Genomic DNA, 143,451 nt, shown 5'->3' with positions numbered 1-143,451 from the left:
CCAACTTAATTTCCTTCAGTTAAAATGAAAGCACAAGCAGCAAGGCAGGAAAAGAACTAAGACCCATATTCATGGGGTTACATGTTGGCCTCAGAGGGAAAGAGTTAGAGGTCATTCCTCTTACATCATATCTCTCACCAGACACTTAGCAATGGAAGAGGTCCAACCAAAAAATACTGGACTGAAAGTACCATTTGTTCCAGTTCCACCATAGTTACAGAATATCTCTATATGATCTAAAGTCTCTCCAAGTTATGGATCAACTCAGTTTGGCCGTGGAAGAATATGCTCACCACAGAAGCTGCATCCATCAAAAAACTTTTATGCTAAATTTTTTAAGACAAAACAAAAAAATGAAGTTTGTAGTTACCCAGACATGTGGGTTTTCCTCATTCTTGTTTGCCTTGCCAAGTTTCTATAAGTGTGTGCCTCTTCTCCCCCATGGCGGGAAAATGTATCCCTAGGCTTATATTTGGATTTTAATATATTTATTATTTCTGCATTTGCTTCAATACATCTGATAACCTATGATATTGTGGGTTGTTGTTCTTCCTTTTCAAGAAAGTGTTAATGTTTAAGATTTAACTTTGTCAACATTGTGAGTGACTGATATTGTGTAAATAGGAACATGGGGGGGGGGGTCTGTCAAGAGCTGTAGTACTGAATATAAGGAGTGTCTTCCTCCACTGGGAACGGAGACCTGCTAGTGTGAGAACAGGCTGGGGAGAATGAGACAGCCTAGAGAGTGAGAATAGATGCCCACATGCCCCATTTGAGAGGTATGAGGTGATACAGTGTAAGTAACCACCCCATGCAGAAATTAAAGTGGAACTTTAGGGCTCTGAGTAGCCTAAGGACTGTTTGGAAATCACTTAAGTCTTGGAGAAGTTGTGGGTATACAACCATGTTTTATATGGATGGTCTGTTTTGTTGCTTTTATTGATTCTATGCCAAGGTTAAAATGTGGGCATTCAGGATGAATACTCTAGTGGAGATTTATAAGAGAACATAGATGAGGATTGCACAGCGTGAGAAGGTGTCTGCTGGTTTTCTCTCCTCACAGAGGCAGCACCCACTCATTTGAGATCAGAGATCCACAGAACTACCAAAGGGAGAAGAAAGGATGAGAGCTTCCTTCATAAACAGATTTTCTCTTCTCTTCTCTTCTCTTCTCTTCTCTTCTCTTCTCTTCTCTTCTCTTCTCTTCTCTTCTCTTCTCTTCTCTTCTCTTCTCTTCTCTTCTCTTCTCTCTTCTCTTCTCTTCTCTTCCCTTCCCTTCCCTTCCTTTCCCTTCCCTTCCCTACCCTTCCCTCCTCTCCTCTCCTCTCCTCTCCCTTCCCCTCCCCTCCCCTCCCCTCTTTTCCTTTCCTTTCCTTTCCTTTCCTTTCCTTTCCTTTCCTTTCCTTTCCTTTCCTTTCCTTTCCTTTCCTTTCCTTTCCTTTCCTCTCCTTTCCTCTCCTTTCCTCTCCTTTCCTCTCCTTTCCTTTCCTTTCCTCTCCTTTCCTTTCCTTTCCTTTCCTTTCCTTTCCTTTCCTTTCCTTTCCTTTCCTTTCCTTTCCTTTCCTTTCCTTTCCTTTCCTTTCCTTTCCTTTCCTTTCCTTTCCTTTCCTTTCCTTTCCTTTCCTTTCCTTTCCTTTCCTTTCCTTTCCTTTCCTTTCCTTTCCTACCTTTAGAACTGGATGAGGATTGGGAGTTGTGTAAAGAGTCCAGAACCAAGGGCCACAGGTGGAAGTTGCAAACAGACCAATTGATGTTTGATATCAGGAGAAATTTCCTAGCATTGGTTGTCCAAAAAGGCTGCATCCCCTCAGTAGAATGTAAGCTCCTTGGGAGCATGGAAGGTTTTACTTTGATCTCTGTATTGCCAGAGCCTGGCACTTAGTAGGAACTTAATTAATTTCTTGTTAGATTGAATTACTTTGTTGAACCTCACCCTCTTCTTCCTTCTTGGAGAGAAGCTTGTCAAGAAGGGAGGAAATATTACGTGGCATTCTGAGGTGAAGGAAGTCAGCCCCTTCAGAAACTTTTTATCTCTCCTCACACAGATGGAAACACTCGGTGTAGGAGGTGGTCAAGAATGCCTACTGAGTAAATTATATAAATGGAAATGTCAAAAAAAGCCCACAAAAATGGAAATGTAAAAATTTAGAAAAATAGGAAGACTTGATATTGGACCTGCTTCCAAAGAACTGGCTTGTTAGAACAGACCAAATCAGCATGCAAGAAAAACCAAACATTTCAGATGCAGAAGGTTGAAGCCCCTGGTAGTCTGTCTCCTGGGTGCCACTGACAAAAGCCTTATGTGATCTCATTAGGACATGACCACACTGGCTGAGAAATGAACACCTTCTCCCTTCCACATTATAAAAAAGCCAGAAAGATCGTGTAGAGAGGGGGCAGTGTGATATAAGGGGAAATATCCTAGATTTGCAGTTGGAGCGCCTAAAGCCACATCTTGGCTCTGCTGCTTGGCAGCTGCATGCCCTTGCACAAACTACTTCAGCTCTTTAGGACTGAGTCTACCCATCTAGAAAATAAGGTCAGAAAGAAAAAAATAGAAAATTAAAAATTAAATTAAATTAAACAAAATATAACTAATTTCAAAAAAAAGAAAAGAAAAGAAGGTGGTTGAACAAGATGACCATGACCTGACACATTGGAGCACACTCATGGTTGGTTTGTTAGCCATTGAAGGATTCATGGGAGATGGGGAGAAATTAGCAGTCTCAAGTAGTAATAGCTATTTTTTTCTCATTAACCCCTACCTTGGGCAGTCCCTACATCCAGGGATAAGACAACCAACACCTGGGAATTTGATCTACACAGATCAAGACTTTGGAATAGAGCTAGGGAACCAGTGCCTCAGAGGGGTGGATGTCTTAGATGGGTTCTCTAGGCAAAGGATCTAAAAAGAAATTTTTTTTAAAGGATCCTTAGCCTCAGTTCAGGAACTTATCAGCTCAGCCTCGCCTGGGTTGTGTTTATCCCGCAGAGATTCCCTCTACTCAGGGATCAAGTACTAGGGATATTCCCAGAGCCCAGATGATAGATGTAGATCTAGGAAAATGGTAATAGTTCCCATACTGTGCTTAGTACTCAAGATACCCATTTGTTCTGGCTAGAAAAAAAAGAGATCCACTAGATCTGTTGGACCTTTTTCATCTATTTCACTTTGCCTGTGAGATGCTGAAAGTACAGATTGGTCCTGGGACCAGAGGAGGGGCTCATCTTCTTCCCTTACCACCATCTCTGCAGGAGTCTCTAACGGCTGCCTTGAGGCAAGGCAGTAGGACCTCCATCACCACCAGAGAGGGGCAGCTGCCCCAAAACACTGTTATAGGTAGGGGTGAGTTTACATTATCACTCCATTTTGTGGTAATGGCTGGAGTCTCATGCTCATTTGAACTGTGGAAAAAGTATCAACTCTCAAGTAAAAGGACATAGGTTCCAGTCTCATTTCTGATATTTTACTGCAGTGTGAATTGGGGCAAATTATTTTAACTTAATAGGGCTCTATTTCCTCATCTGCAAATGATGAGGGGGTTGGACTAGATGCTTTCTGAGGTCTCTTCCAGCTCTTGGGCTTTGATCATTTGAAGCAACTCCCAGGCTTAACTTGGGAAGAAGATGGTACCAGAGGTCTATTCTAACCTCCCACTGCTTGAAAATAAGCTTTCTGAATTAGTGGTTTAGTGGCTGCAAAGAGAAGTAACATCTTATCTTTTAACTTTGAAGTTTGTTCTTGTAATGACTAATTCACAATGGGATTTTTAGTTGTATTTTGTAGTCTAAGAGTGCTTATTATATTTTAAACCTCCAACCTATTGGACCAGCCTAACTTGGGCCTGACCCACGATAGGGAAAATAAGTCAAAGAAAATCTTGTGGGTTTTTGGGTTTTTTTGTTTGTTTGTTTGTTGGTTGGTTGGTTGGTTGGGTTTTGTTGGGGTTTTTTTTTGCGGGGGGGGGGGATAACTCCAAAATTAACCCCAGTCAATATGAGCTCAGAGTTGGAGACCCTGGACCATGGGTTACATTTGTCTATGCCTTATCCCTCCCATCAGATTTCAAACTCCCGGAAGGCAAGAACCGTATTGTTTTTAATCTTTGTGTCCTGTGGAATTGTACACAATATGCCCTTAATGCACATTTGTTGAACTGAATGAAATTTGTATATTCATTATATTTGATTTTGGTGAAGTAGTTATAAATAAATTCAGCATGGAAAAGTTTGTCCCTCTCTGACATGACCACATTTAAGCCCTAACCATCCCCTCCACTGTAATGTTCTTTTGCCATTGACTATGACTCAGTTTCATTATTTCTCACTGAAAAAATTTTGTGTAGCAAATGTGAATTGACCATTAAAGATTTCCAAAAGCCCCATGAAAAGATAATGATAGTGCATTAAAAGTGACTGGATTTAGCCCTTAGCATAAGACATTTAAAAAATAGACATTTTAGAAAGCCTGTTAGTATTCCAAGAGTCGCCAATTCTATGACTTAAATGATCATTAAAAACTGACCTTGACTGTTGACCAAACTAGCAGAAACCGGGCCAGGATGTGGAGGCTGGGAAACGAGGAAGAGCTAAATCAGTCTAATCTTCCCTCCTACTTTCTGTTAAAGAACTTCTGCCTATTTTTAAGCTTGTCCCTCTCATCTCTTCCTATAGACCAGCCCTTAGATTCAGGGTTGGCATCTCTAACTGATGATATAGATCCCACAGACAGGGTGGAGTAAGGGCCTTGGAATCCTACTTTCATCATTCACTAGGGAGGTGTGGGACCTTGGACAAGTCACCCTCTCTGAGACTCAGTTTCCTCGCTTGTAAAACAGGGACATCTGCAACAATCAGTCAATCAACCAATAAGAATTCATGAAGTACCAGTTCAGTACCAGGCTCTGTGCTTGATACTGGAGAAACAACTGCAAAGAATGAAACCATTCCTGTTGACAAGGAACTTGCATTCTATTGGGGGAAACAGATACATGTATAACCATAGGGGGCAGCTAGGTGGCACAGTGGATAAAGCAGAAGACCTGAGTTCAAATCCAGCCTCAGACACTTGACATGTACTAGCTGTGTGACCTTGGGCAAGTCACTTAACCTTCATTACCCCACACAAAAAAAACAAAAACCAAACCAAAACAAAAAAACCCAAAAAGTATGTATAAACATAGACAAAATAAATATAAGAAAGGAAACAGGAATTTATTAAGCACCCACTATGTGCCAGGTACTCTGCTAGGTGCCTTACAAATATTATCTCATTCAATCCTCATCACAACCCTGGGAGGTGGGTACTATTATGAACCCCATTTTATAGTTGACGAAACTGAGAAGGAACTGCCATCCCTCACTCTTTTCCCATTCTCATCTCACTTCCTTTTCATGTCTCTTTAATGATATCTCTTCCAATCAATCAATCAATTAATAAATATTTATAAAGCACCTACTATGTGCCAGACACTATGACAAAAGCTGAATCTAATGGGAAAGACAACAAACAAGCATATGTACAAACAAACTAGATTCAGCATAAATAGGAAATAATTAAGAGGAGTTGGGAAAGGCTTCCTATAGAAGATGGGTTTTCATTGGGATTTGAAGGAAACCAGGGCATCACTTTTTGCATTCTGTTTGTCATTGGTACCATGCTGCCTACATACTCCCACCATCCATCTAGTTGCTGCTCTATGGGTGACCCACAAGTATGATTCCTCAGACAATATTCCATTCCATCGTGCCTAGCCATCTGATATCACTGGGAGAGGGTTGGTGTTAATAATTAGAGAGGAAAGATGATGAAGAATGAAAGCTACTTCCTGAGAAAGAAATGATAAAGCAAATATACAGAATGAGACATACATTTGTATACATGGCCAGTGTGGAAATTATTTTTGCTTGACTGCATAATTGTAACAAGTGTTGTTCCCCCCCCCCCAGTGGGGAGGGAGAGAAAAAAATGCTTGTTAATTGAAAAAAAATTAAATTTGCAAAAAGAATATTGATGTTGTAAGGATGAACTTTTGTTTGGAGAAAAGCTTGAGGCATTAAAAAGCATTGCACAAAATCCCAAAAGACAATCCAGTACACTCTCCTCTTCCTCCTCTTCGTCCTCCTCCTTCTCCTCTTCCTGTCCAATTCTGAGTCTGGTTCATATTGTCTATCCAAGACATGCCCAGCTCCATGGGCTGTCCATCCAACTGTATAGCGTAATCTAGACAAGAGACATCCTTCATGCACTTGGTTTTTTCTGTGTGGGTTGTTAGGCCATATTCTTTAGAGGGATAAGGAAGCCCTACAGTTTTCCTTGGTTTGATACAATCAGCACAATGTCATCTGCAAGGAGAAATATTTGATGGACCTCAACTACTACAAAGAATCCTTTTTCCAATTAGGGGTTGAGAACCTATCTTTGATGAGGTTGTAAATATAGTTTCATACCTCATTTGATATTGATAATCACAGGATCTTTGAACAAAGTTATATTTCTTGAGCCTTTCAAGGGATGTTTATGATCTTATGTGGGAGCAGAGAAACTTTGAGACTGCTCATTGTCTATTTGCTGTGTGTGTCTGAAAAGTATATAAACTGATGTAAGCATTCTATTCAGAGGTGTCAAACTCATGGTCAGCACAAAACTCTCTGGAATCAAATTAAAGTGTAATTGGGAAATGGCTAACAAAACAAATAAAAAATACAATACAACATAGATAATGTTAATGTGTGGTTTTCTAAGCCAATTTCTATGTGAGTTTAACACCACTGCTAAAGATCATCCAATCAACCACATAGTGTAGTTTGGGTATCAGTGCCCACTTGTAGGGCACTTATAGGGCCCACTTGTTGGTGTTAGGAAGATGGATTTTTGTCTCAGGGATGAAACAGTTTTACTACTCGGGGTGATCTTCATGAAACTTATAAAGTCAGGTTCAGTTGGTGGGGAAAGGGAGGATGGAGGAAGAAGTCTTAGTCACTACTGGGGAGGCTAGTGGGAGGTGAGGATAGATTTCCATGAAGGAACAGGAAAGAGCTGGGCCAAAATAGGGAGGAGTTCTTCTGAGGTGAGGTCACTGGGGTGGGGACCTGGGGAGACAAAGGGTGCTATCTGATAGTTTCTTATTTTAACTATTTATGAAAACTAGGGGCTAAACTTAAGTTGGTTTTCTGATGCTAAAGGAGAGTAATTTATACTAATTTAACATAATTAAGTAATTTAATTTAACTGATTTTTCTGTGGTATAAGGCATAGCCTCGGTCAACCTATACTAGTTAAATGCTCTAGTCAAAGAGAAAGCTTGAAATTATTAAAATCTCTAGGCAATTTCCCAGAGGCAATTCAGGCTCCAGGTCTTTGTCCAATGGTGGTGCCAGATTCCAATTTATGTACTGCTGGACTAACTTATTCCATCAAGAGCCAGCTCAGCCCATGCAACTGCACAAAATAATTTGGGCAATATGCGTTCTTTCTATCACATCAATATAAAGAATCCTAACAAGCTTTTGATTTTATCTTCCTATTTTCTGCCATATTCTTGCAGAATCAGTGGTAAAGGCTGATATGAACCTTACATCTACTACTTAAAAGATGGAAGATTTTCAAAAAGATTACGACAACAAAAGGAACAAAAAATAATAATAATAACCACCTGAAGGAAAATAATCTCTTTTAAAAAAAAATATTAAAAGCCAGTACTGCCAGCATGATCTGCCACTCAGGAGAGGAGAGGAGAAGACAACTGGGGGGGGAGAGAAAGACAGAGAGAGACAGACAGAGAGACAGAGAGAGGGAGAAAGAGCACAATGAGAGAGAGGGGAGGAGAGAGAGACAGAGAGAGAGATTCCTCAAATTAAAAGTTTCATCTTCCAGATTTACTACTCAGACATTAGCTGATCCCAAAATGAAAACTAATACTAGAGCATTTACAAAGCTTAAATTGAAGATTTTCTTCATTTGTTCTGTCTATACCCGTCATTTCATCAGCATAGGAAAACTCCCTTTCCTCATGAAGGTAGGTGTCTGTTCCATACTTTAGGCAAACAGAATTACCTCGGGTCACTGAGAAGTTGGGAGGAATTGTCTTCTATCCCAAGGCTTTCTTAGAAAAACTCCTTATCACAATGAGGAAAGGAAGTTTGGCATGGATTTCAGAGAAGGAAGGGATTTTCCAACTCAGATAATCCACCTGCCTCCTTTCAGAAGTAAGGAAATGGAGACAGGAAGTAATTCTGCCAAGATCAGAAAGATCTTTTGGGGAGACCCACAACTAAAATCTCATTCTCCCAACTCCCAGTTCAGTGGGTTTCTCCAACACCGATCTGCTTAACATTAAGATGTAATGTTCCTTTTTTATCATAAATTCTCTGCATAATTTCTACAAGGCAAAAAGGCACAGAGAACATCTGTCAACCAGCATCATAAAGGGAAAACAAAGGGTCCTCCTTCATCCGTCCAAGGGATAGATGACAAACAATTAAGAATGAAATAGATTCATCGGAGGTTTTCTCATTCCCCTCGGTTATTATGACCGCTTGTAGTTTTCAGATGACTAATTTATATAGAATTTATCTGGAAAATGTGCAAGATTAATAAATGTATTATCTTGTGTTTCCTATATAGTAAAATAATTCAAACTGAATTAATTTGGGATTTACAATCATTAAAATGCTGTATATGTGAATCTTTCCTCCCCATCTTCCCCCTACCAAATGCCTTTTGTCCTTAAAGGCACAGACAGCATGGTATGGTGAAAACTAGGCTTGGAAAGGAAAGACTTGGGTCTCAACCACTTAGAAGCCATGTGGTTCTGTGACCACTTAAACCCTGAGTCAGCTTCTTCATCCATAAAATGAACATAAGATCATTTTGCCTATCTATTGCCCAGATTGTGTGGGCAGGTAAAGTGGTGCTGTGGATAGAGAACTGAGCCTGGACTCAGGAAGACCTGAGTTCAAATCCAGCCTTAGACACTTCCTAGCTGTGTGATCCTGGGCAAGTCATTTCACCCTCTTTGCCTCAGTTTCTTCATCTGTAAAATGAGCTGGAGAAAGAAATGTCAAACTATTCCAATATCTTTGCCAAGAAAAGCCCATATGGGGCCATGAAGAGTTGGATATGACTCCAAACCAACTGGACAAAAAGCAATGATTTTTTTTTTTTGCAGGCACTGTAAAATACAGATTCTGAAATTATCATCACCCAGGAAGTACTGACTCCCAAGACTCCCAGAAATGAACTCAACACACACATGGGATTGGAGCAGAGGAGAGGACAAGGGGACCATCAGTGTCAAAGTCTCCCATAGTTTGCCTCTCCTAGGCAAGCCTAACTTTGCCACCATCTTCTTCTCCTCCTCATTTCCTGACTGTTCTTGCTAATACTGCTTTGCTGCCCCTTCCCTACCACACGCATAAAAAAGACCTTGAGGGGGGCAGCTAGGTGGCATAGTGGATAGAGCACCAGCCCTGGAGTCAGGAGGATCTGAGTTCAAATCCAGACTCAGACACTTGACACTTACTAGCTGTGTGACCTTGTGCAAGTCACTTGACCCCAATTGCCTTACCAAAAAAAAAAAAGACCTATTTTATTTGCATAAACTTATGTTGACAAATCCTCACCCCTAGGAGCATCAACAGCCAAAGAATGTAAGCTTCTTGAGGGCTTGTCTTGGTTTTGTCTTTGTATCGTCAGTGCCAGGCACAGGGCCTAGCAGTGACAGGCACATAATAAATACTTGTTGATGGATTGATTGACTAAGTAGCAGTGTAGGAGTGTAGATTTGGATCAGAGGACCTGAGTTCAAATCCCAGTTTTGCCACCAACTACCTATAGGACCTTGGAACAATCATTTAACTTCTTAGATGTCAGTGTCTTCATCTGTGAGATAAAAGGACTGGAGTAGATGCCTTCTGTTTGACCTTCTATCTGTGATTCCAGGAACCTGACTTTTTGAAGGCTGTACCATCAGAACCCAAGTTCTAGAAGCTCCTGCCATGATGAAAAGACATTGAATATATTCCTGAGCTCTTGACTCCATTATCAGAAGACCAGCCTCACTAAGTTCAGAGAGATCTCTTGTAAATGAATAAATGAATTTTGTTGTTCAGTCATGTCTGATTCTTTGTGACCCCATCTGGGTTTTTCTTTGCAAAGGTACTGGAGTGATCTGCCATTTCCTTCTCCAGCTGATTTTACAGAGGAGGAAACTGAAGCAAATAGGGTGAAGTGACTTGCCCAGGGTCACACAGCTAGGAAGTGTCTGAGGCTAGATTTGAATTCAGGAAGATGAGTCTTCCTGACTCTAGGCCAGGTACTCTAACTGAACCACCTATGGAAAAGCATTTATTAGGCACTTTGGGCATGTGTGTCTGTATGTATACACACACAAATATATATGTATGTATACATGTGTATATATGTCATATATATGTAGGACATTAGGTTTTATTAGCATATACACATGTATAATGTTAGAATTTGTTTGCATATTGTTTCTCCCATTAAAATGTGAGCTCCTTGAAGGCAGGAATAGTGTTTTTCCCCCTTTATTTGTATCCCCAATGCTTAGTACAGTGCCTGAAACATCCTAGGTACTCAATCAATGTGTTTTTTGACTGACCTACCACTTATACTGGATTGTTGTAGAAGGGATTCTTCATTGAGTATAGACTGTTACATCAAAGGTTTTTGGTTTTGGGGGTTTTTTGCAGGACAAATGGGGGTTAAGTGACTTGTCCAGGGTCACACAGCTGGTAAGTGTCAAGTGTCTGGGGTCGAATTTGAACTCAGGTCCTCCTGAATCCAGGGCCAGTGCTTTATCCACTGCGCCACCTAGCTGCCCCCTATCAAAGTTTATAACTTACCTTCTTCCATGGTTTTGTTATATCCTGTTCACTCAAGAGTCTAACCACCTCTTCTGTGAGCACATATTTGTCCCAACAAACCTTTGAGCAGCAAATGAATTTGGGGAACCTGAACTGTTGTAAGCTAAGGGCTTCTTACACTAAGCCAGGCCAGTGGAATACAGGGGAAAGAGGACTGGTTACGAGTCAGAGGACCTAGGTTTGATTCTTGTGTCTTTGACCTTAGGGAAGTCACCCAATTTCTTTGGGCCTCAGTTTCCTCCTCTGTAAAATGAAAGGGTTAGAGGAGACAAGGTCCCTTCCATCTCTAGTTCCAAATGAGACATTTCACCGAGACCCCCTCCCTCCAAGCAGGAGAACTAGAGGGGGTAGTCCTCCCTGAGAAACTTCTGTTCTCCACCACGCTCCACTTTTCCCTTTTTGTGTCAATTTCATCAGGTGCCTCAGTCTCTCTACTAGGACAGAAACTTGCAAGTTTCACATCTTTCAGAAAGTTTGACAGATAAAAAGACAGCTACGCCACCTGGAGGACACCAGAAAAATTCAAGGGAAGAGAACATTTTATTAGGATGAGTTACAAGATACAAGGGAAGGACCTAGGAAGGCAGCTAGTACAGCCTCCTTAATTTGAAAGATGGCCCAGAGAAGGGAATATTTACAATCAGGTAGTAAAGAGCAGAACTTAGATTTGAACCCAGCTCCTCAGACTATCGATTTAACATCATTTCCATTGTGAGTATGATGAACTAGAAGAGACCATGGCGGTCACCTCATTCAAACCTCTCATTTTTCTAGAAAACTGAGGCCCAGAGCAAGACAATCAGTCAGTAAAAAAAAAAAAAAAATCATTAAATTTGGAAGCAATCTGTCCAGGGTCCTGGAGGACAACCACAAAGTCAGGATTCGAACTCAGATCCTCTGACCCCAAGTTCATTGAACTGCCCTATCAGGAGACACTCAATAGATTAATGCAATTCAACAAATATCGATTAAGCACTTACTTTGTGGCAGGCACTGTGCTGAGAGCAGGAAAGTGAGTGTGTCTCCCTTTTTTTTGTGAGGCAATTGGGGTTAAGTGACTTGCCTAGGGTCACACAACTAGTAAGTGTTAAGTGTCAGAAGCCAGATTTGAACTCAGGTCTTCCTGACCCCAGGGCTGGAGCTCTATCCACTGTGCCACCTAGCTGCCATGTGTGTCTGCCTTTAAAAGGGGTCACAGATTAAGTGTGGGAGGCACAGTGCTGCTATAGACAGGTAAGTTATATAACTGAACATTTGAGAGAGTTCTTCACTGTGGTCTGTGAACTTTTTTTTTTTAGTAAGGCAACCGGGGTTAAGTGACTTGCCCAGGGTCACACAGCCAGTAAGTGTTAAGTGTCTGAGGCCGGATCTGAACTCAGGCACTCCTGACTCCAGGGCCAGCGCTCTATCCACTGTGCCACCCAGCTGCCCCATCTGTGAACTTTTTTTTTTCATTTTCTTTTTCTTTTTTTTTTTGTGGGGCAATGGGGGTTAAGTGACTTGTCCAGGGTCACACAGCTAGTAAGTGTCAAGTGTCTGAGGCCGGATTTGAACTCAGGTACTCCTGAATCCAGGTCCAGTGCTTTATCCACTGCGCCACCTAGCCGCCCCTGAACTTTTTAAAAAATATTTTTAATATTTCTATAGCTATTTCAATATATGGTTCCCTTTATAATCCTATGGGTGTCATTCATGCATTGAAAAACATTGTTCTGAGCAGATGTCCATACTGCCCAAGGGGCAACCACACAACAAGCTAAGCACTTCTGTTTTAGAAGCTAAGGGGACATAAGATTTGGGGGGAAGGAAAAGGGAGCCATGTGAAGTGGATAGAGTACTGGACTGGGAATCAGAGAACCTGGGTTCAAATCCCTGCCCTCTTCCTTCCTTCCTGTGTGATCTTGGGCAAGTGTCTAAATGTCTCTGGGTCGCAATGTCATCATCTCCGAAAGGAGTAGATTGGACTAAAAGACCTCTGAGTTCTCTAGACTTCCAGGAGGAAATGGAACCCCTGTCTATACTTTAGGAGGTAGTGAAGATGGGGGACCAATGTCTTGGAGTAACTACAATCTCCTTACCATGACTTCACTCTCCGATCATCTCTACTCAACTAGAAACTAGGACACCCCCCATCTCCTTGCTCTAACAGGTGAGCATTTTGTCTTATCTAGTCTGGATCCAGGCCAGCATGGCACTTCTTATGGTCTCCTTACTTTGGGGGTATCTTTTCCTGCCTTGTTCCTAGAACCACTTTATACATTGTCTTTCTCCATTAGAATGTAAGGTCCTTGAGGGAAGATATTATCTTGTTTCTATGTATTAGAATCCCCACCACTTAGCAAAGTGCCTGGCACATAGTAGGTATTGAATTAATGATCTCTCTCTCTGTCTCTCTGTCTCTGTCTTTGTCTCTGTCTCTTTTTCTCTCTCTCCTCTTTCTTTCTCTTTCTCTCTCCTCTATCTCTTTCTCTCTTCACTCTTCTCTGTCTCTCCTTTTTTTCTCTCCCCTCTCTTCTCCTGTTTCTCCTCTCTCCTCTCTCTCTCTCCATTCATTTAGTTATCTATGTCTCTCTTTCTATCTATTTATCTCTCTCTCTATCTTTTTGTCTATCTTAAAATATCCTAAACAGCAGAGAAGAGGAAGCAGTTCATGGGGGGGGGGGGGGAGGGAGGGCAGCATAGGCACAGAGCTCCTTCCAGGGCTATTGAACTGTGCCTTGATGGACGAGAAGGACTCCAGTGGAAAGGAAGAGAGCCAGCATTTCAGGCAGTCATATATTGTAGAGTCTTCAATAATTAACCCAGTGTCTTCTGGGCTCTTCCTGGGAAACGCTAGGAATCCTTAAACAGAATTTTAATAGGATAATAGCTGGACAGCTCCCGGAGTAGCTGGAGTTCTAGCCTTGAGGGTTGATTGTAGTATAAACAATAAATCTTTCCTGATCCAAAGGAACCCTAGTAATAAATACCAGACCTCCAAGCGGACTACAAACTAGTGATAAAAAAAAAAATGAGTATTGGTTAAGAAATAGAGAGATAGGGGCAGCTAGGTGGAGCAGTGGATTAAGCACTGGCCCTGGATTCAGGAGTACCTGAGTTCAAAACCGGCCTCAGACACTTGACACTTACTAGCTGTGTGACCGTGGGCAAGTCACTTAACCCCCATTGCCCTGCAAAAAACAAAAACAAACAAACAAACAAACAAAAAAAAGAAATAGAGAGATGGATTACTGGAACAGATTAGTAACACAATACACAAAAGCAAATGAGCACGGTAGCCTAGTGTGTGGCAGCTAGGTGGCACAGTGGATAGAGTGCCCCCCAGGGAGTTAGGAAGACCTGAGTTCAAATTCAGCCTCAGATATTTACTATCTGTGTGACCCTGAACAAGTCACTTCATTCTGTTTGCCTCAGTTTCCCCATCTGTGAAATGAGTTGGAGAAGGAAATGGCAACTCCAATATCTTTGCCAAGAACTCACAAAGTCAGACATGATTAATCCACTAAACAACAGCCCAGTGTTTGATAAACCCCCAAATCCCAACTATTGGAAGGAAAAAAAACATTTATTAAGTATTTACTATGTGCCAAGCACTATACTAAATGTTTTACAATTATTATCTCATTTGAGAGGGGAGGGGAGGGGAGGGGAGGAGAGGGGAGGAGAGGAGAGGGGAGGAGAGGAGAGGTTAAGTTATTTGGCCAGGGTCACACAGATAATAAATGTCTGAGATCGAATATGAATTCAGGTCTTCCTGATTCCAGGCCAGTTCTTTGCTGCCCATCTTCCTCTTTTGAAGTAAGAACTCACCATTCTACAAAAAGTAATGGGAAACTAGGAATATGGTCTGGCAGAAACTAGGTATAGACCTAAATCTATCATAGTATACCAAGATGAGTTCTAAATGGGTACATGACTCAGTCATAAAAGGCAACATCATAAACAAGTTAGAGAAGCGAGGAAGAAATGACCTGTCAGCTCTATGGATGGGGAAGAATTTGTGACTAAACAAGAGAGAATGAATCACAGGAAGTAAAGTGGACAATTTTGATTACATAAAATGAATACATTTTTGTACAAACAAAACCAATGTGGTTTAGAAGAAAAGCAGGTAAATGAGAAAAAGATCTTTGCAGCAAATCTCTGATCATGCATATGGAAATTATTTAAATTTATAACAGTAAGAGACAGAGACAGTCTGTGCTGCATTGAAATGGAGAGCAGCTAAACAAATGTAAATCTAATAGAATATTACTGTGCTATAAGAAAGAATACAGATGAAAAATTCAGGGAGGCCTGGGAAGACATGGGAAATGATGAGGTGAACAAAACCAGGAAAATATATATACACAGTGATTACAACAACATAGATGGAATAAGGCATGCTGAACACAAACTCACTGGTCTTCCTAAAAATATCATTTCTTACTCCTGTGAGTTGAGACTTTCTCTACTCTTATTAAATTGCAGATGTAATAAATGGTAGGGTAAACTAGCATGAAAAGTATGTTGGTGTAGTAGGGAAAATTTGGTACTTGAAGTCCAAAGAGACCTAGCTTTAAATTCTGCCCTGACACTCATGAGCTGTCTCTGCATCTATTTCCTCTTCTGCAAAAGTGAGGTAATGATAACATCCACAGAGGGGATCAAATGGGATAAGTTTTATCAAGTGTTTGTAAACTTTAAAGGGGAATGTAAATATTATATGAAAGCTAGCAGTTAGAAGCTGTTAACACCTTAACTCAAACCAGTCCATCAGATTAGCTTGGCAGAGAACAAAGCCAAGGAACAGGGAGAACATGAGTCTCCCTGACTCCAGACCTGTTTTCTATCCATTCATTGCACGTTCCTGGCTCATAGTAGGTGCTTAATAAATGTTTGTTCATTGATCTTTTGTTTTTTATCTCCTTCATTTTCTTTCTTTTTTTGTTTGTGTGAGGCAACTGGATTAAATGACTTGCCCAGGGCCACACAGCTAGTAAGTGTTAAATGTCTGAGGCCGGATTTGAACTCAGGTCCTCCTGAATCCAGAGCCAGTGCTCTATCCACTGCGCCACCTAGCTGCTCCAATCTCCTTCATTTTCAAACATATCTCACCCTTCCCCTTCTTCCCTTCCCTTGCCCCATCCCTCTGATAAAGGATAAAACAGAAAGAAAAAGCAAGACAGTTTTGCAAAGCTGACATCAACCACATCTGGCAACATATGCCATGTTCCACACCCGTAGCCCCCCACCTCTGCAAAGAAGGGAGAGAGATGCATTTTCTCCTCTTCTCTGGGACTAAACTTGGGCATTGTAATGACAGCATGTTCCATTTGTTCTTTCCATTTATGTCGTCACATGTGGGAGCTTTCCTAAAAGCTCCCTTTTCACATATCCCCCTTTTCAGAAGTTTCTTTTTTTTCTTTTCTTTTTTTTTTTAGTGAGGCAATTGGGGTTAAGTGACTTGCCCAGGTTCACACAGCTAGTAAGTGTTAAGTGTCTGAGGCCGGATTTGAACTCAGGTACTTCTGTTTGTGTTTTTTTGTTTTGTTTTGGTTTTTTGTTTTTGATTTTTTTTTAGTGAGGCAATTGGGGTTAAGTGACTTGCCCAGGGTCACACAGCTAGTAAGTGTTAAGTGTCTGAGGCCGGATTTGAACTCAGGTACTCCTGACTCCAGGGCCAGTGCTCTATCCACGGTGCCATCTAGCTGCCCCCAGGAGTTTCTTGATTGTTTTCTCAATGCTTTATTGAAATGACTATCAGATGCCCTCTAGTGGCTGAGCTGAAGTATGTTTTGGGTCCATTTTACCTTTACCCAGTTGGTTTCATGTATCCATGAGTCAAAATGACTCATGCTTGGAGGTTTATTTGAGGAAAGAGAACCCGTGTTGTATTTAGGACTTTAGAAAAACACAACACTTTATTTATTGCCCAAGGTCACGCAGCTAGTATGGCAAATGTATTATGAGATGGCCAGCCAGGAGAGATCCAGGGTTCTGTCTGTGGCCTCATATGGATTATTTATACCAGAGTATAAAAGGGGGAAGCCATCTTGGCTAGGTGGGTCATTGTGAAGCTGAATGTAATTTGTGCTCTCCCTGGTCAGAGTGGAGCTCTGCAGAGCGACTACACCATTACCATCCAAGTCCAACACTACCCAAGAGGGACAGCCACTGCTTCCTACTTGCCACTCACCCCTTGAAGGCTGGCAAACAATTCTGGGCCAGGCCCAACTCCAACCAGACCAATAGTTCAAGCTCAGGATTAGAACAAAATAAAACACTGATAAACCAGCTGACACTTAACAAAAGGAGTCAACTTAATAAATGCTTAACCTGACTATTAACTGACTGACTCCCATCCCAGGAGTGTAATAAATGCATTTGTGCTGCTGGACAATATGGTAAATAGATCTTTCTGCAGATAGCATTCAAGGCTCTGCATAATCTCCCTCCCGCCTAAATCTCACATTACTCTTCATCATGTACTCAGATACTAATTTGCTCCTCTCCAGTCCAGTCTCCACACCTTTGTTTATACCGCTTTCTATATCTGCAATGCCATCCCACCATCATTCTCTGCCCAGTTCCTCCCCAGCCTCTTTGACCCAACTTAGAGGCAAGCTTTGCCATTGACCTCATTAGCAGAAAGGAGGCAGGATGGGACAGAAGAGAGCCTACTGGATCTGCACCTGGGAATAAGGGAAGGGAATAAACATTTATTAACTACCCACTAAGTTCTAAGCACTGTACTAAGTACTTTACAAATATTATCTCATTTGACCATTATTATTAATTATTACCTGTGGGACTTTAGACAAGTCACCTCATCTCTACCTGCCCCAGTTTCCATATCTCAATGTAACTAAGTAGTCAAACTGACATCCTCATGGGCAAGGAAAGGCTCCCAGATCTGACTGCATGTACTTCTGGGAATCATAGTCAAAGTGGGCAATGTAATTTCCCGCTTTGGGGGAAGGGAAGGATGGTGAGAGGTTGGAAAGGAAAGATTTTGCTTGGCAATTTCAGCAGCCATGTGTTGATGGACTGTAGCCTAACAGAAAAAGAGGGAACTGCTCTATCACACCCTTTGAATGGCTCCAACAGCTGGGACATTGAGGCAGCTTGAGCTCTCTCCCAACTCTGACTTTTCCAACCCCAGAGCTGGTATATGTTTCGAATGGACTTCTGAAGTATTTATTCCTCCCATTCTTCCCCCCTACCCCCTCTGCTGGTCTGTAGGCATTTTCTATAAGAAGAATTCTACCTGTTCAGTTGTTCCTGATTTCTGACTTTTCATAGTGCCTTAGAAACACTTTCTCCTTTCTTTGACATGAAATTATAACCAGTGTAACCTCTTTGTGATTTTGTGTTTGCTCTTAATTGCAAACAGTGAGGGTTTCAAGGGAGCAGGTTAGTGAATAGGTGAGATTGGTACAAAGGAAAAGAGAAAGGTCCAACCTCCTTCGTCTAAAATAGGGAGGGTGTGTCTGTGTCTGTGTCTGTGTCTGTGTCTGTGTGTGTCTGTTTTCTCTCCTAGCTTGGAGGCTCAAAGCTATGATAGATAATTGTGTTATTTTGATTTTTAATAACTTTTTTTACTTTTAATTGAATAGAATTTTATTTTTCAAAATATATGTAAAAACAGATTTTAACATCAATTTTTTAAAAACTTTGTGTTCCAACTTCTCTTCCTCCTCCATTCCCACCCCCCACCCACTAGAATTCAAGCATTTCAAAATAAGTTATACAGGAGTAGTCATGGAAAACATTCCCATATTAGCTAGGTTGTGAGAGAAAACAGTCAAAAAACCCCAAAACTTCAGATTGAGGAATTGTCAAAGAGGAGAAAAAAATGGAAAAAATATGTGTTTCCATCTGTTTTCAGATACTATCAGTTCTTTCTCTGTAGATGGGTTGCCGTTTTCATAAGTCCTTCAGGGTTATATTGGATCATTGCCTTGTTGAAAACAACCACATGCTTCCTAGCAGATCATCTTACACTATTGCTGTTATTTTGTATACAGTACATTTCACTCTGCTTCAGTTCATGTAGGTCTTTCCAGGTTTTTCTGATAGTATCCTGTTCATCATAACCAGTATGTAGTACCTTAAACTTGACAGAGAATTTTCTTCATAATAACCCAGCAAGATAGGTACCATACATTTTGCTATTATAATAATTTTTTTTTTTGGCAGGGCAATGGGCGTTAAGTGACTTGCCCAGGGTCACACAGCTAGTAAGTGTCAAGTGTCTGAGGCCGGATTTGAACTCAGTTACTCCTGAATCCAGGGCCGGTGCTTTATCCACTGCTCCACCTAGCCGGCCCTTATTATAATAATTTTAATAACTTTTGATAAACTCTCCAAACACCAGAATTTAAACTGGATCTTAAGTTTTCTTTCTGCCCCTTTGGCTAAAATTGTGAGTCCAGGTGATTTGGTAAAAGAGATGTGGGGGCAGCTAGGTGGTGCAGTGGATAGAGCACCAGCCCTGGAGTCAGGAGGACCTGAGTTCAAATCTGGCCTCAGACACTTGACACTTACTAGCTGTGTGACCCTGGGCAAGTCACTTAAACCCCAATTGCCTCACCAAAAAAAAAAAAGAGAGAGAGAGAGAGAGAGAGAGAGAGAGATCGTTTCCTCCTCTGAGCTTCCAGCGTTTATACCTGCTTAATAATACAGGTTTACCTGTGCATAGACCTTTACAATTTATAAGGTTGTCTTTAGGACGACCAGATATCTCCAGTATTACACTAGCCATTCCCTAGAGACTGAAATGCTCTCCTTTACCTTCATCTCTCTTTATCCTATCTTAATGGCCACTTCACCTGAAACTACCTGATCTATGACATTGCCACCACCCCATTGTTAATGTGTTCTCCTGCCTCAAATTGACCATTAGGTGGCATAGTGGATGGAGCCCTGGAAGATCTGAGTTCAAATCCTGATTCAGACACCAGCTGGGTGACCCTGGCCAAGTCACTTAACCTATCTTATCCTTGTTTTCCTCATTTATAGAGTGAGGATAAAAATAGCACCTACCTCCCAGAGTTGTTATGAAAACCAACGCAGGTAATATATGCAAAGCACTTTGCAAACCTTAAAGGGATATATAAAAATTAGCTTTTATTATTACCAAATTACCTTGTATATAATTGTCTGCAAGCGTGTTGTTTCTCTTCAGCCCAATGGTTCTTAAGGGCGAGACCATTCCTTTTCTTTCTTGCTGTCTTTGTATCTCTGATACCCAACAAAATACTCAGTATACGGCTGGTGCTTAAAAATGTTGAATTGAATTTTCTTCTCTGAGACTCATTTCTCCTATGAGTAAATAGAGATCAGAAGCAACTTCATAGGGTTGTTTTGACCAAAAGTATTTTTTAAGACCCTATAGACACATGGAATTATTATTATTGTTACCTATAAGCATGATTTTTTCAGGGCAGGAGACTGTGCAAATGGAATATCGATGAATGAACAAACGGGCATTGATTAGATGCTTGCCATGCATTAGACATCGTGCTAACTAAGTGCTGAGAATACACATACAAAAGAAAAGAGTCCCTGCCTTCAAGAAGCTTCCATTCTATCAGGGACAGACAGCATACATCAGGGAGTGGTGGCCAGGAAGAAGTATTTTGGTCTAAGAAGTCACAGGAATGTTGAGTGGGATCATAGAGGAATTGATTGACATTAATCCATTAATTGCTGCTCGTGAACTGGGCAGAGTTGATACTGTTCTGTATTTCATTAGGCTTGCGTCATTTTTAAACAAAAACAGAGGGAGCTTTCCTTTTCTTATAGCATAAAGAATAGTAGATGTCACTTTTAAGGCTTATGAAATACTGCTAATTTAAAATTAAGTAAATGCAAAACTCTTCCATTAAGTTTTATTACTATTTCCCTATTATATGGTATAGCTATGATATCTTTTAATGTCTGTAGTTAATATCCCTGATGGAATTGGGCATAAATAAAGTATCTCCTCAAAGTTCTTACGAAAATCATGTGCAGGTTGATAGATGGACACAGGTGTGACAGCTGGTAAGGACACTGCTAGAATCGGGCTGCCACTCAATTGAATGATTAGTTAATTTGTTACTGGCTAGAGAGTACGGTATAGACTTTGGTCACCAGATCGTGCTACCTTCAGGCTGCCAACCCACGTATGGCAAAGGGTACTCCAAAGGTCCCATCAGTGCATTTTCAGGACTTCCTACTGTTCAACAGAGGGCACTCATGAGTAAAACTCTTGCCTCTCTCAAACTGGCCACCACTCCTTGCTAGGGTTGGTCTCAGCTCCTCTTGGGCTACAATAGCAGCAGTAAAAATGCAGGGAGGTGGGGTAGCTGGGTGGTGCAGTGGGTAAAGCACTGGCCTTGGATTCAAGAGGACCTGAGTTCAAAACCAGAATCAGACACTCGACACCTGCTAGCTGTGTGACTCTGGGCAAGTCACTTAACCCTCACTGACCCGCAAAATAAACAAAACCAATGCAGGGAAGGACATTTACATGGACACCTTGCCCCATGATGGCTCCCAGTCTCTCAAAATCTTCTCCTACCCCAGACCCATTGAAGGAAAAGCAGCAAATGACCAAATGGGGCAACTGGAGCAGAGATGTTAGTCACAGAGAAGAAAGTTGCATAAAACTGTAGATAAATTTCTCTTTAGTGAAACCCACAAATAATCTTTGGGGCTTGTGCTCTCAAAAGCAAAATCCTCACCACCTCACATCTATCAGATTGGCTAATATGACAGAAAAGGAAAATAATAAATATTAGAGAAGATGTTGGAAAATTTAGGACACTGATGTGTTGATGGTGGAATTGAAAACTGATCCAACCATTCTGCAGAGCAATTTGGAACTATGCCCCCAAAGGGCAATCAAACTATGCATATCCTTTGATCCAGCAATACCACTACTAGGTCTGTATCCCAAAGAGATCATAAAAAGGGGGAAAGAATCTACATGTATAAAAATATTTATAGATGCTCTTTTTGTGGTGGCAAAAAAATTGAAAATTGAGAGGATGCCCATCAATTGAGGAATGGTTGAACAAGTTATGGTATATGAATTATGAATATGAATACTATTGTGCTATAAGAAATGATGAGCAGGCAGATTTCAGAAAAACCTGGAAAGACTTACATGAACTGATGCTGAGTGAAGGGAGCAGAACCAGAATATTGCACACAGTAACAATCACATTGTGATATGATCAACTATGATAGACTTAGTTCTCAAAAATACAATGATCCAAGACAATTCCAAAAGACTCGTGATGGAAAACGTTCTCCACATCCAGAGAAAGAACTATTGAGTTTGAATGCAGATCAAAGCATACTATTTTCACTTTTCTGTGTGCTGTTTTTTTACTTTTTTTCATGGCTTTCCCCTTTGTTCTGTTTCTTCTTTCATGACATGACTAATGTGGAAATATATTTAACATAATTACACATGTATAGCCTATATCAGATTGCTTGCTGTCTTGGAACTTAAAATCTTACAAAATTAATGTTGAAAATTATCTTTACGTGTAATTGGAAAACATAAAAATAACAAAAAAAGGGCACAAAATATTCCCCTGTCTCCTCTAAAGCCTCATGCTGACCTGAAACTCAAATGGTAAGGTTATACAGGTAATATTAGCTAACTTCACAAAGCAAGGTTAGAAATATATAAGATACTAGGCTTAAAGCTGGAAGGGATATTGGAAACCATCGAGTCCAACCTCCCTCCCTTTTGCAAATGGGGAAATCAAGGCACAGAAAGATTAAGTGACTTGCTTAAGGTCACACAGAAAGTGAGAATCATGTTGTTCTTAGAGTCAGAAATCTTAAGATGAAATTCCAGTTTTGACACCTACCAGCTATATGACATTGGGCAAGTTATTTAATTATTCTGGGCCTCAATTTCCTTGACTATTAAATAAGAATAATAATATTAGTCTGCTATCTACTTTACTGGGTGGTTGTGAGGAAAGTGCTTTATAACCCATGAAACCCTACAGAAGTAGGAGTTAATATTGTTATGTAAGACTTTATATAGACTATGTCCACTGCAGCCTGAACAGGGTCCCCTCACAAAGGGTCATCCTTGAAGACCCTGATGCCAACAGGGTCAGATTCTTTCTCTAGCCTTGCTCCTATCCAAGTGTAAAATACCAAGGAAATCTTACAGGACTGGGTTTCCTCAAATGTGAAGCAAGAGTTCTCCCCACAAAAGTACTCTATGTACGATATAGATAATGGATATGGAACAACTTTTTATTTGTTCTACCACAGAATAGGCACAAGATACAAAGGGCCCCATAGACATGCATGAATAAATATAGGCCACATAAAACACTCAAATGGCTCATTATACTCATTATTCTCCCCAGAAGGTAATGATCCTTTGTGGAACTGCTGAATAGATATTTTGAATTCACCATGAACCTGCACTGTCTGAGCAATTCACTGTAATTATGGGGGATAATTTGGCAAGGTCCAGATCTCCTGGCTACACATAGAATAGCTTTTGTCCTTCAGTTGAAAGGTCATGCTAGTGACCTCATCCTCTCCTTCTTTGCAGAATATGCTGCTGAGAAAATTGTCTCCCTCTGGGCAGGTGGCACCTGACTTGGGGACTGAGGAATTCTTAAACTAAGGAATATCCACAGAGTAATTGGCAAGACTATAAACATTGATTTCTTATGATTGCTAGTCACTGACCTGTACTCAGGAAAAGAAACAAGATGAAAAATGGCAGTCGGAGGTTGTAGATTCCGAAAGCTCCAGCCTCAGACTCTCCTGGATAAGCAAGTCTCCGAGTGCCATGTGCTTCTGCCGCAAGCCCCTGTTTCCACTGTCCCCCACCCCTCCAGGTGAGAAGTTCAAGGGAGAGGAAATGTTGGAAAATAGTCCCAAAAGGGTGGAGCCATTTCAAAGCTCACTCAGACTACAGAACAGGTTGAGAAAACGGTCCTGCAACAGCAACTATCACCCTGCCTTTCATTCACCAATGATGGGGAGACAGCTTCTTCAAGTCACTGGGGACAAGAAGAATTCAATGTGTCCTTTCAGCAAGGCCTATGACCCTCAACAAGAATAGTTGAGCATTAGACTTCCGGGGTGGAGCCAAGATGGTGGAGGAAAGGCAGTGAGCTCCCGAACTCATGCCATGATCACTCCAAAAAACATCCAAATAACGCCATAGGAAAATGCCCGGAGCAGCAAAACTCACAGAAAAATGTGCTGAAATCATCTTCTAACCAAGAACGGCTTGGAAGGTCAGAAAGAGGGAACTGCTGTGCTGATACAGGAGTCGAGCCCAACCCTACAGTTACCCTGACACAGATCCAGTCTCAGGAAGGCCTCACCAGAGAAGCAGACCCCCAGAGCCTCTGAATCAGCTGAAGTGCCAGTGTTGTCTGGAACTAAGCTCACAGCCTGGTGAGTGGGCTGAACCCTGGGCAGGGGGGAGACTACAGGGGTCTATGCTGGTGCCAAGGCAGAACTTGGATTTTACACCCCTGCTGAGAACCAGGAGGTAGGCTCGAGTAGCAGTGGCCCAGGTAGGGGAGGGGCACAGGCTCGTAGGAGCTGACAACCACAACACACAAAGCTGGTTGATTAGCAAGAATAGTAGAGCATGGGCCACTAGGTAGTGCAGTGGATAAAGTACCGGCCCTGAATTCAGGAGGACCTGAGTTCAAATCCAGCCTCAGACATTTGACACTTACTAGCTGTGTGACCCTGGGCAAGTCACTTAACCCCCATTGCCCTGCAAAAAAAAAAAAAAAAAGAATAGTTGAGCATGACCAATTCTGCAAGAGGTATATGGGCCCAACAAATCAGGAATTCCTTTAATCACCCCTACTATACTATTAAAGATTTTTTTCAAAGTAACTTATTTCCATTTTTTAAATGTCACGCCAAGTATGACCAATGCCTGAGTAGAGAAATGAGAAAAAAAAGCATATAATTTAGTAAGCTTTACTTATAGTGTCCCCTCTCTGTCATTTGGTACCTCTGTGGCCTTGGGCAAAGTCATTTAATCTCTCGTTTTATTGAGAGGTCAATGCTGTAAACTCAGGCAGAAATGGGGGCCACTAAATTTTACATAAGGATCCCTACAGATTGTGTATTGACTCAGAAAATGACATATTAACATTATCTATGTTCTATAGTATTTTTAAAATTTTGTTAAATATTTCTCAGAGTGTTGTTGCCGCTACAGTAGGGTGTGCGTGAAACCTCTGGTGTGGGGGACAGGTCACTTGACTTTTACTCTGCTGGAGCAGGGATTCTAGCTAACTGGAAGGAACTTACATAAAATCTTAGACATCTTTCTCTGTGGTGACGCCGACAAACAAATTAGAGAACTTGTGCTCTTGCATGCAAAATGCTGCCTTTTCTCTTGTAGCCTCGTTCTGATCTGAAACCTAAGTGGTACATTGCAGGTCATTGGCACAGGAGATAGAGCACTGGGCCTGGAGTGAGGAAGGACTGAGTTCAAACACAGGCTCTGACTTGGCTGAGTCACCGAAGCTCTGTCTGACTCAGTTTCCTCAACTGTAAAATGGAGATAATAACACCTACCTCACGGGGTTGTTGTGAGGATCAAATGAGTTAATATTAATAAAGTACACGGTACATAGTAGATTATATATATACATATATATATATATTATATTATATTACTATGAGGTAGGGAGAAAGCCACCTTGTTACACATGTAATCATCCTGTTCATCATTTCTTATAGCACAATAGTATTTCATTACAATCATATACCACAGCTTGTTCAACTACTTCCCAGTTGATGGGCATCCCCTCAGTTTCCAATTCTTTTCTACCACTAAAAGAGCCACTATAAATATTTTTGTACATATAGGTCCTTTTCCTTTATGTTTTTTAGGATACAGACCTAGCAATGTCAAAGGGGTATTTCTGATTTCGACTTGTCCTACGGGATCATACTATACTTTTTCATCGTTTAAGACTTCTCTTTTTTTCTTTTTCTTTTTCTTTTTCTTTTTTTTTTTTTTGCGGGACTATAGGGGGTTAAGTGACTTGCCCAGGGTCACACAGCCAGCAAGTGTCAAGTGTCTGAGTCCAGATTTGAACTCAGGTACTCCTGAATCCAGGGCCAGTGCTCTATCCACTGCGCCACCTAGCTGCCCCCCATTGTTTAAGACTTAAAGAAAAACATCAGACAATTCTCCAGAGTCAAATTAAATGGAATTGATCATCTCAACTTAATAACTTAGTGTAAGGATCTAGCATAGACAAAGAACTTTGCTAGGCACTGAGGCGGGGTGGGGGTGGGGGGAGTGGGGAATATAAAAAGGAGCTTATAGCTGGAGAGAAGATACATACATACAGAAAGCCAGGGAAGGATCCTTGCAGAAGATGAAACTTGGACTAAAACTGGAAGGAGACCGCAGAAAAGAGAAGGTGGAGGGGAGGAGAGAGAAAATTCCAGGCACGGAGGACAGCCATCCTCCATGCATCCAGGAGGGTGAGGAGGTGTCCCATTCAAGCAATAGCAAGAAGGTCAGATTTGTTCAATCACTGAGTACTTGGAAGGAAAGAAAGTGAAAGAAGAATGGAAAGGTAGGAAGGGACAAGATTGTTGGGCTTTGAATGCCAAATAGAGGATTTTATTTGTGTATATGTGTACGGGGATGAGAGAGGAGATGTAGTTTATGTGTGTCCACATGGGTCTGTCCAGATGTGACTCAAAGAGAAGCATGAATAGATATCTCTAGAGCATTCTCTGCCCACCCTTCTCCAAGAGAGACTTCGATTTCTGTAGATGCATAAATATAGATATAGATTATAGCTAGAAGGAGAGATATACAATACACACATATATATGTATACATATACACACATATATGTATATATACATATTATTTTTAGTTTAAGGAAATAATTTTTAGGTTCAAGCTTTGCTCTTGATCACTATCTTTTTTTTTTTTTTTTGGTGAGACAATTGGGGTTAAGTGACTTGCCCAGGGTCACACAGCTAGTAAGTGTCAAGTGTCTGAGGTCAGATTTGAACTCAGGTCCTCCTGAATCCAGGGCCAGTGCTTATCCACTGTGCCGCCTAGCTGCCCCTGATCACTATCCTTTAATAGGGACCCAAGCTATATAGTCAAGGTGGACTCCTTTTCCACCAGATGACAGTTCCACAAAGACCAAATATAGCAAATAGTAAATAAACCAATTTATCCAGGCAGATAGCAAAGAGGAATCAAAGAAGGTATACAGATGAGGACATGCCAGAAAATACACAGGGTCTATTGAACTGGAAGCAAGATACCCCAGAGAAAGAGAGACAGAGAGACAGAGACAGGGACTGAGAGAGGCAGAGTTGTAAACATCACCCAAGGGGAAATTCTCCCAAGTCTCTAGCGTAGTAAACTAGGTATGGGTATAGGAACTTACCAAGGTGTGATTTCCTCTACATCAGAGGTGTCAAACTCCCAGCCAACAAGGATAGAACCATATTAAATTATAACTGGGAAATATTTTTTTAAAAATACACATATGGGGGCAGCTAGGTGGCGCAGTGGATAGAGCACCAGCTCTGGAGTCAGGAAGACCTGAGTTCAAATCCAGCCTCAGACACTTAACACTTACTAGCTGTGTGACCCTGGGCAAGTCACTTAACCCCAATTGCCTCACTTAAAAAAAAATACACATACAACAAAACAATGTTAATTGGTGATCTTTCTTTTAATTTGACATCATTGCTCTACATGTTGGCTTCTTCCCAGAATCTCTTCCTTTCAGAGAGCTCTCCCTGAAGAAAACCTGGAACCACATGTTTTCCCTCTTGAAGCTGGAAGTCAGAACCCCACAAATTATCTTCTTCCAAGCTCTGGATAACTTCCCACCCTGCACCCCATGAAGAGCACTGAGGAAAGCAATATCTACCAACAAATTATAAAAAAAAACCCACCAGTTTATCGAAGTGGGGATGAGGGGTGGTGGTGAAATGGTCAGACCGGTACTTAAAAATTAATTTGGCAGCTGAGTGGAGGATAAACTGGGGAAGGGAGAAAGGAGGCATGGAGATCCACCAAAAGAGTATTAAAATAGCCAAGGCATGAAGTGACATCTTGCTCCAGGGTGGTGTTTGTGAGTAGAGAAAAGGGGATGTATGAGAGAGATATTGTCCAGAGAGAAACAGCATATTGTGATCAGATTCAGTGGGTAAAGCAGAATAGAGGGGAAAAGGAAAGAGGAGTGACATTCTTTTTGCAGCAGCCCTGGTAATTGAACACCCACATTGTTCTCTTTTTCTCTTCCTTGAAAAAGCAAAAAGCTGCAGATGTAGAAAGCTGGTGACATGAGAATATGTAAGGGATATGTATATTTGTTGCCTTGTGTGGGTTATATGTGTCCTCATAGGGTCTGTCTAGATTGGGCTAGAAGGAGGCATGAGTAGATAATGCTAGAGTCTCCTCCACCCACCCTTCCCCAAGAGAGACTTTGATTCCTGCCAGGAGATGAAGCTGGGGGTTGGGACCAGAGGCTGGCTACTCTGTTCTCCTCAGAGAAAGGTACCAGGCTAGAATTATATCTATCTTCTTCCCTAAATATTGTTAGTCTCAGAGAGATAGTTTTTAGGTTTAAGGTACATTTCTGATCTCAATCCTTTAACAGGGAAGGAGGTGACCCAAGCTATATATCCAAGGCTTGACTCCCCTCCCATCAAATGCCAATTCCACAATGAACACACATAGAAAAGAGTAAATAAATCCATTTAGCCAAGCTGATAGCAAGCCAAAATTAGAGAAGGTATAAAGATGAGAATATACCAGAAAATATAGAGTAAATGAACTCTTGCACCGAGAGTGAGAAAATTCACCTTAACTATGAAATCGAGTCCCACATCTCACCCAAAGGGAAATTCCTCAAAGTCTCTGGTGTAATGAGCTGAAGATAGGGAAATGACCAAGGCTTCAATTCTTCTACCTGTCAGCTTCTTCCCAGTGTCTTTTTCTCCTTTTAGGGGCCTGAAGAAAATCCAGAAACTCATGCTTTCTCTCTTGAAGCTGGAAACTAGACGACCAGGATCTCTCTTCTGTGCAAGCTCTCCCAACTCCATCCATTGAGGCATTGAGTTATCAATCTCGACCAGTGTGGACAGCCTTATGCAAATGGGCTTGGAGCCTGCAGTTAAACATATAATACCTTGTAGACCTAGGTGGTCTGTTCTGCTCAGTATTCTGCCTGTGATGCTGTACTTGGGTTCATATTTGGAAAGGAAATATTCATCCTCCCTGACGTCAGCTTACAAAAAATAGGGATTGTCTTTGTCTACCTCCTTCCCAAACATCCTTCTTTGCCTTTCTTTTTTTATGCTGACCCTAAACTATGTTTATAATATGCAAAAAAGCCTTCACTATAATCTGGAAATAATAACTAATAAATAGTCTAATGGAACTCTCCTGGAGACAAATGAGAATGCAGCACCAGGAAATTTGCAACAGTTATGGTACATGTTTAATGGATTTCCATGGGGAGAGGGTGGAGGAAAGGGAAAGGCACATGGTTATTCTCAAATTGTATTCAATGAAATAAATCATCAAACTTAGTGCTTCTGAAATTCAGTATTAGTAGATAAACCTGTGTCTACCTCATCATTTTTTTTAACCTCTGTGGTTAGCATATGATGAATTAAAATTGCAAGCTGCTGGCTAGAATTTTGCAAAATGGATGGAGGAAAATTATTAAGAAGGAATTACTTAGTATGATGGAAGCATACAAGTACCTTGTGCTGGTGGTGCAGTGGAAAGAGAGCTAGATTTTCGAGTCAAAGGGCCTGGGTTCAAATACCGACTGTGCTATTTCCTACCTATGTGACCTTGAACAAATGACTTTACCTCTCCGGACTCAGGTTCTTAATCTGAAAAAGAATGGGGTGAAAGGAACTCAGGTCCTTTCCAGCTCTAAACCTAAAACAAAGGTATATATTTTTTTATTTTACTTTTTTTCTATTATTTATTGATTTATTTTGGGTGAGGCAATTGGATTAACCCAATTGTGTGACTTGCCCAGGGTCACACAGCTAGTAAGTGTCAAGTGTCTGAGGCCAGATTTGAACTCAGGTCCTCCTGAGTCCAGGGCCAATGCTCTATCCACTGCACCACCTAGCTGTTATACTTAGGGCATCTTTTATCTATTAGAACAATAGCCCTTAACTCTTTTCATGCCATGCCTTTGGCAATCTGATGAACCCTATGAACCCCTTCTTAGAATAATGCTTCCAAATGTGTAAAATTGGGGCAGCTAGATGGCGCAGTGGATAGAGAACCGGCCCTGGAGTCAGGAGTACCTGAGTTCAAATCCGGCCTCAGACACTTAACACTTACTAGCTGTGTGACCCTGGGCAAGTCACTTAACTCCAGTTGCCTCACTAAAAAACAAAACAAAACAAAAAAAACAAACCAAATGTGTAAAAGAAAGTTACACAAGATTACAAAGGAAGCCAATTAGATTGAAATACAGTTATCAAAATATTAAATAAAAAAAAGTTCATGGACCTGTAATGATTGGAATGATGCCACCTGCTGGAGAGTTACTGTAGGAAAGCTCCGCCATGAGGAGAAGGCATCTGAGGACAAGCCATGCGGTCAGGTCCTTGGCATCAGGAAGTGACGTTTGCTTGTGGGTGCTCTCTATCAAAGCTGCCAGCCAATTAGCTTGGAGCTGTGGGGGTGGGGGGATGTTCCAAGCTTCACAGGAGGCCTTGGGTCTTTTTGGTTCCTGACCTCGCCATAGCAGGTCAGATGATGGGGTCTCTTAGAAATAATTAGATGTTTACCTTTGTCTCTGATCCTAATACTCTTTAATAAATACTTAAACACTTAAATACTCTTGCTAAAGCTTATAATTTATTGGTGACCACTCATTAGATATTTTAGACAGACTAGCTAGAATTTTAGCCCCTTATAGACCCCAGATTAAGAATCCCTAACCTAGAGTAAAAACAGCAATGGAGGGGCAGCTGGGTGGCACAGTGAATAGAGCACTGGCCCTGGAGTCAGGAGTACCTGAGTTCAAATCCGGCCTCAGAAACTTAACATTTACTAGCTGTGTGACCCTGAGCAAGTCACTTAACCCCAATTGCCTCACTAAAAACAAAACAAAACAAAAAAACAGCAATGGAAGAGCATGATAGAAGCCCAGAAAACATCATGACTACAAGTGTAACCATTATAGTAAATAATTGGGATCACCTTGGGGGAAAAGAGCATCCTCCCTAATTCTAACACCCTGGGTCAAAGCCCCCTTCACCTCTTACTAGTTTCATATTATGAGTAAATGCAAGTTAGAATAATGTTTCCAAATGTGTAAAATAAACTGGATAAAGCACCAGCTCTGGATTCAAGAAGACCTGAGTTCAAATAGGGCCTCAAACACTTAACACTTACCAACTGTGTGACCCTGGGCAAGTCACTTAACCCTCATTGCCCTGAAAAAAAAAAAAAAAACCAAAACAAACAGAACTTTGACAGTTATGATATTAATTAAATAACAGAATCATATCCTGGTTTTACAAGTCTTTTCATCATTTGCCTAATTATCCCCATATCATTGTAAGATATTAGAGGACCTTAGCTTACCCAGAAATATATAGCTAGTAACAGATGTCAAAGCTGAACACTTAATTAGCTGTTTGGAATATAGAAAGGATTAAAATTCTAGGCCAAATTACTCACATCTTATACCTGCATCTTATTATAGGAATTGAGATGTGCTCCAATATTAGCCTATATGATAAAGATTTAATATTGTGTTCATACTGATTATCTAACATGATTATAGAAATTTGCCATAAAATAATAGGGATATAAGTATGTAGTAAGGAAATAATGCTTCTTGAACTTCATGTCAAATCCAGGCAAAATTTATGTAGATGGTCAATTGCCCTGAGCCAGACTTATTATCAACCAGGTGGGATAGCTTTTCATTCTAAGAAATGTCATATTGGGGAAATTAAGTGAGGAGAATCCTATCTCATTCCATGTCAACAGCCATTCTCCCAACTTTTCCCATAAGATTCCACCTGCATTTTATGCATGTAAAACACCATAGGGTTGCTGGGATCATCTATTCACTGGCTGAGTAGCATTCCTTGATGATCATACCTGGAGTCAGACTCAGAATAATATCAGTTAACAGTCTCATAAGATCTTAAATAGCAAGTTCCAATAATCAGAGATTCACATGGAGTCAGCTCTCAAGGATCACCCATCCTAAATAATAAGCACTGATTATAATCTCACATTAGTAACAGCAAGAGATTCATCGCAGAAAAATAACACCTTGATATAACTAGTACTCATGGTAAGTAGATACTTTTTATCTCTAAATTCAAAAATGATTTTGCTTTAAAATGCTTAATAACAAACAACAAAAGACTTGGGATGGGATGTGTAAATATAATAATCCTAAATTGTATACTGCTTAGACAATGTTTCATATAATAGTATGTAGTATAATAGTACATTCAGTTGTTAATTATGTTATATTCATGTTCAAATGAATGTAAATACAGAATACTATTCTCAGAATCCCTTTAAACAATGGGAACATCTTTAAGGTGACTCTTAAGTAGTTTGCATGCATAATAAAATAATGGAATTTGGCAGACTTCCAGGGGCCCCACCTAATTGATTTACTATTGTTTGAATTGGGTGAGAATGAGAAACTGACTAAGTACCTACTTAAGGATGATTGGATGGAGGCCACACCTGGCCGGCCCTGAATGACATGTTGGTATACTACTGTCAGTAAGAGACCACTCTCAACCAACCAGCTTAAAGGACCTCCCCTTTGGGGGAGGGAGAGAGGAACTAGGAAGTGGACGCTCACTCATAGAAGAACTCTCTTTTTGGTGAGGAGGAACCAGCGTGGTGGCAGATGGAGAACGAGGTATGTGTGTGTGTGGGGGGGGGGGGGGCTCTTAGTCGTTCGGACACCAGCTTGGTGGTGAGAAATTTCATGTGAGCTGCTAGGAAAGGAAATTGCTTTCTTTCTCTCTGGCTATACCGAATTAGATCTGAGCTAGGATTTCCATGCTATCAGGAATCTGTTCTCAATTTCTCTCTCTTCACTAACTTATAATATATATTTTAATAACTCTCTAAAAACCTAAACTCTTGCTGAAATTATCGGTGATTTTAGCCACCTTCCCCCCAAGACTGAGGGGAGCAGATTAGAACCCACATTTAGATTTTAAACAACACACATGCATTTCTACACATGTTCTAATTCCAGATTAAAGAACAAACATAAGTAAAATCAGACTTCCCATTAGGATGACACAAGATAGGTTATAAATTACTACTCTTTACTAACATAACTGACTATACTAAAATCCTATCCCTTAAAACAAAAGCAAGAGGTTCACAACTTTAACCTCACAACTTAGCAGATTTATATCTTTGTTTCACAAGCTGTTTACCTTTGTCTATTTATATCATATCATTCTAAAAGAATAAAATACTTCAGAATTGAATCCAATACATATGACAAGTTCAAGCACTAATTTAACTATTTCTCAGGTCATGGAATGACTACAAGTTCAGATCAAAATAGCAAGAACTTTCCTACTTACAGCTTATTACAGTAATTTAGGTGCATCAGTATTAATCTAATACCTAATGAATTGCATATTGCAATGGCAAACTTCCATTTTGTCTACACTGAAAATAGAAATTTGCTATGAGAATTAAAAGCAGGGACATGGTAATAACAGAATCAAAACTGGTCCTTGAGGCCTACACCATTATGCATAGCCTAACAAATGGAACCAGGTGGACAGATTTCTCGTATGGAAAAATGAATTAAGAAGAAGAGTCCACCTTGGCTTTCTCGAGGTAACCTCCCTACCTTATTTCCAGGGACAGATATGGACAAATATTCACTAGCCTTAGATTTCAGATGTTGCTTCCACTGAGCTGCTGACTGCTGATGTTTCTCTTAAAGAACCCATTTAAAGTCCATTCAAGGACACCACAAACCTAAAAATGAAACTCAAAAAGAATTTTCAGCATCCCAGAAAAACTCCCCCCCCATTCCCAGATAATAAAATCTTACTAATTATAATAAGTTTGAACATAATTGTTATCAATATCAAACTATTACAATAAATTGCAAATAAAATTTAATAGGCCTTCTAAAAAACCCACAAAAAAAACCTTTTACTTAAACATATGCAAAAGTTGTTTGTTTTTTAACAAAAAGGTTTTTTACTTAAACATTCCTTCCTAAAAGAATTTCTCTTTCTTAAAAACAGCTTAAGGGGGCAGCTAGGTGGCAGAGTGGATAAAGCACCATGGTGCCCTGGACTCAGAAGGACCTGAGTTCAAATCCAGCCTCAGACACTTGACACTAGCTGTGTGACCCTGGGCGAGTCACTTAACCCTCATTACCCTGCAAAAACAAACAGCTTAAAATTTATCCTGATGTTAAAAGGAATAATCACTAAACTTTCATGAAGTAAATTAGTTGGAAACCTCTAAAATGACATTCCTCTCTTTTATTCAAATTTAAAACAAAAATAAACCTTTAAAATTGGAATTTATCAAAATTAAGTTGGCGTAAAATGTCTTCAAGTAACATAAATCCTAAAAGTGCCATAAAACTAAAATAAATTCCTAATCATCACAAATTCCTAAGTACCACCCCCTCTCATCAAAAAGTGTTAGCAATGGGGAGGAGATTCAGTTTTTCTAAGCCCAAAAAGAACATACCCAATTAAATTAGCATTATCACAGTGACAAAGTTTACCAGGCCTTTAAAAATTTATTCAGGAGCAGCTAGGTGGCGCAGTGGATAGAGCACCGGCCCTGTATTCAGGAGGACCTGAGTTCAAATCCGACCTCAGACACTTGACATTTACTAGCTATGTGACCTTGGGCAAGTCACTTAACCCTCATTGCCCTGCCAAAAAAAAAAATATTCAGTATCTTTTTCTTTCCTCCCTCTTTAAATATATCACTAGAAATCAACAGAAATAATTACACCCTGGAATCCCACATAGTAAATATGTGATTTCACTTAAACTCCTAGAAAAAACAAACCTCCAAATTAACATATATACATATATTCCTATCTAAAGGTATTTAATATTCAACCCTTAAAGCAAATTTAATCTTTAAGAGTAGAGTTTGTTAAGACTAAATTGCTTCAGGGCAGCTAGATGGCGGTAAAGCCCTGGCCATGGATTCAGGAGGACCTGAGTTCAAATGTGACCTCGGACACTTGACACTAACTAGATGTGTGACCCTGGGCAAGTCACTTAACCCTCATTACCCCACCCCACCCCCAAAAATAAAGGAAAGAAAGAAAGAATTATAAAGGGCTTGACTGTCTACTTAACAGTTTTCCAAATTTAAAATCCCCCTCCTCCTCCTTTTTTGTCCTGCTTCTCTTCACCTGTTCAAATCTGGAGAGAGTTAACACTTAATAATGTACAAATCAAGAGAGCTGTATTTCTCTCACACCCTTCACCAACATTAGTTATAAAAAACAGTTTTTACAATGTTAATACACATTTTAAATAAATCATTGAAATCCAAAGTGATCACATTTAAAGCCATGATATAAAATCCCTGATCAAAGTATCTTATAAGACAAAAAAATTAATTTTGCAGTTTTAAATGATGTCAGATATATTGGGGGGGGGAGTGGCAAAAACAGTTCTCTAGATTTAATTCAAACATGATCTATAAACCTTAGCTTTGGGATCTAACTAGGTCGCCTCGCCAAAAAAAAAAAGAGAGATTGGTTATTAAAAATCATTTCTCATGCTGGGGAGAGTCACCTCAGTGAGGTGGTATCATTATTGTGTATCCTGAATTCAAAGCTGATGCTAAGCCAAACTGAAGAACAAAGACAAGGTTCAGAGGTAGCCTGGTTTAGGTGGGATAAAAGACCAGAGACTGAGCTCAAGTAGCCCTAGCAGCAACCGAGCTCCCTACCCCAGAGGCTGGTCATTCAGCATGCTGAGTCCTCTCTCTCCTTGTGAGTAAAATAGATGCTTCTCAGGGGCAGCTAGGTGACGATAGAGCACCGGCCCTGGATTCAGATCCGGCCTCCGACATTTGACACTTACTGGCTGTGTGACCTTTGGCAAGTCACTTAACTCCAATCACCTCACCAAAAAAAAAAAAAAAAGATGCTTCTCAGGGTCCCTTCCAACTCTGATAACCAGTAGATGGATCAGGGTCATTTCCCAGATCAGTAGTCCTATCTGTTGGTCCTTCCTTTTTTTTTTTTTTTAGGTGAGGCAATTGGGGTTAAGTGACTTGCCCAGGGTCACACAGCTAGTAAGTGATAAGTGTCTGAGGCTGGATTTGAACTCAGGTCCTCCTGAATCCAGGGCCGGTGCTCTATCCACTGCGCCACCTAGCTGCCCCGATCTTTCCTTTTCAAAGAGGACCAGTGACTACACAGGTGATGTCTTCATTTCTTTCTTTTTGTTTGTTTTTTTAGTGAGGCAGTTGGGGTCAAGTGACTTGCCCAGGGTCACACAGCTAGTAAGTGTTATGTGTCTGAGGTCAGATTTGAACTTAGGTCCACCTGACTCCAGGGCCGGTGCTCTATCCACTGCGCCACCTAGCTACCCCAACACAGGTGATGTCTTGACTAACTCATGAATTGGATTTAAGTGAGGCAGTTAAGGGGTTATAACCAGAAGTGTGCTCAGGGGTATAAAGATAATGGTATGAAGAATCACGGAATCTCCTAGTTGGAAGGAACCCCAGAAGTTATCCATTTAAACATGAACCTGAAAGTGAATCTCCTCTAGATGTTATCAATCAATCAATTAGCAAGCATTTATTAAATGTCTATTATATGTCAAATGGGTAGCCAGGTGGCTCAGTGCCAGGCCTGAAGTCAGGAAGACTCATCTTCCTGAATTCAAATGTGGTCGCAGATACTTCCTGGCTGTGTGACCCTGGACAAGTCACTTAACTCCACTTGCCTCTGTTTCCTCATCTATAAAATGAGTTGGAGAAGGAAATGGCAAATCACTGCAGTGTCTTTGTCAAGAAAACCCCAAATGGGATCATGATGAGTTGGACGGGACTGAAACAACTGAGCAACAATAAAAACTACAAAGCACCGGGGATGCAAATAGAAAATCCCTGCCCTCAAGGAGCTCAGATTCTAATGAGAGTGATCCCAGATATAGACTCAATTGCAAGTCTGAAAGGTGGGAAAGCCCCATGGTCATTAGAGGGAAATGTCAAAGCAGATGATCACGCCTTTTCTTGAATGCCATTTCCACTGATAAAAGTTTTATTAGTTTCTGATGTTGAACCTGTGCCAAGGATTTTGGGGAGAAGAGCTTTCTTTTCTTGTTTCAATAACTTATAGGAGCAGTTGCCAGGCTTCAACTCTACAAAGATTGCTTCCCAGGATAATGGCAGAGGGCACTAGGCACTTACCATTCCCCGGACTCTTGGGTTCAGGATCCTGGGCTATGTCCATCAGGGTCTAAGGAGAAAATGCAGTCAAGGTGGTAGTGGTTTGACTTGCCTACCCATGATGCCTCTTATCTCTCGCTTACGGTATCATGCTGCTTCATCTAGGGGTGGCAGTTGGTTGGCAGTTGATGGGGATGGCCAGCCCATTCTCCATAGGACTCACCTCTCCAGGAAGCAGGACCCAAGGTCTGAGAGGTGCTGTGGATCACAGGACTCTGGTGCCTAACTGACTTGCTAACAGTTGTTACAAGTGGAGATGAGGAAGGTGAACTCCCTTCCAAACCAATTTCCTCATTTATAAAGTAAGGGAGTTGGACCAGGTAACCCCTGGGATCCCCTCTGGTTTGAGGTCTAGGATGTAATGATCCTACTAAAGGTGTAGAGAACTTGCGCTCAGTCGAAGCGAAAGGAGCATTTACTCAGTTAAAAGCATATGCCCTCGGGGCAGCTAGGTGGCACAGTGGATAAAGCACTGGCCCTGGATTCAGGAGTACCTGAGTTCAAATCCAGTCTCAGACACTTGACACTAGCTGTGTGACCCTGGGCAAGTCACTTAACCCCATGCCCTTGAAATAAAGGTGTTATTGTGGTTGTTTGGTTGTGTCTGACTCTTTGTGATCCCACTTGGGGTTTTCTTTTTTTTTGGAAAATATGCATTTATCGACTGACTTTTAATTTCCATTTGGGGTTTTCTTAGCGGAGATACTGGAGTGGTTTGAAATTTTGTCCTCCAGTTCATTTTACAGATGAGGAAACTGAGGCAAACAAGGCTAAGTGACTCTCCCAGGGTCACACAGGTAATAAGTGCCAGGCTGGATTCAAATTCACAAAGCTGAGTCTTTCTGACTCCAGGCCCAGCACTTTATTAACTGTGCCATATACTGGTCCGGGAATAGGGCAGATCTGGCTGCTGCTGTACTCAACTGTTGAGGCCAATTGTTCACAATGTTATCTTTTGAAAAAGTTAAAATTAAGAATACTCACCATAGGAAATAATAAACTTGGCAAATATAGAGAAGCATGAAAAGACTTATATGAACTGATCCAAGATGAAACAAGAAAGACCCTAGAGAAATCAGACACAATGATTGCAACAATTTTAATATAAACAACCACTATTTCTTAAAAATGAACACTATGATAACACAAAACTGAACACTATGAAGAAGAGATGTGAGAATGCCCCTATCCCTGTTGGCAGAGGTGGGGAGGCCATTGGTGTGCAGCACTGCCTATACCATTAGACCTGATTGACATATGAGCTAGTTTTGTAAAATTACTTCTTTCCTCTCTTTCTTTTTTGTTTTTTGTTAAAAGGAAAGTCTCTCTCAGTGAGGCTCGCTGAGAGACATGTTGAGAGATAAAATTGATGTGAAATAAAAGATCAATAAAATTTTTATAAGCATGCCAAAGAAATTAATTTCTTATAGTTTAAAAGATGAAATCGGGGCAGCTAGGTGGCACAGTAGATAAAGCACCAGCCCTGGATTCAGGAGGACCTGAGTTCAAATCTGACCTCAGAGACTTGACACTTACTAGCTGTGTGACCCTGGACAAGTCACTTAACCCTCACTAGCTTCGTGATCCTGGGCAAGTCACTTAACCCTTATTGCCCATCCAAATAAATAAATAAATAAACAAATGAATTAATAAATACATAAATAAAAGATGGAATCATCACAATAGATCGGATGCCTAAACTTCTTAATCTTATTTTTATTGATATCCTTCTTTTAGTAGTACTTAGATGTTCTGATTTTGACTGACCAATCAGAGATGCTCAAAAGTGAAATAGATCTCCTTTCCAATTGCCAGAGGTCTTCAAAATTTTCTTGACAAAGATACAAGAGTGGTTTGCCATTTCCTTCTCCAGCTCATTTTACAGATGAGGAAACTGAGGCAAACAGGGATTAAATTACTTGCCCAGAGTCACACAGCTAGGAAGTGTCTTTGGCTGGATTGGAACTAATGAAGATGAATCTTCCGGATTCTGAGCCCAGCACTCTGTGCACTATGGCGCCACCTAGCTGCCCCTTTGCACTTATTAAATGTTCATCCATTCAGGAAAATCTTGCCCCAGACAGGAGGAGTGATTTACCTACATACAGGCACACTAGTAGGAAGAAGTCAGGATTTGAACTCATCTGACCGATAAGTATCCATAAAAGTCATGCCCTAGTGGCCAGGCCTTCGGTGATCAAGCTTCTTTATGTACCTGGGCCTTAAATGACAGGTCTTTTAATTTACTGCCCAATTCCCAATTAAGAAGCTTCAGTCTGATAACATCTTGTCAGGGCTTGCCCTGGTCAGATATAACTTTCCAGGATATGGGGTCACTTTGACACCACAAGGAGGTGTGAGAGGAGGATCCTTACCATAATCACCAAGAACCTCTTTTGGCTTAAATGAACCTTGTAAAGTTGTAAACAGCCTAACAAATTTTGTGAGACTAGTAAATATTGAGGCAGCTGTATAAAAACTAGGTTAGATTTAACTAATCTCTGTAGACTCTGAACCACTTTCAGCTAATAACATTTTTTAAAGGCCATTAAAGTGTACTATATCCTTCTTCTTTCTTGATAAGGCAGGGAGTAAGTGCTGTTTGCCCCCTACTCTGAACCAGAAGCTCTACAGAGGAACTCTTTCACCTGGGGGCAAAAACAATAGTGGAGCTTGGTGGAGGGTGGTGGCAGAGACACAGAGGACTGAACAGATGAAGTGTGAGGGAAAATGAGGTGGGGGCAAGGATAGTCCAAACTTGGGTACTGTTACACTAGGGAAAGGGGTAGCTCATTGCCTAGAAAATCTGGCCCTCATCCTCCCAAAGATTAGGGGGAGAGGTGGGCCCTAGGAGAAGAAAACCTGGGCCGAGAGACTCTGGGACAAAAGCAAATGTTCCATAGCCCAGGAGAGGACAGTGGAAGAAGCATCCCTTGAGGCAAAGCCCAATGAGCTTCTTAGGAGAAATCAAGGTTCAAGCATTTATTAAGCCCCTATTAGATGGGAGGTACTGGGGTTACAAATATAAAAATGAAATAGTCCCTACCCTCAAATGGCTTCCATTCTATCAGGGCAGACAACAGAGACAGACAGATAGCAGACAGACACAGAGAGAGACAGAAGAGTGATAGATGATTGGATGAATGGATGGATAGATAAAGATAGATTAGATAGATAGATAGATATGTAGGGGCCAAATTTAATATGGGGAGAGTTAATTGGGTGGCTCACTGTAATATTGGGGTTCAGAAAATAATGAGGGATCTCTAGGTCCAAAGTTTTCTCTCTTCCAAACTGCCTTTTTAGTTATTTCTCCAAGGCCAATAAGAAAGGAGATTAACAGCCTTTTCCCCACAAACAAATCAGGTTTTATTAATGGGAATAAAATATATAGTAAAGGTGAAATTGATAAAGTCAAGGACAAGGGAATAAGGGAAAAGAAAAATGGATAAGCTCCCTGGCTCTAGCAAAGACTGACACAATCCCCAAACTCTTCCAGCTCAGCTAATTCAAAGAGCTGGATTTGTTTTTATTAACTCACCAACTGGGGTCTGTAGTTTCAATAGGAAACAGTCCACTCCTGGAAGCTCACCATCAGGAAAAACGAGCTCCCCTCAGCAAGCGTTTCCTTTTCTACTTTTACTCTCCCTACCCCAAAAGGGAGGTCCTTCCAGCTGGATGTCGAGAGTGGTTCCCCTGCTGACATCAGCAGCATAGGTCACTCAGGGCAGGCCAGGTGTGGCCTATATCCAATCATCCCTAGCCAGTTTCCCAAACAGTACTAGATCATTCAGGTGGGACCCCTGGGCATCTGCCAAATTCCATTATTTTATCACAGATAGACAGAGTAAAAAACAGAAATCTGTCCCCCACCTTTAACAAAAAAAGAGGGAGGTACAATTCAGAAAGACAAGCACCCATTTTTACTCTGATCAACAAATGATATATGCACGCATGGCAACTTCCCAAGAAAAGTTCAAATCAGACTTGTGAGAGTATTTAAGCCTTTGAGCCAAGGTAATAATTGACAAGGATTTTTTTGTTTTTTGTTTTGTTTTGTTTTGGTATTTTTTGCAGGGCAATGAGGGTTAAGTGACTTACCCAGAGCCACACAGCTAGTAAGTGTCAAGTGTCTGAGGCTGGATTTGAATTCAGGTCCTCCTGAATCCAGGTCCAGTGCTTTATCCACTGCACTACCTAGCTGTCCCCAACAATTAAGTTTTATGTCTTTATTGGTATGCCAAGCAGGTCTGGATTGATTAACTCCCTGCTTCTTGGTTTGTAACAGTGTGAGGAAATGGGGAATGGTCTCCTCTCAATAAGAATATAATAGTCACCATTCAAATTACACTTCTCCGGACCTGTTTGAGGAAAAAGGTCTCAGTCCCCCTCCTTCCCCTCCAGCAAACAAAATCACATGGTTCAAGGAGCCCTAAGCTGGTCTCAATTAGTCCTCTCTTGGGCTGTGTCCATATGAGGGAAGATTGAAGAAATGCCCCTGTGTCACCTCCCGCATTGGCCAAGAACCCAAAGAATAATTATGGAAATTAGGGTTAGTTTTTGTGTGTCGATTGTAACCCTTGAGTAATTGGACCAGTGATGAAAAAGGGGAGGGTCCATTCACATTAGGGACTAGGGTTTAAAATGGGTCCTGCGAGACCCAATTCTTTGCACACGCCAGCTGCACACTGGGTTGCCCATTTGCGCGAGAATGACAAGAAATATGCCTTTGACATATCATCGCCACTGAGTTTCAGTGAATTATTGAGCAGGAGTTGTTTTCCTCACAAACAGGATGCTCTTCCATCTGCACAATACAAATCAGCCTGAGAGATCACTCCTTGAAACCAAGCAATGAGATAGAAGATATGAAGCAAGAAGTCTTTAGGAATCTTTGCAGATAAGAACATCCCCATAAACTGCCAAATGGCTTAGGAATGCAGGTCCCTGAAGATAAGGATGTCTCTGAGAGGCCTAAATATCTCTGGGTCTGCTTGGTATGTGCTTTTTATTGCTCTCGGGATTTTTGATATTTTTTGAGGCTAGGTGTTCATGCAGTTCCTCTGGCATTGGTTTTAATTTTGTACAATAAATAAATACATATACACACATATACGTATGTATATATGCAGTGTCTATATATCTTATATATACATATACATATGTGGTAAAAATTATTTGTGGTAAAAAATTATTGGAGTTTTTCTGATGAGTCCAGACCAGAGTCCAGACCAGAGTCCAGTTTTCCTGATGAGTCCAGACCAGAGTCTAGTTTTTTCCTGATGACCACTCCAAGAAGATAAGATCTCAGAGACTTTAAATGAATAGTTATGTTTTGTTGTTTTTCTTTTTTCCTTCTGTTACTATATATACACCATTTGTAACATGTATTCCCTGCAGATGCCCTCCCTCTGCAGGTCAGTGTCAAAGCACCGGTTCATGAGGAACCGCCCCTCTGGACAAAACTTTCCTTTCTCCCTTTTCTATACTGTTATTAACATATTGTTTGCTAGCATAGGGTATTATATTCTGTTATTTTTGGCTGGTTCATCAAGCAAACCATACATGTTTTCCGAAGAAACAAAGGGGGGGGGGAATGTGGTAAAATTTCTTTGTGTTAAAAAATTATTGGAGTTTTAGCTGACTCATTTGGGAGGGGCCACACCTGGCCCACCCTGAAGTTACATATGCTACTGAGGTCAGAAGGAGAACTCTCCATAGGCAGTTTTTGAAGGACCTCCCCTTTTGGAAGAGGAAGATTGAACGCTCCCTGAGGCAAGGCTGAGGCGCTTCCGGAATGCTAGTTCTCTCTCTTGCTTCTGCCTTTCCAGTGGTGCGAGCAACTGTAGACATTCCAAGTGTGGTGAGTGAGCGCACATTCCTTTGAATTAGCTTAATTGGAAATGATCTGGAGATTGCATAGGCTAAGTTTAGAGTTAAGAGAATTTATCTGTATTTTCTTTTTCCTACTTCCTTATCTTTGATTTTTATTAATTTCACCTTTGTTGTTTAATTAATTCCCAAGTAATAAAATCTGATCCTTTTGTGGAAAAGAACCTGTAAGGCTCCTTTTTTTTTTTTTTTTTAGGGAGGCAATTGGGGTTAAGTGACTTGCCCAGGGTCACACAGCTAGTAAGTGTTAAGTGTCTGAGGCTGGATTTGAACTCAGGTCCTCCTGAATCCAGGGCCAGTGCTCTATCCACTGCACCACCTAGCTGCCCCAAGGCTCCTTTCTTATTGGCCTGGGAGAAATATCTAAAAGGGCAGTTCAGAGGGGAGGGAGCTTTGAACCTAAAGGTCCCTCATTATTTCCAGGACCCCAAGAGTTTGGCGAGTCACCCAATTAATGCTCCGTATATTAAATTTCGGCCCTCACACATATATAAGCATATATGTACATACAGAATAAATACAAGGTAATTGAACACAAGGTTTTTAGGGAGAGAGGGGATACTAAATCACAACATTGTTTAATGAATAAAGGCCAAATCCTATGGTTTTGAGGACCTAGGAAATACCTTCACATTCATTCACTTTTTTCATTCTTACTTCCACCACCCTAATTTAGATCCCTATTATCTTCTGTTTGAACTATTACAAAGAGGCTTCTTAACCTAACTCCCTCCCCACCCCCCCCCCCGCCTCCTCTCCAAGGCTCTTCTTCTCACTTTAATCTATCCCACACACTAAAACTGACAGATTAAGTAATGAAGGCACCATTCTGATCACCTCACTCCTAAAACCTGCTCAAATATATTCCATGGCTCCCTATGGTATGCCAAATCAAATCCCAACTCTTTAGTCTTCCTTTTAAGGCTCCCCTCAATCTGCTTCCAAACTATCTCTCCAACCTTATCTCTTATTTCTCCCCACTGTGTTCCAGGCAACCTGGGCTGGTGGTCATTGTTATTTAGTCATGTCTAACTCTTCATGACCCCATATCACATGCCAGGGCCTTCTATCCTCCACTATCTCTCAAAGTCTGTCCAGGTTCCATGTTCTCTGTTTCCATGACACTATCTAGTGAGCTCATCCTCTGCTGTCCCATTTTCCTTTTGCCTTCCATCTTTTCTAATATCAGTGTATTTTCCAATGAGTCCCATCTTCTCATTATGTGGCCAAAGTATTTAAGCCTCAGCTTCAGTATTGGACCTTCCAGTGAATATCCTGAATTAATTTCTTGAAATACCGACTAGCTTTACCTCCTTGCTGTCCAAGGGACTCTCAACTCTTCTCCGGCACCACAGTTTGAAAGCATCAATTCTGCAATGCTCTGCTTTCCCTTTAGTTCAACTCTCACAGCCACACATTGCTATTGGTAAAACCATAGCTTTGACTATATGGGCCTTTGTTGGCAAGGTGACTCTGCTTTTTAGTCCGCTGTCCCCAGTTGCCATAGCTTTCATCCCAAGGAACAAGCATCTTTTAATTCCATGGCTATAGTTGTCATCTGTGGTGATCTTTGACACCAACACTATAAAACCTGACATTGCTTCTATTTCTTCTCCCTCTATATGCCAGAAAGTTTGGGACCAGTTACCAAGATATTTTTTTTAATGTTAAACTTCAAGCTAGCTTTTACATTCTCTTCTTTCACTCTCATCAAGAGACTTCATAATCCCTCTTTACTTTCTGCCATCAAAGTAATATTGATTGCACATCTGAGACTGTTGACATTTCTCCTGGCTTTTGGTTCATTCAGTCTGGCATTTCACATGATGTACTCTGCACATAAGTTAAAGAAATAAGGTGACAATATACTGCCTCATTGTATTCCTTTCCCAATCTTAAACCAATCAGTTATTCCATTTTGGTTCTGACTGTTGCTTTTTGGCCTACATACAGGTTCCTCAGGAGACAAGCAAGTTGATCTGGTACTCCCCTCTCTTTGAGAACTTGCCACATTTTGTTGTGATCCACACTGTCATAGGCTTTAGTGTAGCCAATGAAGCAGAATGAGCTGTTTTTCTGGAACTCCCTTGCTTTCTCTATAATCTAGTGAATGTTGGCAATTTGGTCTCTAGTTCCTCTGCCTCTTGAAAACCAGCCTGCTCTTTTGGTGATTCTCAGTTCACGTATTGCTGAACCCTAGCTTATTGGCATGTGAAATGAGCATAATGGTTTACTAATTTGAACATTCCTTGCCATCGCCCTTATTTATGACTGGGACATAAACTGATCTTTTCTAATCTGGTGGCCGCTGTTGTTTTTCCCAAATTTGCTGACATATTGAGTGTAGCACTTTAATAAGCATCATCTGTTAGGGTTTTAAATAGCTCAGCTTGAATTCTATCAGTTCCACTAGGTGATCTCTCTTTCCTTTTAAAATCTGTAACTTTTTATTCAATAGGAGCAAACTCCAAAAGGATCTTAGAGGGTCCAATCCCCTCATTTTACATATAAGAAAACTGAGGCCCATAGATGTTATATGACTTGCCCAAGGCCACATAGGTGGTAGGATGCATAGATGGAACTTGAACCCAGGACCTTTGACTCTGTTCTTCCCACTACATCCCAGTTTCCTCTTCTCTATGGCCACATTATACTTTGTAGTTTATTTGTATACTTATGCTCCCCAGTTATGTTGAAGAGGCATCTAAGTGGCTCAGTGAACAAAGCATTGAGCCTAGAGTGAAAACCTGAGTTCAAATCCTGCCTGTGATACTTACAAGCTATGTGACCCTGGGCATGTCACTTAACCACTGTCTATCTCAGCTTCTCCCACTGTAAAATGGATAATAATAGCATCTACCTTGAAGAGTTGTTGTGGGAATCAAATTGTAAAGTTCTTAGCATGGTGCTTGGCACATAGTAAGTACTTCCCTTCCCCAATTAGGATGCAAGTACCTTGCAGCAGGGTTTCATTTTTTCTTTTCTTTTTTTGGGCAGGACAATGAGGGTTAAGTGACTCTCCCAGGGTCACAGAACTAGTAAGTGTCAAGTGTCTGAAGCTGCATTTGAACTCAGGTCCTCCTGAATCCAGGGCTGGTGCCACCTAGCTGCCCCAGGTTTCATTCTTTTTATTTGTGTCCCCAAGAACAAAAACAGAGCCTGGCACATTATCAGTCACTTAATAAAATAGTTATGGATTTACTTGATACTCCCCTACTAGGCGGCAAATTCCTAGAGGACATACACACTGACCTATTTATCTCTCGCAGTGCCTTGTATGTTGCAGGGGCTCAAAAACTATAGAATTGAATTGAATTTTCAAGAGATTTTAACTTTCCTTTTTAAAAAAATTCTCTGGGCCTTTGAAAGGGTGAGACCAAGGTATCACTCCATGCAGTCATAGATAGATAGACTAAGGATAAAGATGCCCAGGAAAGGATTAGGCCTGGCCTTGGAATTTTTATCAAGGACTAAATACTAGGGTTTGTTTTTTTATCCCTTTCTTTGATTTTTCTTATCTAGTCTCCCACTTCTTCTTCTTCTTCTACTACTACTACTACTACTACTACTACTACTACTACTACTACTTCTCCTTCTTCTTCTTCTTTTTGCGGGGCAATGGGGGCTAAGTGACTTGCCCAGGGTCACACAGCTAGTAAGTGTCAAGTGTCTGAGGCCGGATTTGAACTCAGGTACTCCTGAATCCAGGGCTGGTGCTTTATCCACTGTGCCACCTAGCCACCCCCCTCCCACTTCTTTTTAATAAAAGTATTTTGTTATTTTCCAGTTACATGTAGAAATAATTTTCAACATTTGTTTATATAAGATTTCCAATTTCCAATTTTCTCCCTCCCTCCCCCTTCTTAAATTGAATCCATGGAAAGTAATGCGAGCCTTTCTCGATGACTCAGTTATTACTCTTTACAGTGATGGCTCAGGCTATTGAGTGGTCAGCCACCAATCCAATGGGCTTTGAAGTTGGGAAGTCTATCTTTGAGAATTCGCGTCAATTTCCCTACCCATCCACCCCACCCATTTCTACTGGGGGGGGGGGGGTTAACTGTAATCTTAGGACAAGTGAATGAAGGTTGCCTGGAGGAACTAGGTTAGCAAATTCAGGCATCAAAAATTTTAATTTTACATACAATTCAGAGACTGGAGGCTCAGGTCTGAGGGTGGAATATGGGTCCTAGATTTGCCGGCAATCCCTTTTTTGATTGCTCAGTGAGTTATTGTGTGCGTGTGCTTATTTTTGCTACTTTCAAGTTCTTGGCTGGGTTCCAGATGGTGAAAGACTGACCTGTGAGAGAAAAGTCTTCTTCTCAACCTTTCAGCTAAAAGCATTTGGCCATGCGAAATTTTGTTTCTAAGTGCCTCATGTTTCTTTGTATTTGCTTGCCTTTTTAAAAGCTGTTTTAATGCTTTTAAATATTCTAATGGGAAAAAGGACTGACCACTTCCAGAAGCAGGTAAATAGGTTTTCCATGAGGGAAGGAGGAAAGTGAAGTTGGAGAGACTAGGGGGGAAGGAAAGCAAAAATTTGGCAAAGAAAGCTGTTTTATTGAGGTAAATGTGGTTCTATATACTGTGTTCCAAGGACAGGAAGCTGGAGAGCAAGGTCATGTAAGAGAACAATCTCTGGGTAGAGTGAGGACAATTTGGAGCATAAAAAGTCACATTAAACCTTAAAAACACAAATGCCCTGAGGTAAGCCTTTAATCTACAGGTGGAACCAATAGTTAGAAATCCCATCCAAGCTTCCAGCCTATAGAGGGAAACCTTAGGGCTCAGCTTTGAGCCCCTTCTTCCTTGTTTGTGCCTAAAAATAGCTTCCCTTTTGGTCTAGGAAAGAGGTTCTTAATCTTTTTTTGGGTCATGGATGCCTTTGGTAGTCTGATGAAGCCTATGGAACCCTTCTCTGAGCGATGCTTTTAAATGTTAGGATTTGCATAGGATTGCAAAGGAAATCAAGTCTATTTGAAATACTTATTAAATTTTTTTTAATTCAGGGACCCCCAGGTTAAGAACTTCTATTCTCTAACCTAACAGCTTTCCAAAAGGAGAGCCCCCAAACCTTAGTCCTCTTTTTTTTTTTTTTAGTGAGGCAATTGGGGTTAAGTGACTTGCCCAGGGTCACACAGCTAGTAAGTGTTAAGTGTCTGAGGCCGGATTTGAACTCAGGTACTCCTGACTCCAGCGCTGGTGTTCTATCCACTGCGCCACCTAGCTGCCCCCTTAGTCCTCTTTTGAAAGACTTTCCCCACCACCTATAAAACACACTAGGACCAGAGGATTTCTTGCATATTTCCTATGGCTGGTTTCTGATCAGAGAGGACAACGAGGGATCCTGGCAGATTCGAACTTGTAAAAATGGGCTGCTTTCTGGAAGTCCAGAAACCATTGTACCCCGACAAGTAACAATGAGAATTCCATGACTGAAAAAAGAGAAGACTCGTCTATATGTGCAAACTCTGGATGGGATCTCAGAGGTCATCTGGTCCAACCTCTTGTTTTCCTGATGGGAAAACCGAACTTATGGAGATATGATTTGCCCAAGGTCACGTGGAAGGTTGGGGAGGGGGCCTGCATAGCTGAATACTATTGCTCAACCAAATAAAGGAAGACGTTCACCCAACTACTTTGGGGCAGGGCCTGGACTAGAATCCAGGCTTTCCCAGTCCAGTGCTTTTCCCACTCAACCATGAAAGGAGGGGTGGGAAGAAGGAAGATGGTTCAGGGGTACAAACCAGTCGTAGGCTCAGGGAGGATATTGTAAAGAATTAATTGTGATTTGAGATTTCTATGACCCCATCTTTGCCTAAAATTAGAAACCCCGTGTGCCCTGACCTGGCTCTGGCACAAATTCGCGCGCCTGCATTGGCCATCGAGATCAGGCGCTGGGGTGAGGGTGCACAGGGTTTCTAATTTTAGGCAAAGATGGGGTCATTGAAACCTCAAATCACAATTAATTCTTTACAATACCCATGCCTGGCCCTGAAATGACTACAAAGCTTTTATTTGTGGAAGCCATGGGACATCATGGACAGAAGGCTACCTTTGGAGTCAGGAAGATGTGGGTTTCAGTCCTGTCTCTAACGTTTATTTGCTGGGTGACCATAGACAAGTTATTTAACCTCAGTGCTTTTGGGCAACTTTCTAAGATTATAATATCTATTCATCTTCTCTGCATCAGTGATTTTCTATACTAAAAGCTCCTTGTACAGATGAAATCACAGCTGCTTTCCTCAAAGTTGTTTTTTTTTCTTTTCCTAGTCATTATAAAAGTATTTGTTCATATCTAATGTAAAGTTTTCCAAAAGCCTTTTGCTTTTAGGATACTCACTAATTACCAAATCCTAGAATAGGAAAGCTGTTGTTTTTTGTTGTGAAGAAATGGGGATTGGTCTCCTCTCAATAAGAATAAAATGGTCACCAGTCAAATTATACTCCTCCAGACCTGTTTGAGAAAAACAGGTAAAAAGGTCTCCTTCTCCTCTGACCTCAGACACTTGACACTTAACTCCCCGCCCTCTTCAGCAAACAAAATCACATGGTTCAGGGAAACCCTGAGCCGCTCTCAGTTAGGTCTGCTCCTGAGCTGTGACCATAGAAGGGAGGAATTGAAGAATTGTCCCTCTATCATTTCTCCCATTGGCTAAAATGAGAAAGGGGAGGGTCCATTGGCGTTGGGGACTATGGTTTAAAATGGGGCCTTCAAGCCTCCATTCTTTGCACCCACCAGCAGCACGCTGGGCTGCCCGTTCTGTAGAGCGTGACAACAATACGCATCTGACACATCTGACACATCAACACCTCCGAGTTCCAGAGAATTACTGAGCAGGAGTCGTTTTTCTCACATTTGTCTTTTGATCTTGACGAGGACCATGACATCGGGGTGATGTCATCACTTGCACCGAGTTGGATTTGAGTGAGGGAGGGCTGCACAAGGTCACCAACCTGACTCTCTCCTCCAGAGCCATTTGGGTCCAGTGGCAAGATATGCATCAGGACGACTGGAGATGGCCCCGATGTTTTATGGTGAAGGCAACTGGGGTTAAGTGACTTGCCTAGGGTCACACAGCTAGTAAGTAAGTGTCTAAGGTCAGAATTGAATTCAGGTTCTTCCAGCTTCAAGGCCAGTGTTCTATCCACTGTGCCACCTAGCTGGTCATGGAGATTATCTAGTCCAGCTCCATATTATAGGTGGGTCAATTGAGGCCAATTATAGGTGGGTCAATTGAGAGAAGGGCAAGGACTTGTTGGTCAGCTGTTTACCAATTGTTTGGCAAAGAAACTAATCTTTTGTTTCTTTATAAATACAAAGCCTTAGGTAATTCATTCATCCCTCTGAATTTCGGGGTTGTTTCTTGCATTCGTTCAAGTAAATAGTTTATATATGTTAGCCTATATACATAAGAACATATATGTACTTATCTATTTACCTGTTTTACCCAATAAAACATATATGTACTTATCTATTTACCTGTTTTACCCAATAAAATGTAATCCCCTTGAATGCAAGGTTGGTTTTTTTGTTTTGTCTCTCTTCATATCCCCGGTACCTGGAGTTGTACATAGTAGGTGCTTAATAAATGTATGTTGCATTGGATTGGATTGATGAAGATGAGTGAAAGAAGAACCTTTGGGCCTCTCTATGAGAGGAGGAAGAACCTCTCTTCTTGCCCACTCTTGGTGCCCTACAGGTCCTTGGTGGCCCAGGGATTTTGTGCAGTCCTGGGCAACCTACCCAGCATCTACCATTCCTAAATATGGAACTCTTCACTATTTTCATTCCATACTCACATGAAAACATCCTGAATGGATCTGCTCTTAGCTATAAAAGTAATCTGAGGGGCAGCTAGGTGGCACAGTGGATAAGAATAAAGTACCAGCCCTGGATTCAGGACCTGAGTTCAAATTCAGCCTCAGACACTTGACACTTACCAGCTGTGTGATCTTGGGCAAGTCACTTAACCCTCATTGCCCTGAGGTGGGGGGGGGGGAAGAAAGTAATCTGAAAACTCATTTACACCAGGATTTCAATGATCAAAGTTGTACTTTAAAATTTTATGTCTCATTTTAATAAGGAATAACGCCTTACCTGGAAGAAAAGAATTTCAATGGTAGAATATCAAACATTTATATTTCTATCATTATTTTCTGCTTCTCTTGGGTTAAAGACTGAAAGAAAAATATGCTTATTAAATGCTTACCAAGTGCAGTGGATAGAGTGTTGGGTCTGGAATCAGGAAGACCTGAGTTCAAATCCAGCCTCAGACACTTAAGCTGTGTGACACTGGGCAAATCATTGAACGTTTGTTTGCCTCCATTTCTTCAACTCTAAAATGGGGATAGCAGCACCTACCTTGCAGAACTGTGAAGTATTTGCAAAAGTGCTGATCACAGTGCCTGGCACTTGTGTGTACACACTTATTTACATACATCCATATACATACACACTTATACTTCATATAGTGCCTGACCTCTGTGTGTGTGTGTATATGTTTATATGTGTCTATATACATACACACATACATGTATATACATCTCTATACACACATACTTAGCACAGTGCTTGGCACATAGTAGGCATGTCTATAAATTATGATGTTTCCTCCTGTTCCCTCCTTTCTTAATACTTGTCAAAGCATTTTACAACAGGCTCCCCAAATCTAATTCTCCACTGTGATCTTCCCTTTACACTTTCATTAGATCAGTATAGATTTTCTTCCTTATTACCACTCTTCTGACCTTTTCTTTGCTCTCAGCATTCAGTGGGGTATTCGAGAGGCCAGGGGGATGACTTAAGTAAAAAAACACACACAAACAAACTAACAATATTGGCTTTAGGGTCAGAGGACCTGATCCCAAGTTCTGTCTGTTACTATATAATTCGGGGTAGAGTGCCTAACCTTTTGGGCCTCAGTTTCCTTATCTGTAAAATGAGGGGGCTGGGCCAGATGGCTTCTAAGGGGCCTGTCCCACTTAAATCTATGCATCTGTGAAGCTCGTAGACATAGCACTTTAAGCTTTGTAAAGATATAGAGGTATGTACAAACACACATATATACATATGAGAGTGTAGGTATAAAATCTCACTTTAGCTTCTTAACTCTATGAGGTACAGACTAAGACCATTATTATTACCCCCGATTTACAGATGAGAAAAACACCGATTCTCAGTAAAGGCTGGTGGCTTGCCCATGGGCACATGACTATGAAACATCTGAGGCAGACAGTGAATCTCCTTGGATCCAAGGCCACCTCTCTCTCCTAGACCAGAAGTGTCAAACATGGCCTAGCCACAAGCAGCCCACAACAGTGTGCCCTGAAATGGATTAAACTGCACTTGGAAACATTTAACAAAATAAAAATACAGTGAAACAATATTCCATTTTAAAACAAAGTCAACATGTAGCCACTGTGCTAGGAACTCTACAGTCCAGTGTAGTGACCCAGTTTCTATTTGAGTCTACCACACTGCTTACTGAAAGGTAAGTATGTAACTCTTAACACCTGAGAATGACTTGGATCTTGGGGGCATGAGCCAGGACTGTCCCTTGATTAGGTTCAGGAAGGAAGGATGATTGCATCCCCAGGGTCTTTTGTCCCAGGAATATGTCTAAACACAGCACAGGGAGCTTACCTATCTTCCTGGGTAGGAAAAATCAGGAAACAAGAACTAGCATTAAAAAACAAAGACCACCCTGGAGTGATTCATCCCTGATCTTGTCTTCTCACTTTTTTCTTCCATGTTCCACTCTTTTCAAATGGACTTCTCTGTATGTCTGACCCCATCAAGTCCACCCTTCTTTCCCTAGCACTCCATTGGCTCCAAGTACAGGATGCCTTTCCCAGGCTTGAACTTGCTGAGTCATCATTCTTCCTTCCTCTCAGCCCACTGGGCTCTCCACATTTTCCTTCCTGCCACTGCAGCTCCAACGCAAAACCCTCTTTTACCCACACTACCCATATCATTGTGCCTTACCTAGGAAAGCCTCCCAGCATTCCCTAGGAGCTTTCTATAAGATAACATCTAGCCAATTAAAGACTGCATTTTTGCTACCAAAAGTTTTGTTCTTGGGAAAATGAACAGTGTGGTGTACCATAGACTGTGTTGATCGGTTTCCTGAGCATGAAATGCCTGTATATCTAACTATTAGGGGCACTGATGGATTTTGAGCTGAGGGTGACCTTGGAGGTCATCTAGATATCTTGTACACCCCTTCCTGCAAGAAAACAAATCAATGGATTCTGGACCCATTTCTTCGCATGACACTGTTCCCATTTCCAACTGAACAATTTAGTAGACCTTTAAACTAAATTCTTACAACCCAAAGATAAGGAAAAAGATGTCAATACTTAAATAGTAAACCATTAATGCAGGGTGGAGCTGTGCTGGTGAACTTTTAATTTAATTGAGAAGTTAATTCAAGGCCTGACCACTGGTGGAAAGTTTCCAACATACCCAAATTTCTGTGAACCATCACTGGAGACAGTGTTCTTGACTGTCTTTTTCTCTTCCTAAATATCTATGTAGCCACTGTTATCAAGGAGAGCAGCATTTCAAGGGAAATTGCTAAATACAATACGAATTTCCCATCAGTGGCAAAGAGGCATTATAGAATATGCATTACCTACAGGGAGAACAAGATTATGTTTCAGTTGGCAAGAAGTCAGATAATTAGGGGCTCTGCAGCAAGACGTCTGATAATCAATTTGTAAAGTGTTTCATATCATGCTAAATAAAAGATACTATCAATTCAAGACCTTTAAATTATTTAAATGAGAAATCTGTGATGATCAGATCGAGAACAGCAGATCAAGGATGCCGGCAAGCTCATTTTTTAACTAAAATGAGGGGCAGGTATAGGGTTCTCTTGGAACAGAGAAAGAACACTCAGATTCACATGAGGCTGGTCAGGAATAACAGAACTGGTTGTTCCAAGAACCAGTCAAGTCTCCTTTCTTCTCAAGGCTGCTGCTAACCAGTATATTTCAGGCCTTTCCTACTTCAAGCTGTGCCTTATCACAAAGCAGGTCACTTCTAAAGACGGTTTTTGATCAATATGACTTCAGTGTTTATCATTATAGATAACACGACTGGGCTGAAAAGTTCTATGTCTGCTAATAATGGAGGAGGAAGTGAGGAAGCAGGAGTGTAGGTCATTGCAGATTTTAAAGTGTCCCAGAGTGGACATGGCCAAAAACTTCATGACTCTGTAGCCAACATCCCCTTTCTCACTAGCCCCTCCTGAGTGAATTAGGCTGGCCTTAGAAAACAAGCTCCCAGCATATGTATGAGGCCTTTATATCTTGCAGAACTAGTCAGGGCTTGTTACTCTCTGGGTCTAGCTTCTGATAACCCTGGGTTACTTCCATGTGGGAATGAGACAATCGAGCTTTGAAGGAATGAATTCTCTTAAACCAGAGCTTCTTTAAGTCTTCAGACAGATTTCAGAGGGTCCATGTATTTGTATGGGGAAAAATTTTACATGTTTATTTTCACTAACCTCTAACTGCAATCTAGCAAGTTTTTCGATTTTTAAAAAACATTATTCTAAGGGGTCCAGAGGCTTCACCAGACTGCCAAAAGGGTCCAGAGAAATGGTGAAGGAACATCTGCTTTAAAGCCAGACCTATTCCTGGGGCTCCTCCAGCCACTTTTTTTAATGTCTCATCCCAACTTGGCAATGACCTTCACCTGACCTTCTCCCTTTAACTTCCCATAGCATTTTGTTTTATATGATTGATTGATCTCTTTAATACATTTCCTGTGATACCCTGTATTCTAGTTTTAGCAGGTTAGCTCTGGCTCACTCTCCCAGAGCCAGGCAGGCTACGTATGGACTTTAGGGTTTTAGGGTACCTTGACCCTGAGGAATTGGGGTGTCTATTCTCTTTTGCTACTGGCTTGAGCCCCCATAGGTTTTTTTTATTTTTTTTAAATCTACCCAAAAAGTCCAATAGAGGCAGCAGAATAGATAGAACACGAGTACTGGAATAGAGAAGAGCTGAGTTCAAATCCAGCTTTAGCCCTTTTATTAGCTGTATGGCCTTGAGTAAGTCAGTTAATCTGTTTTTCGGTTGTAAAATGGGGATGATAGGGGGCAGCTAGGTGGCGCAGTGGATAAAACACCGGCCCTGGATTCAGGAGTACCTGAGTTCAAATCCGGCCTCAGACACTTAACACTTACTAGCTGTGTGACCCTGGACAAGTCACTTAATCCCCATTGCCCTGCAAAAAAAAAAAAAATGGGGATAATAGCACCTCTCACCCAGGGTTTTTGTGAGGGTCAAGTGAGACAATATTTGTGCAGGGCCTAGCACAGTACATGGAATATGGTAGGCTCTTAATAAAGGCTTGCTTGCTTCCTTCCTTCCTCTTTGTGACTCTATTGATCACTGCATGCCAGGCCCTTCTATCCCCCACTATCTCCCAAAGTCTGTCCAAGCTTGTTTGTTGCTTCTATGAGATTCAAGACTATCTATCCATCTCATCCACTTTTCCTTTTCCCTTCAACCTTCCTCAACATCAGAAAAAGCCTAATATTGTATCCCAATGCTGATGGCTATGTGACTTGGAGCAAACCACCCGACTTCTCTGAGACCTGGTTTATCGACAAAATGGGTTTACCTCCTTTCCTATTTCACTGAGTTGTTAGAAAAACATTTGTGAACAATATGGAATTCTATGAATTATATGAGCTATGATGACCCTCATTTAGTGGCATAGGGAGGATCGTACCGAGACAATCAGGGGCTGCAGAAGAAAAATGATGGCAAATGTTAGAAATACATCCTGAGTGTATTTATAGGAGCGCAGCACCCTAAGACCCTGGAAGGGCCCTCAGAGGCCCTCCAGCTCAACCCGACTTGATGGAGACTTTGGAGATTTAAGTGACTTATCCAAGGTCAAGCAGGTGGTGTCAGAGGTGAGATCTGAAATCAGGTTCTTTGACTGTTCCTTCCTTAATGTTCTAGTCTGAATGGTCATTGTGGGTGGAGGTCACTTTAGATTCTCAAATGGTACCAGCTATCAAACCACAAAGGTTTCAAATATGAATCAGACCGCACAGAGGCTATAAGGGTGCCATCCAAGAACCAAGCAGGATTAGTTTAAAGAGGCTCATCATCAGAACTCTGGCCATCAGAGGGATGGATTTTTTTTTTTTGGCCACAGTGAATCAAGATGTATCATGGTTTTGATCTGCATCAGTGAAGGGCCTATGCATGCTGGTGAAGTCATGTATCCTTGAAGTACCTATGAAAATCAACACATTAGCCCTTCTGCCGGAGAGACTGGAGATCACAGCAGTCAGCCTCACAAGTAGTAAGGTGCTTGCTTACTTACCTTGGTGTAAGCATCTTTACTAAGTGTTTTGCTCGTACTTCGCCTGTCACTTGGAGCTTTTCTTTGGCCTGTTAGCCAAACCAGAAGGGTCTGACATTGACTAATCTACTGGTCAAGGCAGAAAGACAAGGAGAAGAAGATGGAAAAGGTGGTACAAGAAAGGCCCAAGGGGCGGCTAGGTGGCGCAGTGGATAAAGCACCGGCCCTGGATTCAGGAGTAACTGAGTTCAAATCCGGCTTCAGACACTTGACACTTAACTAGCTGTGTGACCCTGGGCAAGTCACTTAACCCCCATTGCCCCGCAAAAAAAAAAAAAATTATAAAAAAAAAAAAAAAAAGAAAGGCCCAGAGACAATGGTTCAGTTAAATTAACATTTACTGATCCCCAGCGAAGCAGTTTAGGTGCTGAAGGCAGGAAAGATACAGTCCTTACTTACACACCACAATTTATGAGACAGGAGAAACAAGACAGACAATATAGGCAGATAATTAAAATGGAAACTGGAAAGTCAACTGAGAGAAATGACTTCTGGTTGGGCACATAAGTCTTTGTGGAAGTAGGGAGACACAGACATCAATAAACATCAGGTACCTACTATGTGCCAGGCACTGTACTCAGTAAAGGCTAAGATTGTTTACTTCTTGAAGCTTGATCAAAGATTAATAATGTAGTGAAGGATGAATTGACATTTTAGAGGCCACTTGAATGAGTAGGGGCCCTGAGTACCCTGGGACACTTTGGGCAACTCTACCCGCCCCCAATTAAAAAAAAAAACCCTCCCTGCCTTTTTGCTTTTTTTTTTTTTATCGAGGCAGTTGGGGTTAAGTGACTTGCCCAGGGTCACACAGCTAGTAAGTGTTAAGTGTCTGAGGCCGGATTTGAACTCAGGTCCTCCTGAATCCAGGGCCGGTGCTCTATCCACTGCAACACCTAGCTGCCTCTCCTAAGCACTTTTCAACCATTATCTATCTCATTTGACCCTGGCAACAATCCTATGGTGTGCTATTATCACTCCCAACTTACAGATGAAACTGAGGTTCATTCAGAGGGGTTAAGTGATTTGTCCAAGGTCATACAGTGTTGGAGGTGGATTCAAACCCACTTCTTCCTGATTCCAGGCTCAGTGGGATATTCATTACATCAGGCAGCCTTTCTTTCATCCTATACCATCATCTTGTCTCCTGCAATTACCCAACCTGGACCCCAGTTTCTCCTGAATACCCTATGGTCATTTCCTGCCTTTGTTCAGGTTCTCTCCATCTCCAGTGCTGTTGCTGTGCTTCTAAGTCATACTGATTTTTAGGGTCCACCTCAAGGCCCACTTCTTCCATATGGCCTGTGATGATTCTAGATCCCATTAGGCTCACCTCTGAACTATAGCAGTTGTCAGTACTGGCACTTAATCACAGATGATTCTCTATTATTTTATATCCCTCTTGCTCTTTTCAGTGAGATTGCCAAACTCCTTTAAAGGGCAAGGAGAAAATGCTTTTTGAGGGAATAGTTTGTGAGTGCCTAGCACTAGGTAAATGCACAATCCATCCATGAAACCTTTGGAGGTAATTGGTTACACACCCTAATACCCTGGGCAGCTGGTTCGTGGTTAGAATGTTTGCATGCATTAAATTCTTCCCCTTTGGTTGCTAATGCCTTATTGCAGGCCCTTAGGATCTCTCACTTACATTATCCTAACTGGGGACTCTGCCTTTTTAGTCTCTCCACACCATCCAACCACAGCTGTCAAAATCTTCCTAAAGCATTGGTCTAAAGGTGAGACTACCTGCTCAAGTCTTCAGTGGCTCCCCATGGATAGGATAAAATATGGGGTTTTCAGCTGAGCAGCGAAGGACCTCTGCAATCTAGCTCCCATTTGGTGTTCCAGACCGTGTTCCCCAAACTCGACATTCCCATGTCCCCCTTCTGAACATTCCCAACCTGTTTCTCAAGCCCACAATGCATCATTGTCCCCGTTACAGACTCCTCTCCTCCCCCTCCCCGCCCAGCTGTTTGTGGGTGCTTTTCCTCCTCACTCATGCTTCACAGTATAACCGAAGCCCCTTGGGGGTGAGGGTTGTCTTTGTATCCCCAGCGCCTACAAGCCCCTCGTCTGTTTAACTTTTTTGGACCATCGGGGTTCTCTACGTTTTTTAAACCTTGTGCGTGTCTCCAAGCTTCAGGCCGGGCTTGGGACGGCGCCCCCTCCTCATCTGGGCTCCTGTGGTCTGGAGGCTCGGCTCCAGCGCCTCTCACAGAGCCCCCCTCCCCCAGTTAACTTTGCATTTATTTAGACGTAGCGCTGGAAGGCCAGGCTCTGCAGGGAAGGGGCTGGCAAACAGTAGGTGCTTCGCGCTCGCCGGCCTCTTCTCGTGCCGGGTCCCGCTCTGCAGGCCCTCGGGGTCTGGTTGTTGCTCCGGCCCCTAGCTGGGCGGCCGGCGGAGCCACGTTCTCCCCCGCAGGGCTAAGCGGCACAAATCCCGTGCCTCGCCGCCCCAGCTAGTCCGCACTTTCTGAACCCTGCTAGGCACGCTTGGCTTCATCCTAAGCCATCTTCTGCAGGCCCGGGGCGTAGGTGGGGCGGAGATGGCGGGTGGGGGTGGGGACGCCGCCGCTATCCCCAGCTCCGCAGCCCCGCCCCTCCATATAAGGGATGTGCCCAGGCCTCCCTCCCTCCTCCCCTCTCCCCCCTCCCGCGGCCGCTTGACACCTATTGTCCCCGGCCGGGCAGCCCCCGAGTTCGCCTGAAGGACCTGCGGCGGCCTCGAGGCCCGGAGCGGCGCCGCCCGGCCTGCCGCCCTGCCCGCCGCCGTCGGCAGGGGCCTCCCCGGCCGGAGGGTGCGGCGGCAGCGGGGCGCGGGCCCCCGGGCCCGGGCGGCGGCCGGGCAGGCAGACAGGCATTCGCGGCGGGCAGGCCGCGGCGCGGCGCAGGCCCCCGGCTCGCTCCGCTCGTCGGCGCCCTCCCCTCCCTCCTGCCTCCCTCCCCTCCCCTCGCCGGGCTCCCCTCCCCCCGGGCTGGCTAAGTCCCTCCCGCTCGCCTTCCTCTGCCTCACTAGCGGCAGCTCTCGGTGCAGCAGCAGGGACGGGGCAGAGCGGCGCGGCGCGGCCTGAGCCCACCGGCAGACAGTACAATACAGCCCGGCACACACCGCCACCCTCCCCCCCGCTCGGCCGCCCCACTCCGGATCCTTAGCGGCCTCCGCGCACGCACGGTGAGCCCGGCTCCGGCGCGGCGGCGGGGCCCGCGGCCTCGGCCCTGGGAGGGGGCGGCCGCCGCCTCCGGCCCCCTCCGGCCGCCCGGCCCCCGCTCGCTCGCTCGGCGGCGGCGGAGGCCCGGCCGCCCCGGCGGGGGACCGTTGCTCGGCGGCCGTTGGCGGCGGGCGCCGCGAGGCCCCGCCCCCGGCGCGAGCCGCGGGCCCCGGGGCGGCCGAGGCCGAGGGAAGAGGCTCGCGTGGGGGGTGGGGGGAGGGTTCGGAGAGCGGGCCCGGCGCGCGCCTCCCGGCCGGCCCGCGCGCCCCCGCGCCTCCTCGTTCCCCGCTCGTTCCCCGTGCGCCCCCTCCCCGCGCGCGCGCGCCCTCGGCCCCGCACCTCCCTCCCCCCGGCCCCGACCCCCTTCCCCGCGCGCGCGCCCCCAGTAGGGCGGGCTCGGCGGCCCGCCCGGTGCGTCGCGTTTTGTCCCGCGCCTGCCCCCGTCCGCCCTCCGGTCGCTGGCTCGCTCGCTCCCGCTCTCCCTCCTAACCCGGCCCTCTCGTCTTCTCGCCCCTCTCGCTGTCGAAGATGCCCTCGGCCACCAACACCACCAGCAGCGGCAAGGCGTCCGGGCCGCCGCCGGGCTCCTCCTCCGGCGCCGAGGCCGCGGCCGGCGGCGCCTCGGGGCCTGCGGGCGCGGCGGCGGCGGGGTCGCAGCAGCAGGCCGCGAGCGGCCCCGGCTCGGTGCAGACGGAGGCCATGAAGCAGATCCTGGGCGTGATCGACAAGAAGCTCCGCAACCTGGAGAAGAAGAAGGTGCCTAGGGGCGGGGAGGGGGAGGGGGCCCACCGGCCCCGTAACTGCTGGGGACCCGGGCTGGCAGGGGGCGCGGGGGGAGGGGCCGCCGGGGCACATGGGCCGGGAGACGAACATGGCGGCGGCGGCGGCCCGGGGGGAAGCGCCTCGGAGCCGCCGCGTAGCGAGCACAAAGCGAAAGCGGGCCCGGAGGCCGCCGGGCCGGGGGCGGGGGGGGGGAGCCACACCCACGGGGGCGGGGGTCTTCGGCGCAGCCTTTTGTCTCCCGGCCGCCCCGGCGGGGGGGAGGGGGCCCGAGGCCGGCCAGGCCCCGACCGCTCCCCGGGCCTCGGGGCTGCAGCCCCACGTTGTGGAGCTGTTGTCGTTGGGCCCCGTGGGAAGGGTCGCGTAATCGGGACCCCTTTTGGTTCCCACCACCTCCCTGGCGGGTAGGGCTGTTAATTATCATCCCCATTTCACAGGCGAGGAAACTGAGGCTTGCCCAGGGTCACGGGGTCTGCGCCCCTCCGGATTTCCTGCCCCGAGCTCTATCCACTGAGCCTGGGCGACTCACATTGTTTCTCTCCCGATAATTCCCTGGAAAATGTTCACCGCCAGTTAGCACTTTGAGAGAATTACACATAAAAACCCCGTCTCTTATCGCCTTCAGTCCTTGCCCGGTGACGGCTCCATTAGGGCCTCCGTAGTGCCGGACAGATCGGGGAGCACCACCCCTCTTCCTAAGTGCACACACAGAATTTGGAGCAGTAAATTCTTTTGTTTGGGATTTATCTCATTTAAATGGAAGTGTCCTGTAGTCTAAGGAGCATCCTTAGGATGGCCACACTTGGGAGCGTCCCCTAGACCCGGAGCAAGGCGCAGCCTCTGGGCTTTCCTTTTTTCATCTGTAAGTGACTGACTCTTCAACAGGGTTGGTCTCAGATGCCCCTCCTATTGCCAAGGTTCTATAGCCACAAATACTTTAGATGAGTAGTGCGAGATACCTATATCTTGCATGGGGGAAAGGGAAAAAATTGGCATCCTGAAGCTGGCTTTTTAATTCTCTTTTAGACAAGGAGACTAACAGTTATTTTTGCTACATATTAATCTTTTTTTTTTTGGTGGGGAAATGAGGATTAAGTGACTTGCCCGGGTCACACAGGTAGCAAGTGTCAAGTGTCTGAGGCAGGATTTGAATTCAGGTCCTCCTGAATCCAGGGCCGGTTGCTTTTATCTGCTGAGCCACCTAGCTGCCCCCACCTAGCCCTTCCCAATTCAGGGAATAGCTTGACTTAACAATAGTAACTCCATTGATATAGATGCATTGAAAAAAAGCCACTTGAGAATTTGAATTTTTTAGGTGACTCTTAATTTCTGTTTCTTTTGTGTTTTTTGGTGAATTATATTCTGTCTTTCATCTTTCAAAGTATCTTGAAATGTTTATGTTCTAATTGAAGCTCCAGGTATGGCATAACTGGTAAGGGGAAGTGTACAAGGTAAAATTTATATCAAAAGTAGTAAAAATTGATTAGCAGGCGAATAGTAGATTCTGCTACTCCCTCCAGCCTCTTAGCTGTCCTCCCCTTAATAGTTTACAAATGACTTAACTAGATTGTTTTTGTTTAGAATTTGTTTTTAGTACACATAGAGATTTGTACTCCCTCTCTCCTGGTATGAGGCTTGAGAACCCAGAAGATAAGGGGAAGGGGAGCAATTGTACTGAAAAAATCTAAACAAAAACCAAACATTTGATTAAAAAATCAGCTGTGTTATTGGATTATGTTTAGTGGCATTTCTGTATTAGTAAAGGTACAGATTTTCTATACAGGAATATTTCCACTTAAAAGAAAAACTGGTTATAATCTGACCCAAACTCAGTTTAAATTAGGGTATGATTTTTCTACATATACTTCACTCTGAAATTGCCTTAAAATTAATGAGCACCTCTCAGTTTGCACTCTAGTTTTTAGGAACATATCCATTGTATCAAATGATACATATTCCTATCTAATTTGTAATTGCTGTTGCAGTCATTTTTTTTTCTGAAGTTTATTTCACATCCATACACTTCGGGAGCCCCATTGAATACCCACTCATGGGACCTCTTGAGTGATATATTGTTTTCATGGGTAGGTTATATAATAAAAGTAACATGGTGATACAAATTATACTGGAAAAAAATGACTTGTAGAAAATACTGTATCACTTTTAAATAAGTCACTGAAGATAGAGATTATACAGTAAAACATTTAAAATCAAATCAGAATTAAGGTTATTAAAGTTAATTTTTAAATTATTTCAGTTATGAGGGAGAGTTAAATAGCATATTATGGAATGATCTGAGATGCATTAATAATAACTTTCAAAAACTAGATAAACATTGTGCACAAATGACTATAATTTGGGTAAATTGGACATAAAATTCCTCCCCCTTCCAACACCCCCCCCCCCCCAATAATTGTCTGGCTGAGGTTAAAAAAATTTATCTGGTTCAATTTCTCAGCTATCAGTTTGCTAGTGCAGAATTAGGAAAATTGATTAAATAAAATTAGATCACTAAATGAAGTTGATTTTGATGTAAAATAAAGAATAAATACATCTTTTTTTTTCTATCCAAAGAAATCAAACATTTTATCATATTTAGATTTTTTTTTAACTTTCATTATTAAAAACTCCATGTAAAAAAAAGGAGCTCTTCCACATGGAGGCTCAAGAACTTTTCCCTACATTTTGGTCAGACTCTTTGTTCCTTTATAACTAGTTACCATGGTGAGCTTTTGGGGGGGGGGGAGGCAATTGGGGTTAAGCGACTTGCCCAGGGGCACACAGCTAGTAAGTGTCAAGTGTCTGAGGCCGGATTTGAACTCAGGTACTCTTGCCACTGTGACACCTAGCTGCCCAGCTTTTTTTTTTTAATTAAGGGTTAAAAAAAAAATTAAGGGATCCTCTAGTTTCAGTCTTAGGAAAATTAAAGGTTTGTTCAATAAAAGTGTCACTTAGGTGGATGAATTTTTTATTTCCTCTGTGTTGTTTATTTCTTAAGTATGATATAATTGGCCTTTGAAAGACCTCTATAAGAGATGAATTTCAAAATGAGAACTGAAACTGGGAGATGTATTATTTTAAAGTTCTGACAGGCTCAGGTGAAAAGAAATAAACAGCAAGAAACATTTAAAACTGTTTTCATGTTGAATTTGGGGGTAATGCCAATGTGACTTGGAGAGACTTGGCAGTGAATGCATTAACCATTGTCGTCTTTCTGGAAAAGTAGAAACTGACAGCTTTGTAATTAAGATGAGAACCTTTTATCAAAGTCATCCCACAGTATAGTTGAGAATTGTGTATTGCTTTAAATATTTCTGTTACTGAAATCTTTTATAGTTAGCACGGTTGTAAATTAGGCCCTTCTTATATCAGTACATGGTGGGACGCTGCTAAGCACTTGTCTTGCTGCATTTTTTTAAAGGCTGTCTGTTAGGTAACACAATAAAATCATTAGTGTGCTTTCCTTATTCCTCTTAGATGCAGGATAATCAATTCTTGGGGCCAAGAGTTGAAATTGTTTGCTCCTTTAAGTCTCTGGTTTTGGTTTGTTAACACGTGCATTTAGTTAGCATAGCCTTTTCACTGCATTGCAGAGGACAAGGTGGCTCCATGTGTTGCATTCACCTTGGCAAAGAGGAAAGAGGCTTTAATACTGATTTTTTTTTTTAAGTAGACAAAGTTATCCTTTGCAAAATGATAGTGACGACGAGTTTTTAGTGTGAGAAGTATGCTTTTACATATTTGACTGAGCATTAATATGATATTTTAGTGATTCCTATTAACTTTTTCATGGCTTAAGTAGAAAAAAGGATATGTCATAGAAATAAATTAATTCCTGGCATTTATTAGAGCTTTGAGGTTTGCAAAGTGCTTTATGCTGCATTTTCATTGGATCCTTATAATCACCCTATGAGATAGATAAGATATTCTCCACATCTTTTAGGTGAGGAAACAGCCCCAGAGTGGTCAAAGACTTGCCCAAGGTTACACAAAGGGATAATAAAGATCAGAGAGAGGATATAAACCCATCAAGTCACTGGACTCCCAAGTCCAGTCTTTTCAATATGCCACACTGTCTCTAATTAGAATACAATTTTCTTTTTTTTTTTTTAAAGTGAGGCAATTGGGGTCAAGTGACCCGCCCAGGGTCACACAGCCAGCAAGTGTTAAGTGTCTGAGGCCAGACCTGAACTCAGGTAGTACTGAATCCAGGGCCGGTGCTCCATCCACTGTGCCACCTAGCTGCCTCTGGAATACAATTTTAAACCCCAGATTAAGGATCCAATTTTTTGGTTTATTCAATTGACCGTATTCAAAAAGAATTTTAAAACTTGATACACAGATGGATTGTTTCTGAAGCAAAGGATAGCCCTCATATTTGGACTTGCCAAACTAGAAAAGATAGAGAAATAGTACTTTTACACCCAGCTTCCTGCATCACTCCATCTTCCTGCATCACTCCATCTTCCTCCACTGTGGATGACTGTTAACTGAGAAGGTTGGAGTGTAGAAACAAATTTTTCCCAAAAGCATGTCCTGAAATGGGGAGTTTAAGACATTTGAACCCTTCCCTGAACTCTCAACAAATGGAAGGCAGTGAGAGGGACTTGGGTTTGTAGAAGCATTTCTTTAGTTGTGGCAGCTGGCCTGGTCTTTCTCACAGGAACTTGTGCTCCAAATCCAGTATTTCTACCATGCAACCCTGCTCAAGGTTAATTTATAAAAGTCTTACAGTTTGCTAACTTTTAAAAGATATCAGGAGTACAATAGATTTCTAAAATTTGAGAAATGGCGTGCTGTCTGGTCAACATTCTTTTATCTTTCAGCTCAATTAGGTAACTATAAAAAGTTCTATGGTCTTTTGAGCTAATTCACTTCGTCATGGGATGCAGGTACAGTTACGTTACTGCATGATGAACAGACCTCATAAAGTCCTATAGAAGTTGGATAATGTCCCTGCTTTTTTAGCCAGAAGTAAGTTGTTTTATGGGAAATTTTTAATAATAGATTTCAAACAATGCAAACAACAGCATTGAAGGTATTGTGTAAATTATCCTGGTGGTGCTCATTTTGCATCAGTTCTTTCAGGTCTTAAGGTTTCTTTGTCCCTTGTGTCATTTCTTAGACTGCGATAATCCATGACATTAATATGCATTCTTTGAAGTCACTTTGGGAACAGTGAGAGAAATTGTCCCTTCTTCATCAGAATCTTAGTGTGGAAGAGACCTCTCTAGGGGTCATCTGGTCCAGACCTCTTCTACAGAAACCCATCTGCAACCCCCTTGACAAGTGATCTCATGGGAAGGGGAACTTCACTACTCTTCCGGGCAGCCCATTCCACTTGGAGATTATCCCCTTTGCAATTTCTACTCGTTGCTTATGGTTTTGTTCACTGGGGCTCAGCAGAACAAGTGAATCTCTTCTACGTGTCTCCCCCAAGTCTTCTTTAGGCCAGACATCCTGAGGCACTTGGACTAATCCCCATATGGCATGAATCACACAGGCCTTTCATCTTGCTTGCTCTCCTGAACTCCCTAGCTCACCATTGTCTTTCCTAATACGTGGCTATTAATAATGCTCCCTATGTCTGACCAGGCCAGAGTACAGCAGTTCTCTGGCATCCTGAAACTGGGATACTCTAACTTGATAGGTTTTAAGATTGTTAGTTTCTTATTGTTGCTGTATTCTGTTGATTTTTTAAAAAAATTCTTTATTATGAGTTTGATAAACATGAAGTAACCAAACTACCCCATTTGTGTACCTTCTATCTGTGATTCTGTTCTCTTTTGTGTGTTTTTTAAATGTTTTCATGCTTTTTTTGGTGTCACTCTCACAATTCCCCTACCCCAAGCCCCAGCGCCCTCCCCGCCCCCCCAATGTCTGAAAATCTAGGACTCATTTTGCACATCTCCATCTTATTCCTGAGGTCATTTTCTGCATTTTCAGAGTTCTTAAGTCTTTAAAAGTTATTTTCCTTTAAAGTGTTGGAGGTATCATATTAATAATAGTCACTGCATCAGTTCTTTCAGGTCTTAAGGTTTCTCTGGTTCTGTCCTTTTTATCATTTCTTAGAGTGCAATAATCTATTACATTCATATTTTATCATTGTTTATCCATTCTCCAATTTATGGTTCTTCACTTTGTTTCTAGTTATTTGCTACAACAATAAAAAAATCTTACTTTTTTGTGCTTATGATACCCTTTTCTTCTGTGTTATTGATTTCTAAGGGTTATAGGCATAGTAGTACCACTGGGCCAGAGGGTGGTATGCAGTTTAGTAACTTTTTGTTAGAATTCCAAATTGTTTTCCAGAATGATTGCACCAATTCAAAGCCACATCAACATTGCATTAAGGTGCCTGTCCTCCCACGGTTCACCAAGCTTGCAGATCACTAAAACATGTATGTCTTTTGGGGGGTGAGCTATTTAGACAGGTTTCCCTCATCTATATTCATTCTTTTGTATTTTGAAGCTAAATGTAGATTCGCATTACATTTCATCTTATATTTTGTCCACTGTATTAGCAATTTGAGATATTTTTGAGTTCTGATTCTGTCATCTAATTTGATACCATGCCATCTATACCTATATCTAAGTTTGGTAGAAAAAAAAAATTATACTGTTCTGGGCCAAGCACAGAGAATTTGATTAGAGTGCTCACAAGTTAATGGCAAACGATTCTTTGCATCTGGCCATTTAACCAGTTCATAATACACTTTACCTATTTGTTAGGCTTCCATCTTTTCATCTTGTCCACAGGAATCACATGAGAGACTTCAGTAAAATCTAGGTAAGCTCTCTGTAGCTTTACCCTTAGCAAACCAATCAAGAAACTATTTAAAAAGGAAATAGTCTGTTTAGATTTGTTTTTAATGAAATTATATTGGCTGGCTGTTATCACTGCTTCCTTTTCTAAATATGCAGTGACCATCCCTTTAATAATAATGTCCTGAAGATTTGAAAGGAATCAAAGGCAAGCTTACTTGGCTTATAATTTGCAGAATCCTTTGTCTTTAGATTTTGTTTTTTGTTAGTTTTACCAGAAAAGTCCCAGAATATAAGAATGCAGATAAAAAGCTCATTGTTACAGCTATTGCTACAGAAACGGATCTATAATGGAAGTTTTAAATCTTGATGGTCATTTTATAACAACTCATTGAAACATCTTGAAATGAAATTGCTAGGAATGACAGCTTTTTCAAGTTTCAAATGGAAGATTTCTCAGCACTTGGGCAGGCCCCAATAAATAAATTTTTGAATGTTGTTATACAAGTGACAGAAAAGGGGTAGGAAATCATTCTTGAACTGGAGAGTACAGGGTGTTTGAATTTTCTCTCCCCCTCAGTTTTGGATTGCTTGATTCATGCTGTTCTATTTTTGGAATTCTTTGGATTTTTCTGTTGGCAGTGAATGAATATTTAAAGGGTTAAGGAGACTGTTTTATAGGGCATATTCAGTATGGTTCATCTGACTTTTAATTTTTAAAAAATCCTCATTCAGCTGTTTTTCAAAGGGTGTGAGCTCAGGAAGGGGAAAACACTTGCTTTAGGTTTTCCAGAACTAAGCTCTTTCCTGAGAAAGATTAGGCTTTTCCTTCCACTGTCTCAACTAGAATTTCCCTCCCTTTTTTTTTTACTTCCATAGCAGTTCTACCACTCAATTTAATACTTTAGACTAAGGATACAAAGGAATGATGATTTCTTTGTGTCTTCGTCCCAAGTTTGCAATGTTCAGGTTAGGTCAGGGGACCCTGTCTATACATACCTTACAGTACCTTGCACACAGTAAGTACTGAATAAATTGATTGACTCATTGTGAAATTTTATTTTGATAATTGGACCAAGAAAGCATGTGGGACTACTTCTGGGACAGAAATGCTCTGTTGCAAGGAGCTACTCCTAGTGGTATTTACTAGGATAGATTTCAATGTAATGGGATATTTCTATTGGAGTTTTGAGATTTGTTGAGTAGGCCAACTGATTTTAAGAGTATAATGGTGTATTTTAAAGGTTAATAGAGGGAAGGAAGTGAATAAGCATTTATTTGGCACCCTTTTGCTAGGCACTGTGCTAAAGGGACTATCTAGGTCCCTTTGGCTTTCCTGGAATTTTATTGTTATGAATATTGGTCTATGAAAATACCCAAATAATTCAGAAGATTTATTTATTCAGATTAACCACCATCAGTTGTACCTATAAATTTTTGACTAAAGGAGTCAACATAATTTTTTATGATGCCCACTTTTTTTTTTTTGCTAGAATTGCCTAGTTCCATTATTTTCTGTTTTCTGTTAGTGTCTATTAGTCCTGTTAGTGCCAGGACTGTACCTTTGCTGGAGTAGCTGGTGTTCTTTACCTTCTAGGTTTGCTGTGCTTACATGGATGCATGTTTGACTTTTTTATTAACCTCATAAAGAAATCAATAAAGGGGTTGTGGTTTGTTTGGGGTTTTTTTGTACAGATAATAATCACCCAGGAATGCAAACCTCTATATGTCTGGGGAGTTGGAAACAAGAGAAGTCTCTGCTCACTATCAAGGCAGACCATTATTATACAGCTCTTAATGGCTCTACATTTATTTCCTTAGCTGAAATTTCCAAATTGATGCCACCAATCTCTGATTTAGAAAGGAAAAGGTAGACCATGAACTGTTTGTTATCTTTGTGTTATAATCTCTAAACTGTGTTTCACTTCCTTTTTCATTATGTTACTCTGAACAAAGCTTTACAAAGGCATTTTTATTTCTTTAAACTTTTAGGTCTTTGTTCATTATTTCTTCTGACACTCTTGTACATTTGTATTCTGTAGCTATTCATGCTTTTCTGCTTATTCTAGTTTTTGTTAATTAATGGCCTTTTAAAATTAGACTTACTGGCAAGTTTTGTGCTGCCATGTTGTTTTTTTCCCCCTTTTCTTCAAGATCTTTTCTCTTTAAAATGGTTTATTGCTTGAATAACAATTAAAGTCATTTTATTAAGTATTTACTGTGAACAAGATGCTGGAAATAAAAAAAAAATTCCTGCCATCAAGGAGTGCACATATTGGAGGGATACATTATTTATTTAGACAATTCAGTAAAAATAAGATAATATGATATTTTTAGTGTTTTAGTAATTGGGGGGGAGGTCAATGTTTTTTCTTTTAACCTCAAAATTATTTTCGGTTGTGTAGTCAGAAACCAAGACTTATCTTTTTCATATCAATATTCTACCAGTATATGGTTCTGGAAGCCTTAGAATGGAAAAATAATTATCAGTCAAAGGGTAATAGAGGCACACATAGTGGGTCTGAGCAAGGTAAACAGCAAATAGCAAATGAGTATGGAACTAGGGAGGAGAATTAGAATTTGAAAAGGTCATCACATTTGTGAATAAAAAAAAGTGGTCTAAGTCATGGGTAGAGTGAGGAATAACTGTTGGACTGGCAATACCCCCTGTGGGACCTTCTATGGTGGAAGAAACAGAAGAGGCCACAGCGTGGTAGGGTGGGTGGTTTGGAATGTGCACTTGGAGGAAGTATCCAATCGTATCAACAAACATTTTTTTCAGTCTTAATAGTATTTAATTTTTTCTAGTTCTTTGTAAAGATAATTTTCAACATTCATTTTTGTAAGATTTTGAGTTCAAATTTTTCTCCTTCCCTCCCTTTCCTCCTCCCCAACACAGCAAGCAATCTGACGTAGGTTATATATGTACAATCACATTAAACATTTCCACATTACCATGTTGTGAAAGAAGAATCAGAACAAAAGAGGAAAATATAAGAAGAGAACAACAAAAACCAATTTTTTTTTTTTGGCTGGGCAATGAGGGTCAAGTGACTTGCCCAGGGTCATACAGCTAATAAGTGTCAAGTGTCAGAGGCTGGATTTGAACTCAGGTCCTCCTGAATCCAGGGGCAGTGCTTTATCCACTGCATCACCCAGCTGCCCCCAGGAACTTAAAGTTTTAATGGGGGACACAACCTATGCATAAAATGTTACAGAGCAGATGAAACATAGTCTTGGAGAAGGCATTGGGAAGCAGAGGGTCAGGCACCAGACAGATAATTTGCTCTCCTGGGGCAAATAGCACTTGGACTGAAGAAGGGAAGCTAGGGGTGTTAGGTAGAAATGAGGGGGTGTTTTGACCATTGCAAAGTCATGGAGATGGAGAAGAACAAGGAGCAGACGAGGGTCTCCTTAGACTACGTAAGCAGATGTTGGAAGGAAACAGCAAGATCCGGCAATAGATTGAATAGATTGGGAGAGTGATGAGTTGCATGACGGTGAGGGTAGTGATGCCCTCGACAGTAATTGGGATGTTTGGATGATGGGTTCTGTTTTGTACATGTTGAGTTTGAAATATCCAGTAGACAAGTCGGTGATGTGGGATCAGAGCTCATACTTCAAGATGGAGCTGGAGATCTGGGAATCATCTGCATTGAGATGATACTTACAATTTAAGCCATGGGAGTTGTTGAGAACACCAAGTGAGAAATGATAGAAAGAAAAGAACAGAGCAGTGGTTATCTCTCACAGTTCCTGGTGGTGAAATGCATGAGAATCTTGCAAAAAAAAGCCGAGAAGGAACAAGAGAGAACAAGTCATGAAAACAAAAGATCAGAGTATCCTGATGAAGAAGGTGGTCAAAAATGTTCCATGCTATGGAAATGTCCATATCCCAAGAAACATGAGAATTGATAAAAGGCATTAGATTTGCTGATTAAGAAGAGATCATTGGTAACAACTCCTTTTCAAAAAGTTCTACTTGATTTTCAGTTCCAAATATCTCCCCCCTTTCCCCCTCCCCCATCCACTGAGAAGGCAAGAAAAATGAAACCCATTACAAATTGTATAATACATAAAATTATACAATTATATATTATACAAATTATATAATATATAAAACTTCCATTAGCCATGTGGAAAAAAGAAAAAGCAAGACGAAAATATGGTTTCTTTGGTACCTTTGAATCCATCAGCTTTCTATTTGGAAGTGCATAGCTTGTTTCATTGTGAATCCTTTGGAATTACGCTTGGTCATTGTGTTGATCAGAGTTGATTATCTTTACAATACTGCTATTATTGTATAAACTCTTCTGGTTCTGCTCACTTTGCATTGGTTTGAAGTCTTCCCAGGTGTTTCTGAAGCCATCCCCTTCATCATTTCTTTTCTTTTTTTTTTAGTGAGGCAATTGGGGTTAAGTGACTTTCCCAGGCTCACACAGCTGTTAAGTGTCTGAGGTCGGATTTGAACTCAGGTTCTCCTGACTCCAGGGCCGGTGCTCTATCCACTGCGCCACCTAGCTGCCCCCCCTTCATCATTTCTTAAAGCACAATAGTGTTGTTGACACTTGACACTTACTAGCTGTGTGACCCTGGGCAAGTCACTTAACCCCATTGCCCCATTAAAAAATTTTTAAAAAGCACAATAGTGTTACATACCATGGCTTGTTTGGCCATTCTCCAAATGATGGGCATCCCCTATCCCCATAGTTTTTATTCTTTGTCATCAAAAGAAGAGCTGCTATAAATATTTTTATACATATGGAGGCTTTTTTCTTACTTTGATCTCTTTGGACTAAAGAACTTAGTGGTAGCATTGCTAGATCAAACGGTAGAGCCAATTAAATAGTTTTTTGGCCATTGTTCTCATCAGAATGATTGATTTAGTTCACGGCTCCACCAACAGTGTATTAATGTCTGTTTTCACAAAGCTCTGCCAGCATTTGCCATTGGTAACCAGAGAGAACCGTTTTCATTGAATGAAGAAGATGGAGGGCAGATTGCCTAGGATCTAGAAGAGATTGAGAAAAGTGGAGGAACTGCTTTTTCAGAGTTTAGCTGGGAAGGAGAGGAAAGGTAAAGCAGTCACAGGAGGTCCTAGTGAGGGTTTTGTTTTTGTTTGTTTTTAAAGGTGGCAGGGTTAGGTGTATTTGTAGACAAACAAGAAAGACTAGTGAGTAAAAAGAGATTGAACATTTTCATGAAGGGACATGATAATGGTGGTGGGATCAGCAGTCTTGGAGAAGGCATGGGGATGGAACTGATTGCATGAGGAATAAGGAAGAGATGGCCCAGAAATGACAAGCCTCAGTGACTTGAGAATGGAAGTTCCAAAAACAATGAGAAATTGGGAGGAGGTGCAGGGCAAGTGTTGAGTTTTTATTTTGAGGGGCCAGAAGGACATCCAGGTCCTCACCTTCACTGAAGCCATTCCCCAAGAGTTCCCTCTTCCTCTCTTCCTTCTAGTCTCTGGTAAAGAGGTGGACCCTTCTGCTTGCCAAGACATCTCAATCACAACATGCTTTTAGGAGCAAAGGAAGAAACTTCACAAGAAATTCCTGTAACATTTCTCTCCCCTCCTCCCCAAATGATGTAATACAATTAATGCTACTCTAGATCATAGTTTTAAAACTTTTTCCACTTGTAATCCTTTTTCGCCCGAACAACTTTTACGCGATTCTGGGTATATAGGTATATCAAATAGGAATGGGGTGGCTACTTAGAGTTTAAGAAGCTTTGCTCTAGAACAAGGGTTCTTTAACCTAGGGGTTTGAACTTGTTTTTTAAATATTCTGATAACTATTTCAATATAGTTGGCTTCCTTGGCAATCCTAAGGCATTTTATTTTATTTATTTAAAAATCTTTTGAGAGAGGTTCTTAGGTCTGCCAAAGAGGAGAGAGGGTCCATGACTAAATAGGTCAGGAACAACCCTTGCTTTAATTAGATGCTTATTTATCATCTCTCCTTTGAATTATTGATTCAAATTATGCCTCCTAACGTGCCTTCTGTTTCCCTTTCCCTCCCAGTCTTCATGAAGTTATTAAAATAATCTGTCCTGGTGTGATTGTGTCCTTGCCTTATTCAAGAACCTTTAGTGGCTCCCTTATGCCTATAGGGTACAACATGCAAACTTGAGTCTGGTATTTAAGACTCTATATAATCTGACTCCAGCTTACCTTTTCTAGCCTTATTTCATACTACTAAGATTCTCACAAAAATAATTTACTGTTTCCAAAATATCATTTATTCTCTCAGTTTATGGTGTACTCTTCCATCTACCTATTAAAGCTAACTTTCTAGTCCTAACTCATTTCATCTCACTGAAAGCTTCTGTCATTCCCAGCTAAAAGCTTTCTTTTAACCTCATAGTCTGTTTTTCATACTTATTTATATGATTATAGGTTTTTAAGGGCAAGGCTTAATTTTAAATAATTGTAACTCAATTTCCTTTCACGTAGGCAATCGCTCAACAGAATAAAAGATAGAAATATAGTTTTATTGAGCCATGATTGTTAAGGCAGATTAAATTAAGGAGCTTTCTGCTACTTGTGAACATTTCTGAGCTTTAAGAAATGTGAGAAAAATGGGAGTCCATAGATGTGTCTGCCTCCAGAGAGAGAACTGATGAACTCTTGAGTGAAAATTGAAGCGTATTGTTTTTCACTTTCCCCCCAACATAATCTAGAAATATGTTCTGCATGACTTCATGTATAATGGTGTCATTGTTTGCCTTCTCAGTGGGTAGGGAAGGGGCTGAGGAAAGCACAGAATTTGGAAGTCAAAATTGTAAAAAAAAATGAAATGTGGAAGAGATACAGACTGGCAGTAAGGTGTTTTCTGGGCTTTACAGATGGGACTTGTATTTGAATTGGCCTCAAGAAGTAATCTGGGGCTGTAGTTGGGGCATGTTTGTTTTTCTGGAAACATTTTTGAATAGCAGCATGGAAATGAATCCAGTCTGGTACCTAGTTCAGAATTGATAACTTTACCAACAACTTTGTTTGTAATTTATCTCTGGGTGTTTGTATGTGCACATGTGTGCTCACAGGGTACCTAAAATCAGAAGTGACTGCTCTTTGTGGGCCACCCAGGCAGTGAGGTTAGGTTGGAAGGGAGCCTGTGTCTCTTGGGAATGACCTGAGGTACACCCAGGACAAGCCAATTAAGTAGTACACCAATTCGAATAAATAGGGATGTATGTACACAGCTTTTATCAATATTTCATTTTTACTTAGTTCTTCCAATTTCAGCGCAGATCCCACCTCCATGAAATCTAGTCTGAGCACATTGGCCCATAGTGATCTCTCTTCTTGAACCCCTTTTATGCTTACTGTCTCTGTGTGTGGAACAATCAGTCCACTGGTCCTATTCTCTAATTGCTTAGACCATATCATTTTGCACTTTTTTTTCCTCTGCAAGGTAATTTTTTAAAATAAACACTTTTAACCACAGTAAAAACAAGTGTATTTGCAATCTCTTTGTTTCCTTTTGCCCCAGTCACTGCTGTATTTGAATTTAGCACTTTATATCTGAGCTATTTATCACAGAGGGACTCCTTTTAGATTGTCCTGATCTTTGTTGTTTTACAAGATGTTGTTATGGTGTTAGACCCAAACCACACCAGAAAGTTTCAGAAACTTGGTTGATGGTCCAAATACAGCACCTTATAAAAGTGTTCTTGTGGAACTTATTGCCTCCTACTGTTTCATCTTGTGGGGTATTTTGACTGCTTAGGCAGGAACATTTCTTATGGACTGTAACCTTGTTCATTGTTTCAGGTGTCTATAACTTACCTCTTGGCTTTGTTGTTTAGGAATTATGTTTTCTGTGTTTTTGTACCTTGTATATAGCTCCTGAGATTTAAAAAAAATTACTCTGTGTAGTGTTAATGTTTTTTTACAAATATAAACTTAAAAGTGTGTCATTTAAATTTTATATTATGATAGTTGCCGATGTGTCCTTTTGGATTTTTCAAACATATTTGTCAGGAACCTTCCTATTATTGGTTTGGCAAAATCATAGCTACAGTTAAGACTGGGACAAATCTAAATTATATGAATCAGAATGGAAACTTAATACTCCAGGTTAGTGTTGTAGCTTTGTCATGTTTTAATGCTTAATTTAACTTTGTCCTGAAATATTGAACATAAACTTTTCTTTTAACCTAGGGTAAGCTTGATGATTACCAGGATCGAATGAACAAGGGGGAAAGACTTAATCAAGATCAACTGGTAAAAAATCTTAAATTTGTTTAAAGATTATATTTTTGCTACTATAAATAAGAAAATAGTTAATGTAGTTCTGTATATTTCCAATGAAGAGGAACTCTTGTCTTTGTAGGATGCAGTGTCTAAGTACCAGGAAGTCACAAATAACTTGGAGTTTGCAAAAGAACTGCAGCGGAGTTTCATGGCCCTGAGCCAAGATGTAAGTAGACAGTGGATGATTGGTGGCAATATACCGGTGCTTTTACAGCAAGTGTTGGTGATTAAAACAAAAAATGACTGTCCACATTCTAGTCGTGGCTCTCCCACTTGCTACTGGTGTAAATTAACTCTTGAGGTATTGAGAAGAGTCAGTTGAAAGGTGTTCCAATAAATGTTATTTAAATTCTCTTCTGCCTTTAAAATTCTATATCTAAATACAGCGAAATAAGGAAAAGTTTTAGATACATTCCAAAGGGTACATCTGCTCAGAAGTGAGCAGCACCCTTTTAGATGTCAACACTTGACAGATGTTTAATTTAGCCTCTTTGCTCTACCAGCATAGATGACATTGGCTCTAGGTTTAGTAGGCGGTCTTTGAGAATTGCTGTGGTTAAAAAGTTCATTACCTTCATCCAACTTGAATGGAAGGAATGAAATTCTCTAAGTGAAGGTGGGGAGGGCAGCAGACGACCCAGTCTTTCATCAGGCCTGCATTTAAACCCTTTCCAGCTTGGTCTAGGACTTGCTAGAGCTGGCAGAGTTCTTGGAACCCATGGCCACCTTTATGCCATAATGAGGATTGAAATGGGTCTTTAAAGGTTAGTCTTAAAATTGTTAAAAGGGAATAAAATCCAATATTCATTTATCGGTCACTTCATATATATATGTTAAGTTGTACCATTTTCAGAAAGACTTCATTAGTTAGCCTGTGTCCTTATGCTTTACAGCCATCCCTCTCTTGGCGCTGTTTTACCAAAGAAATGTCCTTTTTGGGTTTTAGGCAATGAGGTGTAGAGCAGAGGTGTGGGCCAGCTTGAATTCATCTGTTGTTTTCCCTTCTATTTGAGTCTGACACCTGGGCTGGTGTAGAAAAGAACATTGGCTTTAGTAAAAAAAACCAAAAACCTGGCTACAAATCTTGACTTGGACATTTTAATTGTATGACCGTAAGCAAGTTACCTAAATCTTTGAGTGCCTAGTTCTTCATTTTTAAAAATGGAGATAAAAGGGGCAGCTAGGTGGTGCAGTGGATAAAGCACTGGCCCTGGATTCAGGAGTACCTGAGTTGAAATTTGGCCGCAGACACTTGACACTTACTAGCTGTGTGATCTTGGGCAAGTCACTTAACCCCCATTGCCCCACCCAAAAAAACAAAACGGAGATAACAATACTCAATAGTGATGACTTCAGTATTATTTAGAGAAAAGTAATTTTCTTGAAGATGTGATGCTTTTTTTTAGTCCATAAGCAAAGAAAATAGAAATAAGATAAACATTTTAATTTCAAAGTGAAATTATAATACAAAATGTTGATATTTTTGTGGCAATTGATGTTCCTGGTGTTTCTGATGTTAAAAGGAAGTTAAGAATGATACAGTGATTGTGAGAACCAAGATCTAGAATGAAAGGTTAAGTGAGGTATCTCTTGCATGTATTTTAGGACAACTAAATGATTTCACGTTTACATAGAGTTGAATGTAAAGCATATTACTGTTGATTATTTAAAATGTTTTCCTTTGATAGATTCAAAAAACAATAAAAAAGACAGCCAGGCGAGAACAGCTCATGCGAGAGGAAGCAGAACAAAAGCGTTTAAAGACTGTCCTTGAGCTGCAGTTTGTTCTGGACAAGTTAGGTGATGATGATGTCCGTAGTGACCTGAAGCAAGGTGTCAATGGTGTGCCCATATTAAGTGAAAGTGAAATGTCAGTTCTGGATGATTTCTACAAGCTAGTCCAACCTGAACGGGACATGAGCATGAGGTATGGTGGTGATAGCGTTTGGAAAATGCAATTTTTTAGAGGAATTTTTTGGATTTATTAAGACTAAATGAGGCAATTCTCTCTCCCCCTCCCCCCTTTTTTTAAAAGGCTGAATGAACAGTATGAACAAGCATCCATTCATCTGTGGGACTTGTTGGAAGGAAAGGAAAAAACAGTGTGTGGAACAACCTGTAAGTGGCTCTGGCTTCAGCGGTAGGGGTTTGTTTGTTGTACAGAAGGAGAATTCTTTAGGTGCAAATCTAACTCTGAAAGGTTCATGAATGATCACCAGATACATTCTTCCTCAGAAGGTGGTTAGTATGAATAATTAGGGATACCTTGATTGGCACAGCTGAAGGTTAAGGGAAGAGCTACTAAATGCGTTCTGGCTTGTGACTGCCAAGGTCACTGGCCCAGCCCTCCTGCTACACGTTGTTCCTGTGCTACTCGGGGTCATTAGTCTGTGGATGTTGCTTAGTCCTTTATTTTATTATATTTAGCAAATAGAATTAGGTCAGCCTTGTAAACAGACCACTTAATCAAAACAGAAGTGAGAGTTTATGCTGAATTAGAGGAAATAATCCTATATGTTGTACAAGAAAAGTCAAGGAAGTTAGTGGCCTGATGTCAGTCAGGTAAAACATTAAGTTTATTAGCTGTGCAATAAATTACATTTTAAAAACATCCTGCCTGATGTCTACATTAGAAGACTGCTTAAAATGCCGCCAATTACTTTTGGCTTTTCTGAACTTCTCCCCCCCCCCCTCCCCCCAGTCCCTCCACCACTAATGCTTCTTCACCCCTGAAACGAAGTCTTTTCTATCCTGGCTTTTCAAAACCTTAGTGGGGGGGAGTTGGAATACAAAGTTAAAAAAATAATGTCAAAATCTGCTTTTACATGTAATTTGGAAAATAAAAGTCTAAATCTTAAAAAAAACAAAAAACCCCTCAAAAACCTGACATTTCAAAAATATGCTTAGCCTTGTATTACTGATTTATGTACTATGAAATTGATAGCTGAAAAAGTGAACTCTTAGACTCTGTTTGAAAGAATTTAAATTTGATCCTCGTCGTGAAATGGCCAGAATGATGTGGAAGAGAGTTCAAAAGATCTGAAAGTCTCAAGCCAAGATTGTACCTTGTTTGGCATTTTCTTGCCAATTCAGTAAATGTGTAGTGTTTTAAGAAAGGATAATTTGTCTTTACATGAAAATTACACAAGGTGAACATGTGTCTTGTCATGATAGGCTGGGAAACCATGATATAATAATAGAAGATAGGAGTTGAGAATTAGAAGGCCTAGAATTCATGCCCTGCTTCCGACACTCAGTAGTTGTATCATCTTAGGCAAGTCACTTCACCCATTTACCTCAGTTTTCTCATCCGTAATATGTAGATACTAATATTTGTAACATCTCCCTAATGGACTTACTATATTAAAAGATAAAACAAAATAATGATACAGGGAACTTTGTAACACAACACAACTTTGAGCTATATTAATCAATTCATTCTGGAACATAGTTATAAAGTAATGAGTGGTTCGCTAGGGCATTCACTATAATTTTGTATTACTTTTGAGGTTGATTCTTGTATGTTTCAATCTAATAAAAACTTACCTGATCTTAAAACAAGATTGTGATAAGTACTGTAACATCTGACAATTGTGTTTTGAGAGGATACAGCTAGAAGGTGAATGTAGCTTAATGCTATTTAATTTTTGGTATAGGAATGCATATACTGGACCATTTTACTAATGGTTGACTAATAAGATGCCCACCATAGTATTTCACTTGCCATTTATCTTTCACAAATAATTGAATTGTCCTCAGAAGTAAAAGTCGAATGCCAGTTAAATTTGAGTTAAAGTAAGAAGCAAAAAAGGGAAGAAAAAAGGCAAGGTTTGGACTTAGGTAAGACTCGGGGCAGGGTATTGCCTTTAACTTGGCTAGCTTTATAAAAATTTTGGGCAAGGCAGTTCTGAGCCTCAGTTTCTCTCTAACATTGAGAATAATATCTGTGGTAGCTCCCTCAGCTGGCTACTGTGACTATCAAATAAAAATGTATCTAAAATATTTTGTAAACTTGAAAGTACCAGGTGGATGTTAACTGTTAATATTAAGATAGTCTTTAGCAGAATGTCAGGAGGACTTTTTGAAGGGAAAGAATTTTATTGAGATTTATTCTTGCCCCTCGTGTCTCTCTTAGACAAAGTCCTCAAGGAGCTGGTGGAACGCATTTTTCAGACCAGTTACTTTGATAGCACCCACAACCACCAGAATGGCTTGTGTGAGGAAGAAGAGGCAGCTGCTCTTCCGACTGGGGAAGACCAGGCAGCAGAAGCTGGTAAGTACACAGGAGTCATTTTATTTTCATTACAGTTGAGAAGCTTGTTTCAATTTGTCTCCATGCTGGCTGTTTCGGTCCACGTACTTTGTTATGCATTTGTGTGATCCCCTTTGTTTTTAAAAGGGGGCCTTCTAAGTACTTATATAATATAAATTTACTACCTTTTAAGTTAGATAAAACCATTATTAAGGGATTACTATGAGGGTAGCTAGGTGGTGCAATGGATAGAGTACTGGCTTGGAGTCAGGAGGACTTGAGTTCAGATTCAGCCAACACTACTAGCTGTGTGACCCTAGGCAAGTCACTTAACCCTGATTGCCTCACCAAAAAAAAAATTAATAAGGGATTACTATGGGGGCAGATCTTGCTGAGTTTTGGGATACAGATATAAGCAAGGAATAAGACCATCCCTGCTCCATTCTAATGGACAAAGATAGCACCTGCATAGAGCTATGGGGGTGGGGGGTTGGGGCGTTCACCAGAGTGGGACCTCAAGGCTGCTTGAGTCTCAGCAGTCGCTCCAGGAGGTTATTGTTTTAATTATATTAATATTTACTTTTTTTACTCCTTTTCCTTTATTTTAATTCTTGTATTCCAAGCTCCAGGAGTTTATTTTTGTTCTTTTTCTCTTAGTTTAACCCCTTCCCTTTCCTAGTTTAGAAAAGAAATGAGGTATCTAAACTAATCTCTGCCATCTTTATACTTTGTTCTATTTCAGTGAGATAAATGCCCCTTTCCAAGAAGTGTTTTTATTCCACCACCTTTCTAACTCTTTGCTCCTTTTAGTATTCTCTGGACTTCGTTCTCGGGAATATTGATTTTTTGATGAAGACTGCAGGGTTCAATAAGAAGCATTCCATAACCCTACTTTGGGGGTCGATCTATTTTTTTGTCTCTTTGGATCTAAACTTTAGGTCATCCTAAAGTTTGTAGCGTTCAGTTTTGGTTTTTCTTTTTTGGGAGACTCTTGCTTGTGCTTACTCCCTCTTGTGTCATCTAAGAAAACCCTTGTAGTAATGATGCATTGTTGAGATAAATTCCCACATTTGCCATGTCCCAAAAATACAACGTGTTCTGCAGTCTCAGTCCATTGCTTCTCTAGCATTAGTGGGGTATCTGTACCCCAGGACTGTGCTTCTGGAAATGTGGTTGGATTTTGCCTTGATCTGAGTTTGTAAGTCTTTCAGAGTTGTTTGTTTTTATAATGTTGAAGTATAAATTGTTCTGATCTGTTCATTCTTCATCAGTTTATGACTCTTCTATAAAATGACTTTTTTTCATCTCATTTTTTATAGCCTAGTAGTACTCCATATCATTCTTATCATAATTGGCTCAGCCATTCCACACTTGATGGGCAGTTTTCCATTTCTTTGTCAAGAAGAGTCCCTAGAAATATTTTTTTGACCTATAAATCCTTTTCCTCTTTCTTTGATCTTTTTGAGGTTATAGATCTAGTAGTGGCATAACTTTTGGATGTAGTTCCAAATCACTTTCTAGAACGGGTATACAAGTTCACAACACTACCAACAGTTCATTAAAGTGTGACAGGCTTTCCAACATCTGACATTTTTCTTTTTTTGTCAAATTGGCCAATCTGATTGTTAGAGGTACAGTTTTAGAATTACTTCATTTTGCATTTCTCTAATTTTTAGTGATTTGAAGAATTTTTTTACACACGGACTCTTGATATAGATTAGTTTGCTTACCTGTCCATATCCTTAAGACTTGTGTTAGAGAAGTTTAATAAGTTTAATCATTCCTCATATCTCTTAGAAGTGAGATCCTTATCAAAGAAGCTTATTGCAAAGATTTATACATAAATTTAAGATTTTGCACGATAAAACCATGTAGCTAAAATTAGAAGGAAAGCAATTTCAACCCTTATACCTCTATATGTTCTCAACAAAAGATGATCCATCCTCACCTTGAAGACCTACATAGTAATAAAGAATAATTAATTTCACTTTTGGATTGTTAAAATTAACAGGAAGCTTTTCCTTATAGTGCCTCAAAATTTGTTCTTCAACTTGTACCCACTGTTCTTGGTCTGCCTTCCTGGGTCAGACAGAATAAAGACTTAATCATTTGTCTTTGGCTGCCCTTCAAGTATTTGAAGACAACTAACACGTTGTGTGTCCTTCCTCTCCCCCCCCCCCCCCCCCCAATCTTCTCCGGGCATTTCCTTCGCTCCCTTTCTCCTTTTCTTCGGATCACTTGATGGCTGGTCTCTTAAACCTGCTAAAGATTTATGTCCTTTGTGGAGAGTCATGCCAGGGTTGAAGTCTATTGAATGTGGAATGTAATGGGACTGCTTATAGTGTTCCATGTTCTGGACATAACTGCAGCCTCCAAGCACTTTTAGGGCCAGGGGTAGCTGGATCTTCTGTCTTATTGAGCTTTCAGTTTACTCACACAGTGGTGTAGCCGTGTCCCCTTCTTATCTCAACTTGTCCCTGTTCTCTGTTTATGAAATTGGTTTGTTTTTTTTTAGCATAAACATTTAGGACTGGAAGTGTGGGACAGTGGTATTGGTTGTAATAATTATAATAAAGTCAGGATACTGTCATGATGGTGGATGAAAGGTAGTATGTGAGGTAGGGTGTAGTATAAAAGAGGATTGGCTTTGAAGTCACAAGACACAAGCTCAGATCTCTCTTGTTTCTGCTAGTTAGTTACCGTAAGCTGTCAGATCTGGGGAGTTATTTCCCTTCTCTAGTTCTTAATTTTCTGAGCCCTGTCTTTAAAATGAGGGGCCTAGGCCCAGATGACCTCTTAAAATTCAAAGTCTGTTATTATCAGCAGCTAGGTAGCACAGTGGATAAAGCTCCGGCCCTGGATTCAGGAGATCATGAGTTCAAATACGACCGCAGACACCTGACACTTACTAGATGTGTGACCTTGGGCGAATCACTTAACCCTCATTGCCCTGCAAAAAGAAAAAAGAAAAACAAATCTATTATTATCCTTGTATAATAACCTCCATGAAATTAGCTCTATGCTTTTTCAGTAGTCTTCCCTGTGTCTAATAGCTATACTTTTCTCCCGTACAATGCTATTCCCAATTTCTTCTGCCCAATTCTGAATTTATCATTGTCTTCATGGTATTAATTGCCCCTCTACTCTTGTTTAATTGAAAATAGTATTTTTATATTCTTTAAAGAAGATAATGATGAAAACTTACATTTAAAAGAACCTTAATTTTGGAAAATAAGCCTAATCTATTCGATTTTCTAGTTACTTTTTGTAACTGAATTTATTATGTGGTGTTTTTAACCTGAATTAAAATATTTTCTTAAATCTTACTTTGTTCTTGTTTTTTTCTTCTAGAAGTTGAGCCGGCAGAAGAATATGCTGAACAAAATGAAGTTGAGTCAACAGAGGTATGGTTTTTATTTGAATGTTGTTTGCGACTTTTCTTCTTTAAAAAAATGCTCAACGTGCCTTTTTTTTCCCCAGTATGTAAATAGACAGTTTATGGCAGAGACTCAGTTCAGCAACAGTGAAAAGGAACAGGTAGATGAATGGACAGTTGAAACAGTTGAGGTAAGAAAATGTCTGTGTTGGAAATTGATTTGTAAGTTTGATGGTTGTTTAATCCTCATTGATGGATATTTAATTTTGCCCAGTAATTGAGTTATCCCCAAACCTGGGCTTGTAAAAAGTATACTTAAAAGAAAAGGAAGGGGCAACCAGATGTTCCAGGGAAGGTGTGAATTTGATCTCATGGGGAAGATGAGTACCTCTGACTTTTTTAGTATTATTTTAATGATGTTATAGAGGATTGGCAACAAAGAAATTGACACAATTAAGATTCTATTTTAATAAATGCCAATAAGAAGAGAGTTGTGGGTAATAAAATGATTTCCATGTACCTGTGGTTCATCCGTGGTAGCAGTTAAAAAAACAAATTTTTGTTTCCAGCACAAGCTTCTTTCTAGGTCAGTCCTTGTGTGCAGAATCAAAAGGACTACAATACATACCAGAATCACTAAGCTTAGGAAGAGGTAGAGCGTGGGTGGGATACCGTTGCTCTTTGGGCTTAAAGCATTTTTAAAACTTGCTAATTTACGAGGAGAGAGAGGTAGGCCAACTCTCGGGCTCCAGATCATTCAGGTTGGGAAAACAGGATTTCTCCTAAAATACTTGTTATTATAAATTACTATAGTACATTATTCTGGGGGTATTAATGGAATTTATCATAGTGGATTCTTTTGGCCTGTATCATGAATAAAGGTGTTCTTTATTTTTGGTGTTGAATGATTGTCATGTTTGGTTCTCTCCCTTTTCCCCCTCCCCCCATCCTCCCTATCATTGTGTTCTAGAGTAGGTTAGTGAGGATGGAAGCCAAATAGCTGGAGGTTAAAGAAATTTGGAAATGTAGGTATGAGACTTTCTGGCATTGCTAGGAAGCAAAAAAAAAAAAAAAAGCTTCAGTCTGTGGTGACTTTTCAGAAATCCCTGAAATGACTTCAGTAACAGCTTCTGCTCTCAAAGGCTTTGATGACTGTGTTCTCCATCTTTATAAGGACCCTCTTAGACAGAGATCAGGCCTCTCTTTATTGTCACAGAGCTTTCTTCCTTGGACCTTTGATATCATCAGCCTGGATCCTTTCTTTCCAAGTGGACAGAATGAAACTCGTCCGTGCTTGGAAGTTTTTTTGTTTGTTTGGTGAGGCAGTTGGGATTAAGTGACTTGCCCAGAGTCACACAGCCAGTAAGTGTTAAGTGTCTGAGGCTAGATTTGAACTCATGTCCTCCTGACTACAGGGCCGGTGCTTTATCCACTGCACCATCTACCTGCCCCCTTGCTAGGAAGTTTTGATGTGACATGGATGCCTAGGGATGCAGGCTCTCTGATCCCAACATGGGTAGGATAGCTCTCCTCTTCTGGTCGTGCATCTCTCTGATTTCCCTTGGATTAACTGCTTAATATTTGGTTGGATCCATCACTAGAAAGAATGTAAGCTCTTTGAAGGCAGAGACAACTTTATAAGCATATGTGGTAAACCACAGAGAGCCCAGCACTGGGAGGCTCTTAATAAGTGTTTATTGATTGAGAAAGTAAAGTATAGTAGTAAAGAAATCACTGTTATAGGAGTTCTGATGTTGTAGCTTCATTGATTGCAATAGGATTTTGAAGAACTTGTTACAGAACTCTTCATCATTTTTCATGTTTGCACTTTGCCATGTTAGGAGAGTAGTTGTAATATAAAAAGTCCAATCATAATATAAGGTATTTACATATGATAGTGGTCTAGATTCTGTACTTTTTTGGGAGAAGTTTTGTCAATCCTCATGACCAACTATGGGTATTTGTTAATATTTTACTTAAAGGAAAGGATAGATAAACGAGTAAATAATTTAATCAAAGTAATTTAAATAATCACAATCAGACTTAGCAAAGGAAGTTAGAGTCTAAAATAAAGCTGAATAATAATTGTATACTTTTTTTTTTTTTGCAATGAGGGTTAAGTGACTTGCCCAGGGTCATACAGCTAGTAAGTGTCAAGTGTCTGAGGTCAGATTTGAACACAGGTCCTCCTGAATCCAGAATTGTATACTTTTTTCCAGTACTCTAAATTATTCTGCCATGTGATACATGGAATATAGTAGCAATGAATGCCTTGTTTAGGTGTGTACAGGCATGTGAGTTACATAGCCCTCTGCTATTAAATAAAACAAAAAAGTTTGTGCTCATGAAAGGTATTTGCTGTGGTGTTGGAGAGAGTCTCAGGAGTTACACCTGATGTCCTCTATCAAAAACTCAGGGGGTGAAATGTCTGTCTTCCGCATTTGGATATGTAGTTGCATGACAAATCCACAGACAGCTTAGTATGTTTCTTGGACAGACATTGGCTGAGCAGTGAACCCAGTCCAGAAGTGAATAGAGGTCTAGGCTGGATCAACATGGAGAAATTGTGCTTCTGTGTGAAGGGTCACCCAAAGACAGTGGCAGTCCCCAGGCATCAATTAATCAACAGTGTCACATTGTGCAAACAAGGGAATGTAAGAGAGGTTGGAGTGATCCTTGACCAGAAAGAGCCAGAAGGGTTGTGGTAGGAGATCAAGGTCCTCATTCTGTCCGGTGGTTTACAGGAAGGCTTTTGTGCCACTGTGTGAACTCCCTGTGCAGTGTTAGGGGAGGACATAGAAGGCAGTTCCACCAGGTCAACCTCAGGAAGAGGAGAAGATGTAAATGGCTTTGGACCTCACTGCAACTGATGGAACCATTAAAATAACACTTGAATAGTATCCACATTAAAGCCTAGTGATTCATGGCACTAAATTGTTAAATAATTTCTGGCTGCTTTATGGTTAGCAGTATAATGATCTTATTACCCCCTGCCCTCCCCTTTTCCTCAAAGGTGGTAAACTCCCTTCAGCAGCAGCCGCAGGCCGCTTCCCCCTCTGTGCCAGAAGCCCACTCTTTGGCTCCAGTGGCTCAGGACCCTCTTGTGAGAAGACAACGAGTGCAGGACCTCATGGCACAAATGCAGGGGCCATACAATTTCATCCAGGTGGGTGCATAGACACAACTTGTTTTAAATTAGGGTAATTACTTGTTGAATTAAGATTTCAGACTCTAGAAATTCCCTCAAATTCCTTTCTCATTTCTCAACATCCCTACCTCCCATTCCTCAAAATATGATTTCTGGATCCTGCCTCATCATGTTTGCCATCTTCTGGATGCAGAGTACAATGGAACCATCAGTTCTTTTGTTCTGGACATGATTTTTGGGTCTGGAGCTGTGATTTTATCGGTCAAAAAACTGGCATGGAAACTGCATTGACTTATGCAAGTCTGCACCCACAGTGTTGTAGGGGCCTGGGAGTTGCCTTAGGCCTTGAGGGGGTCACCCAGTCATAATCTCAACCCCCGTTGCCCCCAATCTTTGATCTGTGAGGCCCTGTGGCTTCTGATGGTCATCAACTGTCACTCTTACCATTTGGGTTTATCTTGCTGCAGGATTCCATGCTGGACTTTGAAAGTCAGACACTTGATCCCGCGATTGTGTCTGCACAGCCTATGAATCCGTCCCAGAGCATGGACATGCCTCAGCTTGTCTGCCCTCCAGGTGAGGAGTGATGGATGGCAAGATGCTTTGGGAGGAAGGAATTGGGATGATAATAGCACACACTGTCATGGGTTGCTGTTAGAATCAAATAAAGTAATATTTGTAAGTCTCTTTGAAAACTTTACATTGTTAAAGAAATGCTACCCATTGATAACATCATTATATTGTCATTTTTATTATTATTATTAGTTACCTGAGAAACCTAGAGGCTATGTGAATTAGGGAAGTGTCAGAGTTGCTATTTGAACCACTCAAGCAAGGCCTCCTGATTTCAAGCCTAGCACCTTCTCCATTTGGGTGAGGCATCAGGGTGGGGGTGGAGGGTACATCAGAGCATAAACATTTTTTCTAAAGCAATAGTTCTCAGATTTGTTGGTCTCAAGACCCCTTTACACTCTTAATTATGGAGGGCTTACAGAAATACTTTTTTGTGTTTGGTCTATTGCTATCTACTGTTTGTTAGAAATAAAAACTTAGTATGTCTTATTATTATGAATGTAAACTTGACTTCATGGATCCCTTGAAAAGGGTCTGAGGTCTCTTCTTTCTCTTCCCTCCCCCCCCCCCCCCAATACTGAGAACTGTTGCTCTAAAACATAAACAATCTGGAAACATTTGAATCTCAAACAACACAGAAGGAAAATGTGAAGGAGAAACAAAGAACCAGCAGCGTTAGTTTTAATTCTGCAGCAACATGAATGTTAGCTGCTAAGTGAAGTGAATCCCTCTTTAGGCTTCTTTTGGATACCCTGATATCCTTAGAATTATTGGAGTGGGGAGAAGTCGTTAGAAGCTTGTGGGCCTACATATATGATATATTTGAAGCAGCTGCGTTAAATTACAGAATTTAATTTTGTACACTTTGATGTTTGTTTACTAAAGGATTGAGAGCTTTAGAAGCAGTCTAACTGCTTAATAAAAAGCCCCGGCACATTGGGCCATTAGAAACTCTAAAGGAGATAAAAACCCATGTAAAGTGTTAATATTCTGTAGTTCTTTTATCCATCTACCCCAGATTTAGAAGATTTTGGATTGAATCTGTTAGAAAATATCTAATGCAGTGTTTTCATCCTTAGAGTTCTTTTGGAAAAAGCATTTCTGTGTGACTTTCTCATCAAGTTTGTTACAAATAACTTGCAGCAGCAGTGATGTATCCCCAGTGTTTCTTTGGAGCTACTCAAAGGACCATGGGTCTACAGCTAGAAGGGACCTGCTAGATCATCTCTCCCAGCTCGCTCATTTTTTCAAAGCAGGAAACAGACCCAGAAGCATGACCAGTTAAATTCATGATGGGGGCAAGTGACATGGCCAGAATTTGAACTGTGGCTCTTCCTACTCTTATCACACTGTCTCCCTTCAGAGCCAAAGAGAGAGCACTCCACAAAAGCGTGTCTGATGTGTATCAGCAGGCATTTTTGCTTCTATAAGAGGGAATAAAGATCTTTTGCATTGATTGACTAATTATGTATATAATATATACATTTGGTAAAGTTAGTGTTTATATGTATTAATGCATTTGAAGCAGGATTGCTTTCAGGCTGTTTTAATTTTCATTTCTGCTTTGTGAGGGAAATAACAGTAGACTCCTAGGTCTTTAGTTCAAAAAAACCAAAACAAAACCATAAACCTAAATTATTTCTAATTTTTACAGAAGTATATATGTTGGGTTTGTTTTTGGTTTTTGCGGGGGGCAGTGTCTCTTAAGTTAATTTTTTGGTGTCAGTATTTGTATTTTCTTTCACTATAATAATAAATTGTGTGTGTGTGTGTGTGTGTGTGTGTGTATATGTATGTATGTGTATATATATGCCTCCAATCCATTAATATTTTATTGTTTAATTGAATTACCAAAATTTAGTGTTCTCCCAATAAGATCATTTGAAATTTGTTTCAAATGACCTTATTTGGTCTTAGCCGTGCTTTTTCCATTATACTGCTACTATAATCGTTATAAAAAGGGATTAGCCTTATATAAAATAGTTGAAATGTAGCTGTTTGGAATTGCTTAGAAATGACAATGTATCAACTATCAGTTCTTTGTCATATTGCAGTTCACACTGAATCTAGACTTGCTCAGCCTAATCAAGTTCCTGTACAGCCAGAAGCTACGCAGGTGAGGGTAATTGTCTATTTTGATCTTTTTCCCCCATTTTATATGATCTTAGAGTCAGAGATTTAGAGCTGGCCAGGACCTTAGAGGCCCTCTTACCTAGTCTAGCCCCCCTCGTTTTACAGGTTAGAAGACTCAGGCTCGCACGGAGGTGGTCTTGTAGAGTCATTTTCCATTGGAGTGATTGAGAACACCTGCCCTTTGGTTAGCGTTTGCTCCTGGGCTTGGAGACCTAATAACCTTTTGTTTCAAATGAATGTTAATTTGTATTTTTAGAAAACCTTTACTCCTGCAGTATCTGTCATGACTTCTCTGGTGGCTCTAATTCAGGGATAGAAGAAAAAAAATCTTCATTCAAAGACAAGGACAAAATTTTACCAAGTGAATTTCACAGGGACCAATTTCTTAATTTTAAGCTTTGTATGACAAAATAAATTATATTAACTTTAAAGAAATAATTGTGACTCTGGAGCACAAATTTACCCAAACTTGCGTTGATCAAACTAAAGAACTTTTTACACACACACACACACACACACACACACACACACACACCCTCCCCCCCCCCCCCTTTTTTTTTTTGCAGGTCTAAGGGTTAAGTGACTTGCCCAGGGTCACACAGCTAGTAAGTGTCAAGTGTCTGAGGTCAGATTTGAACTCAGGTCCTCCTGAATCTCGGGCTAGTGCTTTATCTTAAACACTGTGCCACCTAGCTGCCCCTATATATAGATTTTTATTCTCTAGTCTTCAAGTCTATCTTTAGATTAATTGTAAGATTTTTGCTTAGCGCAGGTGCAGTGTTATTCTGGTCAGTTCTTTGTTTCTTTTTGAATAAAGAAAGCATAGCCCTAGATTGAAAGCCCTTGAAGAACTCCCACACCCCAGGGAGGCTTCAGCTAGGGCAGAGGGGCAGGGCCCCTGATGATCCTCAGGCCCCTTTTGGGTGGCTTGTGCTCATTTGCCAAAAAAGATTTTTCTGCTCCTTGATCAGGAGATGGCTCTTGAGGTTGTCTCAGTGGAGGGCATGTGGTTTTTTTCCTACTCCTTTTGGCAAATCTAAGTGGCTTCCAATGAAATTGCTCTTGTAGGTACCTTTGGTTTCTTCAACTAGTGAGGGATACACAACATCCCAGCCCATGTACCAGCCTTCTCATGCTGGAGATCAGCGACCTCAGAAGGAATCCATTGACCAGATTCAGGTAGGCTTGATGGCTGCCGAATGACTGTCTACATGAAAATTATTAGACAGGACATTCCTGCTTAAGATAGAAAAACCGCACCTGAGCAGATTGGTTGTTTTGTTCTGGATTAATCTCACTGTATAAAAGGGACATATAAAGATGGTAACGCATTGTCAGGCACGACTAGTCACTTGACCACAGGACTCTGCTGACATGTATTTTGTTCCCCCTTTTTAGGCCGCAATATCACTGACTGCAGACCAGGCCCCGGCATCCTCACCCCTTCCTGCTGCCTCTCAGCCCCAGGTATTCCCAGCTGCATCAAGCAAACCTTTACACAGCAGTGGCATCAATGTCAATGCAGCTCCATTCCAGTCCATGCAAACGGTAGGCAAGGGAGTACTTGAGATTTTGTGACTTTTCCAGCATATCTTGTTTTACATTTGATTTTAAAATGAGGTTTGGGATTTGGGAAATTGGCTGTCTGTCCTATGGTGAATTAGTGACTTTTTCTTATCTTCTTAAAGGTATTCAATATGAATGCCCCTGTTCCTCCTGTTAATGAGCCAGAAACGTTAAAGCAACAGAATCAGTACCAGGCTAGTTACAACCAGAGCTTTTCCAATCAGCCTCACCAAGTAGAGCAAACAGAACTTCAGCAAGAGCAGCTTCAGGCCGGTAGGTAAACATCGTATTTCAACTAAATAACTCGTTTCCTAGGTAGTTTCTTGGCAACATCAAGTTTATTGACAGACAGAATGAAGTACCGATGGTTCATATAGGGGTCTTTTGCCTAGGTACTGGTGGACTAGCTACAGAATCAGTTATCATTTGCTTATGAGACATTGAGTAGCTACTTTATATCTGAAAATATTGAGAATTAGAAGGTCAGGTAGTAAAATCTATAGTCTTTCCTTATTTACATGAAATCATATCCTGGAAAGGCTATAGTTATGAAAATCATGGGAAACATGGTAATAATTTACTTGACTCTGGCCTTCGATGTATCTACCCAAATCTATTTAGAGCTACATCAGTTTACTTAACCCTAGCTCTTAAACTTGGCCATACTAAAGCAGTGATCCAAATGATTTATGGAGCAGAGGTCTGGGGTAGTGATCTATAAATGTGAACTGTCTAGAATAGTGTCTAAAGCAATTCTCAATTTACTCCCCAGCCACTCTAATCCAGGCAGAGGTTTGCCTCCACTCACTTAGAGCCTCTGTTCATATGGCAGTAATCAAATTCCTAGAGAAACTGGAAGCTTTCTGTGAGACTAGTCTTTCAAAATTGGGCTATGTCCATCTACAGAATTTTAAGGATTGTGCCATGAATTTCACAACTCAATTCTATCCCTGTGGATTCACAAGTCTTTTCTTAGGCAGGCACTAATCTGCTTTGGCTGGATCATCACATAAAACATGTTGTCCAACACAGACTGGCTATTTTGGATACAAAATTTTGTACCTGGTATCACATTATGTTGAAGGATCACATTATATTATTTGGTCATAACCATGGTTCTAAACTCAGTCTTTTTATGGTGATCTATTTCCAGAGGATGACTGCTGGCCACGATCAGCCTTGTCAGTACAGTATCGTACTCAGGGCGTTAATGGAAAGAGCACAGGGCACAGAGCAACATTCTGTTGCTAACTGTTCGTTGTCTCTAGGCCAGTCAGTTTACCTCTTGTGTGTACTTGAACCCCAGTATGTAATATAAGGGGATCATCCCTCAAGTCCTTTCTCACTGTGACATTCTCTGAATCTTGAGTCTGCTTTGGTTGGATTGTCCTATTTGTAGAATTTCTGAAATAGTCCTACTAAATAAAAGGGCCTGATAGAGTCATGAATGTAACCCTCACCTGTTTATTTTGCACTGGTGCCTTCAGAGTTCAGAGTCATTTTAGACTTTGAGTGAAAATTAAAATGATAGTAACCTATTTATTGGTTTTATTCATATTATGAATTCAGCTCTAAAATGGTGTCTGTTTAAAAGTTCTGACTAATGTTTTGAACTCAATTTTATTTTTTTTAAATTGCTTTTCCCCCCCTTGACTCTCTTGAGTCTTACAACAGCAGGAGTCTGGCCAAAAGCATTAAAATTCTGTCCTGAAGTTGCAATGACAATCAGAATCTTTATACCTTTACATAAATGTGTGATCTTTTTTATAATCCCAGTCTGGTAAATTTTTCAAGTGGTTGACTACAGAGGCCATCAGAAATGTAATTTTGAGCTGTGGTTATAATGTAGAAAAGGTCATGTGGAGTTTATTGGGTGTTTGTTTACCACATTGAAGTTTATCAAAGAAAGGAAATCAAGATGAAGTGAATAGCAGCAAAGAGGTGTAAATTCATTCCTATATAGTTTATAATGCACCTGCTAAAAAAGGGCATTGGAAAATGAATCCCTGCCTGTGGCATTAGCTTTTTATCATTGTAGAGTAGGCCATTAGTGACTTAACAGCATTTAACATAGGGCTGGAAAGCACTTGTGGCCATTCAGGAATGTTTTTAGGCAGATTCTATAATTACAGAGACTTTCTGGTAACTTTGGGCTTAGAAAGTTGAATAGATTATGTGATTGATGGGAGTGAGTTATTTTAAATGCTGAGGTTCTCCTTAGTACCTGACTAGAGAAAAAGTGTAGAAATGGGTATTTTGGGAAAAAATGAAATGATGTTCCACTAGGTGTAGCCTTGTGTCTGTCCTGCTAGATATAAAAAAACATTTTCTGGTAACTTGATGTAAGTAACAAGTGATTATGCATTCTCATTTGATGTCAATAGAATTAGTCTAGAACTGAGCTTCTTGAGGTCTGAGAACCCCCAATATGTCTGTAAATAGATTTTGAACTTGTATGGGGGGGGGATCAAATATTTATTTCAATGTCATTGTTTCCTTTGCAGTTGTGTATTTTATGCATTTAAACTTTTTTTTTTTTTTTTGAGAAAAATTGCCCAGGCATTACCAGGCTGCCAAAGAGGGGGTCTATGACCAAAAAAAAAAAAGTTAAGAATTCTTGCTCTAGAACAAGGTTAATAATAATAGTTATTTGCATTTTATATTGTGTTTAATAGACCTACTCAGGTCCTGGTTTGATCATATTACCTAGTTTATTGTGGCACACTCTGAAAGATTGTCAAACTGTATATACCAAGCCTGATGTTGAGACCATGTCATGAGGAAGAGTTCAAGGAACTTGGGATAGTTTAGTTTAGAGATTTTAAATAATGGTTGCTATATTCAAAGTCATTAGTGAGTAGATTTATTTCTGTCACTGCAGAGGGATATATCTAGTCAGGGAATGGAATTTGTCTTTGTATTTTGACTTGTTCTGAGGAAAAAATTTTGACACGACAATGTTGTGGTAGTGTGGGCTCATCCCAATGGAAGTCTTAAAATGTGGGGTAAATGATCTTCAGTAAAGGAAGCCATTAACATGTGAATCTCTACTTGGTTGGATGTATTGGACCCAGATTCTTTCCAACTCTTAATATTATCTAATGTTTACGGCTTACGTAATGATATGCGAAATATTTTGTAGTAATTCCAACTAAATTTTTTTTGTATTTAACCTTACCCTTATTGTGTGTAGATAAATAAATGGATTTACTATATCATCATAAATGGACTTTTGTGTGTGTTGTGTTTCAGTGGTTGGTACCTACCATGGTTCCCAGGACCAGTCGCACCAGGTGGCAGGTAACCACCAGCAACCTCCACAGCAGAACACTGGATTTCCACGTAGCAGTCAGCCCTATTACAACAGCCGAGGAGTGTCACGTGGAGGGTCTCGTGGCACTAGAGGCTTAATGAATGGATATAGGGGTCCTGCCAATGGATTTAGAGGTAAAGAATAAGTTCCTGTGAACATTTGTTATTTCCTAGACTTCCCTTTAATAGGTTTTTGCGTTAGATTCTTAAAACTACTTGAATATTTTCTTTTTAAACTTTTTCACCTTAGGTATAAATTGTGTTTCCAAGAGATTTCATTGGTTTTAGAAGGTAGTTCATTCAATCAAATAAATAAGGATTTATGAAATACCTACTCAGCACTGTGGTAGTCACTAGGATACACAGATCTGTATCTTGATGCACCATTCTGATTTTGTCATTTATTTTTCAGTGGCACTTTATTACTAATAATTGAAGTAAAAATCTCAGTACCTAACAGCAGCATCATTTCTTCACTTGGCTATTGTAGTGTAAGGGGCTAAAATTCTAGCTATGATGTCTAAAATCTAATGAGTGAGTGGTCACCTTAAATTAGAAAACGCATAGCACCAATCTTTGGGCATTAAATATTTGTTACAGATATTAGGGGTTAGTAAAGAGAAACATGTGGATCAAGTATGAAATTTGCTTGCTCTTCCTATCCTGCCTGTCTCTTGCTCTCCTACCAAAGTCTCCAGTCAAAAGGGCCTGCTTGCTCCTCCCCCTCTCCCAGAACCTCTTGTGAAACAGGAAACAGGGCCACAGGGCCATGCATACACACACATGATAATTGGCTGGTAACTTTGATTGACAGGACCCATGAGCAAACATCACTTCCTGACGCCAAACTGACCTTCGAAACCCCAGAAAAGGTCACTTCCAGACGCTAAAGTGCCATGGTTTCTTTTCAGGCCAGAGCTCACTATATCCTTCCCAGCAGGGGGTGTCATTCCAATTCTCACAGCAGTAACCTCCTGGTTGGTCTGCTCACCTCCAGTCTTTCACCTGTCCTTTCTCTGGTTCACAGATGCCAAAGTGATAATGCACTTGCCTGGAATGTTGCTTTCTGGTAGCTATCACATTAAACACAAACTCTACTCTTCATATTTAAAGCCCATCACAATCTGCCTGCAGCCTGCATTTTCCAGTCTCTTTAAACATGATATTCCTGTCCCTGTCCCCGTGTCTCGTTTGTCCCATTGGGCTAAAATGTGCTCCTCTTCACCTCTGCCTTTTAGAATCCTGTTTCCATTTAAATCTTACCTCAGACTCCTCTATAAGGCCTTACCTTGTCCTCCCCACTAAAATTACTTTTGTGTATGTGATCTTGACATAAGCTGCTTGAGAACAAGGGTTGTTTGATGTTTGTTTTATCTCTACCATCTCTCCCAGTGTCTGTGCATAGACCTTGAATAAATATATGATTGTTTGGCATTCTAAACCTTTGAAGTTTTGGCACCACATTACTAACCTATGCAGTTTTATCTCAGACAACTTTCCCCTCTCATAAATACCATCAGGTTCCTACTTTCATAATTTGTTCATGCCATGTCTTATACCTGAACTGCCCTTCTTTTGCTAATTCTTTAGCTAACCCTAATTCTCTCCTTCAGTTTTGTCTTTTAAAATTGATCAGCAAACATTTATTTATTAAGCACTTACTTACTATGTGCCAGCCAACTATGCTAAGTGCTAATTCTCTATTTCATGGCTCACCTTAAGTGCAGTCCTTTTTTTTTAAAGATCCCTCCTCTGACCTTGACTAATACCCTCTGTCTCCTCTAAATAATTTTGCACTATAGCAGTTGCACCATTACTTTGTAGCATTATGTATTTGTCCTGTCTTCCTCGATAGTAAATTCTAGAAGAGCAGTGATCTGTTCTTATTATCATTCTGCCTTCTTCCAGTGATTATTATGATGTTAGCATGTAGTAATAATGAGTGAATGATTGCTATTTGGAAGATATATGAAAACTAAATAATTCAAAATAACAGTAAATTTACTGACATACACACTTAAAAATAGAAGGTCAGAAATATTAGGAAATTGAAAAATAGTTTTCTGCTAAAAAAGATGATTCTCTTATTAATAATCCTTACCTATGCTGCCTCCCTCATACTCTGTCTCCATTCCTTATTTTCTGATGTCTTTGGCCAAATAATTAATTTTGTGTATATAAATATTTTTCTTTTATCTTTATAAGGAGGCTATGATGGCTACCGCCCTTCATTTTCTAACACTCCAAATAGTGGTTACACGCAATCCCAGTTCAGTGCTCCACGAGATTACTCCAATTACCAGCGGGTAAGTAAACATATTTTACTATGCTAAAAACTAATTTAGTTATTACTAATTATATTAATGACAGGATAAATAATTACATAGGGACAGGTACAGTGCTAAGGGTTTAACACATAGTATTTTTGTATAACAATACACCACCACTTGTTGAAGTTAGGTTTGAAGAAACAATTTCTGAATCTATTTAGTGTACTTGGTCTCTTCAGTGAATTTCTAAAAGATCATAAGTAGGAAGCAGCCTTAAAGATATGTTTGAATATAAGCTTTTTCTCTTAAGACTCTTGTAAAAAGACCATTTTCAACTGACTTTTTTTTAAGTGGACTGAATTTAATGGGGTTGTGGAGAATATAAGGAAAATATGTGTTTGAGTTAGTTTTAGAAAAGTGACTTGTGTTTATGTTTGGTACTGGCTGACATTTTGCCTGTGTTACATCAGTAGGTATCTCATTTTCATGGTTCTTTTTGTCGTTTAGGATGGATATCAACAAAACTTCAAGAGAGGATCTGGGCAGAGTGGACCACGGGGAGCCCCTAGAGGTAATGTAGAAGACTGGACATGGAACAGTTTTCTCCAGAGTGTCTTGTCTGTTCCTCATCTACAGTTAAATTTGTTTTCAGAATAAAATTCATTCTCACCAGAGGTGGTAGGATTATGTTATTTTTAAAAGGTCGTGGAGTTTATTACTTTGAATTAGAAGTAACTTTGAAGATTTAAACCACCCTGATCATTTTGAAGATAAGGAAACTGATGCCCCGAAAGTCCCATAGTGCCATAGATTTCAGTCCCATAGATGGAATGGAGGCCATTATAGGGAAATAACAAGATTATTTGTATGTTCATTTATCAGGCCAGTTTAGCATTACGTAATATCTAAAGTGTTTTCACACAAATGTTTTCATTTGGTCCATTTCTTTTAAAATGTGAAGTATGGAACATAGGAATAGTGTTCTACTTTTACTGAAGAGTAAAATGAGGCTTTAGAGTAAGCCAGATAACTTTGATTTCTTTTTTAAATTTTTCTTGGTGAGGCAATTGGGGTTAAGTGACTTGCCCAGGGTCACACAGCTAGTACTTGTTAAGTGTCTGAGGCCAGATTTGAACTCAGGTCCTCCTGAATCCAGGGCCGATGCTCTATCCACTGCGCCACCTAGCTGCCCCTAACTGATTTCTAGTAGAAGTTGTGACATTTTATAAAAAAATGGTGGGCCACAGAAATGTGTTGTAGCAGGTGAGGGTTTGCTTTATTTTTAAAATGATTTTGACATGCAGACTTTTTAGCAGCAGACCTATTAGTAACTACAGGCTGACTTTGGAAGGAGAAGCAGTGGCTGGATTTGGGGAGGCTTTTTAAGGCCTGATTCCAGAAAAGGAAAGAAAAAAACCAACTAGAATGTTCCCCGAATGGTATGTGCTACCTGGGGAAGTAGTGAATTCCCCCTCTTTAAGGACCATTTTCTTTATCAGATGGGCCCTTGATAACTTAAAAGTCAGATTCTCTGACAAGCTACACATGTAGGATACTGGGTCAGGGCTCCTAAGATAGTGGGATCCTAAAGATAGGTTGAAGAAACTGGTGTTGTTTGGCCTACAAGAAAGACCCCAAGGGTAATCTCTTTGAGGGTAAGGACTCTTCCCTTTTCTGGTATTCCCAGCACTTAGCACAGTATAATATAGCATATAGTAGGCACCTAATATATATTGATTGATTCTTTCCAAGTATTTGGAAAGGAGGTATCTCTTATTCATAATAATTTAATTTGGTCTACTTGGATAAAAACTAAAACATCGTATTGGATCTGCGTTGGTGAGTACATATCACTCTGGTCTTCATCCCCATCTGACCCAGATTTCCTTGCTGCATACATAACAGCACTGTAAGAACGAAAATGTTGAAAAGTGAGGACTGTCTAAAACTGGAACAATCCAGAAGAGTGCGTGCCCTTCCTGGAGAACCAGTGGTGTCCAGATGTAGGCCGGGAGGACTCCATGTGAGGGCTTTGGGAATATGCCCATTGGTGAGCCTGGCTTCCATCTTGGAAATTCTAGGACTTGATGATCCACATCTTGAACATTCTTCCCTTCGATCCATTTTATTTACTCATGATCCATTTTCAGTAGAACCTGTTGACAAGTAATTTTTGTTAGTTTTTAAAAGTGTGTGTGTAATAAGGGATTTAAAAAACTTTTATAGAAGCATTTTTACATACATTTCCAGTGATTAATGTCCTACATGATCACTTTGAATCCCTGTTGAGCTACCTTCTTTTACCGAGGTACATTGCCAGCTCTTTAGAGCCTTTGGAAAATAGATTGAGCCCTTAACTTACTAAGCTGTTGCCAAAAGTTCTTTGTAACTTGATGGCTTGGAATTTGGGGACATATTTTCTCATTGGAAACCATCTTTTACTTGTGATTAGGTGTTGCTAGATTAGCCTTAAAGCTGTAATGTCACTAAAGCTTTGAGTATGTGCAGTCAAAAGTAATGTTATTAGAATATTTTAATAAAAAGAGAAAAAATCAAATATGCCCCTCTCATTGAGACATCTAACTCAAGAGCCACTTCCATTAAGCCTTCCCTTTCCTCTCTCCCCAAATGACCTTCCTTAAGACCCCACAGGCTTTTGTTTTACCCTGTCTACTCTGGATAGGTTGTAATACTTTGCTTGTAGTATTGTATACCCTAAATGTTTGTCTTAAGTAACACAGTGGCAAGGGACTATGTGTCATCTAAACTTATGTTTCTCCTAGTCCCTAGCAATACGTTTCTGTACAGAGTGGGATTTTAATCATTTTGGTATTTTTAGGGTATATGGAGGCTCTTGTTCTTCAAGACTCCCTTTTCCCTCCCCTAGAAAGGGAGGAGTCTATCTCCAAAGGGTTAGGAATAACTATGCTTAAACAACTCAAAATTGAGTTCCTTTTTAAAAAAAAAACTACCCTAAATGATTCTCAGACTTTTTATAAAACTAATCTGCAAATAAAAGGGTGGTTCTATTTAGAAATACATAATTTCATATAAAAGTGTTATTTAATTAACTTGATGGGAAAAATTTAAAAAGTTTTTTGTGATATATAGAGAATTTTAGTTCTTTTTTAAAAACCCAGGAGACTTTGTTCTTCGGATAGTGGATTATCTGTCTTGCTTCTTGTTCTGTTGATTTTGAAGACCTCAAATGCCTTTCTTAATATTGGGGAAGGGAGTCATCTGTTCACTAAGATGAAGCAGTGTGGTACAGTGGTAAGCGCTGGTTCCAGGGTCAGAGGATCTGGTTCAAATCCTACCTGTTATACTGGCTATTTGTATGACATTGGGTGAGCCATTAAATAATTCTCTTTCCTCAATTTCTTCATCTGTAAGTACAAAGGTTGGTCTGATGCTCCCTGAGATTCCTTTCTCTTGGTGGGGAGATGGAATGATGGATGATGGTAGTCATCTTCATCTGATAAGTACCTACTGTTTATAATTTATTGGTTTGAAAAATATTAAGAGCAAAACAAGGATAACAGTGTTTCTTACCACCTCCCTGTGGAGGATAGGAAATTCAAGATCCCCTGGGAATTAAATGTAACACAGATATTGAGAAGCACACTGAGGTTATATAATGGCTAGAGAGCTACTCTTGTAACCAGGAGGACCTGGTAGGGAATCCTGGGTCCTGTCACCCGCTAGTTACTTGGTGGTTGTGGGCTGTTCATGTCCCAGAGCCTCTGTTTTCTTAGCTTTAAAATGAAAGGCATGTGTCAGCATGTATCAGCAGTATTATGACCTTAAAAGGCCTACAAAGCACTTGGCAAACCTTAGCAAGTCTTGTATAAATGTCCGTCTTGACTATTACATGATAAACTGAGGATTTGAACTTAGGGCTTCTGCTTTAAAGGCCTGACCTCTCTGACAGACCGTTCTTACAGAGAGTATACCAACGAGTGGGCGATGAGAGGGCTCCAGAGGGGAGAGGGCTAGGTCCCAGACCCCTTTCCAGCTTGGTGGTAGGTGTTCCAGTGGCCCTGGAAGGCTTCAGAGAACAGAACTGGTTGCATTTGGTCTTCTCAGGGATTGGTAAAATGCTGACAGATAGATAGGGTTAGGGTGGGATTGGTCTGGAGAGCTCCAGAGTGAGTGAGAAAGAGCCTGGAGGTAGAAAAGAAGGTGAATCATAGTCCAGTTTGACTGAGGTGTGCCAGGTATGTGAGGTATAATAATAGAGTCATCGGAGAAAATGTTCACTCCTATTAGCAAACGCCTTTTGGAAAGAAGAGGTTAGTTGAGAATTACTGGGGTAGCATGCCACAGGGTATCTATACTTGCCAAAACGGATTATTTTCTTTTTCCCCTGCCTTGGGGTGTTTAATAACTAGGCCGTTATACCAGGTAACTTAGGTTTTTGCAGCCTTGTTGCAAAGCAGCACAATCCTAATTAAAGTGTATGTTGTGAATTTTCTTCTTAAGAGGTGCCATCCCTGGGTGTTTATATTTAGAAAGTATTTATTTGCTTCTTTTTAATGTTTTAATTTTTGGTGGAACGAACTCAGTAATGATCAGTTGAGCTGAAGAGCTTTGAGAAAACAGGTATGGGGAAATCTAGAAGAGGTATCTTCAATATGTGGAGAAGGGCTGGAGGAATGGGCTTCTAGCCTGAGGCCTGCCCGTTAATGCCTGCATGTCTGTCTTTTGGGATTTTATCTTGAAGAAGAAATTGACGTTCAATTATGAGAGAGAGAGACTCAGAAGCCTATTTATTTCCTTTTGTTTTACAGGTCGTGGAGGGCCCCCAAGACCCAACCGAGGGATGCCGCCAATGAACACTCAGCAAGTGAATTAGACTGGTTCACAGGATTCTGTTTCAGACGCCAAAAACACACTGGCCAGTGTCCCATAACATGTTACCAGAAGAGTTATTATCTATTTGTTCTCCCTTTCAGGAAACTCATTGGTAAAGGGACTGTTTTCACCCCATAAAGACAGGACTAGAGTTGTCAGCTTTATGTTACCTGGATATGGAAGGAAACGATCTTTACTCTGCATGTTCTGTCATAAGCGTCATCTTGAGCCTTGTACACGATACTCAGATTCCTCACCCTTGCTTAGGAGCAAAGCAAAACACACACACTTTGGGGGTGATCAGATCTTCAGGGTTTTTTGATTGAAATGGCTTGGAAAAAAGCAAGATTGACTCATTTTTGACATTGGATAAAATCGGCAAATCAGCCCTAGAGTTGATGTTTTGATGGTAATTGACAAAAACTAAAATATTTCCTGTGAAAGGAAGATGGAAAGAGTGGAGTGTGGTTTGGCAGAGCGACTGCATTTCACAGCTTTTTCTGGTTTAAATTGGAGCAGTGAACGTTTAGATGCATACTAAAAGATGCATGGGTCCCTAATTACACGAGTAAGGCTGGCTACCAGCTTTGACACAGCACTATTCATCACCAGGCCAAACTACTGTGGTTAAAAATATATACATATAAATTGCTTTGTAACAGCTGATATTGTACAAGACAAAGCCAAAATGCAAAATTAGGCTTTGATTGGCACTTTAAAAAAAATCTGCAACAAATATGGGATATAATCTGGATGGCCGCTTCTGTATTTAATGTGAAGTATTTAGATACCTTTTGGAACACATTTAACAGTTTCTTTGATAGCAATGACTTTTGTAAGGATTGGTACTATATATTTATCATTCCTTATGACATGCACATTGTCTGTCACTAATACTTGACCTTGCTGTATTGTCATCTAAGTAATTGGTACAGGTACTGATGGAAATCATAACACTTTTGGTCACATGTCTCTTTCCGCAGCCTGATGGTTTTTAAAAGAAAAAGATATCAAATGCCTGCCTCTGCCTCCCTTTTAATTGCTATCTTTTGAAAAGCACCAGTATGCGTTTGGATCGATTTCCCCTTTTAAGGGAAATGACAGCTAGCAGTTTCAGTTCTAATGGTATAATTAAAACAAATAAAACGTGTTTATAAAAATTGTATCCTGGAACACTGGTGTTGAGCAGCTAACATACATGGTTGAAATCATACAGGTATTCACTGTCTTTTTGGAATTTCAGTTGTCTTCTAGCTCACTGTGAGGTTTCCCCCACAGCTTTTGCTTTTTTGTACTTGCATTTACCACTTTTCTCTTGAATAAGTCACATGAATGGAGTTCAGTTCTTGCCTTTTTAAGGCATTGGTCTTACCCACAATAGTGAGCTCTTCCGTTACACAAGGAATGCTTCAGGCTTACTGGAGGTGTCCAGTTCAGTAGTGACTTACTAGCCTTTCTCCTGCCGTCTTGGTGTGGATCTCGTGTGTGCAGTTGGAGTGCTAGCTGTGCTTCGACGTGCCTATGGACTTCTCTGCTGCTTGCCGCTGCATCCCACTCTGGCTTCATGTGGAATTAATCCCATGTTTTAAGTAAAGGCTGCTAAGTTAATGATACTTGTAGTCCAGAAACTGGATTTTATTTTCAGCCTTCAGCTCAGTAATTTGACAAGTAGATATTCAGTTACTTTAATTTTTGAAACCATTCTTAAAACACTCATTGTTAGAAAACTGGATTTTTGCTGACCTTGTATTCTACTAAAATGATAGGCTATTGAAGGACTCTGAGAACATTCCACATTCAGAAGTTTTGTAAAGGGGCTGGGGTTGGGGGGGGGTGTCTTCAATGTTTATTTTAAAATAAAATAAGTTCCTGTCTTTTCTCATTTTTGGTTGTGGTACATCTTATTGGAAGGGTCATCCATTTACTTTCATAAGCAAGAAAGACTTCTTGGCCAGTTTTCTCCCCTAATTAAATCATATCTGGCAAGGATGTACCACAACCATGTATTATATAAGTGCTAATAAATATGAGTGGATTTTACTAGGTAATCCATAAATAACATGATACATAATGTCATTCCTGTGGAAAACAATTTGCTGCCTGTGTAGAAGGTGCCTTCACAGTGGTGGGTTTTGAGTAAGATTCTGAGCATTTAAAGTGATGAAATGCTGCTTTCTCTTCTTTCCTCCCCCCCCCCCCCCCAATCTGGAGCCTGAGTTTGATCAGTTAGAAGGGAATGGGCTTGTGTGAAGGTACTAGGATTCTGATATACAAGAGATACATATGCACATATGTGCACATGCCTACACTCATGCAGCTTTTCTGTTTAGGTTGGAGGAAGAGAAGATGGGGCACCTTTTATACTTTAAAGTACAGCCTTTTTCCTTCATGTACCAATTCACAACATTAAGAGTAAAGAGTTTTGGGGCAGCTAGGTGGCACAGTGGATAGAGCACCAGCCCTGGAGTCAGGAGTACATGAGTTCAAATCCAGCCTCAGACACTTGACAAGCTGTGTGACCCTGGGCAAGTCACTTAACCCCAACTGCCTCACTACAAAAAAAAAGTAAAGAGTTTTAAGCCTCATCCCATTAATCAAGGGGGTAAATTTACAACGATGCTATTTTTGTGAAGCATGTTTGTTCTATGTAGATGCCTCATTGTGGTATGGTGGTGCCCCCTTCTTGAAGGCTATACAAATTATGAGATCAAGTATGGTTTGCATATTCATAATTGAAAAGTTTGTCCAGTTTTAGTGCCAATTGATTTCAAATTGTACATATTGTGGTCACATTGTCCTGACAAATCTGCCTAATTTTTTACTCAAGTTAGTATGCATACTTAGGTCTGCCAGCTTCAGTTATAAGCCATTCCTTGACAGCAATGGACAAAACAATTTAGGCAGCTTAATTTTTACAGTCTGTCACGAGTCTTAATTTTCTAATGAATCAGGAATTGGTATATTCAGTAGATATGCAGCATCAATTCCTAATTGGGTCATTTGATTTATTGATCTTAATTGCAGAATATAGTGGATTTGCTTTGGTCAGGACTGGGTTTTTTCCTGGTTTCCTGACATTTCTTCAAAGAACATGTAGACTCTTTCCAACTATTGTAACTTTTTGTTAAATGCCCTCAAAACACTTTAGTGATCATTAGCTTCTGAAGCTTGTTTATGTCCCCACTGCATACTATAGTGTTGCTAAGAGACTTGCACTTGCCGGGCAACAAGAGTATTTTGAAGTTGAGTCTCTCTGGAGTTCATTAACACAAGTCCTTACCTGAAAACCTGCTGAGAAAATGCAGGAAGCTAGGCATGGGGGACCTCTCTCTGATGGGCCTCCTTTGTAAATAAGCCTCTCAGGAAAGAACAGATCAGATCCATGTTCCCCAGTAACTTGAGACTTCCAAAAAAGGTAGAGGGATGTTCTAAATGCAAATGTTTATTAAAAGCACCTCCCCTCCCCCAGCCCAGAGTTACTATTTCAAGCCGAGGTGCTCTAGCCCTTCTGTAATCGATCAGAATGGACGGAGGGTGTTAAAGGGACCTGGCCGTTGGGTCCCCCCTCATCCGGTTGACTAATTCTGGTCTCTAGATAGTCTAGTACCAGAATGTGGACTGGGGGGAGGAGCGAAGCCCCCTGCGGGGTATCGTTTGGCACTTGGACAGTTTCCCTGATTGACCGCCTCGGACTTCTATTCCCACTCCTCCCGGTTAAATGTCATTCATTCCCTGGGGCAGTTACTAGAACAATGTCTCTGCCGGACCTTGGGGAAAACGACCACGTCCTAACTCTTTTTAAAGAGTCTTTGGCGGGGTAAGTCCCTCCACAGAAGGGACAAAGGGCAGGGCCTCCCTCCTCCTCTCCCGGGGTTCGGTGGGTTCGGTGGCACAGCCTTCAGGCCTGCGGTGGCCTGGCCTAGGCCGGGCTCCTCGGGTCCGCTAGGCAATGGACACGCGGAGCTCCGGGGACCCGGTAACCGAGGGAGTCACGTGGAAAAGGCAGAGTGCCCCATCGGCCGCCGTCCTGCCTGGGGGCCCTGGACCTCTATTGGGTGAGGTCCCAGCGGCGCCCCACCCCTTCCCCCTCCCCCTCCCTGTCTTCGCGTTACCCACCCCTGTCTGATTGCAATAATGCTGGGAAGGGAGGGTGGGAATCCGGGCGGCCTCCTGAGAATGCAAGCCTCAGAAATTCGTGCTTGAGGGAAGGGGAGCCGCGGTCACGGGAAAAGTCGGGAGGGCGAAGAAGAGAAAGCCTTCCGGGTGCCGGGCTCTGCGCAACCTCCGTGTGGAGCCATTCTCGTCGGGGCCCCGCCTCTGTGGGAGATGAGGCTTTGACGTCACTAAAGAGCGCCGCGATCCTGCTAGGTCCCTATCGGCCGGCGATTGTCGCCGCGGGGCCTCCTGCGCACGCCTGCTCACGAGGTCCTCCAGTAAGACCCCGGAAGCGAGGGCACAGGAGGAAGTGCAGTCTGCGGACCGCCGCTGCAGGCCATCTCCACGGCCATCTCTGCCGGAGGATTCGGGGGCCTTCCTTCTCGTGACGCCGTCGCCACGTGCAGCCTGCTCTACGTGCTTCCGGCTCCTCCGCCCCAAAGCAGCGCTCGCTGGGCCCGGCCGCGCTCGCCTGAGAGGTAACGGGGTAGGGGGTGGCAGGGGTCGGGCGGGCTGCGGGGCGCCTCCCAGTGCAGTGGCCCGGGCGTTCGGGGCTCAGGCCCGGCCCGAGCACTAAGTAAGCGCCTGCCTGTGGCGGGCAGGGCTGAGCGCCGGGGATGCTGGAAGGGGCAGCGGACGGCCCCTAAGGCGGGGAGGCAGCCAGGCAGCCAGGCGGGGAGGCAGCGAGCGTGCACCGGGCGGGCGGCCCGGCCCGAACCCTTAGAGCGTCCGCCGAGGGCTCCGCAGATTTCCCTCCTGCTCTGTCACTTCCCCGCTGTAGTACTCCAGGCAACCGGCAGCAACTTTGTTACTGTTCGGGGAGGGGGCGGGGCCGGCCCTTCTTGGCATCCTTGGCGCCCGGGGTCAGGGAGCAGGGCTGGGGTGGGGTACGCGGCGCATCCACCCCCGCACAGCCCCTGCACACCTTCACCCGTGGGCAGTGAGAGGTGCTGCTAAATACGGTCCGGCTCCGGGCCCTTGTCCGGGCTTCCCCGGGTCCTGCTGCTTTGGGGAAGAGGCTGACTCGGTGCCCCTTTTGTGTTTTTCCTCAGTGGCACACCTTCACCATGCAGAGGAAGAAGGTGGATAACCGCATCCGCGTTCTCATCGAGAATGGGGTGGCAGAACGGCAGCGCTCCCTCTTCATTCTCGTGGGGGACCGTGGCAAGGATCAGGTGAGACCCTGCATCCTGAGAACTGTCCAAGGTCCCTGGCAGAGAGGGGGACCTGCCTTCTGGTCACTGCCTCCTGCTGCAGGATCTTAGACAAACCTTGGTGTGCGAGGGGAGATTTCTGCCCCCAGGAAGTGAATGGTCTTTGAAGCTGGGTAGAATCTGATGGGGGGTGGGGTGGGGGGCTGTTTCTCCTCCGTTCTCTGCAGGTAAATAGCTGGGTGACTTGGGAGAAATGATTCCCTTTCTTCAGGCCTCAGTGCCCACCAGTCTCTGAGGTTTACAACACTCGGAGCTGGAAGGGACCTTGGCTATCATTTCCGCTGATGTCCCTGTCCTATAGATGAGGAAACAGGCTGAAAGAGAGGAAGTGACTCGATTCTTGCGTGTCAGCATTGGACATTAGTAGCAGAGATTTACCCGATCCTGGGCAAACATTTGGCTCCGCCAACTTCATGCGGGAGATAGAACCAGGGAACAGAGGCCCAAGGATGGCTTTACCCTGGGATTGCTGGCATTCAGGCTTATGGCTGAATCGAAGGGGGTTGGCGAAAGCCTTCCCTCTGAGTAGGGCAGCGAGTCCTAAGATCTAATCGCTCCCCCAACCATTCTCGAGGGCCTGCTGTGTGCCCAGCACCAGGAATGCAGAGGCGAAAAGGATGACGGTCTCTGCAGAATAATTTGGGGAGGGGGACTCCGGTGATGCCTTTTGTAAAAAGTGATGACTGGGCAGAGACCCAGAGGAAGGTGAGGAGGGAGCGCATTCCAGGTGTGGGTGAGTTTAGACCTCATCATTAACATCTCAATTTTCTCCTTTCCCAGCGGCTCACACTTACAGGCATCACGATGACTCTCCTGTCATTAGATTGCAAGCTCCTGGAGGGCAGGAACCGTCTTCTGCTTCTTTTGTATCTCTACTGCTCGACGCAGTGCCCGGCACAGACCTGGTGCTTAGTAGCTGTTTATCCATCCATTGATTGACTGTTGCTTCTTCAGGCTTTAGAGATGGCTTCTCCCCCTCCCCCATGACTGAGGTGGTCTTCATTCATTGCTTCCCACCCTCATGATCCACTGTCTCCTCCTTTGGCAGGTGGTCATACTCCACCACATGTTGTCGAAAGCAGCCGTGAGGGCCCGGCCGTCCGTGTTGTGGTGTTATAAGAAGGAGCTAGGGTTCAGCAGGTAAGCTTGCCCCTCCATCCTCTTCTCCTCCCTGTGATTGTTTCATGGGCCTGGAGCCTTTGAAGTGGCCTGCTTCGCTCCACCCCCCATTTTCTAGGGGTCTGAGCTTCAGGGTAGAATAGCTGTAGCTGTCGCTTATAGGGCACTTTACCAAACGCTTCACAAATAATGTACCTCTTGTGAGCCTCACCACAGCCCTTGGGAACTAGGTGCTGTTATTATTCCCACTTTTAAGTTGAGGAAACAGAGACAAGCAAAGATAAAGTGACAGGGGGCAGCTAGGTGGCACAGTGGATAGAGCACCAGCCCTGGATTCAGGAGGACCTGAGTTCAAATCTAGCCTCAAACACTTGACACTTACTAGCTGTGTGACCCCGGGCAAGTCACTTAACCCTCATTGCCTTGCCTTCCCCCCCCCCCCAAAATAAAGGTAATGTGTCCTGCTCAGGGCTACAGGCTTGGCAAGTGTCTGAGTTTATTCCCTGCGTGGTTGGGGGGTAACTCTGGGCAGGATCACCCCCCTCTCCACCTGTTTCTTCATCTGTAAAATGGGGTGATCCAGGTCTTTGAGAGCATTCGGTCAGGGGGCGTGGCGCCCTTCGAACACTCTACAGACACCAGTTTCTCTTTGCAGTCACCGCAAGAAGAGGATGAGGCAGTTACAGAAGAAGATAAAGAGCGGGACGCTGAATGTCAAGCAGGATGACCCCTTTGAGCTCTTTATCGCGGCCACCAACATCCGCTACTGCTACTACAACGAGACCCACAAGATCCTGGGGAACACCTTCGGCATGTGCGTCCTGCAGGTAACGACCCATCGCTGTGTGCTCAGCTGTGTAAACAGAGCCTGCAGGGACGGACACACACACACACACACACACACACACACACACACACACACAGTGTCGGAGCCGCCTGGGTCTGGGGGCAAGATGGACGGGTAGCTGTCATTAAGGTGACTAGGACAGTGCTCTGCTCTTGGGAAGACCTGGGTTCAAATCCCACCTCCGCTGCTTACCATCTGTGTGACCCTGAGCAAGTCACCCTCATACCCCAGAAGCATCTGAGGGTAGGGAGACGTGTCATACTCTGAGAAAATCCTTACGTTGTCTCTGCTCAGATACAATGTCACCCCCGGACATGGGCTCTCCTGTCCTGCAGTGGCCATTCAGAGGGTGGTGATGAGTGCTTCTAAGGGTAAAGGGTTTGTGATGTTATATGTATAATTACAGGCAACGTGTGTGTTCTCCAGTGTATTTATGTGTCATGTATACACACATGCACGTATGCACATAGCTGATGTACAGTACCTATAGATATAGAAAGAGCTAGCCCTTATGTTTCTCCTGAAGGTCTGCAAAGTGCTTTGCAGATAATTTCATTTTGTCTTCACAAGGACATTGGGAGAGAGATGCTGTAATTATTCCCCCGTTTTACAGTTGAAGAAACTATAAAATGACTGTTAAGCGATTTGTCCAGGGTCACACGGCTACTAAGTGTCTGAGACTGGATTTGAACCCATGTCTTCCTGATTCTGGGCCTGATGCTCTGGGAGGGTGGGGAATTGGTAGTGTCCTTTGAGGTAAGTCCTGAAGAAAGGCCATTGCTGGCTTCATCTGCTTGTGGAGCGGCTGGTGGAGTGCCCCAGAGCTCGTCCTTGGGCTGAGCTAGCATTACGGAGGACAGCGTCTAACGACGTCTCAAACTGCAGCTTGGAACAAAGATGATGCCGTTGAATGGGGGCTGTTGGTGGGGAAATGTGTTTTCATGCGGGTGCATGTGCAGCTTTGCATCTCTGGGGCTCTGAGGTGGCCCCAGGCTCCTTCAGGCTGGGCCCGAGTTGGCTGGTGCACAGAGCCTTTGTGGGCCGGTGATGGGCAGACAGCCCATTGTTCCACTGTGGCCGCTACAGAGCGTCCCCCTTGCTGCACACCTCTGTGAGGGGCTGGGGCTGCCAGGGGCCTCGGATAAGCATCTCTGTGCGTCTGCTCTTCCTCTTAGGATTTCGAGGCCCTGACCCCAAACCTGCTGGCGAGGACAGTGGAAACGGTGGAAGGGGGCGGGATTGTCGTGATCCTCCTGCGGACCATGAATTCCCTTAAGCAGCTGTACACGATGACGATGGTGAGCCCCTGCTATTGGCCAGGCCGTTGTGGGGGAGGGGCTGGGGCGCCAGGATCAGCCATCTCTGCAGGGCTCCCACGTCTCCAAGAGCTCCCCCCTTCCCCCCACTCAGGCACCTAAGCAGTGACCAGACCTGCCCACTGGACCTTTTAAGACTGGGCGGATGTGGTGGGCACTTTGTCCGGGCAGCTTGGCCCTGGCTCAGCTCGGGGAGAGCGGCCGGCTCTCGGGCTGGGGCCTTGCTTCCTCTCACCCCCTCCGGCCTCCCCGAGCACCTCTCCTCCTCCTCCGCTGGCCCATCGTCCCTGTCAGACCCTCCGACTGGGGTGTCCCCAGGGCTGTCCGGGCATCTTACCTTCAGCATCGCCAGAACTCGCCACTTTGTCCTCCCAAAGTCTCCTCTTCCAGACGTGCCCTGTTGGCCGAGGGTGCCAGTGTCCTTTCCGGCCCTCGCTTGTCTCTGATCACTTGCGCCCCCTCACCCCACGCTGCCCATCAGTCACAGGGCTTGTCTGCTGTCCTGTGACTCTCCTTTCTTCCTGCCTGGGCGCCCTGCCTCCAGGCCCTCCCCTCTGGTCCATCCTTACGTTTCCCCGGGGGCCGCTAGAAGCACAGGTCTCTCCCGTCCTCGGCACACCTCAGTGGCTCCCTCTTACCTTGGGGCTCAAAGAAAACCTTCATAAGCTGGCCGGTCTGGGTGTTTACAGGCGATTCCTCCAGCTGCCCCCGCGTCTAGCTAAGCTAGCCTTGTGGACGTTCCCCCGCCCCCAGCTGCTAGGGGTCTCCCCACAAAAAGTAAGGTCCCTTGAAGGGGCCGCTCGGTGCCGGCCGGAGTACCAGGCTCTTCCCGAGTGCCTGTGGCTGGATCACTCTAGTAGCTGCTTTAAGGGACAGGATTTTCTCAGCCTGCGCACTGGGCGTACGGCTCTGTGAGGGGCTGGAGCAGTGAGCCCAGGGCTGGGGGGAGAGAAGGCACAGACCCAGATGATGATGAGCACACGCTCTGCCCTCTGGCGGGTCACCCACCACAGGCACACGAGGCCGATCCTGACCTCCCAGGCCTTTAGGGAGAGTCGGTCTTGGAGCTGGAATGCAGGGCCCGCTTGGAGAGGGATGGCGTAGGCGGGGAGAGTGAGGAGAGGAGACGAGGCTACCGAGGCAGAGCCATCCCTGCACGTAGAGGGCCTCGAGTGCCAGGAGGCGCAGTGTGGTCTCATTCGGGGGGAAGTGGGGGGGAAATGGGTGGTGGGATGCCGTTGTGCAGTGCCACCCAAAGAGCACCAGTCAGCTGTGGTCTATGGGCCGCTGGCAGTGAGGACACAAGGGAGGGCAGGGGAGGGGGCAGAGCCACACGGCCCGTGAGGCTCCTCTCACCTGCTGACAGGTGCTCCTTGTGCTTTCAGGACGTGCATTCCCGCTACCGGACGGAGGCGCATCAGGACGTGGTGGGGCGCTTTAACGAGAGGTGGGACTTGGGGCCACGGGGTGAGCCCAGACTCTTGGGAACCATGGGTGTTTGGGGTCTTGAAGCTTGGCCTGGTTTGAGGAAGGGCCCGTGGAAATCCAAGATAATGATTCTTTTAAAAGAGAACAGGGGTGTCACCCAGTTAACTCGGGGCAGCGTGTACACTAGACAGGTCTGGTGTGGGAGTCCGGAGAGCTGGGTGCTCTTCTTGGCTATGACTCAAGTAGGGAATGGTGTGTCAGGATTCAAACCCAGGCCTCTGAGGACAGATCTCTCCCTCCCAATGATACCTCCCTATTAAATACAAATTAATGAGGGGGGTGTTCAAGCTGAACCTTCGAGGGGAGCTGGGAATTCCAAGAGGCCCAGGGGTGTGTGGGGCATTCCAAGACTGGAGGACAGACAAATGGATGGATAGACAGACAACCTGTGTGTGCTGAGGGAGCCAGGCCCAACAGGAAGTGTCCCTTTGGGCCAGGGTGACCTCGACTTGAGCTCATCTCTGGCTTCTTCCAGCACTGATGTTCTCTGACGTTCTGTGATTGACTGAGTATAACTCGGTCGCTACTGACCGATCCCTTTTATTGGAGGCCTGGGGAAAAGCATCCGTGGTAGCTGTGGGAGATGTGCAGGTGAAGTGACCAGCTCACACTGAACCTTGGTCCTAACCACTCTGGACAGGCAGGGCCGCAGGGGCACCTCTAATGAGGTGAAAGTCAGAGATGTTGGCCCATTGGCGAGAGGCCAGAAGACCTGGGTTTGAGTCTCATCCCTGACAGGCACACAGGAGCCCAGGCAGATCAGCCTGACACATGGTTGTCCAGTTCCTGTTTAAAGTGACCACAGCTGTGCACATGATCCCATTCGCTCCCCTAAATAACTTTGTGTTGTAGGCAGACACAAATCCCTCATTCTGGCAGCTACGGATGCCTTGGACAGAGTGCTGGAAAAGTCAGGCAGACCCAAATTCAAAAACCCCTTCAGACCCACAGTAGCTAGGTGACCGTGGGCAAGTCACTTCCCCTCTGCTTGCCTCAGTTTCCTCATCTGTAAAGTGGGGGGTAGTAATCGCCTCTCCCTCCCATGGTGGTTGTGAGGAGGGAAACACTTTATAAACCTCAGTCCTTCCGGCCGTTGCTGTCCTCGTTTTGTAGAGGAGGACCCTGAGGCAGACGGGGGTGGATTAGCTTGTCTGGTAAACGGCAGAGCCAGGACTCACACCAGCCCAGCTCCTGTGTCACCCCCCGAGCTCTGCTTCCCTTGGCCCGGCATCCTCTGTCCTTGGCAGGACGTAGCAAAGCTCCAGCTACTAGAAACAAGCCCCCTGGGAGGGGCCGAGGTGGCTGAGGTGGGTCCTTCTCTTCTGGCCAGGTTCATCCTCTCCTTGGCCTCCTGCAAGAACTGCATCGTCATCGATGACCAGCTCAATATCTTGCCCATCTCCAGCCACACTGCCAACATCCAGGCCCTGCCTCCTAAGACCCAGGTGAGAGGGAGCCCCGGGAGCCCCCTTGGCCGGGGTGGCCGGCGAGGACGGGGCAGACGGGGAGGATGGTGAGGCCAGGGTGGCGTGGGCTCGCTGACCTCTGTCACCGGCCTGTCTCTCCCCTCCCCCCGGCAGGACGATGAGCTTTCCCCGGCCGACCTGGAGCTCAAGGAGCTGAAGGAAAGCTTGCAGGACACCCAGCCTGTGGGTGTGTTGGTGGACTGCTGTAAGACGCTGGACCAGGTGAGCCAGCCCCAGGAGTCTTACCCCCTGACCCCGGCCAGGCCAGATTTCCCGTGGCTTGTCCCTTGGGCTGCCGTGGGTTATCAGAGAACCCTGTGACTTTGCTTAGACACCTCAGGAGGGCATTTTCCTCGTTAGGGGATCCTCTTCCTCCAGTCTGAGGGAGGGGGCCAAGAACCCCGATTCCCCAACAGCTCCCTGTGCACAGCGTTGTCTTCAGGTGGTCTTCTGAGGGGCTTCTTGTTAGAAATGTTGCCCTCTTGGGTTTCTGTGGCCCTCATCCAAACCACCGTGGACATTTCTGCAGCAGGTGGGGGTTTCCCTGGGTCCTCACGGCAACCCCTCTAAGAGGGTGGCCCGGACAACTAAAGAAACTGAGGCCCAGAGGGATCATTTTATTCGGTGGAGGCAGGACTCGCACCTAAGCCTTTGTGATAGAGTAGGAAGAGCCTTGGCTCAGGCCTCGTATAAGCCACATGGTCTTGGGGATGTGCTGGGTGTCCCCGTGCCTCTGTTCCCTCATTTGCCTCTGGGTGGTTGTGTGACTCACACAGGCACTTTGTAACTGCCAGATTCCTTCTTGAACAGAGGTTGTCATTTGGACCCGGGGAAGACCCGAGATCGAGTTCAGCCTTAGATCCTTGCTGGTTGTGCGTCCCTGGGCACTTGAGGCTCCTCAGCTGGATTATGGGGACAGCCATGGCCCTTTCCTCCTATTGTTGTGAGGATCCAATGAGATCATCCTTGCCGGGGGCTCAGCCAGTGTTGAGGCACTGGATAGCTCTACCCCCCCACCCCCCAGCTGCATCATTAGATTGGAGCCTCACACCCAGCTGTGCTTCATCACTCAATGGATGGTCATTATCATCGCTATCCGTTTGTCCGCCTGTGGCCTCCTTGAGTCCCTTGGTCTTTCTGTCCTGTGGGAGGGTAGGAAAGACCCCTCAGCCTGTTTCAGTTTCTCCTGGTGTTCTGACCCCTGACCCCAGGCACCCTTCCCTAGCCCCTCAGACAGCCTCTTCTCCCTGGCCTGGCCTGGCCTGGCCACGGCCCCGGCTCCAGCTGTGAGTCGGGGCTCTCTGCTCACCCAGAGGCCGGTCTCCTGTCCCGTAGGCCAAGGCCGTCCTGAAGTTCATCGAGGCCATCTCGGAGAAGACGCTGAGGAGCACCGTGGCGCTCACCGCTGCTCGAGGACGAGGGAAGTCAGCCGCCCTGGGGTTGGCCATAGCCGGGGCAGTGGCTTTTGGGTGAGTGGCGTCCTCGTCCCTGCCTGGTCATGGGTGTGCCGTGGGGCCTCTCCCGGTTCTGTTTGCTCATCTGGGAAACCCGGCCGTAAGTGCTGACCAGTGTAAGCATGAGCGAGGCCTGAGCCAGGGGTGCGCTCTGCTGGCAGCCCAGGACACATGAGCTCTGGACCCACCGGGCTGTGCCTTGGCCCTGGAAAGGGGTGGTGAGCTGCCCTGTAACACCAAGAGAGCCACTTGCACTTGAATTTCGTTCTAGCCCAGGCTCCAGGTAGACAAGTGAGACTTAGACTGAGCCTCCCCTGGCCTCTGGGGACAGAGGTATGAGTTCAAGTCCTGCCTGTCGCACATTGGGCCGGTCTCCTTACCTTCCCGGGCTTCAGTTTCTTCATCTGTAAAATGGGTAGGTTGGACAGGCTGGCCTCAGGGCCCTCCCTTCTCCAGAGACGCCATCCCGGCTTCTCCTTTAATCATGAGGCAAATGACTCTTCTCATTTTACTGATCAGGAACCTGAGTCTCAGGTGAAGGGGTGTGCCCCCACGCGTGCTCATGCCACCAGGGGCAGAGCTGAGGCTGTGGCGGCCTCTTTTTGGGGCACGCTTCGTCGCTGTCTAGATTGTCACCCTTTCCCGATAGCTCCTCACTGCCCTCCCTGGAGAAAAGGAAGTGCAGTTAAGGGAGAATAAATCGTTGCTCAGGTCTCACGGCGTATGCCTTGTTCAGCACCCGTAGTCCCCACTTCTGCCAGGAGGCTGGCTTCACTGTTCTCCATCTTGCGCGGTTATCGCCTTGGCCAGAATTCTGAGCTCATTCCCGGCATTTTCCTTTGAATCACTGTGTGCCCATAATCTCTTGGTTCTGCTTCCTTCCCTCCGTCACTGGCCCCCAGGTTTTTCGTTTGCTATTTCCTTGGCATTCATAGTGCCTCGTGTTCGTAGGCCTCGGTTTCTCCGCACGCTCCGGGCTCTTCCCAGTGCTGACTGGGAGGGTGAGAGGGGAGGACCCCCTCCTCAGGACCTGACCCTGTGCCTTTGGCCTCCGGACTCGGCTCTTGGCCGTAGGGCTCATCATCCCAGACTCTATGCAACCTCGGGAGGATGGGGGCTGGGTGTGCTCCGAGATAGGGGAGGAGAACTCTGTTCTGCAGACCTGGACATAGCGGGGGGTGTCTTTATGCCTCCCCAGAGGGGAGTGCACAGGAGAGAAACACCAGCCAGTCTCCAGGAAGTTACTGTCTTGATGCTGACCCGGGAAGTGGGGGAGGAAGGCTGGGCTTGGAGCTGGGAGACCTGAATTGGAATCCCTCCTGCCCCTTATCAGCCGCATGACCTTGGACGATTCATGTAACAGTATAAATGTGTGATCAGAGGGTCTGGGTTCAGAAGATCACACATTTATACTGTTCTGTGAATCATTTCTCTCTTTCTTTGAGCCTTGGTTCCCCTCCTTTCTATCCATCTTTAAAAGGCTGGGGCTGAATTAGAGGGACTCTGAAGGCCCCTTAACCTGGAATCCCAGCAGCTCCCTGGTCCTTAATCCCGTTAGACTTGTTCCCTGCCCTTGCCTGAGCGCCCCCCACGTCTGCACTGCCACCCCCCCCCCCCCCCGACACTGGTGTCTCCCCCATCGTCCAGATCAGACGACCTGCCCCAGAGTACCTGCTTCTCCGTCTCTTCATTCTAGAGCCGGAAGGGACCAGCCCCTTGTTTTACAGATAAGAACACAGGCGCTGATGGAGGCTGGGACTTGCCCAGGGTCACACAGCTGCTAAGTGTCTGAAGTGGGCCTTGAACCCCAGAGTTCCCGACCCCAGGCTCTAGCCGCTGTGCTGTCCTGCCAGACACATTTTGGGCCCTTGATAAATGTCGGTTGCTTGACTGGGTCTTCTCTTCCCTAGTGCAGACCGAAAGCCCCTCCCTCTCTCTCTTCCCTAGAAGTTTTTAGACCGAGGTTAGATGACCATGTGCTAACATCCTCATTGTGACCGGGGGTCTTGGTCAGCCAGAGGCTGGATGAGCCGGCCTCTCGGATCCTTGCCCTTCAATGAATGCGTGACCCTTCCGTGTCTCTGCTCCCTTCTGTACGGGGGCTGTGGGGGAGGAGCTTGTGACAGTGCACACTCCGGTCCCCCAGAGCCTTGCTTGACGGAGCCCCAGAAGGGGCAGACCCCGTCCCCTCCAGAAGCCTTGACTGTAGCCGGGCCTCTCGCCACCTCTCGCCACCCCTCGCCCTTGTGCCCGTCTCAGGCCTAGCTTTGGTGCCTGTGCCCGCGTCTCTGGGGGGCAGTGTTCGTTTGCAGAAGAACCAACAGTCTTTTCCTTTGTCTCCAGATACTCCAACATCTTCGTCACGTCGCCCAGCCCGGACAACCTTCACACCCTGTTTGAGTTCATCTTTAAAGGCTTCGACGCCCTTCAGTACCAGGTGAGTGACCAGCACCGGGCTCCCTCTGACCTTGGGGGCGGGGGCTGGGCCTGGAGCCAGAGCCGCTGACCAGGTGACCCTGTTTACGGGGGCAGGATGCTGCCTTTCCTGCCGTGTCCTCACCGTCATTGCTCACAGGTACCACACGAGCTTCACGTGTTGTCTCGTTCTGCCCTCGCAGACGACCCCGGGGGTAGGTGCTAGTATGATGCCCCTCTTACAGATAAGGAAACTGAGGCAGGCAGAGGTGGAGTGACCTGCCCAGGGTCCCACAGCTAGGAAGGGTCAGCGGTGAGCCTTGAGCCGGGGTCTGCTTGACTTGGACCGGCTGCTCCGCCGTCGGCAGAGTGTTGGAAGGAGAGGCTGGTCTCTGTCTCTGTTTCCTGCGGATGTTTCTCGCCTTCACTCTCCCTCCTCTTGCATTTCAGGAGCATCTAGACTATGAGATTATCCAGTCACTGAATCCTGAATTCAGCAAGGCCGTGATCCGGGTGAACGTGTTCCGTGAGCACCGTCAGACCATCCAGGTAACGTCCAGGCCTCCTGATGTCGCTCCCCCAAGGACCCGAGTCCGTGTCAGAGGGGGTTGTCTTCAGATAAACCTCTTCCAGATGTTTGGCCTCCTCCAGAGGAAATGTTTACCTCTACCACGTGTGCCTTAGTCATCTTGGAAAACTGTGCTTGTGTCCCTGTTTTAAATTGAGTTAGTGGGGCTGGGAGACCCTGGCCAGCTTAAAGCCCCAGGCCCTGTGTTCCTCCTTTGGAACGATGTTGGGGCTTGAGTTGGAGCATCTCTAACTGGCTCAGTGATACCGCCTGGAAAGCCTCTGAAAAACATGCTTCTCCATTTGAAAAGGGCTCCCCCCTGGAGCCCCCTCCCCTAACCCTCTGCCAAGTCAGGAAAGGGCGCCTTTGGGTGGGGCACAGGCCAGGTGGTGTCCTTGACCTGTGAGCTCCCGAGCAGCGTCCAGGAGACGCTGGTGCCGGGACAGGACGGGCGGGACGGGCGTTCCAGAGCGCTCGGCCTGACCCTGGTCTTTTCCTCTTTGGGCGAGTCGGGAAAATGTCCTTTTTTTATTAGTTTTATTAGCCCAACTGGACTTTATATAGTGAGGAAGGAAGCTTTCTCTCAGCGACCCTCATCTTTCCTTTCTTGTCTGTGACTGTGGGAAAGCAAAGAAAGGCAGAAACTTGCTGTTGTATTGAATGGGGTTAGAATGTGGATCAGTGACTTTCCCTGTGTGGGCAAACTCTCTGCACTGCCTTCTCTTGGCCTCCTTTTCTGAGAAGTGAAGTGATGTCTCCAGGCTCATACAGCCTCGGCGGGGGGGCGGGGGTATCCTCACTGGCTTTGCGGCCAGGCCTCTGTCCACCCACATGTAGCCTCTCAGGATGGCCTGTGAGTGCTTCTTGAATGCAGAACATTTGCCTTTTTCTGACTCCAGGAAGGGGGTTATGGAGGTGAGCTCCTAGGCACGGGGGAGCTCTGGGCTTCCTGCATCCATCTCTCCCGTTTTCTCAAGGCTGGGAGTAGAACCATCCACAACATTCTCCGAGTGCTCACTATGGGAAAAATCCTAGGAGAAGTCACTTACTTGGGCCAGAGGGGTTTCCTTTTGTTGTATTTTCTGGTGACCTCGTAAGCCTTGCAACATTGGTGCCTAGAGAGAGTTGGGAGTTCTCCCCACTCCCCCCAGACTTTGACTTTTTCCCCAGTTAACAAGCATTTAATTTCTCCCCCTCCCTCCTTCATCTAAAAAAAAAAAAGGAAGGAAGGGAAAGACCCCTCCAGAGCCCTGTATGACAGAAGCTGTGGCTTTGAGTCCATTCCCTCTGTCAGGAAGGGGGGCCGTGCTTCATCATGGGCCCTCCGCAGTCCCACCTCTCAGGGTTACTTGTCTTTCCAAAGGACCAAAGGAGAGGATAGTCTGTAAAGCATTCAGCACCGAACCTGGACAGAGGTGCCCACGTGTATAAATTGGTCTCCTCGTTCTGTTTGCTTTACCCCGCATCAGTTTGTGGAGGTCTTCCTGAGCTTCTATGTGATGGTTCCCTTTTGTTGCTTCTTATTAAACAATCACAGTTTGCTCAGGCCTTTCCCGGTTGATGGGCACTCCCTTGCGCCACCACACCAGGAGCTGCTATCAGCACTTGTGCACTTTGGGTCTTTTAACCCTTTCTTTGATGTCTTTGGGATCCAGGCCTAGGAGGGGCATTGATGCCTTTGAGTCCCTTTTTGGACATCGTTCCAAGCGGCTTCCTAGAGGGGCTGGACCAACGACGTGTAGTTACGAGGCCGGTTTTCCCTCGGCCGCCCAGGCCTCTCCTCCTTTGTGAACTTTGCCAGCTCGATGGGTGGGAGGTAGAATCCGAGGCTTGCTCTAATGTGCGTTTTGTGACTTCAGACATTGAGGTCAATAGGCTGGTTTCGTCTGTTCACATCCTTTGACCATTTGTCATTTGGGGGGTGGGAGAGCATGGACTCTGGACGGTGCACCCAGCTTGGTCCTCAGACTTAAGCTGGGCCAAGACACCTGGGGGTCTGGGGATCCTCGGAGATCATCTGCTAGCCCCCTCCTTGGGTTTCTTTGCTAAAATAGATGTTTTTATTCATTTCCGCCAGCGCGCGCACGCGCGCACACACACACACACACACACACACACACACTCTATCTTATTCTTTCCCAATTACACGTAAAGATGGTTTTCAACATTTGTCAGATTTCTCGTTCCAAGTTTTTCTCCCTCCCTCCTTCGCCCCCCCCTCCCCAAGACAGCAAGGAACCTGACAGAGGTTACACAGTACAATCAGGTTAAACATATTCCACATCAGTCATGTTGTGAGAGAAGAATCAGAACAAAAGGGAAAATGGTCTCTTTCAATCTGCATCCAGTTCTTTCTCCGGCCGTGGAGAGCGTTTTCCATCATGAGTCCTTCGGCATTGTCTTGGATCATTGCCTTGCTGAGAAAACCAAGGCTATCACAGTAGATCGTCACACAATGTGTTGTTGATGCTGTGTACGATGTGCTCCTGGTTCTAGCACCCCTTGTTTGCAAATGAGGGAACTGAGGCCCAAGCTGGGATCTGAACCCAAATACTCTGACTCCAAACTAAGCTTCAGTGTGCTAATATAAATTGAGAACTGGAAGGTACCAGAGACACGATCTACACCCAGAGACTTGCCCAGAGTCACAGAGTAAATGATAAATCCAGGGTTTATTGATCAGTCAATCAATAAACCAGGTCACACGGTTGCAGAGGAGGAACGAATGAGGGGACAGCAAAGAGGAGTAAAAGTGGGAGTGAGATGGCAGAGAAGGAAGGAGGGGGTGTTGGGGAAGGGGGCCGGTGGTACTGGGGTGCCGGCACTTCTGTGGGTACCCTCAGTGGCCTTTGGGCTCCAGGATGCCAGGTCACATTTGCTCCTTTCCTTTGTCCCCTTCACAGTATATACACCCAGGAGATGCAGTGAAGCTGGGTCAGGCTGAGCTCGTTGTGATCGATGAAGCTGCTGCCATCCCCCTGCCCTTGGTGAAAAACTTGCTAGGACCCTACCTCGTGTTCATGGCTTCCACTATTAATGGGTAGGAGTAGCAGGGGTGGTGGTGGTAGATGGGTCACTTGGCCAGGATGGAGAGACCACCCATCCTCGAGGGCTAGGGGTGGATGAACTACCTATGCCCCTGCTGAGGCCATTGGTGGATGGACCACCTGGGGTCAGGGGTGATGAACTACCCCTCTGTCCCTGGAGCTGGGGGGACCCAAGTGACCCCAGGTGATCCATCCACAGTGTCCTAGGGTTGGATGGTAAAAAAGGGTCCTCTGTCCTGACAGGCGGGTGTGCATGTGTGGGCAGGGGGCATCTCATTCAGCTGTTTCTGCTGTCTTTGGCCCATAGATACGAGGGGACCGGCCGCTCACTGTCCCTCAAGCTGATCCAGCAGCTGCGACAACAGAGCGCACAGAGCCAGCTGAGCACCACGGCGGAGAACAAGGCCACCACCACCGCCCGGCTGGCCTCAGGTACGTGCCCAGAAGGGCGGAGCAGAAATCAGGGGGTGCCTGGCTTTCCTAAAGGGAGTCCAGGACGTGGGTGCCCTGGTGGCCGTGACCGTGAAACGTCACAAGGCCGACGGGTGACCAGCCGTGCTGGCTTCAAGAATCCCCCGAGCACGGTGCCGTGCCCATCACTGTGGCACCCGGATGCAACCACTCGGGGCAGGCGGGATCCTGGGGATGTTGTGTAACTCTTCATTCTCCCGGGCCAGCTCGAACACTGCACGAAGTGTCCCTCCAGGAATCGATCCGCTATGCGCCCGGAGACGCCGTCGAGAAGTGGCTCAACGGCCTCTTGTGTCTGGACTGTCTCAGCATCACGAGGATCGTCTCGGGCTGCCCTCTGCCCGAGGCCTGTGAACTGTATCCTGTGCTGGGGGGGCCCCGGGGGGAGGGGGGCGGGGCTTTCTTGGAGCTCCTCCTGGGCCTTCCCCTAGTGCCCTCGTCCCTCAGCTGCAAGGGCTCCGGGCCCCGGGCCCTGGCTCGGTCTTTCCCTGTTGCTTTCGGTTTCTTAACGCCAGTGCAGCTACTACGTGAACCGAGACACCCTCTTCTGTTACCACAAGGCGTCTGAAGCCTTCCTCCAGAGACTGATGGCGCTCTACGTGGCTTCTCACTACAAGGTGACGCGCCCTGCGCCGGCCTGGGTCCCTGCACTCAATGCCACTGAGGAGAGACTTGAGCAGATAGGGGCCCAAGCCCTGTAGGGAAGACCCCACTTTCCCTCAGGGAGCTTAAGGTCTAGGAAAGGGGCAGGCAGAACAGGTGTGTGAGAACCACAGTCCTGGCCTGGGAGTCGGGATGCTGGCTCTGACGCTCAGGAGACGTGAGGGCGAGTCACCGGGCTGCCGTCCCATCAGCTGCAGAATGGAAGGATTAGGCCAGGAGATTTTCCCAGTCTGGAATTAGAGGTTTTTATGCCAAAGTCATCTGACCCATCCTGGCTGTGTGACCTCAGAGAAGTCACTTAACCTCTCTGTGCCCCAGGCAGCTCTTGAAGATCCTAAGTTACAGAGCACATGCCTATCGGCAGTGGTCAAGAGTTTCCTCACCAGGAGATTCCTCTACCAACAAAATCACGGGTCCAGATTTTTAAAAATGTTTTAAAAGAAAAAAAAATGCAGTGAAGATGAGGCCAGTTCTGCCTCTTGGTTTCTTATGGAGTAGAGAGTCTGAGGTTTTAGGGGCCTTGAAACCAAGTTGGCTGAGTGAGATGGATGCCGCAGGCCTTGGCTGGCATGACTGTGTGTGCACAGATTCCAGGGGAGAGCTGGGAACTCAGGTGTTGTGGTGGCAGAGGGCCAGAGCAGCTCAGCTTGGTGCAGCTATCACTTGGGGAGAAGAGGGTCAGTGCTCGGCCATTGAGTGCTCCGGGAAGAAGCTTTGTGCTCCCACTTGGCAGCCTCAGCCCCCTTGAAGCAATGGGGAAGGGTATTCCCCATTCCCGGGTGCCAGCGAGTACTGTTGTGGGAGGGCTTCCGAATGTGACCCCAGGTCTTGGTTGTTGGGGAGGGTGTCACCGTGACAAGCCCTGGCTCTGGGCACACAAGAACTGGGCTCCTCTCTTTGCCTCTGAGGGTCTTGTCCAGATCCGCCCAGTGCCTCCCCCCCCCCTTAGCTGAGAAGTGATTCTCATTGGTATGTAACCCTCCCCTTGCCCCACAGAACTCTCCCAATGACCTTCAGATGCTCTCCGATGCCCCCGCTCACCATCTCTTCTGCCTCCTGCCACCCGTTCCTCCTACCCAGAATTCCTTGCCAGAAGTACTAGCTGTCGTCCAGGTATAAAAGGCCCTCCAGTGGTTTGGGGCATCACTTGAGATTTTTGTCTGGGGGTGAATCGGGGACCTCTAGAGAGACTGGGTCTGTTGGGATGGCTGAGGGGGCGCTGGAGTGTGGTGGGTGATCCCAGTCCCAGGGGGAGCCCTTTGGCACTGAGCTCGTGTTTTGCTAGAAGTGGCTGAGGGCACAGGTGCCAGGGATGCGCTCTAGCCTGGGCTGCAGTCCCAGCTGTGTGGCACTGACCTGGCTCTGGGGCTGTGGGCAGCAAAGCCCAGGGTTCCAGGAAAGGTCCTGCTTCTGCCCCTGCATGCCTTTGACTTCCCCAATCCCTCTCTTCTTCCCTTCCTGGTCAGGTCTGCCTCGAGGGGGAGATCTCACGCCAGTCCATCCTGAACAGCTTGTCTCGAGGGAAGAAGGCGTATGGAGATTTAATTCCCTGGACCATCTCTGAGCAGGTGACTCTCATAGGCCTCCCCAACTTCGGGAGAGCCCTCCCTTCAAATAAGCACAGTCCAAGACAGTAAGTCATCCCACTGACCGGTGGCTAGAAAGGCGTGCCGCCTGCTGCCCCTGTGGTGCACCGCCTCTGAAGACACACTTGGTCCCTTGCGTTTTTATAAGCCTTCTGGCCACATAAAATGCTGTTAGATCATCGTAGTCATTGTGCGAGTTTTCCCTTAGTTCTTCCTGTCTCTAAGCCGCTGACTTGTGTCGCCCACACAGTTCCAAGACCCTGACTTTGGCAGCCTCTCTGGTGGAAGGATCGTCCGCATCGCCGTGCATCCGGATTACCAAGGGGTAACGCGTGCTTGTGTCCCTTTGGGAGCAGGCTCCCTTCTGCGGCTGTGGCTGCGCATCGGGCAGCCCAGGGCCTGGTTGTCATTTAGGAGGAGACCCCAGGAGCCCTTGTGGTGACTGGCTGGGTCACACTCACCACCAATGCCCCCTTTGTTAGTCCCTCCAGGGCGCTCACTCTTCTCATGGAAATGAGCGCTCAGTGCCAGGTTCAACTCCAGCCACTGCCTTGTGTCCCTGGGAGATTACTGCTGTTGTCCCTTACTGCAGTGGCCTCCAGCTAGCGTGGGCCCTTATAAGTGGCCTCATCTCGGGCATCTCAGAGTGGGGAAACAGGACACGATATGAGACATCCTTGTCCTTGAGATGCCTTTAGTCTGGTCTTGATTAGCCTGGGATGGTGCCGTGACCCTGGGGAGGGATTTCCCAGGTGCCATCCACAGGGAGGCTTCTGGCCTGCGACAGGACAAAGGACGGGTCCCCGGGCAACATCTCACCCTTGTGTTTGTGCTTCTCTGCCGTGCAGATGGGCTACGGCAGCCGGGCCCTGCAGCTGCTTCAGATGTACTATGAGGGCCGGTTCCCCTGCTTGGAGGAGGTCACCCAGAAATCACAAGAGATTAGCACCGTGAGCAGCGAGGTGAGCAAGCCTGGTTTTGTGGGATTGAGTGAGGCCATCAGTGGCAGTCAGTCTGTACACCTTGCTGCAGCATGTTGCTGTCAGGCGTCGTTATACTTTCATTGATATTCAGTAACACACACACACACCTGACAATCCTGGCACGGCCCCTTGGAACCCGGCCTTTGGAGTGTATTTGGGGCCCTCTGAGGAGGCCCCCACACTGTAAGGGGCTAAAATTCTAGCTATGATGTCTGAAATCTAATGAGTGGTCACCCCAAATTAGAAGCTTTAGCAAGAGTTTAGTCTTTTAAGTATTTATTAAAGAGCATAAGAAGCTAGCGATCAGAGAGAAAGAGGCCAAGACGCCTTCCCCTATCTGTCTGACAGAGCCAGAATCTCCCCAGGGAAAGAGCAGATATAGTAGCTGCAGCAAACAGCCTGGAAGCCATGGGAAAGGTTGATGTTGGGTGGCCTATTCAAGACCCTGACTGTGGGACCCCAATAACCCTACACATTTTGATATGTTGAAAGAAACATTGCTGAAGGCAATGGAATCCTGTGCTAGAAGGACTGATAACTGGCAAAATTTTATAGATACAGTTCAGGGACCTGATGAGAGACCTAATAGATTCTATGACAGGTTGTGTAAGCATGCCAGGCAATATGCTAGACTAGACCCATTAGACCCTAGAGATGCCCATATTATCTGCTCTCATTTTATATACCAGTCCTTACCAGAAATTCAGAAATATTTTAAAAGGCACTGTCCAGGGGGCAGCTAGGTGTCGCAGTGGATAAAGCACAGGCCTTAGATTCAGGAGGACCTGAGTTCAAATTCGACCTCCGACACGTGACACTAGCTGTGTGACCCTGGGCAAATCACTTAACCCCAGTTGCCTCACCAAAAAAAAAAAAAGAAGAAGAAAGCAGTGTCCAGGCTGGAATAGTTTGAGTCCGGACAGACTTAAAGAGATAGCAACATATATTTATGAAGGAAATAAGAGGAAGGAAAAGAACAGACAAGGCATTTTAGCTCGAGTACAGGACATAATGAGGCAGTGAGGCTGGGCATCTGAGAATCACCACCAACCCCAGAATCACTACCAATGCCCTAGATTTTCCCAGTCCTGCCATAAACAAGGACCTTTTATACTATTTTGTAGGATTTTGAAACGAGCCCCGAATGAAAATAGATATAATTCCTCTCAGAACCAAAATAGAGAGAGAGAGCTTTCCAGGGGTGCAGACAGAGGCAAAACAGAGAGACACGGGTGGGCAGAAGGAAAACAGTCACAGGCCCTCTCAAGGGGGCGCAGAGCAGAGAGAGAGAGAAGATAGATGGGGGGCGGGGCGAGGGGAATGACAGTGCAATCTGAAGACTTGACCTTTCCAGACCCTGAAATTTTTAGGCCTCTTGTGCCAGTCCATTCCCCTCCCCAGAGTAAGGAACTTCATATAACCCTTAGGGTCGCAGATCCTTCATTATGGTTGTTTATTAGATACAGGTGCCTCCCCGCAATATCTCTCCAGCAGGGGGCGCCATGCCAATTCTCAGAACACCCACCGAGTTCTGGAATTTGTTCACCTGTTTGCACACGCTCGAGGTTGTCTAAACCTTGCAGGTGCCCTCTGTTCACCCACCAGACTTATTCCCAGACACGCCCGGGGCTGCCCTTCCCCGTGAGCCTCTCTGGGGCCAAGATTTTTTTACTATTCAGAGAACTCTGCAGAACCTCGACCGCATGCAGTACATGCGGCGGCCCTCCCCTGGGGTCTCCTGCCTCGGCGTTGGAGGAGACGGCCGGCGCCTTATTCTTCTCCTGGGCTGTTGTGCCTGGTCATTCCGAGTACCCGAGGTCGGAGGGCTTTGGGCGCTGTGCTTGCACGCATGTAGGTGGACAGTGGTGTCTGAGTAAATACACCTGTGTCTCTGCACATATCTGTACATACATGTGCACTCGCACATACACATGTATCTACACAGGGTTCATCTGGTGCTCTTTCTACGCCAGTTCACCCAAGTCTCCCCGTGCTTCTCCAGGGCAGTAGTCTCCGTCTCAGTGGGCACCGTGGTTGGTTTGGCCGTCCCCGGTCTGTGGGCGTGCCCTGGGTTTCTTTGCTCCCCACCCCCCCAAGTATAACTTAAATGTAGCCGTGGCCCCTCCCTTACAACCAGCCTGGGCAACGAGCTCTCTGCGCCTGATGAATCGTTGGGTCACAGAACTGAAGCTGGAAGGACCTCGGGGGCTGTCAGTAGACCAACGGGGGAGCTTTGCTCTGACTTGTTCAAGGTGGCATAGCGGCAGGATTTGAACCCTGGCCCTCTGACATCAGGGCTGATGCTCCTGTTGGCCGTATTCTTATCAGTTTATAGCTGATACTGGGGGTCTAAAGCGAGGTGAGCACCTGAGGTCCCATGGCTCCAGCACAGTGCTGGAGGCCTCCTGGCTCCCATTCAGGGCTCCTCCTTTTTTGACACCGGGGTTCAGCACAGTGGCCAGCACACAGTAGGTTCTTAGTTTTGCTTAGCGGCCTTAAACCAGCTCTCTTCCCTGGATGGATCATAGGCTTTGCCCAGAAGCAGCCACACCAGGGCTCAGTAATGGTCATGACAGGTAGCCTGAACCTGGAGGGGGGAGGGAGTGACACCCTCTCCCTGACCTCTTCCTTAGGCTGTCAGCTTGTTGGAAGAGGCTGTGACCCCGCGGAGGGACCTGCCCCCCTTACTCCTCAAGCTGAGCGAGAGGCCTGCAGAAAACCTGGATTACTTGGGAGTCTCCTATGGCTTGACACCAAAATTGTTGAAGTAGGTGACCTACTGTCCCCAACTCTGGGGGCCCTCCCAGCCATCCCTCAGCCCCCCCAGACCCCAGGCCAGGCCCTGCCAGGTCACTCAGCACAAATGTCTGCTCTCCCCCCAGGTTCTGGAAACGGGCTGGATTTGTCCCTGTGTATCTGAGACAGACACCGGTGAGTGAAAGTCTGTGTGTGTGCGTGCGTGTATGCATGCATGTATGTGTGTGTGCTTGTCCGTCATCCCTCAAGGGAAGCTCAGCATCTCTGAACATGTGATGTCTGTAACATTGGCATTTCTAGTCTGGCCAGAGTGAGCCTTAAGGGCTCCAGAATCAGCGAATAAAGTGATGGGGGCTGTGGAGAGGGGAGACCTGCTGGGGGCCTCCTCCGTGCCCAGCCTGGCCCCCAGCATCTTTATGCCTGCATCCTTCCACTGGGGCTCCACATGGCACAGCATGGCTTTGAAAGGTCCCACCCCCATCCTCCTGATTCCCAAGGGCTGGTAGGGGCCCTTGATCACTGTATAGAGGCCCTAGGCATGCAGTAGGTCCAGCTGCAATCCCCATGAGAGGCTTGAGGGGCAGCCTGGTACAGAGGCAGGAGGCAGTCGACGGCCTCTCCCTCTTCACTGGGTATCTTCAGTGCTTGGGCACAGTGTGCTGAATGACTGCTTTCCCATTCATTCATTGAGTCATCCGTCCATCCATCCATCCGTCCATCCATCCATCCATCCATCCATCCATCCATCTATCCTTTGGCCTGAAGGAGAAAGGAGCCAAGAGCCCTGCTTGTGTGTGGGAATGGGGTTCAGTCACTTGGAAGTCCATGGGGCTGATCACGGGGTGTCTGTTTCTCAGAATGACCTGACGGGCGAGCACTCTTGTATCATGCTTAAGACTCTCAACGACGAGGAAGATTCTGAGCAGGAGCCCTGGCTTCCGGCCTTCTGGAAAGGTAGGGACCAAGGGGGCCGGGGGAGGCTGGGGTGATGGGGCTGGGGGACGCCGAGCCTCCAGGACACCGGCTCACCCCATTCTGTACCCCAGATTTCCGGAGGCGCTTCCTGTCCTTGCTGGCCTACCAGTTCAGCTCCTTCTCCCCTGCCCTGGCTCTGAACATCCTACAGAATAAGAACATTGGGGAGAAATCCCAGGCTGGTGAGTGAGTGCTCGGGTTCAGGGGGTGGGATGGACTTAGAGCCTGGGCTGGCGCTATGAGGACAGAGGAGGCAGAGGAGAGCACCACCTGGTGGGGGGGGGGGTGGACACAGGTTCTACCCCCACCAGCCTCATGCTCTGGGGCAGTTAGCGATGGCAGCGGTCACAGCTTTACAGTTTACAGAAGGCTCTGCTCATAGTCCCTCCTTCCAGCCTCGCAGCCCCCCGGGAGGCGGGTGGTGTCCCCACTCTACAGAAGCAGAAACCGAGCCCGGGGGAAGTGGAGACTTGCCCGTGGCTATGGCGAGTGACAGGGCCAGGCCCGACTCCCCAGTTCATCACTGTCCAGCTGCCATTTTAGCCACTCAGCTTCCTCACTTGTCACATGGCAGTAACAATACCTGTGCCTCTGACCTCATTGGGTTACTGTGAACAATCAGATGAGCCCGTGTGGATGGACACAATGGGAAGGATTCCCAGGGGTCTCCTGGATTCAAGATGGCGCTCTGCCTCTGGGGAACCTGGGCAAGGGGATGGGATGCCCCTCAAGGAGACTTGGGAAAATTCATGTTCTTTGTCTTTAAAAAACGTTAAGGAAAAGCCCCTTGATGCTGGCTGGTGAGAGGGGGCAAAGGCGCGGGGGTTCATAGACGGTTGCCAGGGAACGGGCCTGCCCCCAGCCAGGGAAGATGACTTCCCCTTGTGGGCTTTGTGTTCCCAGAACTGAGCCGAAGGGAGCTGGAGGCCGCCTTCCTTTCCTACGACCTGAAGAGGCTGGAGATGTATTCCCGGAACATGGTAGATTATCACCTCATCATGGACTTGATCCCGGCCATCTCCAGGATGCACTTCCTGAACCAGTTAGGACAGCTGTCCCTGTCAGCCGCGCAGTCGGTACGTCCCTTCCCAGAAGCCCGTGGTCGCCGTTCAGCCCCCTGGGTGGGAGGCCAAGCGGCCCGGGGCCTTGGCTATGACACTGTCCTGTCCCCAGGCTCTGCTGCTGGGAGTCGGCCTCCAGCACAAGACCATGGACCAGCTGGAAAAGGAGATTGAGCTGCCCTGCAGCCAGCTGATGGGGCTTTTCAACAGGATCATCCGCAAAGTGGTGCAGGTAGCCTCCCCTTCCTTCTCCCCCCACATCCCTCCCCTCCCTCCTCCCAGACCACCGTCCCTAGAATAAAGGGGGAGACAGCAATCCGGCACAGCCAGACAGCCTATCGAAAGCTCCTGACGCAGGTGGGACACCTCTCCAGGGCTGGGATCCCGCCAGCCGCTCAGGGCCCCTGATTCAGCAGCGTGATGTCTTTCCTTCCTTAGCTGTTCAGCGCAATCCAGGAGAAAGCCATCGAGGAGCAGATGGTGGCAGAGAAAGACGTGGTCATGGAGCCCACCATCAAATCCCTGAATGAAGACCTGGTACGTCGGCCCTCTCCCCTTCGCCAGCCCTCGGGGGCACCGGCAGTGTCCCCACAGCCCTGGTCTCCCCATCCCTTTGACACCTCGAGCTCCTTTTGTCCAGAAACAAGTCTCTTTCCCCCAAGGCTGCCTTGGCTCTGTGTCTGAGGCTGCCGCACTCATTCTTGGCGATTCTTCAGCCTCTTGTTTCCTCTGTCCCCTTCTCTCCACTCACCCTGTCACCCCCTGCCTCAGGCCTCAGGCACTTCCCACTGGGGTTGTGGCCCTGGCTCCCCATTGGTCCCCTTTCCGTCTGCCTCCCCATCTCCAATCCGTCTACCACATAGCTGCCCCAAATAATCTACCCTGAGTCCAGGTCTGACCCCATCATTCCCCAGTGCAAACACCTTCCGGAGCTCCCTCCAGGGTAAGGTGCAGACCCCTCAGCCTGGCCTCTCCCTGATCCCTTCCCTTCCCTTGTGGTCAGTGCTCTCTCCTCCCTGGGTTATGTTTCTCCGTCTGCCTGGGTCACCCTTCCACCAGAATGTCAGCTTCTCAGGAAGGATACTTGGGATCCCTGGCACCCCAGACCCTGCCTTGTGTGTAGCAGGCGCTCCCAAACAACCTTTGTGGAGTTTTGAGGAGTTCGCATCCGTGGGCTTAGGCCCCTGAGGGCCAGTGTGTTTTGCTGCTCCTGGTTAAATCTTGCCAACTCATGCGTGATTCTTATTCTCTGCCTTTTGTGCAAAAAGCCGAGTTCTCTGGTTCTTAGGAAAGGAGTTCCATCATTTCCCACCCACAAATGCAGATTTAGACTTGTTTGTGGTGTGTGTATGTGGAGAAACATTTTTTCTCTGCCGATGGAGAGACAGCTATCCCCTAAGCAGATTTGGAAGGGCGCGCTCACGTGCAGAAGGGGAGAAAGGACATTTTTTTCTCTCTTTCACATATTTTGTCATGGCTGAGTGTCAGATTCTGATTTGTTCTTGCTGTTGGCTTTGTAAATTCAGGATGAAGCTGCAAAAGAATTCCAGGAAAAACACAGGAAAGAAGTGGGGAAACTGAAGAACATGGACCTCTCACAGTAAGCCCCCAAAGCCCCTGGCCCGTTCCCTGCCGTCTCATAGTCTGTGTTTAGGTCCCTCTTCAGGGAAGGCAGGTGGAGTGGGGGGGGGGGGGAGGGAGTTCTCAGAAATGGGGAACCTGTCTCGACCTCGCACTCCTCCTGTGGTCACGTCCCCGTGTCTTTTTCCTCGTCCTGCCGGGCAGACTCTCACCTGGCCTTGTGCTCTCTCTAGGTACATAATCCGTGGTGATGATGAAGAATGGAACGAGGTTCTGAACAAAGCAGGACAGAACGCCTCCATCGTCAGCCTGAAAAGGTGAGGCCCACAGCCCACAGGGCTGGCAGGGCGGCTCCTGATCAAGAACCGCTGGGAACCCCGCCCCTGCCCCTTATTGTAGATGGGGTCACGGGGGGCGTGGGGTGCCACAGCAGCCCTGCACTTGCTCAAGGGAGAGGCTGATTTGAAAGCTTGAGGGCCTGCATTATCCTCCTGAACTTTTGTTCCTGCCCCGGATTCTCAGCCCTCTGAGGAGCATAGACCCGAGGCTTTAAAATCTTCAGGGGTTAAAGTGGAGCTGCCTTCACACCCGTGCCCCCTCCTCAGCCTCACCTGCTCCTGTCCTTGCACAGGGCCAGCGGGGCCTTCCCATACTCCACGGGCTTCCAAGAAAACCACCTACAACTATTTTGAAGTTTTACTGATGACTTTTGACACCAGTGATTTCTCAGCCCCATAATTTGTGAATTTTCCAGCCCAGTTAACATTGACTAAACTCCTTGAGCATGTGTGCGTATGTGCACACACACACGCATGCACGCTCTGCCAGGTGATGGGGGAAGACAGAGACAAACATGAAATCCCCCGCCCTCAAGGAGATGGGGTTCTGCGGGGAGCACAGCACGCACACAGCTCTGGGGAAGAAGGAGGCGGGAGATGCTTCCTGTAGGAGGTGGCCCAAGGCTAAGTCTTGAGGGAAGCTAGGAATTTCAGGGGGCATGGAGGAGGGAGGGCGTCAGGAACGTCGGAGCAAAGCCAGCTAACCCACTGACCAGGCCCGACGGTGCCTGCCCTGTTCTGTGCCCATAGCCCCCAACGTGGGGCACGTGGCAGCCTCTCTTGCCTGGTACTGCGCTCCTTGCAGTCAGTCTCCATTAACTGCCTTTTGGCGGCGTGTGTCATCCTTGGGGGGGCGGGGTTCATTTTTCACTCACTGCCTGGATTAGGGGAGGGGGAGGGCAAAGGAGGAGCTCTGCTGCCCCCCCCCTCCAGGGGAAGCGCGACTCCTGCCCCAGGCAGAATTTTGTCCTGATTGGACAAGGGTGGTTGAGGTTCAGCCTCAGAGATCGTGGACGTCCCGGTGGGGAGAGTGGTGCTTGGTGATTTCCAGGCCAAACCCCCTCTTGCCATGCCTGGGTTTCCAGATTGGTTTCCAGGGCAGAACCCTGTGGAGGAATGTCTGAGGCAGAGGAGCCCATCACTCGTAGGCCAAGATGTGTCCCCAGGTCGGCTTGGGTTTTGGAGAGGGGTTGTGACTGTCTCCACCCTCATCTCCTCCTCCTCCTCTTCTTTCTCTGTTTTCTCAGTGACAAGAAGAGAAAGCCTGATGCTGAAAACGAGGTGAAGCAGAACAAGAAAGTGAAGAAGGGCCGAGCTATGAAGAACAACAGAGACGGCAAACAGAAAAAGAGGAAGTAGTGGTGGGTGCTGGTGGTCAAGACCCACAGAGCCGTGGGCCAGGCCGCCCAGGGCACTCACCAGTGCCTGGAGAGGATGGGCGCCAGGGCGGAGCCGGCGTGCCAGGAAGCCTGAGCTTGGCCCCTCGCAGCCCGGTGCTTTCTCTTCCATGGCTCCCTCCCACCCATGCCCCCTTCCAAGGCTCTTCTCCATTTGCTTCCTGACCCACTCTCCCAGAGCTGCTCCCAAGCACCCTGGAGAACCTGAGGGGCCAAGGGCTCGTGCAGGGACACAGCACAGGCAGCCCCAGGGCTTCCCCCAGGACAGGCTTGGAGGAATGAGGGGTTGGGGAAGGGGACGCCCAACGTATCCGTTCTGGATCATCTACTTCCTTTGGCAGTCCTGCTTCCGCCAGTGTCTTGGGACCAGAAGCCGGAGCCAGCAGCGGGCAGGATGTTCAGACTTATTCTGCTTCTGGCTGGTGATCATTTTGTTGATACTGGAAACTGCCGTCTCGGGCAGCCGGGAGCCAGGGGTTCTGAGGGATTCTTTCACTTTCGTCCCGGAAGGACTCTCTGCTGGTTGGGTATTAAATACCTTTGTGCCTATAAGCTCTTCCGTGCCATTTATTGTCTGGGCTCTGAGTCGAAGACAGAGAGTAGTGGATAAAGACCCGGAAAGACCTGGGTTTAAGTCCTATTTCCCATGCCCATGGGCTGTGGTATTATGGGCACATCATTCCACCCCTGCAGGGGAGCTGGCAGCTGCAGGCCAGTTGCCCATGAGCCCCGGTGCAGACTTTCACCCCAGGAGTTCTACCCTCCCCGTGAACTCACCGGCCCAGACCAAAAACTGCTGAGAAGACGCGAGAGAGCGGGTCACTTCTGGCTGCTGGGTGTGTCTGCCTGGCCCAGAAATGGCTCGGTGTGGATGTCATCAGTGGGTCATGGGCCTAGGGGCTGGTGACCTGATTTCAGGTCAGAGGTAGAGAGGAGCGGGAGGGGGCCAGATCTCATTCCAGGTGGTGGTGCCTGAAAGTGTGGAGAGGGGAGGCTGGCCTGGACTAGCCGCACGACCTCCGGCACTCATCCAGCCCTTCCAAAGCCCTCAAGCTCTTGGCTTGAAAAGGAGGGCAGGATTCAGAGGAGCCCCCAGTCCCTTCCTGTGTGAGCATCACCCTCTGCTATGATTCAGCCGGCCTTCCCTCCCACTCCTCCTGCCATGTTTGTGCTTCCTTTGTCAGTGACCAGAACAATCAGCCAGCTGCCCGTGGACTTGGCTGGTGTAGAGTCAGTTATCTCTCATGGGCAGCAGCAGTTGTTGGAGGCTTCATTTTGCCTAAGCTTAATGATTCTTCCCCCACCCCCAGTGGTCTCAGGGAAGAATGTTATTTTCAGATCAATGAATCCTCAAAAGGAAAGGATGGTTTCTCAGGCAGTTACGTCACTTATTCACCTTGGATGAGTCACATTCCTTTTTACCTGGCTCCTTATCAGTAAAGTGGAAGTGCCAGCCTTAAGGATGGGGCCTGGAAAACAACTCCAAAGGACTGAGCTTTTAATCCCTGCTTTGCTATGGGCTATCTACGTGCCCTGGCCTGGGCCTTCGTCTTCGTCTGTATAATGACCACCAAGGGCTCTTTTTCCCCACTCAACCTATGGTCTTGAGCCATTTAAAGCAGAGTCCATGGACTTGTTTTTTAAATATTTTGAAAACGAGGTAGAATTGGTTCACTTTCTAATCCCGGGCATCTTCATTTATCCATTTCAGAGCAGTATTCTGAAAAGGGGGCAGTGAACAGCCTGCCCCGCGAGGACACCACGACACAAAAGGGGGTCAAGGGCCATCCACAGAGATGCTCCTTGATCGCCTCCTGTCTTTTGCTTTGTATTTCCATCTGCAGGATGGTGGTGGGCACCTCGGACATGCTGCTGGATTCCCATAGCCTGTTTTCAGCCTCCAGGATTATAGTAAACACACCCCTTTTCTTTGGGTTCAGAATGTACCGGTCAAGAAAAGGCCTGGCACTCCTGGCTAGAAGCTAGAGCATGGGGCTGGGGGCCACGGGGAGGGGACGCCTTCCGGTTGAATGGCATTTTAAAATGCAGCTCTGAGCTTTGAATCCCCCAAAGGGAGGAGGTGAGTCTTGACCATCAGGGTGATTGTCGGGCCACCTGCTTCTGCTCAGCCTCAAAGAACAGCCCTCGGCGGAGGAGGGGATGGGAAGACCCTTTGTTTCCTGGGCCTGCCAGTGTGTCAGTGAGATAGGCACCCATCTCCCTCTGTTCAGGCATAGGGGTGAGCTGTGGTGCTGATTGGAAGGGTAAGGGGGCCTGCCCGGCTTTTTCCTGGAGTCTGGCTCGACTGTGGGGTCCAGAAGTGGGGCTCACACCTACCCAAGTCTGGATACTTGGACAGAAAGGCCATGGACCCCTGCCGCTATTCCACCAGCCCAGCCTGGGCTAGAAGGGGAGGAGGCAAAGGCAGACTAGGGAGGGGGCAACAGGCTTCTACCAGCCAAGGACCAGGAAGTGCATTTCCCAACCTCCGAGGCTCCCTCAAAGTGGGCCCACCGGGTTATAGGTGAGAGCTGGACTATGTTTGCAACAAGGCTGCAGACTTTCCCAGGCCAGATGTTAAAGAATCAGTGTTAAGGCCATAAGAAATACATATTTTTCTTTTTCTAAAATTATGTTTTATTAATGCCTCGTTCACACCCCTCCATAAAACAAACAAAAAGGCAAGGTGTTTACATTGTAAAGGGGGAGCTGATATGTAAAATGAATAGGTAGATGCCAGGCAACAGAGTGTCATTATAAGGTAATTTCGGAGAAAAGGCCCCGTTGGGGAAGTGAAGCTGTTTCTCATTCTCCTTTCTGATCATTCCTTCTCAGTCTCCAGTTGGATCTTCATTTACGCTAATTGCTAGTCCTTTGCTCTCGGATTCTCAGGTCTATTTATCCAGCCCCAAGCCCTCTCCAGTCTGGAATCTCCACCTACCCCCCTAGATATCCAATGGACACCTTAAATCCAGCCTGTCCAAAGCTGAGCTCAATATCTCTTTCCCCCAAAGCCAACCTGCTTCCTGACTTACCTGTAGATGTCAAGGGCACCACCTTCACGCCAGTCTCCCGGGGTCACTGCCGAGGTGTCATCCTTACTTCTCATAATGCCTCCCCATCCAAGGCGTCACCAGGTCCTCTCTTCTCGATTCTACGTTCACAACCTCTCCTCGGACACCGCCATCACCCCTAAATGCCTGTATGATTTCAATAGCCTTCTGGTCGGTCTCCTGTCACTGGTGGTCCAGTTCATCCTTCACTTAGCCAGCAAAGAGATGTCAACCGTCTTCATCAGAAAACTCCAGTGAGACTCACCTTCAGGATCAAACTTAAATTCTTCTGTTTGGCTTCTAAAGGCCTTTGCAACTTGGTCCCTTCCCATTTTCCAGTCTAATTACACCTCACTCCCCTCCATGTTTTCTGGGATCCAATGACACTCCGCCTCCTGGCTGGTCCTTGCTCATTGCCCATCTCTCCACTCTGGGCATTTTTGCTGACTGTTTATCCGTGCTTGGAATTCTCTTGCCTCAGGTCTGTTTCATAGTTTCCTGAACTTCCTTCAGGTGTCAACTAAAACCCCACTTTCTGCAAGAAACCTTTCCCAAACCCCCTTAATTTTAGTGCCTTTGGGGCAGTGTAGTGAACAGAGCGCTAGCCCTGGAGTCAGGAGGACCTGAATTCAAATCCAGCCTCCTTGCTGTGTGATCCTGGGCAAGTCACATCCCCATTTGCCACCAAAACAAACAATTTGTATGTCTTCCCTCTGAGATGATCTCCAGTTATCCTGGATATAGCTTGTTTTTAGGTAGCTGGTTGCATATTGTCTTCTCCATTCAACTGTGAGCACCTTGAGGGCAGGGACTATTTTTTGTTTCTTTTAGTATCCCCAGAGTTTGGCACAGTGCCTGGCCTGGTAGTGCTTATTGATTGATTATTGTCTTCTCCATTAGATTGTGAGTCCCATGAGAACAGGGACTGGTTTTTTTTTGCCTTTTGGGAGCAGCTAGGAGGTATAATAGATTGAGTCCTGGACCTGGAAAGACTTGAGTTCAAATGTGACCTCAGACACTCATCAGATGTGTGAGACCCTGGGCAAGTCACTTAAGCTCTGTTTGCTTCAGTTTCCTCATCTGTAAAATGGGGATAAGAAGATCAAAGGAGATAGTATTTGTAAAGCACTTAGCCAGTGCCCTGCACATAGTAGGTACTATATAATTGTTTCCTTTTTCCCCTTTCTCATTTCATTTTTTTTTTAATTTAGTGAGGCAATTTGGGGTTAAGTGACTTGCCCAGAGTCACACAGCTAGTAAGTGTTAAGTGTCTGAGGCCAGATTTGAACTCAGGTCCTCCTGACTCCAGGGCCGGTGCTCTATCCACCGCACCACCTAGCTGTCCCCCCTTTTCCCCTTTCTTTGCATTCCCAGCACTTAGCTCCTTGCTTGTTGCATAGTAGATAATAAATGCTTGCTTACTTGACTTACCTAGAAGCTGGGACAAATGGGAAAGTTGTACCGCAGAAGGAGGTCTTTGATCTGATTCTGGAAGGAAGCCAAAGGGAGATAGAAGTAGGATGTGATAATGGTCAAAGCACAGGGGGCATCCCGGGCATAGGGCACAGTCAGGGCAAAGGTGAGGAGGTAGGGAATGAAGACCTTCCTTGAGGAGAAGCGGTCTGGCAGCTGAGTGGACGATGGGAGGTGATGAGGGCCTGGGTGAGGAGAGGATGGGACCGAGGTGAGAGAGGGAGGGGTCATGGATCGTGCTTAGGCTGGGAGCCTGGGTGGCTGGGAGGATGGCAGTGCCCTTGACAGAGACAGGACATCTGGAGGAGAGGAGGGTCTGGGGGAAACAACAGTGACCCAGAATTGTTGTCCGGAGGCCTCACAGGATAGCAATCCATTGGTTCCTGAGCCCTCCTGGGGCTCAGATCTATTCCTTGTGCACAACTCCATTGGGCTGTGAGGCTTGGCAGGGTTTGGTGTGGGGTGCAAAGCTGTGATTGGGGGTGGGGTGGTAAGGGACAGGCTTTAAGCGAGCTTTTCTCCGATGGGTGCGGCTTCTGGTGCTGGAGCATGCTCCAGATTTGGAGAAAAAAAAAAAGGCTCCTCTCCCCAAGACCCCACCATCTGGGCCCCAGACGGAGTGAATGACAGCTGTAGGGCCGCTGCCGTCTCAGCAAGTCTCCCTTGTGGAATTAATGCAGAAGGATCGGCTAGGCGCGTTGTCACCAGGTTGGTTGGTGGGCTTTGAACAAAAGCTGGCTTGAAAGATCTGCCACCCCCCAGGCTAGGAGAGAGGGGGGAGGGGGCTGAAGCTGGGCCTCCATTGCTCATCTGGCCCTGGGGGGCCCAGCTGATGCCTTCGTGAGCCGGAGAGGGGACAGTCAGCTGTGCAGACAAGAGGGGGTGGGGAATGTGACAGCTACTGGGGCTGGAAAAATGCAGGCTCATTATCTCTGTCTGCTCATCTTCCCTCCTCACAGGGGGCAGAGACAAGGAGGCCCGGCCTCCCGAGTGTCTTCTTACAGGTGGAGGATGGGAAGATTTATCGTCTGTTCCCCATCCCTCCCCCCACCCCCTCTGTTTGATGAGGACTCGTTTCACCCTGGAAGGAATTCTGAGGGGCAGGACAGGGTGGAGAAAGAGGCTGGAGCGGGAAGGGGGGTGGGGCAGTGCCGGGTCTTCTGGGAGCAGAAACAGCAATGAGGCTAGATTGTACAAGGGGCCCCCAACGCCATTTCTTGTTATCCGGCCTCCCAAAACTGGGCACTTAGGACGGGGAGTAGGGGTGGGGATGGGATGCTAAGGGACAGAGCAGGGGAAGAGGGCAAGGGTCAGAGGACAAAGGCCCCAGGGAGTCCACTTGTTTTGGGGGAAAAAAGATGATAACAATGACAGGTAATATTTATTTACCAGGAACTCTGCAAAGCACTTTATAAACATCTCATTTTATCCTGATGACACACCTGGAAGGTAGGTGTTCATCATTCCCCCATTTTACAGAAGAGGAAAACTCTGACCGACCCAGGGTCACACAGATAGTAAACACCTGAGTCAGAATTCAAACTCGGCCCTTTGTGGCTCCAAGTCAGGCACTCTATTCACCCCATCACATTGGATGTGGGAGGTAATGTGGGTGGAATGTTAAAAGGCTCACCCTAGAGTGTCCCAGATCCCTTCTCCACCTGTGCCTGACACACCTGGCCTCTGGTCTCTTTCTGGAAACAGGAGGTCTCTCTTCCCAAGGGAGGATGTCAGTGAGCCCGGCTGATGGGGGAAAGGACCAGGAGAGACCTCAGGAATCCTGCAATCAATCCGAACCCCCTTTAATTTGAGGAAAACCTTTTGACTTTCTCTCAACGTTACTGAGCAGATAAGGAATTTCTACCTCCATGGCCCCTGCCCTTCTCAGGGTCTCATGGGGCAAGGTCCCAGCAGGCAGGTGGTGAGACAGTCTAATATTTCTTTAATATTTCTTACTTATGCAATTTTTAAATATTAGATTTTAAAATAAATGTTTTAGTAAATATCTTTAACATTTCTCATTTCCCTCAGCGGGGAAGGAAAAGCCTGAGTCTGGAGGCAGAAGACAGGGGTTTAAACTGAAGCTCTACCCTTTACCCCGCTGGGTACCTTGGGGGGACTTCTCTAGGTCCGGGACTTTAAAAAGGGCTTAGACTAGACATCTAGAACTTTAAGATCCTTTTAGCTCCGGCAGCTAGGTGGTGCAGTGGATAGAGCACCAGCCCTGGAATCAGGAGGACCTGAGTTCAAATCTGGCCTCAGACACTTAACACTTACTAGCTGTGTGACCCAGGGCAAGTCACTTAACCCCAATTGCCTCCCCCCCCCAAAAAAGAAAAGGAAAACAAAAGAAGATCCTTTCAGCTCTAAAACCATGACCTTCATGGGGGCAGCTAGGTGGCACAGTGGATAGAGAACCAGCCCTGGATTCAGGAGGACCTGAGTTCAAATCTGACCTCAGACACATGACACTTACTAGCTGTATGACCCTGGGCAAGTCACTTAACACTCATTGCCCTGCAAAAAAACCCAAAAAACCAACAAACAAACACACAAAACCATGAGCTTCTGCCTTCTTGCTGCAGTCTTAGCACGGGAGAGAACTGCAGAGAACCATCCAATCCATCCTGCTCCTGTAACAGAGGGTGGGAGCAGTTAAACCACCTCCTCAAGGTCACAGAAGTAGTAGGTGACCTGGACTGGATTCGAACCCAGGTCCTTCAGACTTCAAATGCAGCGTTCTTTCACCAGCCCAAGTTGCTCATTCCCTAATGGGAATTCCCAGATGGGTCTTAAATAGCCTTCAGTATCTTCCCTCCCAAGAGGTCTGGCTGACACTGAAAAAAACAAATCCTAGGGGCAGCTAGGTGGTGCAGTAGATAGAGCATGGGCCCTGGATTCAGGAGGACCTGAGTTCAAATCCAACCTGACACTTGACACTTACTAGCTGTGTGACCTTGGGCAGGTCACTTAACCCTCATTGCCCCCCACAAAAACAAAACAAACAAAAACCCAAATCCTCAATCAGGGAAGACAAGCAGGGCAGGATCAGATCCTCAGATAAAAAGTTGTTTGGAGACTGACAAAAAAAAAAAAAGGAAAACAAATGTGGAATTAATTCAGATGGGAGGGGCATTGGAAGCCCCTCAGGTCAGGTCAACAAGCCATCATTAAGCTGCCCACTGTGTGCTAAGGGTGAAGGTTACAAAAGACAGACTCTTAAGGAGGGGAAAAAATATGTAAATTGCTATGTGCAAACAAGCTATAGATAGGGAAATGGGAAATAAGAATTGATAGAGGGATTGTAGAAGGTGGGATTTTAGTTGGGCCTTGAAGGAGGCCAGGGCAGTCAGTAATGGGAGTGGAGGAGGGAATAGGAATAGGTAGGGGAAACAATCAGGGACAATCCCTGGGAGCCAAGAGATAGAGGGTCTTGAACAACAGAGACCAGTGTCCCAGCATCTCACAGTACATGGGGGAGAGGGAGGGGAGAATAAGCTATAAACAGAGTGGAAAGGTAGGGAGGGGCCGAGTGAGGAAGAGCTATTCTATTTGACGGTGACAGCCATAGGGAGCTAGCGAGGCTTCTTGAGCAGGAGGGGTGACATTGTCACAGGCCTGTGCTTCAGGATAGTTGTGTGATAGTTGGGTGGTGGGTCTCTGGATGGCCCTCCCTTTCTCCTCCCCATCCCCAACAGACGCTCCTCAGCTCCTATATGTAAGAATGAAGGTTTAATCCAACAAACAAATTCAATGAACATTTGTTATTAAACATCTCCTATATGCCGGGAGATGGGGGCGGCCTATGAGATGAAGACAGAAGTTCACTGTGGGAATTTGATGGGTCGAAGGAGGATTGGAGACAGGCCCAGAGAAGGGGAAGACGACTTTCAGGTCCACTCAGGATGCCTGTTTCCACTTGGGTCCTATTGGCCTTTGAAGATGTGGGTTCTCCCACCTTTGCCTCCATCCCCAGTGTCTAGGACGTAACAGGTTCTTATTGAGTGTTGATCCTAGAGAACTTCTTGTGTGAAAACTCCTGCCAATGTGACTTAGAGCCGTATTGGCAACTATCATTTTAGAGTTTCCCAGATATTTCCCTGGTCACACAGCTAGTATGTGTCGAAGGCTAGTCTTTTTTTAAGTGACTTGCCCAGGGTCACACAGCTAGTAAGTGTTAAGTGTCTGAGGCCAGATTTGAACTCAGGTCCTCCTGACTCCAGGGCTGGTGCTCTATCCACTGCACCATCTAGCTGCCTCTCAAAGGCTAGTCTTGATGGCGAGTCTCCCCGAATGCCAAGGCTGGATACCCAGTAGGTGTTTAATCCCGTCCGTTCCCCTAGCTGAGACCTAGAGAAGAGTGCTTCCTGGAGCTGCCTAGCATCTCTCTGGCCTCCAGAGGGCGACATGACCTCACGTTGGAAGGCTTCATACTTGTGCCTGATTCTGGACCAAGCCCTGGTTCAGGCTCTGGCAGAAAGAGCCCATTGGTTGGGACAGGGGGGAGGGAGGGAGGGACGAAATCACATCCTGCATTGATGGAGCTTTGGGACGAGCCCCACCCTGATGGCAGGGCCAGGCCCCTCTGGGAGCCCCAGGGTCAACCTCTTTGGCACAGTGACCTCTCCAACGTGTCTCAGGAAGGGAGAGTTCTCATTGACCCTCTTTGGCCCAGACTTGAGTGTCTATGAAAGACAAGCCTGGGGGGCGGCTCGCACCTGAGTCATCTGCCCCAGCTTCCTCCATCTTTATCCCTGGGAACCCAAGATGAGGGGGAGCAGAGCCAGGCCAGGGGTGCTTGGGCCATCAGATAAGCAAGCCAAGGCTGCCTTGGGCAACAGGCTAATCTGGGAGGCTTTAGAGGACAGTCGGGCCCAGAGTGACAATGGGGCTCATTGGGAGGAGGCCCAGATTTATAGTCAGGACCTGGGTTCAAATCTTCCCATGGCTACTCTACCTGGGTGAGTCTCATCTGTAAAATGGAAATGGGTAGTGTTGAGAGAATAACTACTCCAGCTAATAATAATATCTAATTTTTATATTGTAGTTTAAGGTTGACAAAGCACAACAACCCAGTGAGGTAAGGTAAGGTATCCTCATTTCACGGATTAAGGTACCAAAGATCAGAGATGTTTTAACAGCCCAGCTAGTAAGTGTTGGGAGTGGGATTTGAATTTGAAGCTCCCCAGTCTCCAGACCCATCATCCTATTCACTCTAGCAGACTGATGGAGGGAAAATCTCCAGCAGGTTAGAAGTGCCCCAGAAGCAGGCCAGCCGGTCCCCATTCTCTCCTGATCGTGACCCCAGATATCCCACCCCCAAATGTGGTGGGTGGGGAGAAGCCTCGGGGCTGTTCAGGGTGGAGGAGTGCAGGTGATCTGTGTCTGCTTAAAAACACTTATTAAACACTGGCCTAAGAATAAAAAAGGACCTCCCCTCCTTGGGGGAAAAAGCTCGAGTCTAAGGTCCAGGGTATGAGAATTTGGGGTCCTAGCAGGTGTCGCAGTGTCCCCCTGCCTCATCCCCCCAGAACAGCTTCCCTATCTCTGGCCGAGGAATGTTGGATGGGAAGTCCCAGCTCTGCTGCTTACTGTGTGATTTGGGGCGAGTCATACTCCCCGGGGTTCAGTTTCCTCATCTGTCAAATGGGCTAGATGACTTCTGAACTTCCTTCCAGTTCTAGATCCCGGAACTTAGGGTTTGGAGCCTCCACAAAAACTTATGTTAGAGTCAGAAGGACCTTTGAAATGTCAGTAAGAAGTGCTTTCTCTCAAATCTATTTTTTTTTTTTGGCGGGGCAATGAGGGTTAAGTGACTTGCCCAGGGTCACACGGCTAGTAAGTTTCAAGTGTCTGAGGCCGGATTTGAACTCAGGTCCTCCTGACTCCAGGGCCAGTGCTTTATCTACGGCGTCACCTAGCTGCCCCTCTCAAATTTATATGTATAAATATAAAATATATTTATATACAAGTATAAATATATATTGATATCGATATGTAAAGGTATTGACAAATATAGATATCTTTATATATAAATATAAGAATATATTTCTAAATAAAATATATTTATATACAAATTACAATTTATGTATTAAAAATAATATATAATAATATATTCCCATAAGCATGAAGTAGGAACTGTCAGGCCCTGAACTAGTCACTGGGGATCCAAACAGTCCCTGCCCTCAAGGACCTTACATTCTTTTGGAGTGGGGGAGGGGCTGGGGGTAGATACTGCTCTAAGGTTTACAAAGCACTTTTCTCAGTTGACTTACAGGAAGCTTGGTGAGGGAGGTAGTAAGAATATTATAATGTTCATTTGACAGATAGGGGAAACTGAGGTCACCTGGGTGGAGTGATTCCCCCAAAGTTAGTTTGGAGACTCAAATTGAGATCTCATTTCGGGTTGTGTGTGCTTGCCACTTTACATGCCCATTGCTTCCTTTTCTACCTTGTAGAGAAGCCAGGTCATTGAAAGGGGCTTTTTCTTTCTCTCTCTCTTTTTTAGGAGAGCAGAGAGCTAAGGTAGGCAAATAGTAAGGCAATAACATGGAGAGCCAGTTTTGGATTCAGAAGCCCTGGGTTCAAATCCTGGTGCTGTTCCATCCTGGCTGACTCAAGGGGCCCCACTTGGCTCTCTTAAGAGGTTATGTTAACCAAGCAAGTACTGATCTCCCTGAGCTCCCAACATCCATTAATCTCTAGGTTCAGGGACAAAACAAAACAAAGCAAAACAAAAAACAAACCTGTAATCTCTCCCTGCCACCCTTAAGGGGCTGTGGTGAGGTTGATAAAATCCTCCCTCTGGCTTATAAAGTGCTGCTCAGGCTCAAACCTGATATAAATGTGGGCTGTAATTA

General features: G+C 44.6%; 2 protein-coding genes across 5 annotated transcripts; both read left to right on the top strand.

The window, feature by feature from the left end:
• Positions 1 to 59,629: 59,629 nt before the first annotated feature.
• CAPRIN1 (cell cycle associated protein 1) lies at positions 59,630 to 102,329 on the top strand. 3 transcript variants are annotated; one of them, XM_043969839.1, is made up of 19 exons: positions 59,631 to 59,835; positions 60,401 to 60,628; positions 75,588 to 75,650; positions 75,760 to 75,846; positions 77,369 to 77,607; positions 77,716 to 77,798; positions 79,816 to 79,953; positions 83,284 to 83,336; positions 83,413 to 83,499; positions 86,322 to 86,474; positions 86,924 to 87,032; positions 89,084 to 89,151; positions 90,231 to 90,341; positions 90,561 to 90,710; positions 90,851 to 91,001; positions 93,981 to 94,175; positions 96,246 to 96,346; positions 96,818 to 96,881; positions 101,101 to 102,329. In XM_043969839.1, exons 2-19 carry the CDS (start codon positions 60,401 to 60,403, stop codon positions 101,163 to 101,165), a joined length of 2,145 nt encoding a protein of 714 aa, XP_043825774.1. In that variant the 5' UTR covers positions 59,631 to 59,835; the 3' UTR covers positions 101,166 to 102,329. The 3 variants fall into 3 exon arrangements, with proteins under 3 accessions (XP_043825776.1, XP_043825774.1, XP_043825775.1); XM_043969840.1 differs by having other exon boundaries at positions 59,633 to 59,835; positions 89,084 to 89,145; XM_043969841.1 differs by lacking the exon at positions 83,413 to 83,499 and having other exon boundaries at positions 59,630 to 59,835.
• Positions 102,330 to 105,641: 3,312 nt separating this feature from the next.
• On the top strand, positions 105,642 to 132,607 carry NAT10 (N-acetyltransferase 10). 2 transcript variants are annotated; one of them, XM_043973490.1, is made up of 29 exons: positions 105,642 to 105,798; positions 106,372 to 106,494; positions 107,582 to 107,673; positions 108,308 to 108,479; positions 109,675 to 109,797; positions 111,201 to 111,262; positions 112,634 to 112,748; positions 112,884 to 112,991; positions 114,105 to 114,238; positions 116,567 to 116,660; positions 117,089 to 117,187; positions 120,110 to 120,246; positions 120,561 to 120,685; positions 120,931 to 121,081; positions 121,245 to 121,341; positions 122,384 to 122,500; positions 122,854 to 122,955; positions 123,224 to 123,298; positions 123,822 to 123,935; positions 126,590 to 126,723; positions 126,839 to 126,887; positions 127,571 to 127,667; positions 127,760 to 127,870; positions 128,592 to 128,764; positions 128,862 to 128,981; positions 129,188 to 129,286; positions 130,276 to 130,349; positions 130,564 to 130,647; positions 131,916 to 132,607. In XM_043973490.1, exons 2-29 carry the CDS (start codon positions 106,387 to 106,389, stop codon positions 132,025 to 132,027), a joined length of 3,078 nt encoding a protein of 1,025 aa, XP_043829425.1. In that variant the 5' UTR covers positions 105,642 to 105,798; positions 106,372 to 106,386; the 3' UTR covers positions 132,028 to 132,607. The 2 variants fall into 2 exon arrangements, with proteins under 2 accessions (XP_043829425.1, XP_043829426.1); XM_043973491.1 differs by lacking the exon at positions 105,642 to 105,798 and adding an exon at positions 105,829 to 105,896.
• The last annotated feature ends 10,844 nt before the right edge of the window (positions 132,608 to 143,451 follow it).

This window comes from Dromiciops gliroides, chromosome 6, assembly GCF_019393635.1.
Source record: "Dromiciops gliroides isolate mDroGli1 chromosome 6, mDroGli1.pri, whole genome shotgun sequence".
Taxonomy (NCBI): domain Eukaryota; kingdom Metazoa; phylum Chordata; class Mammalia; order Microbiotheria; family Microbiotheriidae; genus Dromiciops; species Dromiciops gliroides.
Note: the sequence above shows the minus strand (reverse complement) of the source record. Positions and strands in the feature narration are given on the sequence as shown.

Coding starts and splice junctions, on each gene's coding strand:
- NAT10 (XM_043973490.1), top strand. CDS start 106,387: ATGCAGAGGAAGAAGGTGGATAACCGCATCCGCGTTCTCATCGAGAAT. Junction 106,495..107,581: donor GGGACCGTGGCAAGGATCAG/GTGAGACCCTGC, acceptor CTCCTTTGGCAG/GTGGTCATACTCCACCACAT. Junction 107,674..108,307: donor AAGGAGCTAGGGTTCAGCAG/GTAAGCTTGCCC, acceptor TTCTCTTTGCAG/TCACCGCAAGAAGAGGATGA.
- CAPRIN1 (XM_043969839.1), top strand. CDS start 60,401: ATGCCCTCGGCCACCAACACCACCAGCAGCGGCAAGGCGTCCGGGCCG. Junction 87,033..89,083: donor TCAGCTTGTCTGCCCTCCAG/GTGAGGAGTGAT, acceptor GTCATATTGCAG/TTCACACTGAATCTAGACTT. Junction 91,002..93,980: donor GCAAGAGCAGCTTCAGGCCG/GTAGGTAAACAT, acceptor GTTGTGTTTCAG/TGGTTGGTACCTACCATGGT.